At 45.8% G+C, this 144,179-nt stretch overlaps 1 protein-coding gene, 1 long non-coding RNA gene and 1 pseudogene across 5 annotated transcripts; 2 read left to right on the top strand and 1 right to left on the bottom strand.

Annotated features, from left to right (window-relative positions):
• The first annotated feature begins 13,050 nt into the window (after positions 1-13,050).
• Positions 13,051-14,272, top strand: LOC100765536 (annotated as a pseudogene).
• A 15,935-nt stretch (positions 14,273-30,207) lies between these two features.
• On the bottom strand, positions 30,208-121,971 carry Kirrel1 (kirre like nephrin family adhesion molecule 1). Of its 4 annotated transcripts, none has more exons than XM_027393014.2 (16): positions 121,691-121,971; positions 87,769-87,914; positions 48,162-48,326; positions 46,268-46,417; positions 42,574-42,731; positions 40,900-41,050; positions 40,229-40,334; positions 39,916-40,064; positions 39,595-39,722; positions 38,817-38,991; positions 38,623-38,723; positions 37,038-37,236; positions 35,747-35,854; positions 35,483-35,622; positions 34,904-34,981; positions 30,208-34,650 (listed from the first exon to the last, which is right to left on the bottom strand). In XM_027393014.2, the coding sequence occupies exons 2-16, from the start codon at positions 87,899-87,901 to the stop codon at positions 34,174-34,176; spliced, it is 2,418 nt and encodes an 805-aa protein (XP_027248815.1). In that variant the 5' UTR covers positions 87,902-87,914; positions 121,691-121,971; the 3' UTR covers positions 30,208-34,173. The 4 variants fall into 4 exon arrangements, with proteins under 4 accessions (XP_027248815.1, XP_027248816.1, XP_027248817.1 ...); XM_027393015.2 differs by having other exon boundaries at positions 87,769-87,911; XM_027393016.2 differs by having other exon boundaries at positions 38,817-38,943; positions 121,691-121,969.
• On the top strand, positions 98,126-105,147 carry LOC103163408. The gene is made up of 3 exons (XR_003480652.2): positions 98,126-99,613; positions 102,750-102,830; positions 103,872-105,147. It is a non-coding gene; the product is annotated as an uncharacterized LOC103163408 (long non-coding RNA).
• Positions 121,972-144,179: the final 22,208 nt, after the last annotated feature.

Raw genomic sequence — 144,179 nt, 5'->3', positions numbered from 1 at the left:
CTTCACTGGGACTCCTCTTAGATAATCTGTTGTTGCCCTGTGTCATGAAGATTCTGCATCTTTGGATCTACAGGACAGGCCCCTTTATAACATAGCCCACTTTCATGGAAAGAAGAAAGGTGACCTAAATAAAAAAATATTCAGCTAATGCTCTAATTAATGTACAAGTACTAATGCAAAAAAATATAAGAAACATGAAAAACCAAGACAGCATATAAGCCCGATGTAATGTCTACCAATAAGGATGACACAGATGTGGCTGGAGAGATGGCTCAGAGATTAAGAGCACTGACTGCTCTTCCAGAGGTCCTGAGTTCAATTCCCAGCAACCACATTGTGGCTCACAAACATTTGTAAAGAGATCTAGTGCCCTCTTCTTGTGTGCAACCATGCATGCAGATAACTGTATACATAATAAATAAATAAATAAATAAATAAATAAAATCTAAAAAAAGAAGTACTTAAAAAAAAAGAATGACACAGACAAAATTCCAAGCAAAGCATGAAAAAAAACATTTATAAAAAGTTTCAAACCCTCCAAAGCCAGAGAAACCCTGTCTTGAAAAACCAAAAAAAAAAAAAAAAGTTTCAAACAAAGAGGACGACACTGTGGTGATTGATTAAGAATGATCCCCGAAGGCTCACATATTTGAATGCTTTGTTATCAAGGAATGGCACTACTTAGAAGGATTAGGGGGTGTGGCCTTGTTGAAGGAAGTATGTCACTGGGGGTCAGCTTTGAGGATTCAGAAGCCCAAGCCAGACCCAATGGTTTCTTCACTGTCTTCCTGAAGCCTGTGGATTCAAATATAGAACTCTCAACTACTTCTCCAGCACTATGTCTGCCTGCATGCCACCATTATCCCAACCATGATGAAAATGGACTAAACCTCTTAAACTGTAAGCAAGCTGCAATTAAATTCTTTCTTTTAACTGGGAGGCAAAGGCTGGCAGATCTCTGTGAGTTTGAGGCCAGCCTGGTCTACAAATCGAATTCCAGGACATGGCCCAAAGCAACACAAAGAAACTGTCTTGAAAAACAAAAAAACAAAACAAAATGCCTGCTTTTATAAGAGTTTTTGAGGTCATGGTGGCTCTTCACAGCAAAGGAATACTATTTAAGACAGACACAACCCATAAATGAATTTTTAAAAAACACCAACAGATCCAAATTGAAAATTTGGAAATGAAAATCTCAATTAGGCAAATAAAAGCCTCAGTGGAAATGATCAACAGAGGAGTACATCCCAAACAAGACAGAGAATTAGAAATTGAAGACAGGGGTTGGGGATTTAGCTCAGCGGTAGAGCACTTGCCTAGCAAGTGCAAAGCCCTGGGTTTGGTCCTTAGCTCTGGAAAAAGAAAAAAAAAGACAAAATAACAAAAAAGACCAAAAAGCTGGGCGTTGGTGGCACATGCCTTTAATCCCAGCACTTGGGAGGCAGAGACAGGCAGATCTCTGTGAGTTGAGGCCAGCCTGGTCTACAGAGTGAGTTCCAGGCCAACCTCCAAAGCAATACAGAGAAACCCTGTCTCAAAAAACCAAAAAAAAAAAAAAAAAAAAAAAAGACTAAATAGAAGAATTAGTACATTCACCCAAGGAAAATAAAAATTTTAAAGCATGAATGAAATATGGAAGTTACTTGAGATACCAGGTAAAAACCAAATTTATGAGTTATGTGCATAGAAGAACAATATTATGCAAAGGCACTGTGGCAGTTTGGATGGAAAATGGTTCCCGTAGGCTTATGTTTTTAAACTCTTGATCCTCAGTTAGTGATGCTATTTGGGAAGCTTATGGAGCTTTTAGAACGTGAAACTTCACTGGAGAAAGTATAGCACCTGGGACGGGCGCTTTATCCACTTCACTCACTCTCTCTGATTTCTTAAGAGATGCTCTACCAGCCTCTTACATGGCCACCTACTATGTGTCTTCCTGCCATTGTGGGTTCTCATTCTGGAACCATAAGCCAAGCTAAATGCTTCCTTCTGTAGGTTGCCTTTGGTGGTGGTGTTTTATCACAGTTACAGAAAAGTAACTGATACAGGCACAGGAAAGAATTCAGTACACTCAAAGCAGAAAATTTCCCAAATCTAAGGAAAGAGAAGCTCATACAATTCTAGAGACAGACAGACAGAACCAGAAAAGAAACTCTCTGCATCATATTATGGTTAAAATACCAAATATAAAGAACAGAAGAAACGCATTGAGAACCACAAGAGATATATGCCAAGTCACGTAGAAAGGCAGGCTGCAAAAATAACAGCTAAGTTATAAATAGAAACTCTAAAAGTGAAAAAAGCTTGCATGGATGTATTTCAAGTTCTGAAAAACCACATCTCCCAGCCCAGAAAAACTATCTGAAACAATTAATTCCAAGATAAAAATTGGCTAAAAGCATTTAAGATCATCAGTGGAGCTCTACAGAAAGGAAATAATTTTTGTTGGTGGTGCTTTTGTTGTTGTTCTTTGTTTATTTTGAGACAAGGTCTTACTATATAGCTCTGGCTGGCTTGGAGCTCACTATATATACCAGGTTGGCCTTGAACTCACAGAGATCTACTTGTCTTTGCCCAAGAAAATAATTTGCTAGATTGAAAAAAATAACAAAGAGGCTACATTCAAGAGGTTACTAGAAAAATGTAAGTAATGCTACCAAAGTAGCTAACTGAGGAATAATAAAATAAGTATACAAAAATGACAGAAATTAACACATACCTTTTGTTAATAATTTTGAACATTGATGGTCCCAATTCCCCAATAAAAAGATACAGGGATCCAGTGACATGGGTCAGCAAGTAAAATGCTCACCGCATAAGCCTAATGATCTGAGTTTGATCCCTGGATCCATATAAATGTAGAAAAGGAGAACCAGCTCTACAAAATTATCCTCCACCCTCCACACATATGCCTTGATGTGTGCACGCACACACACACACACACACACACACACACACACACACACACGCGTGCATGCGCGCACACACACACACACTCATGCACGCATGCACACATAAGCACACTAATTATAATAAATAAATTTTAAAAGAATTCTTTAAAGACATAGACTAGCACACTGGATCAAAACCTGGGATCCATTTATTTGACTCCTCCAAGAAACACACATCATCAAACAAGCTAGACATCACTTGTGGTGAAGACTGTAAAAGCTGTTCCAGACAAAGGGACTAGGAAAAAAAAAATTCAGGTCTCACTGTTCTAACATCTGACAAAATAGACTTCAAACCAAAAGTAATCAGAAGAGATAAATGATGTCACTACATTCTGATTAAAGGAACGACCCTTCAGGAAGACAATCCAATTTTAAACATATACATACGAAACACAAATGAAACCAATTTTATAAAACAAATACTCCTAAATGTCAAGTCACTGATTAAACCTATCCAAGTTAAATGACATCATATATCAAATGGACATAACAAATATCTACAGAAAATTCCTTCTAAACACTGCAGAACACATTTTTTTTTTCCATCGGCCCATGGAACTTCATCTAAGATAAGGTCATACCCTAGACAAAAAGCTAGCTCAAAAAAAAGGGAAAATTGAAATAATTTCTTTTATTGTATCATAATGTAATGGAATAAAGCTGGAAATCAACAAGAGAAACTGCAGAAAATTCACAAATTAGTGAAAGTTAAACAACATGCTATTGAATGGGCCACAAAAGAAATTAAGAAAGAAATCTTTAAAACTCCTATAATTGTATTAAAATGAAGGTACAGCATGCCAAAATTTATGGGATACAATCAAAGCAGTCCTGAGAGGAAGTGAAAAAATTAGAAAGGCTGAGATAATGGCTCATGACATATCTTACAGTCTTGAGCATGCAAGAGGAGCACAAAAGCGGAACTCACAATAAATAACAGCAGAGCAGAACTTAATAAAATAGAAAAGATGATGAAATGAGTGGCGTTTTAGCTGAGAAAACACCACTCACTTGGGCGGGAAGATGGATTAGTTTCCATCTGGATTGAGCTGAAAGCATCCTCTTTCCCAACTAGCTGGTGTCAGTCACAGAAGGACACAGGAGACAAGTTTGCATTTTGCCTGCTTTCCTACACGCTCACTAACACGGTCAGCTACCCTAGTCCTGAGACATTCTTTCACCAGTATTATAGTCAGCTTCTTTGGAATTGCAAAATAGACTGAAAATGAGCAACTCTCCAGGTCACCAGTGCTAGATTAGACAACCAGCCTTGTGGATTGAGCTATCTCGGTCTTTCTGGTGTGATGTGGGTATTATTGGGCTACCCAGATTGCACCCTATAAGCCAGTCAATGAATCTCTCTCTCTCTCTCTCTCTCTCTCTCTCTCTCTCTCTCTCTCTCTCTCCATCTTTATATATTCTATCAGTTCTGTTCCTTTAGAGAACCCCAACTAATACAGCCAAGGGGGGGCTTAGATTCCAGAGGATAGCTTACTACTATTGTTTCACTAAACTGAAATGGCACAAAACTGCCTTCCAAATATTTATGTTTATAATCATTGCCAGATGCTACTCCCAGGCTAATCTGATCAGATTCTCTTTGAAATGATGGCAGTGAATGATCAAATACTCAGTACTAAACAAGATATTAAACCACTCCTGCAAATCTCAGCAAACATTTTAGAGAAAGTGGTGAAAGATGAAAGCGCTTGGAGACAGGGAGAAGGGCATGATATACCTCACTGAGATCATGATCTCACGGCATCTCCTGCACATGATGGGGGCTGTCAGTGGAAGACATTGGGTGAGTGTCTCAAGGGGAGCATATTTTGCGAACTATTAGCGACTGATAGATTCAGAGGGACACAGCAGTCATTTGTCATCAGTGGTGTATCCACTGATGAGTCCACCAGTTTCCACTGAGTGTTTCGAAACAAAAGGTGACACACATGTCCCCAGTTATAAAACAAAATAAAAATACCTGAGTTCAAGGTATTCAAAAGGTAAAACACTGTTAAATTAGCAAAATGATAAAAGCTATGCACAGCTTTCATTAATAATTGAGTATTAATGGTCTCAATTCCCCAATAAAAGATGTTGTTGACTCTGAGAATCAATTACTGAAGGGACCAGCTCCCCATCTCAGCAGCCATCACAGTAACATGTGCTTGCCATGACCTTGTCCTAGTCACTAAAAAGTCAGATGCCTGCCTCATGGCAAGGAACCAATCAGAAGTTAACTGGTGGCGCTATGCTTTATGGCTCTGGTTGTACTTTAAGGACAAGTGCACAGCAATGACATGCAGAGCATAGCAACCACCCTGGGAGGGCCTATGGGCCATAACAACCAGTTGGCCAATCAACACAGGGCAAGCCCTCCAAGCCTGGAGGCACACCAATCCTGAGCCTGTGTGTACCCCTAGACACTCCCCTTATGCTGCCCTACAAGATCTCTATGCAGCCGGTTCAAGCTGTCTTTGCTAGCCATCTGCCATGGCGGGTGGTTGAAAGACCCGAGCTAACATGGGCTTAGCTCGTTAAACAACAATAAAACCTCATGCTGTTTGCATTAAGCTTTCAAATCTGCCTGGTGATTGGGGTGACTGCGGTCCTGAGCTGAGACCCCGGAGGTCTGAGTTTTCCCGGGATCTAACATTACATTAGGGTAAAAAGATGAAACGTGAAATTCTAAGCAAAGGAAACTAAGAAGCAGTAGTTATTTTAATTTCCAACAAAATAAAACTATTCAGAAGAGATAAGTAGGAAATTTTATATTCATCAAAGGAAAAATCCACCTATAAAATTAAAATAAATAAATATTTAAAAAATCCTGAGAATTCATGCCCACCAAATCAGCCCTACAGATAATCCTGGAAGAAATACTTCTAACTGAATGGGGGTGAAAACATACTCGTGAGACTTTAGAAAGAAAACAAAGGAAGCTGCATGCAGAGTATGACTCAGGACACAAACAGAAAAAAATAAAATGACTGCAACCAACACATATCTTTCAATAAAAGCATTAAATGTTAATGGCCTCACCTCTTCAATCACAGGCTTGCTGAATGGTTTAAGACACAAAATCCATCTTTCTGTTGTATAATAAAAAATAATCTTGCCTTTAGAGATAGGCACAATCTTAACGTAAAGGAATGGAAAAAAAAGAACTTCCAATCAAAGGAGACAAGAGAGCAAATAGACATTGCTATTTCAATGTCTGACAAAATAGACTTCAAACTAAAATAAATCAGAAGAGATAAAGAAAAGCACTTCGTTCTAATCAAGGAAATAATTAACTAAGATGATATTGCAATCATATATGTGCCAAACACTGGTCTACCTAAAACATACCACTAGAATTAAAGATACAGATTAATGTTCAACCCATTAATACGAGGCTATTTCAACTTCCTGCTGTCTCCAAAAGATAGGTCATCTGGACAAAGAATGTGAAGCGAAACATGAGAATTAAATGACACCACACATCAAAAGGACTTCCACCTAAACATCGGGGAATATATAGTCTATTCAACAGTGCATGGAAGTGTCTCTAAAACAGACCATATTCTATGACTGTCTGGGACCACAAACTATCAATTAGTAAGTTTCTCAGGGGTCCATGCCTCCAGCTCCATCTTTCAGAAACCAGAACCTCGATTGTCTTGCAGATGCTGGCTAATTGCTGTAGGATGGCATGGCCTCAGTGAAGAATGTCTCGTAGTTTACATTAGAACAGGGCTAGACCTTGAATGGGCCGCACCTGTGCTGAGAGTTTTGTCTAAGTGCCTAGAGACCTTTTATAGGTATGGCTTGATGGTAGATGCACACAGGCAGTCAGCCACCTTGCCTGTTGGAAAGCGGTTTAGGAGGATGATAGCATAAATCAGAGATTCCAGTTTTCAGATGGACTGAGAGGCCCTCCAAAAAGTGACAAGATGTCTATGTGCCTGGTCTTTATCACTGTTGGGTAGCTAGGAGTTTTCAGGTCCACACTCCCCCACTCAGGCAGGACCCGTGGCTTCTGTGGCATGGGCCCCAGCATATGACACAAAGTGAACCTTAGCAAGCTCAGAAAAATTGAAATAACTCTATATATCCTATCTGCTCATAATGCAGCAAAACTTAAAATCAACACCAAAGAAATCTCTTTTTTTTTAACCTTTGATCCCCCTCCATCCATTCCCCTCCATCCCCTCCCTCTCCTTCTCTCCCCCTCCTTCCCTCTCTCCATCCCTCCCTCCCTCTCCTTTTCCCTCTCCCTTTGCTCCTTTCCTCTCTCCTGCTGCTTCTGTCCCTGGAGACAGATCCCCTTCCTCCCCTTTCCCCTTTTTATGATCCCTTTCCCTAATTTAAAAACAAAACAAACAAAACCTCTGCTTGAATACTGTGGAATGCTGGAGAGCACTGTTTTTCTTAATTTATAACAGTAGCCAAGGGGGTCAAAGGTTAAAAAAAAACAAAAGGTGGGTGGGGAGAGACCCAAAATGGCTGGATTATGTAGGGAAGAGCAGCCCAGCCCTGGGACTGGAGAGCTCAGAGTAGAGGGCAAAGCTTATGTCAGCTACACCCTGTGACAGGTAGGGACTGAGGGATGCTGGGAGGACCTGGAGGCCAGGTCTGCCTTGATGCATTAAATAGGCACTTCAGTCATCGGTCCCAGGATTTGAGACTTAAAATAGCCCAAATTTTGATTAACTTTCCCTGTCTACACTTTTTGTTGTTTGTTCTTGTTCTTTCAGGTGTTACACACATGCATGCACCAAAAACAAACAAACAAAAACAAAAACCAAGCTGAGTCTTAGTATTGCTCGATGTTTGTTTTCAACGTTTACCACTTAGTATGTTGTAATTCTCCTTCTCTCAATAGTTGTTAATTGCCAGTAGCTCTTGTAGGGATGGGTTCCGTAAGATATCCTCTTTCCACATAGCATTTCTATCCATGTTATCATTCTTTAGGTATTGTTTCGGCAGCCATATTGTTGAATTTAGTGTGTAGGTTCCCTGTCATTTCTAGGAGACAGGGCCTCACTGCAGACTCCCGGATTCTCTGGCTCTTAACAACCTTTTTGTCCCCTCTTCCACAATGTTTTCTGAGACTGTAGTGCTTGAAGTTTTATCTACAAGATATCTGCAATAAGAGAAATTTAGCAGACAAAGAAGATACAAATAGCAAAGGGAAAAGTAAAAATACCCTTATTTGAAGATGATAGGATTCTATCCATAAAAGACCTTAAAGATGTCAACCAGAAAATTCCCAAAGGTAATTAAACACATGTATCAAGGTAGCAGGATTCAAAATTAACACATAAGAATCAGTAGCTTTCCTATATGCAAAAGAAAAACATGCTGGAAAAGAAATCAGAGAAACAATATCATTCATAATAGTCTCAAAAACACCTTTGACTAAATCTAGCCAAGGAAGTAAAAAATTTGTGGGATAAAAACTTTAGGACACTGAAGAAAGAAATCGAGGAAGATATAAGAATACGGAAAGACCTCCCCATTCACAGATTGGTATGATCACGAATTCTAAAAATGGCTAGCCAAAAACTACTGATTCAACACAATCCCCACCAAAATTCCAATGCAATGCTTCATAGAAATTGAAAAAAAATTATCCTAAATTTCATATGGAAACATGAAATCCCCAGGATAGCCAAAGTAATTCTGAACAACAAGTATGGAGGTATCACAATCTCATACTTCAAGTTATATTGCAGAGTTATAGTACTAAAAATAGCATGGCACTGGTATGAAAACAGACTCATTGATCAATGGTCTATAGTTGAAAACTCACATATAAGACCATGTTCCTATTGCCACCTGATTTTTAAAAAAGTAGCCAACAATACACATTGGAGAAGAAACAGCATCTTCAACAAATGGTTTTGGCCAAACTGGATAGCTACAATTAGAATGAAACTCAATTCTTACCTCTCACCCTATACAAAACTCAACTTTCAAATGGATCAAAGACCTCAATATAAATTCTATACCCTGAATCTAATAGAAAAGAAAGGAGGGAATACACTTGAATCCATTAGCTCAAGAAATGACTCTCTGCATGAGAACTTGATAGCACAGTATTAAGATCAACAACTAAGGAAGCTGGAGTAGTGACTCAGTGGCTACAAGCTCTAGCTGCTTTTCCAGAGGACCTGTATTTGATTCCCAGCACCCAAATGGTAGCTCTCAGAACATGGTAATTCCAGTTCCAGAGGATCTGATGCTCTTTGCTGGTGGGCACAAGACATATACATGACTGATACACAGAAAATAAAAATAAACCTTTAACAATGATTTTTAAAAGACCAAGAATTAATAAATGGGATTGAATGAAATAAAAGATTTCTGTACAGCAAAGAACACCATCATTTGACTGAAGAGGAAGCTTACAGAATAGAGACAAATATAACTGGCTCTATCTCTGGCAGAGGGTTAGTATCTAGAATATTCAAAGAACTAAAACAACAATAAGCTCTAAACATCAAGAAAGCAAACAACCAACTACAAATAGGACATGGAACTAAACAGGCAGTTCCCCAAAAAGAGCTCAAAGGAAGAACACAAATGGCTTATCAGAATGGCTGGGGACATGGAGCAAACAAGTGTGTGAACAGAGGTGTGTGTGTGTGTGTGTGTGTGTGTGTGTGTGTGTGTGTGTGTGTGTGTGCAGCCCTGGCTATCCTAGATCTACCTGCCTCTGCCTCCTAAGTGTGCTGGGATTAAAGGTGTGTGCTACCACACTGCCGGGTCCCTCTGGCAGGTAGGGCTGGACGACTCAGACAACCCCAGTTACCAGGGAGAAATACACACTGAGTTGGGAGACTTGTCAAAGCAGGATCTAGCTTTATTCCAACAATCAGGAACTTATATAGGGTTGAGGTAGGGGATGGGAATCTTAGGATGGGGTAAAGTGACATGAGGCATAAGGGCCAATAATATTCCACAAAGCTGGCAGGTAGCTAGGCAGGGGGCAGTTTTACATCAGGCCTTGCTGAGTCACCCCTATGTGGAGGTTACAGGCCAGAGACAGGTCTCCAAACTCTGGCCAGGCTCAGGAGGTTACAGTGGGCCTCACATCTGAGCCTTTTTAGGCCCAACACCACACAGCAAGGACAACTATTACCTCTGTTGGTGGGAATGTAATCTAGTAGAGAGACATTATGGAAATTAGTATGGAGCTTTCTCAAAAATCTTAGAGCTGAACTAATGTATCACCCAGTTTTGTCACTCTTGGGTGCTCACCCAAAGGATGTATCTTATTCCAGAGATATCGGCACATTCATAATGACTACTGCCCTATTCACAATATTAAGAAAATGAAATTAGCTTAGTAAACTCATCAACTGATGAATGGACAGTGAAAATGTAGCAAAAAATACAGTGACATTTTATTCAGCCATAAAGAAAAAATAAAAACATGAAAATTTCAGAAAAAAGGATAGAAGTATATGATGCACCAGGTAAGGTAACTCAGACTCAGAAAAACACATGTTCTCTCTCTCATATGCAGATTTTAGCTTCTAGCTTTTATATGTGTGCATTTTTTAAAAAAGAAAATAACAGAGTAAATGTACATTCCAGAAAGTAGAAAGGGACCATGAGAAGGGGAACAGAATCTGCAGTTGGAGAAGGCAGAAGAATGCATATGATATTAAAGTGTCAGTTTTCACACTGGTGTGGAAAGGTTTAAGTGTGTATCGAGGCGGGGAGGCTGGGAGGAATGGCAACCAAAACTAATGCTGTATGAAAAAAGCCATAAAGAAATATGATACTTGATAAGTAATCAAAAAACTTTAAGTTCCAACAGAGGTTTTCATGTAAGTGAATAAAACTGCTCTCAGAAGCCAAAGATTATTAAACAAAAATTCCAGTGCCAGATGTGGGCTAGTCTTCAATGAGTTATAGGTCAGGAGGTGCCTAAACCTCCCCCCAAAACAATACAGGCAAATTGCCACTAGTGTGGGTTGCCCACCAGAACTAGATAGTAAGATTCTTCAGCTGATGGTATCACCTTCCTAGTTTCAAGACACTCAGAGTTCAAGCTGGAACCGAGCTGAAAAAACATCCATTCTACTTGCCATCCCTTGTGCCAGGTGGTGCCACATATTGTTAAATCTTTCCGCCAAAAGCCACTGAGCCCCACCGCCAAGTGTGCACTTTAGGCCAGCTGCCCACCTGAGTTAGGGTCTAAATTAATACACAGAGAAACTTGTATTAGATTCAAAGCTGCTTGGCCAATGACTAGGATTCTCATCTCTTAGCTCAGTCTTATTTAGCATAAATCTACATATTTTATAAGACTTATCCTATAGAGGATGCCTTTCGCTGGTGCCCTCTCTTGCTGGTGGCTCACATCCCGCCACTGGAGGATGTGAAGGGGAAAGGGGGACACTTCCTGTTTCCTTTGCTTAAATATGAGTCTTTTTGCTATGTCACTTCCTGCCTGGATCACCACTTCTCTACTACATTTCCCAGAATCCTCTTTGACTCCTAGTCCTGTCTAACTTGCTGTCTCATTGGCCAAACAGTATTTTATTCAATGATCAATAAGATAAACATACAAAGAAGTACATTCTCCATCAACATAGGCTTCTGGGGAAGAATCATTAATTCATCTGTGGATCCCGTATGCAATAATACTGACCTGCTAGGCAAGGAAACCCCACTAGTGCAATAGTGGTAAGTCTGTTATTGGGGGTAATCAATGTTTTATGTAAATACAATGGCTGGAGAGAGAGATCATGGACTTTGTGGGGGAAGCTACTGTGGTTGAGTTGCTAAGTGGACATGATGTGCTACCAAATTACCTTCTAAATAACTATATTTATGCCCACAGATTCCTTCGAATGTTGACTTTGGTCAGAGAGACTTCATTATGCAATGGCAATTTCAGAGATGCATAACTGGTAAGATTGTTGCAAGTTTAGAAATAAATAGGACATCTGTGTCACTCCCTCCAAGGCCCAGGACTATCACTGAAGATCAGAAACATCCTAAGGATCAGAAAGAACTGAAGCCAATAAGAAGGGGGAGAGTACTTCAGAACTCTGTCATTCAGGTATGACCGGGCTGTTGAGCTCTGGAACTCACTGCAATCAACAACCTGTCATGGAAAGTATGAGGGTCAACTGGGTCTTACCCATCCTGAGGATCTAGATGGTTGATAGGAGGAGAGACATCTTTTTGTTAGTATAACACTGGTAAAGTACCCCTGCTTCTAAAAAGAACCCCCTATCCCTCCTCCTTTATGTGACCCTACTGCAATTCTTTGATTTGTATTTTATATAAAAAATAAAAGACATGGAAGTAAAATAGGACCAAGTGGGAAAGGAAGCACGGTAGCAGAAGTACAAGGGGAAAAGCAAGCATTAACAGGGTATGCTTATGAACCAAATATACTCTGTACAAGTATGAAAATGTCACAATGAACTCCATCATTATGTATAGTTAATGTAAGATCATAAAACACTTTAAAAGACAAAATAATGAACAAATGAGGAATATAAAAGCACAAACACTATAAAATGTTTTAAAAGTCAGGAATTAATAAACACTTTTTAACAATTTCTAAACACTAATGTTCTCAATCATAAGTTCCCCAATCAAAAGATACAGGCTGGAGGGAAAGGAAGTGGGTGGGGCAGGAGACGTGGGACTCAAAGCTCCAGAGCTTAAGGGTTTTGTTTTGTTGTTGTGTGTTTTGTGTATGTGTGATTTTAAGTGGTTCAGGAGTGGCCCAGAAAAGCTAGAAATCCAGACAGTAGCCATGCTTCCCTGAGCAATCACCCCCCCACCCCCTGTCACCCTTCTTCTGCATTGCCAGCAAGGTGGCTGCCTGCTACACACCAGCAACAGCTAGCAACAAGAGCCGAGGATTTCTTAGCCACAGTAAAAGGTTGTGAACCCATGAAGCCACATGGCCCTAAAAAGAAAGGCCATCTCCAGAACTGTAGTTCATTGACACACTTATATTGGGTTCATACGCACACATATTGTGTGCAACGCACACACTTACAGATTTCCTGTGAGTTCTCCTAGGAAATGCTGACTGCTTTGCCCTTTGATTCAGAATTGCAAAGTCTGACAAAGAATGGCCTTTGTGGATGAGCTCAAAGTCAAGCAACAGTGATTGCACAGAATAAGTGAGGATATCCACCAGCATATTCTGAACCAGGGCTCATATCCCCACCTTTTGGTGGCACTGCAAGATTACAGAGACTACGTGATAGAGATGTCCATCCTGGAGGACTCGGCCACTGTGGCCTTCTGGGATGCAGTCTCATGAGAAGGTATTAAATGAGTCTGTAAGTGCCATGATGTACCTATCATTTGTCACCCTCACTAGGGAAGACTGGAGAAGTTCAAGGCTCTGAGAGTGGCTACAGTAATGAGGACACCCAGGCTGCTGGCAAGCTCGGGATGGCCACGTGAAACATCCCATCTGTGGCTGTGGAGGAGACAGCCTATTCCACCTTCTGACACATTCTCAATCTATATGTTTGTGCACGGTGCTTGGGGAAAGGCACACAGGTACAAAGTACAGAACAGATCCCCAGTAGCAGCTCTATGGAGAAATACTGGACCTCGTCAGCTTTGGTCACAACAGGCAGGCAGTTGCTGTTTGAGCCAAGGCCTTTGGATTGTAGTTTTTGACCCCTACTTGCAAGATAGGATGGAGTGGTCCTTGTGTATATGGAAGGTCTACAACTCACAGGACTTGCTGTATGAGAGTGACTGCATCTCCTTGCACTGCAACCTGAAGGAACATAGCCATATCAGTGACTTCACTATTAAGCAGACAAGGCAAAGTATTCTCCACGAACATGGTGGCTTGGTGGATGAGAAAACCTTAGCTTGGACCCTCAAAGAAGGAAGATTACCAGGGGCAGCACTTCACGTGCCTGAATCTGAGTCCACGTGCATGAGTAGCATCATTCGGGGTCAGTGGAAAGATGTACCAAACCTCATCTAAATGCCACAAATGTCCTGGTACAGGGAACAAGCATCTCTAGGGATGAGGGAGGCAGCTGCCACTGAGATCCACGGAGCAATTACAGGTCGCATCCCAGAAAGCGTAGCAAACTGTGTTGACAAAGAACTCCTACTACTTCAGCTCCTTGGCCAGTCATAGGCCAGCAAACAGCTCTTCGTGAGCTCATTCAGTGCCACGTACACCTCACTTCCTGCAGCCATGGATTCCAGTGACTCACAACCTCCTCACAGCAATGCACCCTTCCCAAGATCCCTCTCCTAAACAGCCCACAAAACACTCCAATGAGCAAAGGCAGAGGATTCTGGAAGAATGTGTGTAAGAATTCATATAAACTGGGGATCTAGAGACAGTGGAAAATAGATGAACTAGAAGCTCCTACACAGAGAGGTGTCTCTCATATTGGAGCAGTACACTAGGAGGTAGCAGGTTGTGAGTGCAGTAAAACCTTCCAACGGTGGGGCAGGGGGAATAAGGAAAAAGAAAAAGTATTGCTTCATACACTGTACTCAAATATATTTTCTCAGTTTCCGATCCTTGGCTATTTTATTGAGTGGTAAGTCTTGAATGAGAAGGGTTCAAGAAGAATAATGTTGCCGGGCAGTGGTGGTGCACGCCTTTAATCCCAGCCTTTAATCCCAGTGGTGGTGCACTCAGGATGCAGAGGCAGGCGGATCTCTGTGAGTCCGAGGCCAGCCTGGTCTACAAAGCTACCCAGAGAAACCCTGTCTCAAAAAACCAAACCAAAACAACAACAAAAAGAAGACACAGACTGGTTGAGTGGATGAAAAAACAAGACCTGTCTATTAGTTGTCTCTCAGGAATGCACCATCAAAGGCAGACACCACCTTAGTGTGAAGATAGAAGGAACTATTCCAAGTAAATGGAACCAGGGAGCAAGGAGTTTTCATTGTTAACAGTACTTGACAAAATAGAATTTGAACCAAGACTAGTCAGAAGAGGTAGTCACCTCAAGCTGATTAAGGAAACAATACATGAAGAAAACATCACAGTTTTAAACATACAGAACCTGCTAGAAGGCTCAGGAGTAGACATGCTTGACCGCAGGCCTCATGACCTGAGTTTTTGATCCCACAGAGTGACTGGAAAGAATCAAACTCCTAAGAGCTGTCCTCTGACCTCTACACAGGTTGTGGCATACACTGGCAAATAAATAAATACTTTAAACATCTATGTATTAACATGGGTACACTTGTTTCATGAAACAAATACTAGATATGAAACTTAGAAATCCAGCAAACTACAGTGGGTGACTTCAATAAGCCAGTCTCATCAATGAAGAGATTGTTCTGTTGCTCTGGCAAGCACCATAACCAAAGAGCACACCGGGGAGGAAAGGGTTATTTGGCTTACAGGTTACAGTCCCCATTGAGGGAAGCCAAGGCTGGAACCTGGAGGCAGAAACCAGAAGTAGTAAGTACAGACCACCGAGGCTTATTCTCCACAGCTTGTTCAGCTTTTTTTCTCCTCCCTCCCTCCCTCCCTCCCTCCCTCCCTCCCTCCCTCCCTCTCTTCCTTTTTAAGTAATGTTTTTTACTGATTCTTTGATAATTTCTGACACTGCATTTTGATTATATTTATCCCAGCAATTCCTCCTAGATCCTTCCCCGCCTCCTTACTCCCTACCCTCCCCAATTCATAATCTCTCCGCCCTTCCATTTCTCTCTGAAAATCTTGAGTCCAATTTGTGTTCGTCAACTACTCCTGGACATGGGACTTGCCCTAGAGTGTGGTCAATACACCAGGTGTCACACCACTGAAGACAACTGACTCCCTCTCCCAGCAGCCATCAAATGCCAACAGCGTCTCAACAAGGAGTGGGACTTCAAGCCCACCTCCCCTTCTCTATCAGTCTCTTGTGAGTTCCAGTGCACAACTGCATTGCTGTGACTAGAAAACACTGTTTCCTTGGAGTCATCTACCACCTCTGGCTCTTAAGAGTTTTCCACCCCTCTTTCTCAAATATCTTTAAGCCTAGAGAGGAGGGGTATGATACAGGGTTGAGAACTCGGAATTCTCTTTTTCTCTGCATGTTGCAGGTTGCTGTGTTAATTGCCAAGTACTGGGGAAAGACTGTCTGATGAAGGTGGAGGTGATCTGCAAATTTCATAATTTCAGTTTTTTGATAGCTGAATATTTCATTGTGTGAATTTACAGCACTTTCACTATCCATTTATCAGTTTATCTAGGCTGTTTCCATCCCCTGGAAACATTGCTGCTGTGACCAGAGCAGCAATGAACATGGATGAGCAAGCATCTCTAAAAAGTCTTTGGGTATATGCCCGAGAATATTAGAGCTGGATCTTGTGGTAGATCTATTTTCAGCTTTTTGAGGTACTTTTAAACTGATTTCCCTTTTGTCCTGTTAGTAGGACAAACAAGGGATGCTTTGTACCCTTAAACTTTTCAAATGTGCCTTTTTATGAATGGCTCCATAAATCAGCTTCATTTTGATGTTTCTTTACTACATAATTTACTTTTTGTAAGCATGATCTTTTTAAGCCATATCTGGCTTTTAAAATTAAAAAAAAGAAAAGAAACCTTAAAGACCTCACCAGACAACTCTTAGATTTGATAAACACTTTCAGCAAAATGTCAGGACACAAAAGTCAAAATTTTCATGTATACCAATAAGTATGCTGAGAAAGGAACCAGGGAAATTATTCCATTAACAATTTATTTAAAAAAAACATTAGAATTATCCTAACCAAGGAAGTTAAAGACCACTACACTGAGAACTTTAAAAGAAATTGAAGAAGACATTAGAAGGTGGAAAGACATGCTCACATGGTCACAAACTGGAAAAATCAATGCTGTGAAAATGGCTGCTTTTAAAAAAGTAATCTACAAATTCAACGCAATCCCCATCAATAATCCCAAACTATTCTTTCCATAAGTAGAAAAATTTTAAAAGTCATAAGAAAGCACAAAAGACCCCAGATAGCCAAAGCATTTCTGATAAAGAAGGAGGAGGAGGGAGAGGAGAAGGAGAAGAAGAATGCTGGAGATGTTACCTTAACTGATTTCAAAACATACTAAAGAGCCCCTGTTCCTGAATGTTCACATATTTCAGACACAGGAATTGGAAGACCAACTCTTGTAGTATTGGAAGGTGCATATAAGCTGCCAAGAGGGGAAAAAAGAAAGGCAACTAACAGTTCCAACTAGTTGTAAAGCCTATGAACCACAACGATGACTAGCCTGGCAAGTTATCTGCAATGGTGCCATAGTGGTTCTTGAGTAACAGCTGTCTAACTGGACTTAAGGATGGCTCAGTAGGAGGGAATTCACACCTGGTACTGCAAACCTAGTCAGCTACCCGTGGCTGGAGAGGTCATCAATCCCAGAGGAAAGCCTACCATTGCCATCTTCCTATGTCAATTAATTTCTAACTGCATTCTAAAATATGTATCCTCACATCTGCAGGTAAGTGTAGCTTTCACTCCTCATCAAAGGAACTTCTCTTTACAGCAGACGGAGATGGTTACAGACATCAACAATGGGTAAAATGCAGAGACTTGATGAGCATGGGATGCCCAGACCTAATTGATAAATCTACAGTGCAACTCATACCTCTGAGGCTCAGGAGAGGAGTGTGGGCCACTGCACTAGACACCCATCTTCTTTCAGGCATATTCCTGCCCCAGAGTCCTTCTCACTACTCTACTGAGACCCAGCTCCTCCATGGATCCCTGAAGCCTGCTCATGGAATTCCCACCCCAGAGAGCATTCTTGAACACATGAGATAATCTCAGTTTTCTGGGAAATATTCCTAATACAGAGTCATAGCTTAACATTTTATAGGGCATCCAATTCCTTACTTCACTCATAAGAGAACTGACAGAGTGAACAAAATTCCAGGAAAAACTTGTACCTTCAGCTGAACCTTCTACCAGGCAATTAAATAGAACTTCAATGAAAGTGGAGACATTAAAAAGTTATAGGTCCAGAGCCTAATTACAACTTATCTTTGGTTATTTTTAGCTCTCTAAATAGCCCTCCCCCTTTTTTTGCCTACCTCAATGCTGGGCCTAACATCTAGCAATTTTTTTAAAAAAAGCTTTTTTGAAATGTATTAACTTAATAAACCCTAGGTTTTGTGAAGCAAAAGGCCAAGATGGCATCTGAGGCCTATAATAGAGGCATCTCCACTTTGCTGTAACCCACCTAGTTAATGTTTCCATCAATATATTTCTAAATGCCTTGAGTTATGATCTTCTTTGTCCTATTAATATAAAAAAGAAACTTCATTAAACTGTTGGAACATGGAATTTTGGGAAATCCAAATCTGTGTTCCATTGATGATAAAAACCACAGCTTTCATCTTAAAGGGAATAAAAGGTGGCTTATTCTGGAGCCGTTTGGAGTGACCACAGTCTGAGAAAACAGCTTTGGGTTACCCAAATTCCATGTTCCAACATGGAAATGGTTTCATGAAGTTTTATGGCTTGCAGAACAAAGAAAGTCATAAAGGCAAGTTTAAAATCCATTGGTGGGTAGATCAAAGAGGGGTTACAGCAAGATGCTCTCTGATGACATGCTCAGACTTTGGATTGGTGGAGCCTGGTGATCTGCTAAATTAATAGACTTCAAAGGTTTTTATCTATTAGTCACAGGATGTTAATTCTGACACAGAGGTAGGCAAGGTGGGGCTATTCCAGGAGCTAACATGAGGTAGTTAGCCTCTGGGCCAGCAACATTCCAACCTCTCCACATCATTGTTGTTCTAATCAATCAATCATTCTTGGCAGACACAGATTCTTTCTGAGAATGCTCCTTCAGGGTTCTAAGGCCATGGTTGCTCATATGTGGCTCCAGATTTAGCAATTCTTAGTCTCTTTGAAGTGAGTCATCTGCATGTAACCATCCTGGGTAAGAATGAAGATATTCTAAACAGAAATCTGTGCCCCCTGCCTCCTTTATCTGTCAGAGTAATGAAACACTGGACACTTAAGAAATTGAAGCTTCCAGTGCAGTCTTCCGGCAGAAGAAGGAAAATGCTAGGCCTGGTGCAGCCAGGGGAGGCTTGTTTGCTAGAAAGAGATTCCACATAGATCTAACAACCTAGCAGACACCTTTCGGGGCAGACAGGAGCCGAGACAATGATGGGTGGAGCTACATGACCAGGACCCTCTGTATGCATATCTCTTGCCATTTACTTAAACTTAAACCTCATATCAGGACCCAGAAAATGGGCCTTAGAGGATCACTGGTTTCCTTTGTTCCTCTTTCTAACATGATCACTTGAACAAATCTTTAACTACTTTTCACTGTGATTTATTTGGCCCATTGAGGGCAAGTGGCTGAGCTTGACCTGTTAAGGCTTCCAGGGTACAGACTGTGACACTAACAGATCCAATAACAGGCACATAAATTGCAGGTAGGCATTGCCAGATATACAGACCTTTGCATGGACATGGATACACATTTCCTTCCACTGCTTGGTGTTTGAGTTGAGGGTGGGGAAAATGAGAGCTAGGAATGATTCTGTAGGAGGCCGCTGGATCTGACCACCTCAGACTCCCACAGTTTCTTCCAGATCTATCCTGGATACTTTGCAAAAGAGGAAGTGGGCAATTCTGTCATCTCTCACACAGAAAAGACCACCGCGGGAGGTATCAGCCCAGCACATCAGTCTGGGTTCCTCTCTCTCTCATTCCCTCTCCTTCCCAGAAGTCCTCTGGCTTTAGTAAAGAACAGACTTCTGGTTGACGAGGAAGTACAGGGTAAGCACCCCCAAGAGATTACTTATGCTTGGGATGTGTTTAAGAGAATTCTCGTCACCTAGAAACTATGGAATGCATGCTAGAGTATTCATTTATAGGACAACAGTCAGTGTCAGTTAAGAAACAATGAGGAGACAAAGGGGGAAAGAGAGATGATCCACTCTGGGCAGGAATTAGCCAAGTTTCCCAGTATTCTGTTTGATTTTAGTCATCCTTGTATGTCTCCTGACTCCTCCCTGAGCACCAGCTCCACAGCACAAAGAGAAGAAAGGACAGATTTAACAGTTCAGAAGCAGAACGATGAGGGCAATGAAAAAAAATCAAAACAAAAGAGCAAAGTTGGGACAGAACTTATGGAAGGGTAGGACAGGGGTATGGAGATGGCAGAGAAGCAGGACAAGGCTAGGAGCACCAAGAGACAGAGGGCGAGTGGTTCAAGCATAGGAGTGAGGGCAAGCAAGAGGCTGGCAGCATTCCTCTGAGTCTACCATTAGCTGGGCTCCAGTCTACCATCCTGCATCACCTCAGCAGAAGTCATTACAGAAGGCAAACTACTGACTGTCTCCAAGATGGGTTCTCCAGGCAGACAGCAAATTGCCTGCTTCTTGCATAATACACTAGGCATGCATGGAACTCTGTGCTCCTCCATTACATCATGCCCAGGGGACTTGAGTAGCACTTTAAATTTAATTTCTGGTGTCTCTCAATATCTCATCGCTACACCCAGTCCATACCAAATGTGTGAGCTGCTTTCTGTCCCAGGAAAACCACACAGGACATGTGTTGCATTGGCTGCTTTTACAGGGTCTCACTGCTCCTGTCTTTTTCCATGTGAAAAAGCTGCCACTTTTTTCATTTTCCTGGTCCCTGTCCAGGAGGTGGCAACCTCCTCCCTTTGAATCTCCGGCCCCAAATCTAAGTGAAAGTAATGGGTCTTGCTTCCAGCTAAGCTGCCGTGCCATTCAAGAGTCTTGGTGTGAGGTGTGGTTACTCTTAACCCTCAAGGTCAGATAATGAGAAATTTAGTCTAAGGCCTGGTTACTAAATGTTCAAAGAATTCAGTAAGAAAGTCTGTTTCTTCTTTGCATCATGATAAAGGAGTCTTCCCCTTTTTGGCTTGGGTATATTAGAATGTTGAATAAACTTGGGGCATTCAGTATTCACTGAATTGTCCCCCTGACTCTATTCTGTCTTTCCCTTAGTATCTTTTTACCTGACCTTTCTAATCCACACTCCCCCTCTCAGGTATGAACCAGGCAAGTCAGCTGTGTCCGAGTGAAGCCCCACAAATCGGGCAACTACAACCAGCCTGGTGGGGAAACCTGCCAAGTATGCCATGATCTCCATTATATTATGAGCTAAGTTCTGAGGGGTGGGGAGGCGTCTCTGGGACTGGAGAGATGATTCAACAGTTAAGAACACTGGTTGCTATGGCAGAGGCCCTGGGTTCAATTCCCAGCAGCCACATAGTAGTCCACAACCATCCCTAACTCCAGTTCTAGAGGGTGATCTGATGCCTTCATCTGACCTCCATGGGTACCAAACATGCATGTGGTATTCAGACATACATGCAGACAAAACACTCACTCAGAGTAAAATGAATAAATCTAACCAAAAAAATGTAAAAAGATTCTCCAAGGATGACTTAATGATTAGAATGTCTGTGATTGTGGAGAGCTGGAATGTTATAGGTCAAGAGCCAAATTATGTTGAGCTATTTTTAGCTCTATTTTTTGACCATCTCTGTGTTTGATCTACTATCTGGTACCTATTAGGTAAGTCCTTTCTGAACTTCACAGACCACTGCCTTTCACCAACCCAAAGGCTGAGAATGTCATCAGGCAGCTGGGGCCTACAGTGGAGACTTCCCTGATTTGCTATAACTCACCTGCCTGATGTTTTCATCTATTTGTTTTGTTACTGTTGTTTTTGAGACCGGTCTCAAGTAGCCCAGGCTGGCCTCTAATTTGCTATGTAGCCAAAGATGACCTTGAACTATGAACTTCCTGCATCTATGTCAACTGAAGTGTGCCATTATGCCCTGGAAAACACTTGGGCAATGTGACCACACTGGAAATGAAAATGTTCTAAAGAAACACCTGTGCCTCCATCTGACTGTGGGACTGTTGAGTCAGCGGACCTCAAGGAAATGGGAATTTTCCCAGGAATTTCAACTGGGAAAAGGGGAAAAAAAAACACCAGGCAGAGGGAGAACTAGAAAGAGATTCGCACTGTTCTAACAACTTGCCAGACCACCTTAGAGGATAGGACAGACAGAAACCCAGACAATGATGGGTCGGGGTGGATGGGACTCTAGATATGCATGTCCTTGACCTCTAAATAAGCTTAGATCTCACTTCAGGACCCTGAAGATGGACTTCAGGTTTCCATGGATCGCTTCATCCTACCCTACCCCTGAAAGGCCACATTAAACAATTCCCCCTTTTCCACTTTTCACTGTTGACTTGGTTCCTTTAGTTGGCTTATTGAAGATGGGTGGCTGGAACTAACTTGGGTACAGGTTGTAACCTAATCCCCAAGTTCAATAACAGAACAAGAGATACAGTGACAATCCCCCTCTAAGTCCATTAAGGGGCCTGACATGACATATAGGTTTAAATAGAAAACAAGAGGTGCGTATGGCTGAGTCGCCCTGGTGAGGTGTAGATTTCAAGCAGACAACATCCATTCATTCCTAATAGTTCCTCATGTTAGCATGTCTTATATGGACACGAAGATACAAGTTGTAAGACCTAGGAAGAGGCTCAACCAATGATGGGGCTACAGAAATGGAATTCTGTTCATGGAGGCACACAGTCAGCTAATTTCTGTGATTAACCCTGACAGGAAGCACAGGAAGTCCAGGAATAACTTCACATCAGACTCGATTTTGGAGAATTCTTCCAGCAACACTGTCGGGTACAGAGTGGACAGTGACAAACTAGAGGCAGAGAAAATTAGAAAGATATTCTGTTGTTAATGTAGAAGAGGAAAAAGAAAGAAAAAGAAAGCAAGGAAGGAAGAAAGAAAGAAAGAACGAAAGGAAGGAAGGAAGGAAGGAAGGAAGGAAGGAAGGAAGGGAGGGAGGAAGGAAGGGAGGGAGGAGGGAGGGAGGGAGGGGAGGGAGGGAGGAGGGAGGGAGGGAGGGAGGGAGGGAGGAAGGAAGCCTGGGTCAGGCAGACAGGAGGTAAAGAGAGAAACAGCCAGGGTGGAGTTGAGGAAGGAGGCAGGTGGGCACGCAAGGGCAAAGGAGGGGAAAAGGGGGGCCTGACCTCTGAGATTTGTGTTAAAGACCAGAGTTAAAGAGGTTTTGGGGTGGAGCCTGTTGTTTCTGAGGCTCTGTACAAGGAAGTAAATGTGCATGTTTGGCCTATAAAGAAGCCATGCTAGAGGTTTTAAAATCATTCTTGCAATCTTGGTGGCATGACAAAAGTGTGTGGACAGGGAGAGAGGACCCAGAGTCAAACTGCAGAGCATCTACTTTAAAGGACAGATAAGGGTGAAAGAATCCATTCCTGCTCAGAACTGGTCAGAGAGGTGGGCAACGCTCTGAGGAGTCAACAGAGCAAAAGAGTCCAGGTCTGAAGCATTCTAAGCTGCAGGCAAGGCAAGAAAAAGACTTAAAGAACGACAAATGCATCACTAAGTGTTCTACTGTCTTATACTGATATACAACTGTGGAAATCATAAAAAGACACAAAACAAAACAAAAAACCCAAACCACTGAAGTGTGATGATTCTTGCTCACTGGAATGTGAATTAATCATTAAGCATATTTAACAGAATTTAATGGGAAATATTTTGTGGCTAAACTTGGTTTGGTTTTTTTTTTTTTTTTTTTTTTTTTTTTGTTTGGCTTTGGATTTTTGAGACAGGGTTTCTCTGTGTAGCTCTGGCTGCCCTGGAATTCCCTTTGTTGGGCAGGCTGACCTTGAATTCACAGAGATCCACCTGCCTCTGCCTCCCGAATGCTGGGATTAAAGGCATGCACCACCATGCCCCGATGATATATATTTGTAAATATATTCACTTCAGAATTCCTATATAGATGTGGCACTTTGAATTTTCCTTTGCATCAGTTGAAATATCTTACTGTAAATAGTCCTCAGTTGTTAGTGATTAAATATAATTTGACATGAATTCATTTTATATGTATATAAAAGTTATTTAAACTGAAAGAAAGTTATTCTATAACAGAAGAAAAATAACTGAAAAGTCATTACTAAGTTTTAGAACTATCACAAACCCTATATGGTAGACTCACAGAACAGGAGACAGAGCACATGGTTGGGTGTATGAGTAAACAAAATGATGGCCTTTTAAGAACTTGGCTTGGGCCGGGCAGTGGTGGCACACACTTTCAATCCCAGCACTCAGGAGGCAGAGGCAGGTGGATCTGTGTGTGAGTGAGTTCCCAGACAGCAGGAGAAAGGAAAGATTTTATCTTTAAAGGGCATGGTTTTATTTTGTATATTATAGTCCCTCAAACTGCCAGTACTTTGATAAACTATATGGGTATTTAAACAACAACAACAAAACCCCAAACAACTGTGAATAAGACCTCCTAGAAAGAATCTGACTGGCTGATAGAACTGGAGTGATGCGGAGAGGTCGGATAGTGCAGATTTGGAACCTAATTATTTTTGTCTTGGACTAGTTTTAACTCTCTGAACACCCATTCCTTGTCCAGCTCCATGTAGGATCTAATATCCCATGACTAATGGATAAAGACCTTTTGGGATCTGTTGATTTAGCAGGCCATTAGCTTCCACCAACTCAGAGCTAAGATTGTCATCAGATAGCATGAGAGATGTCCCCCTTCTTGCTGTAACTGCATCTCTCACCTTGATTCACGGCTTTCTTTGTTCTGTTACTATAAAACTCTGAAAACTGTTTCCACTCGGCAACATGGAACCCGGTGTTTCCCAGGATGTGGTCACTCAAATTTGGCTCCAGAATAAATTATTTCTTACTCTCTTTAAGATGACAGCTGAAACAGCGACAGTGGCACTCATGGAGGTAAAGACGTGGCTGCTGAGGTGGTAGAATTGGAGTACACAATTTGGTATGGATTTTCATTGAACAAATAGCTCCTGAGGTGTTTGTTTGGCTTTTGTTGTTGTTGTTGTTGTTTTGAGACAGTATCTCACTATGTAGCCCTGGCTGGCATGGAGCTCACTATATAGACCAGGCTGGCCTGGAACCCAGAGTTCCACCTGACCCGATTCTCAAGTGTTGGGAGTAGCCTTTACGTAAGAGCTATCTGCCTGTGTCTCCATCTTCTACAACAATCTTGAAGACTAAGAAGCAGAGTGTGTGCTTAGTGTCATACGTCACAGTGGAAGTGCAGCATGGAGGGAAGCCTTACAGCCAAAGGCTTGCATGTGTCTTCTTGCACTGATTTGCAACAAATACTGTAGTTACAGAAGCCATGTGACCAGGCCTGGAATGTAGCTCAGTGGTAGACCATGTGCTTAACATGTCTGAAGCTCTAAATTCAATCCTGCAGCACCATCACCCCAAGAGTCATGTGTTTTAAGTAAAAACAAATGGTTCATAACATTTGAACTTGTAGTCTTCTGAAAATCTAGTTTGTTTGGCACTGTCCCGACATCCCTAGAAGACACCAGGATCACAGACTCCAGATACAGTGGTGTTCTCCTGATCTGAGAATGCTTCAGCATTAGTGATCTTCAGATGTAGGCATTAGACCTGCACAGCCAACCAATGGCCCTGTTAGCCTTAGCTGCTTATTCTTTTCTAATCTTTACCATGCTTCACTTAGAATAGAGTTTCCTTATTATTTTGTCATCTCTGTATACCTTTATTTCATTTTTAACTCTTTATTTCATTTTAACAGTATCATTTTAAGATACTGAGAGTCTGGAAATGTCCAACCTGGATTTTGTCCACAATAACAATTTGTTATATCTTTCCACCTCAGAATAATTTTCAAACCCCACATGATCTTTTCTGCGTCTCTGTTCTACCAGGCTGTCTGACCACTTTTCTCATACTCCTCCTTTCTGAGTCTTCTATACTCATTCCTGCCTCAGGCTCTTTGCAACTGCTAGGTAGCCCCTTTGTCTGGACTCATCTTTCCTCTAGGTGAATGCCCAGCTTACCTTGCTTGTAAAAGACCATAGAGGCCTTTTCTGACCAAAGCAGCATAAAACAGACCACTCTCCTTCCTACCTCTGTAGTCATTTATTTATTGTCTGTTCCTCCTCTATTTCAGCACCGTTCTATGAAAGCAGGGTCTGCATTTTGTTCCTGGTGTTATCCCAAGGGTCTGAAATTGGGACTAGCATATGGTAAACAGGAAATAAATATTTGTAGCATGAGTGAAATAATGGTTTTATTAAAGAGGAAACCAAGACTGAGAAAGGCCAAAAGATTTCCCCAAATCCCGGGGAAATGAGAAGAACCCAAACATTCAGATTCCGTACTTTATGCAAAGCCACATCATGGCCCCGAAGGTCCTGATGCTGAGCCCATGTGTCTTCTCTGAGGCTGAGGGGCTTTTGCTTAATTGCATCAGATGGCTCCAGAGGTGCCTCCAGTTTTGAGGTTCTGTGTTCCATTGCTAAGTATCTATTGATGAGGGGATCATGGGGACTCTGAGAAAAGTCAGGTTTGGGCAAACCCTCAGCCTCTAGCATAATTCTGAGAAGCCAGCTTCTGCTAGGAACGGTGACCAGGATGCTATTTGAAAAGGGGCCGCAGCCAGGCCTTGGTGGCGCACGCCTTTAATCCCAGCACTCGGGAGGCAGAGGCAGGCGGATCTCTGTGAGTTCAAGGCCAGCCTGGTCTCCAGAGCGAGTGCCAGGATAGGCTCCAAAGCTACACAGAGAAACCCTGTCTTAAAAAACCCAAAAAAAAAAAAAAAAAAGAAAGAAAAGAAAAGGGGCTGTAACCAGGCTGAGCCTGCCCAGAGAGCACCAGGAGAACATGACTTGTGCATGGGAGGACAAGACAAAGCTCCCAGCCTGGCTCTGGCTTGGGCAGGTTCTGTTCTCCTCAGGAGGTTACCTCTGTGTAGCTAATTACAATGAGTAAAGGAAATGGGAAAGTGAGTACTAATGAACTGATTTTTTTTTTCTTCCCCCAGGTGCTTTCTTTGCAGAGAACTGATTGATCCTTTGAATTTAGAACCCTGGGGCCTGGCAAGGCAGGACCTATTAAGCCCAGCTGAACAAGCACATGCTACTATCAGGTCATGGCTGGAGGAGCGTTTGCACCAGGCAGTGGGCTGTGTGGTTTGGGATGATGCTACCAGGATGGAATGCTCTAATGCTCTGGCATTACCGGCCCCAGACAACTCACATTTGGATAGCATCCTGCCATTTACAAAAGGCTTTTGTATCTCTCATCCCACTGGCTGCTCACAGCCTTTTCTGGATAAGGTTGCTCAGAAAGCTGGGGCCTGTCATGTATCGCCCAGTGACTCGCAGCAAAGCCTAGCTTTTACCCTGGTCCTCATTCTGGAGTTCACACTTCTCTTTGAACCTCTGGGCAATTGCTGGTACTTTTCCCAATGTCTCTAAAACAGGAGCAAAGGGTGGTGGGCAGGTGCCTATTACACCTCCCTATAGTCTGAAAAGATTTAGCATGAACTGGGGTTTCAGATTACAGCAATCAATCCTGGTCCAAGTAGAATGGAGATGTAAGCAATCTATTTCACAGAGGAGATATATACAGAGATGTAATTTTCCTGAGAAACAGACAGTGGAAGGCAGAATTTCAACACCATCTTAGTGAGGATAGGATATACTAGCTTACAGGGAGGAATAACCACACAACATCAGCATCTCAGAAGCAGGGACTATTTGGAGGTAGAGCTCTGTTCAGCACATACAACGCCTTTGATTTGATCTCCAGACAACTTCCAATTCAATATCTTAGCAAAATGAAGATTAATTTCTCCCTCAACTCCCATGTTTTATCATGAATTGGCAAAGGGACTCTGTATTACACAGTCACTCAGGGGCCCAGACAGAAACCACTGCAAAGTTCACCACCTGGAACTGAAAATAGGTGCTTGGATGTTCTTTTTCTTATAAGACATCAGTTCCTGATTTAGCGTCACAAGATCATCAAAAACAGGACAAGGGCTGGCATGTCTGCACTTGGGAGGAAAAGACCAGTCAGGACTACATAGTGAGATCCTGTCTTAAAATGAAACAAACAAATCAACAAACCACCCTTACACAGCAAACAAGGAAAGGTGGGGCGTGGGAAACAAAGGTTAGTGGTCTGACTCTTTGACACTTTGTTCTTTCTTCTCTGTGCATGCATTCCTCCAGCACACTGATCAACTCCACTGTACTGGGGTGATGGGATACTAATTATTGTGGATCAGGTGTGGTGCACCCAACGTAGGGCTCGACCCCACGACCCTGTGATTAAGAGTCCCAAGCTCTACCGACTGAGTAAGCCAGGCTCAGCACGCAAAAGGAGTCCCGAACTGATCTAGATAACAAAAAGCTGGAGTCACCTAAAATCCTAAGCATCTCCACAGAGAAGAGAGAGATTTCCTGTTTGTCCTTGCTTATATACTGTTATTGCCCAGCTACGTCACTTCCTGCCTGTCTGTACAGACCTACAGACCTCTAAGGTTAGCTAGTGACAAACTCCATTCTCTGACAACCAGACAGGCTTTATTTGTGCAAGAAAGATACCACCACACACTACCCTTTTCTTTTTGTTTCTTGATCCAATCAATGTGGCTGCTGCTTCTTTAAAAACAAACAAACATGGGCTGGAGAGATGGCTCAGAGGTTAAGAGTACTGACTGCTCTTCCAGAGGACCCGAGTTCAATTCCCAGCAACCACATGGTGGCTCACAACCATCCATTATGAGATCTGGTGCCCTCCTCTGATGTGCAGATATACATGGAAGCAGAATGTTGTATACATAATAAATAAATAAAATCTTTTAAAAACAAACAAACAAACATATAAACAAACCCATCCAAACTGTGTTGGTTCAACTTACCTGTGACCTCTAGATTCACCCTGCAACTGGTCCTCATTTCTCCAAACTCCAGCCCCTGTGGCAGCTGCACTGTACTGGATAAATTTTCTGAGCTGTAATCTATAACCTTTAGCAATGGCTTGCACCTGCTCCCCCACGCCCCTACCTCCAAGGCCTGACACCTGATGCATGCAGGACTTGAGCTCTACCAACTGAGCTATATCCCCAGTCTTTCATTCTGCGTTCTTTCTTTTCACCTCTCACATTCTGTTTCTAGCTGTGTTCTGCATTCCTTGTATGTAAAAGGCTCCCAGGAACAGTCTTGCATTTCCTTGGTCATTAACCAGACAAGGACAACACACTTGCATTTCTCTCGTGATTTACAGCCTCAGAGTCATACTATCTCCAGTTCTGTCGATCCTGAAACATTCTTGTGAGGTCAGCAGTGTGAACCCCAGTCCATTAGGTAGCTAGCGTGTGCTGCTGCTGCAACATTGGCTTCTGCACTCTTACATTACCAGCTCAAACCTGCAGACAGCATTTGCATATACAGAACAACCCAGGTGAACCTGCTGCCTCCCAGACCCTGTGGGAATGGGGCTGCTGATGCAGAGGTTCCTGTTTCTTCATCCTCACAATCAAGTCAGGCACTGAGCATTCGGGGGCCACAAAAGCATAGAGACTTTTGTCCTAGAGCTGCCAGAATTGGCCCCTGGCTTCTCAAATGCTTGAAAACTGGTGAATAAAATGTCTATCACGTGGTCTTGAAGTGAAAATATATAATTTTTGCAATCTCAGTCTTCAACTTTCCCCCCCAAACCCGGACCATTTCACACAAAACTGAGCAGGCTTTTAAAGTAACTAATTGTTCATATATTAAATAACACAAAACATGGTGCTTTTTAAAACATTTATATTTATATATATAAAATTAAATATATAATATATAGTGTGTTTGAGGCTAAAAATATAGTACACAATATTTTTTTTTAAAAAAAAAAAAGGAAAAAAATGTCAGAATAGGAAAAGGTGTAAAGGACACACAGATACACATTGCTAAAAATCTATGATGGTTTGTCCTAACAAAAATACTTTTTTTCCTCTTAGTTGTCATCATGGATCCATTTATGATGAGAATTTTGGTAGAGAAAATTCGACTGGCATCAGAAATGGGGATTGCAATCCCAGGAATGGCTGGGGTAGACAGTTTGATCCCAAGAGCCCTGGGTGCCCTGTTAAAAGAGAAGGCAGCATGGCCTTGTGGGTAACTTTTGCTAAGGAGCCTACTTTCGTTCTATCAGCAAGTTGAATGTTCTCTCTTCAGAATGCTGGTGTTCCCAGGGGCTACCAACAGCTCCTGAAGCCAAGAGAAGAACCAGGCCACCAATTTGCAAAGGCCAGTGGTTGGGAGCAGCAAACAGCTAAGATGGGGTACTGAGACTGGTCAGTGATGTTCTATGCACACAAAATTATTACTGTTGTTAAGGGTATGTTTGCACCAGAAGTTCCTGGTATGGCCTCTGTCTTCTGTGCAACAATTCTTTTCCTCTGGGAAAGGGCCCTGGGGTTCCCCCACAGTGATGCAGGAAATCTCAAGGCTGCACCCTCCTCTCAAATCCGTACTCTGCCACGCCACACACCTCATTCCTCTCCACAGGCCCAAGGGTGGTGTTAAAGGCAAGCTGTCAAAGGTTAGTCAGCACTGGCCAGAGAACACTGCCTTTAGGAGAGGGAAAAATAGCATGGGAGGTGGGAAGGGCTTGGGGAGACAGGAATGTTAGGTTTAGGTGACAGTTTTACAATCCTTTCACAACCGTCAATGCCTCACCAATGGAGTCTTGAGGTCTGTGTTACCTCAGTGTTCTATTATCAGCTATTCACCAGGTTCTGTAGGTATAAAGTATACCTGGGCTCAGATTCCACAGAAATGAAATAGTAGGGAAACCAGGTTTTTTGAGCCTGCAGTAGCTTTGGGAGGTCATGTAATTCACCCAAAGAGACAGAATTGCTCATACAACAGGATGAGGCAGTGATTGAGCCAGGAGACTCCACATGTCCAAACAGGGTCGTTGGCTTTAACATGAGTTTCTGTAAATCACAGTTGCCTATGTAGTGGGCCAAGTGTACAGTGCCACCCAATTCCATCTTAAGGAGCCCAAGAGCTATGGCTCCTGACAGAGCACCCACATGTTAACAGAGCACAAGGGGGCAAGACACGGGTCAGTGTGCTCCATCCCACAGGGCAGGAGAAGTTCCTGTCAACATAGCAAGGAAAGCAGCTGTCAACATGAGGAAAGTGTATCACCCAGAATCATTCGAGCGGAGCTCATCTTTTTCATTCTGATCCAGACATTTGCTTTCATTCCTTGTTACTTTCCATCCTCTCAATAGGTTTTGCTTCATGCATATTCTGTGGTTAGACTTTGGGGGACCAGGACTCGGCATCAGGATGGGCTCTCTACAGACTGAGGCCCATCCAGAGCCACAACGGCCATATGCAGAGTTTAGGTTAAAACCACTAACTCTTCTTCCTCTACCAGTTTCCCTTCCAACCTACAGCAAGGGTTAGCTGCTCTCACTCTTGTCTTCTGGCTCAAGACTGCTGGGACCATAGGATTCACCTTGCTTGGTAAACAGGGAGCCTTTGGGCCAGATGACTGTTCCCGAAGACCAAGTAAAAGGCAGCTTCCCCATTTCACCCAGTCCTCATGCTGCAGTCTGCAGCCACACTAAAGGAAACTGAGCCCTACCATGATCACAGCAACCTGTTGAACCTAAGAGGAGAGAAGCACAGATTGCTTCATTTCACTCAGGGTTAGGGTGACAGGCAAGATCAAGAAGTTTATGGGATAGGTAGGCCTCTCCTGCTCTAACCCTCACCTTGACTGCTTTACTGTTCTTGAGTTCTTTGGATGGATGGGCAATCCCAAATTCTGCCTCCCCAGATGAACACAGCCAACACAGAAGAGTTGTAGGTAAAGACCAGAAAATTGGAGGCAATGAAAACAGAGGTCAGATCATGGTTACTCAGCAAATGGAAGCTGCAGAATGGGTCAGGGTCTCTTGACTCCTGGTTCCTTAATCTTTCAACTAAGAATCATCAAGTAACAGGGCACCAACATGCTGGTACAAACTAGCTTCAGATGGAAGAGCTCTGTGATTAGGGGGCCTTCAACTCCCCAGACACACAATTCCACTGGTCATTCTGCAAGGCCTAACTCTGATTCTGACTGCAGAATCTGAGTGGTAGGAGACAAGTCTGTCCCAGTGGTGTTTCCTGTGCATGGTGCTTGATACCCACAAATTTCCTACAGGGCTTGACCTTAGCGATGCTCTTGTTTCCATGGGAGGGATCTACTGCTTAAATCAGAGAGAAATAAGAGAATCAAGCCAACCCCCAAATAAGATGATTATTTTAGGGAGTATTGCTGTTTGAAATGCCACTCTATTTAGATTTTAAAGTGTTTGGATCACCCATGGCTTCAGGTGTGAATGAAAATTAAAACTTGCATGAATTCATATTCACAAGAACCTACACTGTAAAGACATTGCCTCATTGAGATCTCAGGAAAGGGCTCTGTGAGCCCTCTGAACTGGAATACAGCTACGAGCAGCGGCTGTCTGGCAGGCTGGGAATGGACCTCCTTGATCCCTGGGTATTACCCAGTCCTTATCAGAAAGGAGATAGCTAAGAGTATCACCCCACAGGCCCATCTGTAAGGTTAGTGATGGACTGTGGTTGATGCACATGTAACTCATGAAAATAAACATGATTAATGAATGGTGACCAATGAGAAAAGGCAAGGAGTATTCTGGGAATACTGCCTCCCATCATGTAGGCCTCAGTGGGAGGTGGACAGTTGGCTACAGAATGGCAGTAGACTCCAGATGGGCAGAAGTTTCTTGGGAATGTGAGGCTGAAACAGGACTTACAGAATCTCTTTGGTCAGATGAGAAGTGGTATGGAATGTGTGGTGTGTGTGTGTGTGTGTGTGTGTGTGTGTGTGTGTGTGGTCACGTGCATGTTGCATGGGAAGAGACTGCATGGGTTATGGACTACAATGCCTGCAGTGTTCTTCTGCACTGGGGGCTCCATCTAGATCAGTAAAAAGTTTCCTGTAGTGCCATTTCCAGACCCCCTTCCCTTCATGTCCCCTCATTTGTCTCTTCTTAGATGCTAACACAGGACAATCTAAAGCTCACAAGTTGCTGCTCCCCACACAGGGACAGCATCACAAACCTGACACTCAAGGCACTGAAAATGGAAGAAGAAATATGATTGGCCTGGGGGTGGGGTAAAGAGGAGACAAACCCAAAATTTGCCTGGATAAAGCATTTACCGTGCCACCTGCAAGGTGAGTTCTAACTAGGTTGAGTCCTGGAGTAGGACAGTAGCGTCTGGGGTTCAGTACTGCTTAACTCTATCAGAATCCAGCAGTAGGCAGTCTCATCATTGGGATGTACATAATAGATTCAAAGTGCTTGGAGACTTAGAATAATGCAAGGTGTTAGGAGCCTGGTGGAGGACAGGTACCCCTTTCCTTTCCACAGAGACTGGCATATGGTGGGGAAACCCCTACAGCTTTTCCTTCCAAATGAGGTTTTTATTGCCTTTGGGAAAAAAAATAGCTCCATGACACCTCTGCCCTACCCTATTCTCCAAGGCTCAAGAGTTAAGACCAAAAAGTAGGGCAGATGACATGAAAGAAGAAAGCTTGTGTGGCTCCCACTACTGTTGGATCTGGGGACTGCCATGCAGTCAGTACACAGTGGTCCCTTGCTAGTCAACCAGGACATGGTCCTGACCATTCTTTGTTCACATCCAGGACACATCTGGCAGGTCCAGCACAAAGTTGAGTAGAAAGGGAACAGTGCTACTGGGGATTTCTGGAGCCCTCTGTACTAAGATAGCCACAGATAGTAGCCACGGTGACTGGCATTTTGACCCCAACCGACAGAGGGCTGGATTTGAACTCATTGTCCCATCTGTAATCCCCTGAGATGGGAAGGATAAATGTAAGTATGAAAGAAATCAAGAGAGGGACTGGTGGGCTGTCCCGCATCCCAGCTGCCTGGACTAGAACCACCTAGGCCAAAGCTCGCCCACCTCAGCGTATCTCCACGCCCACGTATAGATCAGAGGAGCAGGACGGAAAGGAAATGATAAAATGTGCTCTTCTCTCCTTTCTCCCCCTCTCCTCTCCATCCTCCCCACACCACCGCCTCCACTTCCTTGCCCAAGCTTGGGTCAGGAATGGACAAAGGTCAGTAGAGACATCCTCCTGGAGAAGAGCTCAGCAGGCCTAGGAGACTGGGGCATGCCCAGAGCACCATCCTTGGGATGGGGTGTTACTGGGAGACCTGCTCCTTATTTGTGATGGCAGGAGGAGGAAGGCTGGGTCCAAGAAACGAGCAATGAGCAATGTCCCTGAATGTCAGGGAAGAGCTGGGAAGCCTTCTCCTCTGCCCCGCAGAGATACCCCAGCCAGACTCCAGCCTCTACACGTGAGTCTGCATGCGCTGCTGAAATCGCTGGCCGTAGTCTGAGTGCTGCGAGGTGTAGGAGAATCGAGTGGCCGTGGCATACTTGCCAATAGGGTCATAGGCCTCATAGGGGGTCCTCTCCAGGCCAGAGGGTGGGGCCTGGGGATAGCCTAGACGGTACGTAGGATACCCGGCTGCCCCAGGGAAGGGGTGGGAGTTGAACTTCTCATAGTTCTCGTAGGACAGCTGGCTGGTTGTATCGGTGCCACCAGGAGCAGAAGGGCCAGAGGGTGGGGGCTCTGTGCCATAGTCAGAGGCAGGGGCCCGGCTGTATGTATTGAGCTGGGCATAGCCGCTGGAGTGGGAGAGGCGGGATGACGGACGGCCATCAAAACGTGTCGGGCCAGGGGCACGGTAGTCAGCATATAGCACCGCCCTGGAGGACGGGCGATCTTCGTGGGCACGCACATTGTAATAACCGTTGGTGGGATCCTGGGGGTGGGCGGCAGTGAGAGAAGAGGATAAAAGTGGGCGTCTCCTCCAGTGTAATAAGATTTCAAAGGCTCTTCCGCCCATGCCCACCCCAACCCATGCTCTTCTGCTCTTCTCACCCAGCACCACTCTATCTTCTGTTCCTCCTGCAGACCTCTTGACCACTCCTCCCTGGCTGTCCTCACCCCCTCCCCCGCCTCGCACACCCTCCTATCCCATTTCTGGTGTGCCTTGCTTCAGTCCCGTTTCCCACCTTCATCTCATACTCTTCCCGGGTGTCAATGGTGTCACAGCGCAAGTCCTGCTTCAGATCCACATCATCCTTAAAGGACTAAAGAACAGGAGCGGGTGTCAGGGGACAGACATTGCTTTTACCCCCTCCCCGCCTTTACCAATTCCATGCCCAGAGGCCATCTGCTAAAGGAAGCTCTGGGTTAGGGCAGATTTGTGTCTCATGTATAGGTTGAGGTACCTGAGGCCGGGCTTCTAGCATTAATTTTGTTGCTAACATGTAATATGATATCTTGAGTACACCATTGCTACTGTCGGGGAGCACATCTCAGTTACGAGGAGGCTGAACCAAAACTATCTACAGATTTCCCTCTAAGTGAGGGAAGGATGAGGCAAAGGGAGTTGGAGGGGAGGAGAGAGCAGCTTTGCACATGTGTGTGACAAGTGTGACTACTGGTGAGCAAGTTGGTACATAGGACTTGGGGTGACAGGAACAGGTTAAACTCGCTGAAGAAGAAGGGGTGACAGAAGATATTAAAAACTGCAGGAGCTGGCCTTGGGACTATGAAGAGCCTAGGCCAGTGAGAAGCGTGATCCTCACTGAGTAGATGGCCTTCATGACCCGAGTTGCCGTGGATATGCTGGCGGTATCATCCTCCCGGTCAGAATGCATTGTGAGTGGCTCCCGATTCACTGTTTCTACCTTGATGTCCAGCTTTCTCAAGGTCACATCCTTTCGACCTAGGGCAGGGAGGTGTGGTTGGTCTCTACAGCATTGGCTTCCAGCCCCCACCCCTTGATGTGACCCTGAAGGGTAAGGTTGGGGATGAAGCGTTTGTTATGGCTGCACAGTGCCTGTACTCACTGCCTTTGCGGCGTCGGTAGAGGAAGAAAACTAAGGCAACAAAGAAGAAGATGACCAGGATGCCTGCACCAATGGTGGCCCCAGCAATGATGCCCACAGGTAACACTTCTACAAACAGAGGGAGGGAGAGAAGGAGTGAAGATGGAGCCATACGGGGACCTGAAGACTTGGCCTCACACAGTGGCAACTCTAGATTACGCATGAAGCTAAGTTTTGCCTGAGCTGGGCCGTGTTGATATCTAACTCCAGGCCACACTGGAGAAGATCTGGGCTGAGCTTGGATTGAGATCTGTGCTTTCCTTTGACCAGGGTTGATGTCAGGGCAGTGTTCCATCTCTGCCATCAGTTTGTCTCAGAGTTTTTAATCCCCCTCTTTTTGGCCCACCTACCCATGAAGCTTGGTCCCTCCTTCCTGAGCTGCGCTTTTGTCTGAAGTCAGTTCTCCCCAAATTCCAATCTGCCACATCTGTTTCAACCTTCTCAACGCCATTTCTTGCCTGCAAAACTGCTCCATCTGCGCTGCCTACTTGTAGCGTCAGTGGTCCTCTGTAGGGCCCCTGCTTCCCTTAGCTGATAATGAGCCCAAGAATTCTCCCTTTGTCCTTCTCTCTCTTTCTGAAATTAGTAGTTGGATCCAGACTCTGGCTATGGATCTGCTCCTCTAAGATCTTTCCCACATTACTCTTCTGTTTCTCATACCCACCCTACAGGTATCTTTAACTACACCTGAACTATTATTGGCTTTCCCAGACATTTCCCAAGGGTCTCTCAGGTTCTCCCTATCTCCCTTTTCAATGACTAGTTCTCAAAAACAAACATTATTTTTCCTTCACCAAACATCTCTGTCAAAGTCTAGATGTTTTCTTCATCTTGCCAAAGGTACCTGGAGAGAATATATCCCTTCTATAAAACCAAGGCTACTTGAGAGGGTAGGAGAACCTTTGAATTTTACAAATATTCCCCATTCAACCCTCTCAATAACTCAGCGACATAGGCAGTGTTAATCTGTCACACATAGCATTAAGTTCTTCCCCGTCTGGATTAATTTGTTTCTACTATCTAAGTTCCTCCGCTAAGGCGAAAGTTTCTTGTGGGCAGAGATGACTCTGTGTTCACACCTGCAACCCTTTCTTCAGAGTTGACACGTAAAGATGCTCAGGAACATTTATGTAGTAGATTAATTAGCCGAGCACTGAAGTCCACTTCTGGCAGAGAGGCCAGAGAGAGAGAGAGAGAGTTATCTTGCTTTGAAAGACAAGGTAAAACTTGCGGAGTAGTCCCTATGGCTGACCTCGCTCTTCAAGCTGGATGATGGCAGTGCCTGGCCCGAAGCTGTTCCAGGCGGTGCAGTTGTAGTGGGTCTGAAAGTCAGCTTCCATGACGTTGTTGATGGTGAGTGTGGACAGCACGCCACTTCCTGAGTTAGTCCTCTCCACGGTGTATCGTTCCAGGGTCCCCACCTCTAGGAAGTTCTCCTTCCATGCCCACGCCTGGGGTGGGGAAGGCAGGAAGGACGTAAGAAAAGGGCACGTAGAGGAAGCACATGGCCCTAAGACACTTTACTCCACTCTTAGGTAGCACATTTGTTGTCCCCAGGCCCAACAAACCTTCGCCCCGGACAACCTGTGTCACACCAACTGCCACAAATCCTTGACACTGATCTTCTGCTCCAACTCCAGAGGCTGTGGCTCCCACACAATAGACATGAGATTTCTCTAGAGAAGACTTTAAAAACTACTACCTTGAGACTTAGGTACCAAGTGTGAACGTGGGGGAGAGATCCGGGAACCTGCCTCTACAGCGGTCCCATGCTGTAAGTCTGACGCTGTGTGGCATTTCGTGATGTGGAGGCAGCTGAGCTAGTGAGCCAGTATTTGGATCTTGGGTGTTGCAGGGACTTTAGTTCATTTACCTCCCACTCCAGAGCAGCTATGTGGCCATGCTTGCCCTGCCTAGGCCTCATTTTCTTCGCCTCTGAAGTAGCGGATACTGGCCAGTATAGGGCAGTGCTCAGCCCTGTGAGTCTAACTGCGCACGAGTCTATCTTAGCAGCCTTACCATTAATCAACCCACAGATACCTGCCTGGCTCTCTGGAGATACATCTGCCTGCTCTTAATTATGAGCAGGGAGTCAAGAGGAGTGTCCCCCAGGCCTTCCATCCCTGACCGCCCCAGCCGAGGCAATCCCAACTGTGTGTGCTTGTGGCTAAGGAAGAGGAGTAGCTGAATGTTGGCTCCTTTCCAGGGATCAGTCCTCCCAGCTCTATGAGGCAAACCTCCTGGGAGCCAAACCGTCTTCTGCCTAGGCAGCTGTGGTAATGAAGTATCCCTGGGCAGCCCTGGAGTTAGCCAAATGGTCATTAAATGTGATGAGGGTTTTGATGGTTAGTGGCCACAGGAGGAATTAATTGTTTATGGTACAGGGGAGTGAAGAAAAGAACGAGGAGTGGTCAGGGACTGGTGGAAGGCAGACAGGAAAGAAGAGAAAAGAGTAGGACAGGTGGGAGGGAGAAGCGATGGGAGGGGATAGGAAGGGGGGATAGAGAGAAAGGACCTTCACCAGGAACGAGAGGGAACCTACTGTCCCCTGACTCCAAGGAGCTCGGTCCTTTTACAACTGCTGCTGGAATGACTCATACATAGGGGTGTGGCCACCCCTTGGAGGATGAGGAACTGAGGTCCAAAGCACTAGTTCAGGGCCACACAAGTAAGGGAGGAGGTAGAATGTGAACAGGTAAAATGATACAGAAACTAAAAAGTTAGAGGATTGCAAGACCAGAAAAGGTTGGGGAGATGGAAGATACAAGCCAAAAGAGGCAAGGAGGAACTGGACGGGTGAGACACAGGGCTGCTTGTTAAGCCTGAGCAACACTCACAATCCGATCTGGAGGTGGGGTACTCCCGATGAAGCACTCCACCTTGCCACCGTCACCTCTCACAGCAAACTGCACTGCCTCGCTTGAGATAATAGGGGGTCCTACAAGCAGGAAGACACAGTCAGGCCAGGCAGGAGTTTCAGTGCTTGGTCCCCCCCACCCCCCGCCCCGTCTCACCCACCTAAGGCACTCACCATTTACATAAAGTGGTACCTCTCGCTCAGCCACTCCGATTCTGGGCACAATGGCCCGACAGGTATAGGTGCCAGCATCTGCCTGGGTCACTGACTTCAGCAACAGCTGATTGCTGTTACTCAGGACCTGGGCAGAGAGATTAGCCTCGGGTGGGGAGCCAGGACGCCTGGGCCCCTAGGTCGGTGAGGGCCCGGCATCAGAGGCATGGGAAAGAAAGCACGAAGGGTCACAAGTGAATTCCCAGAAGGTAAATGGGTTCCTGAGTCTGGTTCATCTATCCCCTGACTCTAAGCAGGCTGGCAATAAGAGCACCATTTGTACAAGAGTGGGCAGATGTTGGCTACGGCCAATGTAAAAGCACACAGTCCTTTCTGATGATCTGTTCCATGCTTTTATTACTAAGCCAGGTAAGACAGTTTATTCAGAAATTCCTCTGTACAATCCTAGCTCTGACTGTCTAAGACGGGTCTTTAGAACTGTGCACCTCAACTTTCTTTGCCAGCTCCACCACCGCCCTGTGCACCATTAATGCACTGGATCCTTGACTATTGTAACAGCAGTCAAGTTCCCTTCATCCTGACCAACACCTAGTTCTATGGAGAGTCCAGGAAGGGGACAGCTGATTGCAAGTGTTCCCTTCTCCCCCAAACTCCAAGGCCCTAGAGAGTTCCAGATTGGATCGGACAAAACAATCCTGAGCCCTCCCCTTGTCTTCACTGCAGCTCGATGGCCGTGTCCCTTCCTCCCAGCACTTAGCACAGGCAGGGAGAGGTTTACCATGTTTGAGTCCTTCTTGGTCCAGGTGAGGGTGAGAGGGGGATTCCCAACCCAGACACAGGTGAGGGTCACATCAGAGCCAATGTCTGTGGTTGTGGGCTTTGGGTCAACTACAATCCGGGGCGCAACTGAGGGAGAGAGAAGTGGCTTGTCAGAGTCACAAGGACCTGAAGGTCAACGCCAATCTGTTTCCTTTTCTTCTGTTCTTGCTCACTACCTCCCCGGGTTCACTCCTATCTCTCCAGTTCCGGGAGCTCCCCACCCCCACACCCTTTGAAGGCCCAGCTCTCTGTCCCCGCCTCTGCCCTCCTAGCTACTCACAGAGAACATTCACTAAAGTGCTGACGTTGGTACTCCCCACTTTGTTGTGGACCTCACAAGACACAGGCTCCGTGAAGAAGGAATAATCAACATTTGTCTCATAGCGACTCTCATGGGCATCTTCAATCAAGAACCCCCCTTTGGCCCACCTGGAGGATAAGGCAGCACAGATCTGACGTCAGAACTTGGGACTCTCTCAACTACATTCAGGGACAGTGGCCTCCCCGGTAACTCCACCACCACCACCACCACACCAGTCTCAAGGGCCTTTCCATTATCACTGGCATAGAACCCCAAGCCCCAACCCTTTCACCTGTAGCCCAAGATCTCAGGGTTGGCTGTGGCCTGGCACGTAAAGATGACTCGCTCGCCCTCCTGCACTGTCTGGGGCTCAATGGACAGAGTCACTGTAGGGGGATCTGCAAAGTAGGGGAGAGGAAGACAGGGTCTTTTCTGCCCTGAGTTTCTCTCTTTCCCTCCGAGACAGATGCATTCATACCACTTTGATGTGAAATGAGAATTCAAGTTTACAAAATATCAGCTATCATCTTCACTCTTTCTACACAGCCTTTCCAGGGGCTCTGGCCAAGAATGATACTGAAGAAACCAAGTCTTCAATGGATGTAATGGCCCAATATGGCCACTAGGTGCCACTGTGGTTTAGTTTAGCTTATGGTAGGGGATAGACTAAGAGCATCCCTGACCAGGAGGGATGCATAAAACATCTGAAACATCTGCCAGGAAGGCATGCTCTAGCCATGCTAGATGCTCTTGTGCCGTGACTTCTTTAACACTCACAGCCTCAGTAAGCAGATATGATACTCTACTCAATGCTCCATGTACCCACCATTATAGCTCTGGGATCAAACCAGGAACCGAGGGGGAAGCATTGGTCCTGGGCTGCTAGGATCCTCATTCTGTGCTTCTAAAACTGCCTATAGAACATGGTCCCACCTCATGTACCCTACCCAATACCCTACTCACGGTGTACATCGAGCTCAATGGACGTCTCCTTGCCATTGGGGATGGCCTCGTTCATGCTGCGACAGGTGAACACACGACCGATGTCTAGGTCTGTGGGGTGAATGAGCAGTTGGCTGATTGTAGTCTCCCGTTTACCATCCTTCAGCAGTTCCTGGGTAGAGGGGAAGATAGAGTCAAGACTAAAAAGCGCCCTCCTCTGCTCTCAGAGAAGCCAACTGAAGGAAGGACAGACCTTTTGTAGTGCAGCTCCTTCCCCGTTCCAACTTCTTCATAGTTAAAGAAGTAGGCTATTTAAAAAGCTCTGCGAAATTTACAGAAAAATCGAACAGGAAGTAGTTTCCCTCTCCACCATGGCATCCCTCATTATTATACCTTACAGCAGTGTGGAGAACTCATTATAACAGACACATCAATACTGGTATCTTACTACTAACTGGAGTGTATGGTGCACACAAATGTTTGCTCTCTGCAGTATAATTTCTCTCTGTGTAACCGAACCTTGTTCCTGGAATTCCCTAAGCCCACAGTTAAGTTCTTTCTTTCTCTTCTAGAAAGCCTTCCCAGGCCATCCCAGACCTCCGGGCTCTCTCTCTCTCTCTCTCGCCTGAGTTGGTACCATATACAGTTAGAATGTCTTACATTTGGCCTTAGGCACCACGTATTACAGTGGTGACACTAAGTGCAGGGCCAGATTTACCAACTCAAAGACTCACTGGCTCAGTGACATCCCAAACCATGTCCTATATTGTCACCTACCCGAGGGAAGCACACTATGGACAAAAATAAGGGCTCTCATTCAGACAGTCATGCATACATCTTTACAGGATCAGTGCAAAACGCAGTGATATTTTGGAGCTCCATACTCCTAAGTGAATAAGCAAAAGAGAGGAGCAGGCAACAACCGGTATTAACAAATCAGCTTGTCTGGCTGCCAAGATAATTTAAAAGATGTAGCCCCTCCCCCAGGAGGAAAACAAGAGGTTTGGTGGTAAAAATGATTAGCTCCGTTGGGGTCAAATGATCATTAATCAAATGGTGGCACTGAGGCCATGAAGGAGAGATTTGCCCAAGGCCACAGAGGTCAGTCACTAAGAGGAAAGCCAGAACCCAAGCTCTCTATCCTCCCACTCCAGGAACACAGAGGGCAGTTTCTCTCCCCACTGGGAAGTGTCATTGTACCCAGCACAGGGCTAGGTGCACATGCTGGCCACAACTGGCAGAATGAGCAGAATGTTCCTCAAGTGCAAGTTCTGGATTCCACCGCCATCGGCTTTGCCGTGTGATTCTGGGTAAGTCACTATTGTGCCTTCCCCATCAGAGAATGTGCACAACCCGGCTTCCACAGCTCTTAGCTGTGCTGAAGGGAGAGGGCCAAAGGTATCAACAGGGGAGCCAGACTCGGGTACAGAATGGCAACTCTGCTGCTTGCTCTCTATGTGACTTTGGGTCAGGCAGTCGACTTCTCTGACCATTAATTTCCCCCTTTGTAAGTTGCACAGGATGCCTACTTTGTGGGACTCTACTGAGGTTTAAGAGAAACCACTCATATAGCACCTAGCACACAGGAAGTACTTATAGAATGGCATAGTGACCCTGGAGTCTGTTCCCTTTAGGAAAGGAAAGATATCCTGGAGCTGGGTCTGAGAGAGGCCAGGGGAACAGGGAGGTTCTCACCGTGCTAGCCACAGCCCCCTCCTGCTGTGTCCCATCTCTGAACCAAATGATGGTGGCGGCAGGCTTGGCATTAAAGGCCCTGCATGTGAGGTTGTGGGGGGTGCCTGCTTGCAGCAGAATCACAGGGCCCCCATCAATCCTGGTGTCTTCTGGAGGAACTGGAGGGAAGAGGAGAACAAAATCAGCTCAGGATGCAGCCAACTGTGTGCGTCCCTCTCAGCCCGGCAATGCTACCCTAGCCCAACTTACAATCACTATATACAGTGCTTGTGAAGAGGCTTCACTCAGCCCACAGCTTTCTCAGATCGCCCTCCTGTTACTCCTTCACAGTTGCTACTATTGTCTGATACTGTACTCACCACTGTTGCTCAAGGGTACTTACTTCGATGGAAGGCTATCTCAGATCACACCCCAGGGAAGGAGGGCATCTTTCACAGCATCCCTTCCATCTATCCCCTTCCATCTGCTCCTCTGCCGGGAATGGCCAGATGGGCAACTCCATCATTACACCTTTAGCAGGTTATTTCTCCATAGCAGTTAAGACTGTGCTGTTCTGCTCAGACAGCTCTAGAGGCTACAACTGCCTGTTGAATGAATTCCAAACCCTTCAGTCTCCTGTTTTAGGGTCCACAAGCCACACCCTGTAGACCCTCACCTCCTCACTTTGCTACTGCTGTTTTCTCCATAGGGCATGACCTCTCTCAGAGCAGCTGTGGAGGAGTTACCACCCTGGTCAAATCCCGGGTGATGTGGAGAACTCCGTGTGTCCACCTGTGGCAGTTCTCAGCTCTGAATATTGTCTGCCCAGTGGTTACTGTTGGTGACTGTCCTTCCCTGCCTCAATCTTCTTGGAAAAAGCAGGTCCCAGTCTCATTGGCATTTAAAAATAGTCTCCACAGACTAATGAGTGGCTAAAACAGGTCTTTGCTACGGGCTTAGGGAACTGAGTTGCTATACATCTGGTTTTAAGAAATAAGGTACCTTTCCTTATACCACAGCCACAGGCTTCTAAATATTAAGGTGAGCCAGATCCTGAGTTCCCCAAGGCCAAGGGTCTAAGTTCTCTGAGGGCAGGAGTTCTTTTTTTTTTAATTTATTTATTTACTATTTTGAGACAGACACTCACTATGCAGTCTAGGCTGACATTGAATTCATGATTCTCCTGCCTCCACCTCCCAAGTGTAGGGATTAGAGGCATGTGACATTGTATTCATTTCTTCCTATTAACTGTTACAGCAGTAGTGTCTAGTCAGAGCCGGTGGAACTGCAAGCCCTTAGGGGTTATTCACTGAACTGGCCATTGAGGGAATAAAGGCAGAAAGATTTTGATAGGCATCTAGGTCCACCTAACATTCAATAGACAGAAATGAGCAAGGATTTGGTTTTCTTCTTTCTCAGAAGAGGAAACTTCTAGAAGAGACCCTCTCGGGGAGACCTTGGGAGGTCCATGGAGCTGGAGACAGACAGGGCTGTCCTGGAATGGGAGAAATGAAGGTCTGTGTGCTAGAGTTGCTGACACAGCTTTCTGTTCAATTTGTGCGTGTGGAGTGGCAGAATGGAGAAGGAATGGAATTTAGATCAGTGTCCTTCAAATCCTGCTGCCTTCCTTTACTGTCATGTGGTCTTGGTTGAGGCCCTAAAAGCACCGAGTCTGATTCTCCCTAAGAGACCTAACGAAGTCCCTTCACCGAGCCTACGTGAGATCAGTGTGGAGCTGCACATAGAGTGAGGCGTGCAGGGTACTTGTATTGTGTAAAATGTACTACTTTTACTATGATGAAAGGGTTCTGGCTTCTGCCCACATAATTACTCTCTCAATCCTGGCTCTCCCACCTCTTGCCTGCCCCCTGGTACTTACAATTCTGTTAATAGGGGCAAGGTTGTGGTTATAAGTAGGAGAAACTTGAGAAGTATAGACGTGCGGAGGGAGGGTCTCCTGGTCTGCCTGGCCTGCTACAGTTGTACCTTCCCACTACACTATTGGACTGAGCCCCTAGATGCCCGGAGATATTGGGTCCCTGCTACAAAGAGAGCAAAGCACCCCGCCCCCCCGCCCCACTGGTCTTTCTGCACTTGTCATGTTTCTGTCCCTTTCACTCGGGCAAAGACCATCTGTCACCCCTGTCACCAACCCACATTTCTCTAGAATTTCTCAAAGTCTTTGAAGCCAACTGTCAATTGTAAACCATAAGCCAATTGACAGTAAATTCTACCATTTCCCCGAAGTTTACCTCCTGTTCACTAAGGCACCTGTGCATACGACTTCATTTAATCCTTAACAGAAAATATTAAACTTCAGGAAGAAGGAAGGAAGGAAAAAAGGAAGGAAGGAAGGGCGAGTAGGCTGGTACCCTGATGTATTTCCATACCAGTGATAAGGGTCAAAGTACAAAAATGACCAAGGCACAACCCAAAACCAGGGCTTTGGATTCCTAGCAGCCTAGAGGTCTTTCCATTGCTAGGAGTCCCCCATGCTCACCCTCCCCTTATAGGAAGGAATTTGGGTTACAGACCTATTTATCTCAGTCCTTTCTCCCCCACTTCAATGACTTCGTGTTGGAGGGAGGGCAAAGATGAGACGAGGAGGTCAGAGGAAAGGGAAAGGGACAGAGAAGATTAAAGAAGGAAGAGGAACTCACAGTCAGAAGGGTCTGAGCCAGAGAAAGCACAACAGAAGCCACTGAGTTGGGGGAGCTTAAGACCTGAAGATGGGCGCTACTGGTTTCACTTTTGTTCTGTGTGGACGACAGTCCTCTCATTATTCAGATGGCCCAAGGCTTGCCACAGTGACATCTACTCTGTCCCCCTGTGGGCTGCTGCTAGGAGCTCAGCTTTCAAAAGACAAGCCATCAGGCCACTCCAGCTGCAAACAGTCTGGCCCCTGGGTCCAGCCCCACCCTTCCCAGGCTCATTCCAGGGAACATCTGACAAGAGAGGAACATGCTGAGGGAAGGAACAGCCAGGCAGGCTGGGCTGAAAGGCAGAAGGTCTGGGATTTAGGGGCAGCAGAGAGATGGAGAGGAACAAGGAAAGTTCCCTAAACAACAAACTTGACTGAAATGTAAATCAGGAAAAGTATGGGCTGTGTCTCCACCACCATATCCTCAGTGCAGAGAGCCCTTTCTCCACAGCTGTATTTCACATAGAGCTCTGGGTTCTTAGTGTGATCTGGGCAGAGGTGGGAGCAAAGGATATCAGTCTTACAGAGACCATAATGCCCAGTAAAGGCTGGATTAGCACAGCCACCTCGACTCTTGACCTGCTTTTAGTTTTTTTAAAGTATAATTTACAACACATACGTGTGTGTGTGTGTGTGTGTGTGTGTGTGTGTGTGTGTGCCCATGAGTGTGTTTATAAACATGCCTTCTTGTCTGTGTACCACCCACGTGCATGTGGCTACAGAAGCCAGAAGAAGGCATTAGACTCCCCTGGAACTAGAGTTAGCAGTTGTGAACCACTAGATGTGGGTGCCAGGTACTGAAGCCAGATCTTCTACAAAAATAGCAAATGCTCTTAAGCACTGAGCTATCTTTCTAGTCCCACTCACTTAGTTTTTGAAGTTCACCGAAGTATTTGTTGAGAGAACCAGAGAGAGTAGAGACAGTAGGGGGAAAGGTGAGACTAGGAAGAAAGGAAAAGTTTGGGGCATTGACGAGGGACCCAGAGAAGGGAGAAACAGCTTTGGAGTTATTACTGAGCACGGTGAGTTTGGCCCTCCGGGATCGCAGGGCAGCCTCTGTGGCCTGGCACTCATAGGAAGCGTCGTCGGAGAGCTCGGCATCTGTGATCTCCAAGTTGTATTGCCCAGCATCTGCAGAGCCCACGACCCGGTACCGTGGCCAGGCTACAGGGACAGAACGGGGAAGACCAGAGTGAGACACAGTCTTGAGGCCCGGACCACACTGTCCTACAACTAGGCCTCATCATTTCTTCATCCCCCCCCAAAGCAGAACCCGCATCCAGCTCTCCCCACTCTGCTCTCTCCTGGGCACCACTAGCAGGCGAGACTATGAAGCACCAGACGCAGACTCCATAACGTTGGGACCATAAAGCAGGAGGGGATGGTGAGGAATAAACAGAGAGAGAGATGAGCATATGAAATCTCCGTAGCTGTTTGCAGGTAAATGTCTCTCACGATGACAGCAAAGGAAGAGGAAGAAAAGAATGGGCAAGCAGGCAGGAGAGTGGAGAGAAGACAGTGTGTGGGCTCTGGTAAGTGCAGGCATTTTAGCACTTACGGGACACCTCGATGTGGCTCACAAAGCCTTATCCCCACTCGCCGTGGAAGGAGAATGAGCAAGGTTTGCTGGAAATGAGATTTCTACTTCCTTTCAAAAACACAAGGAGGGCCTCTGTATCTAGTCTGCCTAGCTTACAGGCTCCCACTAACTCCCACCCACACACCCACCATCTCCTTCCCACTGCCCTCTCCCGGCTGCCACCCTGCCCCCACCTCAGAGGCGATGGAGTCTTCTGACTGCGTATCTATTGACCTCAATCTCTCATCTTCTCTCTCACCAACAATAGATTCATAAAATTCGTCTCTTTCCTTTGTAGATTGTGCCATGCAGATTCCCTCAACCTGGACCCACAGCAAATAATCTCACCACCCTCAAATATAACAAGAGCAGGACGTGTGCTCCCCCCCCCACTCGCATCATCTGGGTGCTTCACAGATAACAATGCTATCCTCACAAAGCACATCCCGCAGTGTGGTGCAAAAACCAAGGGTGCACTTTTAAGGCAGAAAGGCTGTGACTGTTAAACCCGCCTCACAAATCAGCTAATCAAGGCAAAGAGAGCAAGGCAAAGTGGTTTCCCTCAAGTCATTCAGTGGGCGAGTGGCCGAGGTGTAAAGAAAGAGCCAGGTATGTTGACTCTTTATCTCTGTGCTTGCTTTGGGATATAAGAAGTTAGGGGTTTTGTCGTTGGCTGAATCTTTACGTTTCCTTCAGCACTAGCTACACAGCCATTGCTTAACAAATGTGTATGGAATGATTAAAGAAGAAATGCTGATGTTAAAAGAAAAGGTTGGTCTCTAAGTAGACATAGACTACGTAGGGGGAAGAGAAAAGCATGAAGTACTTAAAAGGCAGACAGGGAAGGGATAACCGGGGTAATTATATTATCATTTCAAAAATAAAATAAGAGAAAAGGTAGATGGTTCCTGAGTGTACCACCTATGTGGGGTGGGGGTGGGGATGGGCTTTGCTGTCCCAGCACCTCCTGCTTGACCTGACTGCAGTATCCCATGGTGTCTCCCCAACTCTGTCTACAGCTCTCAGTGTAAAGGTTTATTTCTCTTCGTCCCCCAGTCCACACACTACCTTTCTTGAGCCAATTCACAATCTGAGGAAAGTGAGTGTTGCAGGGTAAAAGTGAGAGACAGCAGAAGTCAAGAACAGAAGAAAGGATGGGTAGCAAATCCAGGAATCCAGGCTGAGAGTAGGGAACAGATTTCTGAATGCTGGGTGATTGAACAGCCACACATACACTTCCTTTTTCCTAGTATGCTGTGGCTCAAACTCAAGGCCTCACACATGGCAGCATGCACTCTATTAAAGGTACGGTCCCAGCCCACCACTCACCTTTGAGGCCTTGGCCCATGCCTAGGGCCAGGCCGTCCTTGGTCCATTGTACAATCCCAGAGTAGTTGAGGAGCACACACGGCAACACGGCCCGTTGTCCAGCCACCACGGTCTGATCAGCTGGCTCCTGGCTGAAGCGAGTCTGGGTCCCAGGCAAAGCGAGAGCTAGCAGTGGGTAAGAAGATGAATGAGGAGGGCTCCACCAAGGGGCTTCTTGCAGGATCCGACTCTTATCCTACAACACAGATTCTGCCTTCCCCCACAGGATGCCACATGCTCCCTTTACTTCAGTCTCCCTTTTAGAGCCCCAGGGACAAGTCTAAGATTCTGGAGGGCTTAACGATCACTTACCCAATGACCACCCACTGAATGAACACTAGAGCTCAGGTTAGACTTCAAGCCCTTTCTATCTGGATTCAAGGCTGGTTTTTTTTTTTTTTTTTTAAAAAAAACAAAAAAACAAAAAAACAAAAAAAACCTCTTCTGCATCTGATGCTTCCCCTTAGACTCTGGGATCATGGGCAGCACGTTCATAACAAAGGTGACTGCTATGCCACAATCCCTTCCTTCCCATGCAGTATGAGCCAACAGATGTTTGGCTTTACCACGTACAACAGGCCACATGAGTGCATAGACAACTCCAAAGTGATAATATATCCAAAGCCAAACAGCCCTAAACCCACTTCTTGGCATACTGGCTCTGTTCCATGTGTTTACCCTTGACCCAAGGGCTGAAACACAGGGATGCACACACCAATTCATCTGCATGCACACAGCCTCTTGCATCATGGGAGTTGAGACAGTGTGGGACTTTGTTCTCTTCTCCCTCTAGCTCCAGGAGCTACACATGGCTGCCTGGCTGGCAGCTTGGCCGGGAGCATTTGATTAGAGAACTGCAGAGTAATTGCCTTTAATTGTGGAGCCTAAATGGAGTAGGGAATTGGATTGCAGATTTCTTCTCTCTTGCTCCCACCAGCAGGCTTGCTTCATCACTGGCTGGTCCCAGTGGTGGGGCAGGCCTGCACACTGTGAACAGCATAATATGGGCGTTAGACTCTTACACTGGGCTACAGGGAAGGAGAGGAACTGGTGAGGGCTCAGCCAAGGGTTAAATCCGAGGCATCGTGGTTGCCACAGCTCCAGTAGATCACACCAGGCAATCAAAATAAGCTCTCTTCAACCTCTAGACTCCTGGTTCACCTTTTCCTCCAGCTCACTGAGTCTACAGAGGCAGCAACCCACTAACCCAATTCCTTCCAAACCCAACTTCCCAATTCAGCCACCTCATGTCAAGACTTCCCTTTCAGCCAGTGTCTAGGCTTCGCCCCACTTCTTACTCTGGGATCAAACACAGGGCACTCTGCTCCTGAGCAACACCCCAGCCCTGAGATCCTAATCGAGCCACTCCTTCCTTCTCTCCAGTTCCATTTCTCCCCTTCTTTCCAAATCTGTTCCCACATTGTCCTTTCACGAAAATCTCCTGGGCGGATTCCATAGCCCCTGTGTAAGCACAGCCTGTCCCGTTACTCAGTCTTGCTGTGGCAGCTCTATCTACAGGATTTTCCTGCCCAAAGCTGTCAGGGATCATGTCCATGTTTTTGTCATCAGGAGGTGGAAGGCAGCTTGTTGGTGGAAGTGTCTGCCCTGAGAGTGGAACCTCTCTCTCACAGCACAGAGCGGGGAATGCTCTCCTCTTTCTGGGTCTCCTGGGATCTGGCCGTCAGAATATGATACAGGTTAAAAGCGGCAATGCAGCTCTTTGGATCTGCATGGGGCCAAGAAGTTAGAAAACAGGTATCTGGGTTTTTTTTTGTTTTTGTTTTTGTTTTGGTAAGTGGCTCCCCAACTCTGCAGACCTGATTCTCCAGCCTGTCTTTTAAAGAAGAAAAGGGTGGCAGGTGCTGAGATTCTGCAGGAAGGATTGGTCAGGTGAGCAACCAGTGTTATTAATTCAAGCATTTGTGCTCATTATTATTTAAATTTATTCATATCCTTGCACATTCTCTAGTGCAGCTATGTGCAACAAACTCTGTTTCTCTTCCTCAAGGCCCTTAGAGCCCAAGTCAAGGACTTGTGATGGGGTGGCCTGTGAGCTTGCATCAGAGTCTGGATTGATAGTCATAGCTTTTCTACATGAAGCCCGAGGGCTAGCCTCTTTTTGGCATCCCCAGAAGACAGTGGGCAGCTGGTTGCATGTTTAGTTGCAATGAGGAGCTGAATGACCCTGCAGTGGGATGGCAGTGGGACACACCTGAAGTCAGGAGACAAGGGTCTTCCTGGAGTGAGCTCACTGTAAGATGACAAGTCTGGAATAGACTGCCAAAGAGCCTTTCTGCTCAAATACTAGGAGAATTGGCTCAGGGGATGACTAAAATTTCCATGGTCCCTCTGCAACTCTTCAAGTTACCCTCCAAACTGCATTTTCTTACTTGGGAATGATATGTCTGCCTCCTGGACTGCTGTGAAGCCAAGTGTGGTGAGGTGGATGCTACGCCTACCAAAGTCCTTTGCATGTACCTGCTAAATAGCTATGGCCAGTACTGACCCCTGAGCAGTTAGACAACTAGAGGTTCACATTGGGGACACTTTTAGGAACCTAAGAATGAGTGACAGAAGGGTGGTATCTGCTTTTCTGTGAATTTTGAAGTAAAATAAATTTTGATTTAGCCCTAGTTGAACCAATTTGGCATAAAAACAGAATGGAAGCAATGATAGGCAGGCCCAATGATAAAGGAAATGAGGGGCTCTCCGAATTTGATTTCATGGAAAGACCACTTTCTGTACCAAAGTCACAAGCAGTATTCCATGTTCCTAAACAGCCCTGCAGCCAAGACAGCATATGTGAGAGACCAGAAGCCATGGGTGGTACTTAAGTCAACCCAGGATTAGGAAAAACTCAGTCTAATCTAACTGAGTTCTAGTCTCTAAACTCTATAAAGCTGGGTATAGGTCACCCTTCAGATCTTCATACAGGTCTCTGCAAAACACCCACATCTTTGGGATTCAAATAGTCACCTCTTTTGGGATGTCTTCCACGACTCTCTTGCACTGCCTCAGAGCCTATCTATTGACCATGCTGCCTACGTCACCTATCTCAGCGCAGCCTGAGGCAACTTTCTGAGTCTGGACTGTGTCACTCACAGCCCTAGGCCACATCACTTGGTACAGGTGCCTGACTGCCAGGCACACAGGGGTGTTCCAAATAAGTCTGTTGATGGCTGGATTATCAGGAGCAAATACCCAAGTCCAACATTGTGAAACTTGTTCAGGAGAAGGCGAAGCACTGCTCTCTCCCTCCACCCTGCCCCAAATAAGTGAAACTCAAACAGGTAAGATGTGGAAGGAATAGTGTGCTCTCTCCTGTGTCAGGAGGAACCCTGAAAAATGGAATGTGGCATAGAGCTGGGAAGGATAACACTCAGTCTAGAAGGTTCTGATGCAGACGATGAGGGGAAGGGGGGCAGTGGAAGAGAATGCCGGGAAAGTTTTGAGCAGGAAGGGTAGAAGTGTCCTAGTATTCCTAGTTAAAGAGGAGACACAGGTATTGGCAAGTCTTGTAGTGTCAAGAAGGTGCCAATAACTAGAACGTGTGGCCTAGCAAATGGCACAAAACAACTCAAGTATGTCTCTGAGGTCCTGCGTGCCTGAACTGCCAGCTAAGCTTAGGGGAGCCTGCTCTGAACTGAGAGGGAAAAAAATCTCAGTCCCGTCCTTATGTCTGGGTCTATGTACATGTCCTCATCTATGTCCAGGAACAGAACCAACATAGTATAGCAATGCAGAGAAAGACCCAGAAAGGGCCTGGCCACAGACAGATGAGCACAGACTAGCCTCTTACTGCAGCATCAACTCACAGCCTCACGTTTCTGGTGGTGTTTTAAAATGAATTTCTATTTTGATCCTGCTCCCTCCCAACCTTCAGACTCCATCATAGATGAGGTAAGACAGTCTGAAGAGTTACACACACACACACACACACACACACACACACACACACACACACGAGAGGATGTTAACAGAGGTACTGAGACAAACACTTAGAAACAGAGCCAAAGACAGACATCCACACAAAGGCAGAAGAGAAAGGAGCAAGGAAAGACTCTTAAGATAAAGATATCTGTAGAGTCCTAAAGGGACCAATGTGGAAGGGAAGACAGCAGAGAGCTACAGACCAAGAGAGATCAAGAGCAAAGAGGTCGGGGGGGGGGGGGCTGCAGAAGGGAGGCTGATTCAGCCTTTCCTTCAGAATGAGTTACCTAGTAAGTACCCCACTGCCTGCAGAACCTTTCCTTTTTTAAAGATTTTATTTATTTATTATGTATACAACATTCTGCTTCCATGTATATCTGCACACCAGAAGAGGGCACCAGATCTCATAACGGATGGTTGTGAGCCACCATGTGGTTGCTGGGAATTGAACTCAGGACCTCTGGAAGAGCAGTCAGTGCTCTTAACCTCTAAGCCATCTCTCCAGCCCCACAACCTTTCTTTCCTACCTCCATTGGGATTTCTGGAGACTCAGCCAGGGTTTTCCCTCAGGGCAACAGTAAACAGGGTGAAGTAGAGGAGACATTCACACTGGAGAGGTAAGAAGGACCCTAGTAGAACTTAGGAGTGCAGCAGGAACCCTGTAGAGCTCTTTGCTCCCTGCTAGCCTAAAGAGTGTGGGAGCTAGAGAACCCTGACCCCCTGCCATTGTCACTCTGCCTTGTTCCCGGAGTGCCTTCCTTCCAAGTTCACCATCAACCTTTAGTACCATCTCTAGCCACAAAGCTCTTCTAGCCTCAGACTCAAAATGGTTCCTTCCTTTATTCTCCCAGTGCTGTCTGGGCTTCTGGTTAGAGCACACACCACAACCTGCCTTGGATTAAAAACTACTCATGTGTGCTTTGTCTCCCCAGTCTCCTGGGAGCCTCTGAGAACAGAGGTTTTGATTTACCATTTTTGTTCATTCAGTCCTAGCAATGCTCCATAATAATAAATACCTCCAATTATAAAATGCTGATTGCGTGCCACTCTGATGTCTTACAGACATTGTTCCTAGCATTATAATCTGCTACACGGTGGTAGTTATTACCTGCATTTTAAAGAAAGGGGAATTATGGTCTGGCAGAAACGAGATAAAAACAGGCTTCTCAGCTCCATAGTCGCCATTCTTGGTACTCCGTCACATTCTAGGAATATCCAGTCTTGTAAATGAATTGGATTCATGCCTCAGCCTGAGCAAGAGCTACTGGTAGCCTTAAGTTCTGCCCATTTCTGACTTCTACTTTACCACTTGGATGTCCATCTCCACCATGTTTACCTCTTGGATGGACAGCAGTACTCAAGCCTGGGGTTTGGCCCCACAGCCTGTCGTACTTGCCTTAGATGCTATTATCAGCACAGAAGAAGCTTGATATTACTGTGTGGAGGGAACAGTGAGTGGTACCCAAGGCCAGAATAGCTCTCCTGAGCCCAGAAAGTTTCAGTGACAAACAAAATACCAGTCTTTAAGCCACCAATGGCTGCCAGTGGTGCACACAGTGTGTGTGTGTGTGTGTGTGTGTGTGTGTGTGTGTGTGTGTGTGTGTGTGTGTGTGTGTTGATAAATAGGTCCAGCATATGAAAGACTTGCTGCTGTATGTAGACACACTGGTACTGTTTTTACCAAGCTTAAGGACACCAAAGCTCAAGGACACTGGGGTAGTTACTGCTCATAATATGAAATCACAGCTCAGAGACACCGAGGAGATTCTTTGAGCCACACAAATGCTAAGACTGGGACACAGTAAGCTCAGGAAGACAACAAGTTCTCCCCAAATGCTATCTCAGTAGCCTGGCTGTTGTCTTCTTCTGGCCCCCCCTAGACCAGACACTGATGTTACCTCTATATTCCCTCATCTGATACATTTTTCCCCTTCCTCACAACCCAGGTCTGTCCTCCAGCCCCTTTCTCCATTATCATCACAGCACTGGGGGCCAGGGCCAAGCCAGTCTTTGTTCATGAACAAATTTCCAATCTCCTTTTTCTGCTGAGCCTAGCAAGGACAGAGAGGTCAAACCTCTTTTTGTTGTTGCTTTTTTTTCCTCCCTGGCACTGGGCTTCAAACCCAAGTACTCGTGCATGCTAGGTAAAGTTCTACCACTGAACCATACCCCTAGCCCTCAAACCCTAGTTTTGATGGAGAATTAGGAATTGGCCCCTAAATCTATGATATGATGGACGTGTGTATAACTTCTCACAGTCATAAACTTCATGAGGTCACACATGGGCAGAAACAAGCAAGCACATGTGTTCACTTTCCTGCCCACGTGAACACCCCTTCTGCATCCTTGCGTGTGAGGACACATCTGTCTGTGCCCATGGGCACCAGTCTGCTTCTTGTTCTGGAGCTCATGCCCTGGTGGTCATGTTCCCAGAGCTTAGCCTGACAGGACCAACCAGGACCAGAGTGGGGCCAACCAAGCACACAGAAGCCAGGGAGCTAAGCAGCAGGAGAGACGGACGATGGGGGCTGAGCCCCGTCTCCCTGGATTTATCAAAGAGCAGTAATGAACCCCCTGGGCTGAAGCAGTCCCTGAGCTCACCACTCCAGACCATGCTGCTGCTCAAAGGAGAGCCTTTGATTCACACTGACAGCTTTCAGATGGAACTAAATCTCTCCACTCTGCTGTCCCTCTCCTCATCCTGATGGAACTTCCTTCCCCACCCCAGCCATTCACTCACAATCACCACAGAGCCTTTCACAGTGGCTTCTCTGAGAAAAGAGGGTTTCAAGTCTTTGGGATGGGCCAGCAAAGAAGGAAGGGAAAAAGAAAGAACGATTTGTACTTCTGATGGAGGAGGAGGAAGAGGACGAAGGGGAGGAGGAAGGTCATAGACAAGGCTGAGGCTGGTCAGAGTGAGGACAGATAATGGAAAAGAGCAGAAAGCCGGGTCGGACACCCCGAAGCAGACCCTCAGACTGGAAGTTCCAGGAAAGAGCTCTGTGTCAACTCAGCTGAGCAGGCAGGAAGAATCAAGGCCCGTTGTTTCAGCTCTTGGTTGAACTCTGTCTGGAGTCCTAAACATTAAAATGGATGTGAGCACCTTGTGCAGCCATGGCCCCCTCCTCTGGCAGATGGAACTTCTCTTTGCGAGTTGGAAAACTTATGGACTTGCTTGGAGGAATGGTTAGGTCTAATCAGGTGCTATGGGTAGATGGTGAAGAGCTCAAAGAACAGACCACAGCCAGAATAATCTCAACACCTACCATCCTGCCCACAGAGTCCTTCAGTGTCGCCTCCCTTTTTGAGTGAAAAAAAAAAAACTCAGGTGGTAGGAGCCTCAAATGTCCTCTTCATCACCTTCCTCCTTGCAAGCCCTTCTCCTCCACACAACCTGCGTGGCTACAAAACTCCAATGTCCACCTCTAAAGCTTGGGGGTAGAGAGAAAAGCCAAAGGACACTTTTTCCAGGCACCAGATGGGGTTTTGCAAATGGCCACAGCCTGGCCTGTTTCCATGCATTGGAGCAGACTACAGAGGCCGGCTGGTATTTGCTGTGACAGGAAAAGAGGTTTATGGGTCTGGACCAGTGGATCGGTCTCCCAAAGAGACAGGAAAAAGCCCTGAAACACAAGGGGCAGGATGAGGGTGAGGGACAGGCTTCACACAGCTCTGCCAGGAAGAGGCAGAAAATCCATGGACCAGAAGCCAAAGAGGTGTGGGTAGACCTGGTCTTGCTTTGTCACCAACCTCTGTAACTCTGGGGAAGACACACCACTCCTCTGGGTAGTAGCTTCTTTAGGTATAACAGGAAGTGGCTGAGTAATTCGGCCACAGGAGCCTCCTGACCCAGATTCTAAGAGTCTATCGTCCTGGCCTCTTGTTTGTCTACACTTTGGCCAAGCCTTGAGGATATATGCCCAGTCACCTTCAGACTAAAGGGAGCCTATGTGCCTGGGCTTATCCTAGTGTTTCCTGCAGGATATGGGGGACAGCTGTTGGGTTTGTGACAACAGGACAGTGGCAGAGGCCATTCTTTGTACATTCCCTCCCACAGGCTCACAGTGAATCAACAGAGGAGAGAGAAAAGGCCAGCAAGGACTCTGAGGCCATTTGCTAGTCTGGGCTAACTCACAGGGATACTGCTCGTCAAATGAAAAAGGCTGGCAGGTGTGGCTAGAAACAGTCCCACCTGTCCCATTTTGGCCTTCAGCCCCTAGGTTCCTGGGCCAGACCCAATCTGACAGCTCTGTGCAAATATGGCCTGGCAGGGGGCCCTGACAATGTTTTATAGAAAGTACAATATGGAGAGCCAAGTGGGGCTGGCTGTAGCAGGTACAACAGGCAGAAGCAGAAAGGGATGGCAGGGCTCAGTGACTGGTTCTGTGAAAATCAAAACAAAAACCCTGAATTTCCATTTGGCTCCAGTAGGCAAGGGAAGGGAGGGAGGGAGAAGAGTCAGGTGGCAAGCAAGGACCCAGCTCAGATGGGTGACAGGCAAAGAAGAAAGTGGGGGAACTAGAACAAAGACAGAGAAAGCAAGAGATGAGAGAAGGTGGCAGGGAAGGAATGAGACCTCTGCTCTCCACCCCATCTGGGCAGTGAAGGCAGGAGAAGCTGGGGTGAACTAGAAAAGACTAAAATTGAGGCAGTAGATTGGTTGGTAGAGCACTCACATGGAATACATGAATGCCCAGGACTCTATCCCGGCACCACCGAAAACCTGGCATGGTGGTGCATATCTGTATTCCCAGAATTCAGAAGACAGAGGAAAGGCAATCAGAATTTTAAGGCCAGCATCAGCTACATAACAAGTTCGAGGTCAGCCTGGAATACATGAGACTATCTCAGAAAAAAAAAATTAACATCAGGCAAGGAAGGAAAGGATGGAGCTGAAGTGATACTATGTTACAAAAGAGAAAAAAAAGAATATAAGGACAGAAAAGGGCAAGAGAGAAAAATAAATCAGAAATAGAACCCTGAACACACACAGTGCCTGAGGTGGATCCAAAAATAAAAAAAGCCTAGGTCCCCAAGGCCATCTGCTAGAAAAAAATAAAAAATAAATAAAAGAGGAGCAGCGGCCCAGAGGTTAGGACTGGAAAGGGCACTGGTAAAATCCAGCTCAAACCCCTTTATTTAGAAAAAATAAACAGAGAGTGGGGGTGGGAATCATGGGGCATAGGGAAAAACCTCCAAATCCCCAGTGGTTTCGGAGCTAGCCTCCCAATTACAGAGTCCCCTTTACACAGTTGGGTATAGCAGTGTGCGCTTGTCCCTGCGCTAATAGAACAGCAAGACCGGGGTAGAGAATCCTGTTGGAAGGACTCAGGACTGAAGGAGGAACTGAGAGATTAAACAATGTAAAGTGAATCTCAAGAACAAAGTGCTGAGGACTGTGGGGAAGAAGAAAGAAGAATGGAGAGAGTGGCCTAGAAGCTGAAAGGCAGGGACTGGAGAGGTCCAGAGATGGGAGCCAAAGGGAAGACAGGCATGAGGGCAGATCACCATCCCATGTCCTCATCTGAAGGTTTTGATGTTTCAGGTAAAAGAAAAGGAGGGATGTCTTTGAGCATGGGAGCTACTCTTGAGAGGATTATACAAGGAGAGGAAAAGAGGAAAGAGAGAGTTCAGAAGGTCCCTGCCTATCAAGGTCCAAACCTGGTACCCTTCTAAAAGGTACTCAGGAGGTCTAAACCTCACTCTCCAGTCATTTACAGCTCATTTTCTACCTGCCTGCCCCTGCCTCGGCACATACATACTTTCCTGGTTCTAACCCCATGGTCCCTCTTCCATGGAAGCTGTTTTCTTGGGCACATGGGTCCCCGGAGTGCTGGTTCTGCCCGGAAAGCCATCCTCTACCTGTATGAACATTCTTAGTAATCTCTGTAATGAACTTTAGCAGAGTCAGAATAACACCTGAGTCCCCTCACAGGCTTGAAGCCTAGGAAGAAATGTAGGCTAGGTCCCTCCACAGAGATTTTTTTCTGGAACTTTTAGTAATATTCTCCAGAATAAAAGTCTCAATTTAGAGACCCAGAGGGGTCTAGACAAAAGAATAAGAAGTTTTCCTTCACTTAGGCACTGAGAAAGCCAGAAGGAAAGCCAGGTCTTGGGACACCAGACTAGCATTCCTGAGAATATATATGCCTCTGCTTCTCAGTTTATGAGATTTATTATATTCCCACTACCAGGAGATCCAGGGGAAATATTAATCTCCTAGAATCTTCAACCCACCCTTTGCAGGTGGCTCTGGCCCTGCAAAGATGGTCCCCTGAGTCTATGAGCAGGATCAACAAATAGAGGAAGGCATGAGTCTTAACTCCTTGAGCACTTGACTTTGCTCTTCACCTGAACAGCTATAAAAGGTGGAGGAGATACCATGCATGCCCACAACCTGGGTGCGTCCCGAGACCCCATGACTGTACTTCTACATAAGATAGAGAAACACATTAATGACTGTGGATCCTGGGGAACAGAGCATTCTAGTTACATAAGAACTCTGAATTCTTTTTTCTCTCTTTGGAGACAAGGTCTCACTCAGCTTCTCAGGAAAGCTTTGAATTTTCAACCCTGCTGCATCAGTACCCAAGAAGCTGGGCGTCTTAGGATTTACTATTGCTGTGAAGAGACACCACGACCACAGCAACTCTTATAAAGGAAACATTTAACTGTGGTGGCTCCCTTACAGTTCAGAGATTCAGTCCATCATGGCGGGACATGAATGCGTACAGGAAGAGGTGGTACTGGAGCTGAGACTGTTACATCTCACCGACAATAGGAAATCAATGCCACACTGGGCCGTGTCCTGAGTATATGAAACCTCAAAGTCCACCCCCAGGGTATACAATCCCTCTGACAAAGCCACACCTCCTAATAGTGCCACTCCCTATGATATTATGGGATCATGGGGGCTAATTACATTCAAACTACCACACTGGGATTACAGACCTGTGCCACCACCACTAGATCAAACTTTCTAAAAGTACAAAGCAGTGCACTCCCATCGCTAGAGGCATCAGTGATGAAGCAGGATGGCTGTCTCTCAGTAAAGAACTCTGGGTATACTTATGATTTCTGTTTTCTTTTTTTCTTTAGGTAAACACCCATCAAACAATCAATCCACGATCATTCAATCAAGGTAGATTTTAAATGTAAAGGAAAGGAACTATGAATTGAGGCATCTAAGGGAAAAATAATAGGTCAACGATGATCTAAGAGAGAAGTCAAGATAAAGTAAAGGATAGACATTTAACCTATAGCAACTAACCTAACTAGGAGACTTCAATATAAGTGTTGGGCCTTGGACATAAACAAGTCTCACTTAGACTTGTAATCATTCTATATTTTATTCTTGGTTTGTGCTCTGATGACAAGATAGAAAACCCCTTGGAATAACAGATATAATCTTATTCATCTTCTGAAATGATTAGCCTTGCATACATACCATGGGTTCTCAATAATACTTATTCAGTTATTTTTCTTAATGATTATATCAACTAAATATGCATTTATTCATATAACAAATATTTATTGAGTGCCTACTACCTACCAGGCACTGTCCTGGACTCAGGATGAAAAGACAGACTTGGTAGACCTGCCTTACCCACTAGAAATCCACTACACATACACACACACACACACACACACACACACACACACACACACACTGATATGTCTTCACCAAAAGGGAAAATATGGAACCTTCCACCTATAGACACTATAGTGTAAAGCAGAATAGAAAAAAAGTATCTGAGGTTATAGGAAGAATCCTTGAAGAACTGCTGGGTCTCTATGCTGGACTTTGAGGAATGTGCAGGAGTTATATTGGACAGGAGGTAGAGAAGGGAGAACAAAATGTTCTCAGAAAGCATGGGCAGTTGAAAAAGAACATCCATTCAGGATCCTAGAAGTCGTTTAGCCTAGCTACTGTGTCCTTGAAGCCAGGCATTGGGATGGACATGCTAGAGAAACAGGAAGCTGTCCTTGCTATCACACTCTACAGGGGAGCTGGAGGAGGTGATAACCAATTAACAGCTGAAGAGTTCCATCAGTGTCATGCTAGACAGTACTAACTAACCAATGGTGAAGACATGAGAGCATGGGACTGGGCTTAGTACAGCAGTGGTAAGGTTACCTCTACAACTGTAAAATAAGCATGGGTGTATGGATCTTAGAACTTTAGCAGGTGCTTCCTGTATGAATATCTTCATGGATATTTGCTGAATGGATAAATATACCTAATTTTATTACATGTTTGACCTGTTCCTCCTTTGGGGTAAGGTCCATGCTTGTTAGGCCTACTAGCTATAGCTGTAGACCCTTTCTGTAAACACACACACACAGAGAGAGAGAGAGAGAGAGAGAGAGAGAGAGAGAGAGAGAGAGAGACCACACACACACACACAGAGAGAGAGAGAGAGAGAGAGAGAGAGAGAGAGAGAGACCACACACACACACACACACACACACACACACACACACACACTAGCTGATATGTCATCACCAAAAGGGAAACCATGGAACCTTCTGCCTAAAACCAAGGCATAGTAGGTTTTTCCAATTAATCTCCATTAAAAGATTCTCCACAAAGACACTTCCAGAAGCCCCAAGCTGAGGTTATTTGGATCAATCTTGTGTAAAGTGAAATCAGTGCCAACGGGCTGTGGAATTGATCCATCTAACTATTCACTCTACACGTATAAGAGGCATGGAATGTTAATTTGCTTCAGGGAGCTGGGGGGGGGGACTGGAGTGGGGGCTCTAAAACTAACCACTGTAGAACAGGGCCCCAGCAGCCTGCACAGAAGGGAGAAGGCTCAGAGACAGGCTGAGGACTCCAAGGCAGGGAGCCATGTAGGGAACTCTTTGTATTTGTTCCTGATCTTTCTTTCTTTGCTTGCTTCAGTTTGCTTGTTAAATGGGACACACATGTCCCAAGGGCAAAGGTGAACCAAGAAGGTTAAAATAATTTATCTTACCACATGGTGGGGACATGGTGAGAACGGATTGTGGGTGTATGGCAAGAGTTCATAGAGGCATCAATCTGAGACTGCTTGGATTCAAAATCTGGAGTTCCAAAGAGCTTCTGCTTCATAAAAGGTTCCAGAAAGGAGTCTGATGAGGCTCGTGGCAGAGAAGGTGTAGACACAGCATAGGAGCATCCAACAGGCATCCAACTTCCTTCATATCTGCTCTCTGCATCTCTGATTCTTTCCTATTGATACTTTTTTTTATCACCCTCTATTGTCCCAGGAAGGGGAGGTCTCTTCTCCCTCCATTTCTATAGTCTCTGGTCCCTGAAATAACTTAGCGATTTTTGATTTAGCTGCCCAATCCTCCACATTGAAAGGCTTCTGTGATTGCTTATGACAGCAATCTCACAACAAATTTAGCACCACGTTTCCTGGATAAGCCAATATTCCCTTTGAATTATCTCTGAGGGGGGCGGGACAGGGTGCTGTATTCCAACAAACAACCCATGTTTTCCTTGACATCGGGGTCAATCAAGCTCACAGTCCTCAGATGGATGGGTAGATGGACTAACACATGGGAGGCGAAGTTCTCCCAGGATCACAGGATGGTTCTGAGAGCAAAGGAAGTGTTAAAGAGGGGCTGGGTGGAGAGAAACCTCTAACACAGGCCCTCAGTGGGTGGATTGCAGTGTTTTCTAAAATGGAAGGTAGAAGCAGTTTGACCTTTGCTCTGAGAGTTCTGGAACAAACTTCCTTCTGAAATATTGGTAGTTCATCTACCTACTTTCCACACGGAACTTAGCAGTACTGTCACTTCACTGGGAACAAAAGAACAGATGTTTCTCTGCTTTGAGCCCTCATTCTAGCACTCCTCCTCACCCGTGTCCCTGGGAAGTGATGGCTCCACACAGAACTACCTGCTCCTGGTTGGATGCACATGATTCCTGGAAGGGTCTGCTTTAAATGGTCGATGAAGGCGACCATAGCATTTTGCCCAGATACAGAGGTGGTGAGAATAGATGAGGGGGGAGTGTGCTCTTGAAGAAACAGACTGAGGAAGATAAGCAGAGTGAAACAGTAGAGACTTCTTCTATGACTTGAGCAATGGAAGGAATCGGGAAAGTCAGAGGGAGACACCAGATGCCCCGGGTATGGTGAAAACGCACACTCAATAAAGACAGAAGGGTCCCAGGTGTGCATAAAGAAGCCGAATTGTGAGAGTCTGGGACTACAAGGGGCAGCGGTGAGGGGAAGGAGGAAGGGAATGGGGGCAAATAGGTCATCCTAGAGACTCTAAGCAGATTAAAAATAAGAGGTAAGACTCAGAGAGACTCAGCCACAGCCTCAGGAATGCAGACACCCTGCTGGGGGAAGCAGAGGAGGAGAGGAGAAGGGGAAAGGCCTGATAGCTAGGAGGGGTAACAGATGGTCACAGTCATTAAAAGGATTTCAGTAAGTCCTGCAAGCCTTAGGCAGCAAAGACAAGCTTGAGTAAGCACTGGAAGAAAAGAATTAAGCAGAGCTTGGGAAGAAGGAAACTTACACAGAAACCTCTTCACTGCCACCACAATGGCTACATATTCCTGCTTCAGTCTTTACCCTAACCAAACCTCAACCCCAACACTAATGCTTCTTAAACCAATTGTGACATCAAATCTTGAGTAGAGTCTGTTTGTCTTGAAGGCAAACATCCCAAGCCACCTTAGTGCCAAGAACAGCTTGGGTGATGAAAAGATGTTCACTGAATCACTAAAATTCTAAGGCATATCTGCATCTTACAAGTAACCCTAATATGGAGTCTGACCCCAGATTCCCACTCTTATTCATCCCTACCCTAAGCCCAAAGGCCACACTGTACCTATCTCTCATTTTACTTCAATTAATTCCACCCATTTTTTCTGCCCCCACATCCCTGGATGGATACTCTAAATCACAGAGGTCGTTATAGGGAGAGATAAACAGAAGATGTCAACTTAGCCTGGAGGCCGCATCACACTAGAAATGCAGAACTCTAGACTCTCAGGCTAACATGGATCACCGTTCCAGTGGTTTGGTCCTAAAAACTGGGAGTAAAGAGGGGTCTTGGGGTCTATTACAAGGATGTGAGGCTCCGGGCAAAGGAATCTGATGTTGAACAGAGAGCAGTGAGAGTGAGATAGACAAACAGAGGCAAGTCTGAACAGACAGAAGCTGTCAGCTCCAGTCGATCTGGCAGAACCTGACATCTTCTGCCTCTAACTCCTTTCCAGCCCTGTACCGTACAGACTGCCAGCAGGGAGGCTGTGGTGGGGAGGGTGCAGATAGGGTACTGAGCTGCTCTGGAGCCTCTTCTTACCTGATCCTGCCTGACTCTGGAGCAGAACTCCCTCTGAGTCCTGCTCCTCCCTCTGACATCTCCAAAGAGCAAAGCTCTGCACATCTCTCAGGAGCTGTTGCTGTGGCACCTGGAAAACAGCTGTTCTGCCCTTGTCACAGCCAAATCTGATGACTGGCATGTATGATAGATGTGCTAGGTTTGGGTCCTCACCTCATGGAATAGGATGATGGAGTTAGTTGTTCTTTCTCTAGGGGTGAGACATGAGTTCCCAGATGTCATCTGGGACTCACATTCATAAGAAATGTCACCCTAACCAAGATCTCAGGGAGAGTGAAAAAAAATCACCCTGGCTTCCAACTATTTCTTTTTCTTTTCTTTTTATTTTACATGTATGGGTGTTCTACTCTCATGCATGTCAGTGAACCATGTGCATACAATGTCCAAGGAGATCAAAGAAGATGTCAGACTCCCTGAGACTGTAGTTAAGGACAGTTTGTTAGGCAGTTTACAGGTGCTGGGAATTGAACCCTGGTCTTGTGGAAGAACAACCAGTAGTCTTAACCACTGAGTCATCTCTCTAGCTTCCCAACTATTTCTTGATTTAAACTACTTTGAGCCCATAACATCTGCGCTCAGTTCTGAATCTGGAAGCAAGCAGGATCAAGCACCAAGTCAGAGTCTCTAGTCCTTGGGTGGGACCTATAGTCCCAGGCCAGCTACCAATGCCTGTAACAAGCATTTGGAAGGAGGGGAGTTCAACAAGTGTTCTGACTAATGGCGTCTAGGCATTCTCAACGACAGACAACAGATATGGGCCTTGAAAGCCTAGGGCAGGACAGGAAGGGAGGGGAGGAGAGAAAACTCAGAATAATAAGAAAGAATTTTTGATATCATCAGGTATGGTGTCTACTGAAAACAGTGGAACAAAAACTGGGAAACTTTGGTAAGGAATTGTCTTCCTGGGAGGCAAAGGAGTCAACAGGGTTGCATATCCATTCCTCAGGCACTAAAAGGCTTAAGTCAGCAAGTGACACAAAGTATAGACACACACAGAGCCTTAGTCTGACCCTCTACTTCAAGGCTCCATTCTGACCAGGAACAGGTGCCACAAATATAGCTAAAGACACGCAGCATTTCATGAAGAATGTTCAGAGCACAACCAGAGCAACCCTCCTGAAAAACACCTCCCCAGCCTGGCCTGCATCAATCAGCTGTACAGAAATCACACACTTACTGTATCTAGGGGTTCACTGAGGAATCATTAAGTAGCATGGTCACCACAGTAGGTTAGAGTAAGTCCCTGGTGACCAGCAGCCTAGAGTGCACTGAGGTCCTTAGACACTAAACTGTTACTGCCAAAGGCAGCACCCCTAGAAAGTAAACCCCAGACTGTCTACAAGTCAATATGATTTTACTTACAAACACAGAATTACCATGGGCCTTTCAGGGGACAACTGCTTCAAAAAGGGAGACGGATGCTGTCACAGTTGGAGCAGCTATCTTTTGGGAAGGAGCAAGGGGGAACCGAATGGCCATAGCAACGTCTCTGTTTTTTTTATTCCTTGGCTCACCCTGGGATTTCTCTGGTCTTTGGATGGATGATGGGAAAGGATTCAGTGGTTTGTAAGTAGGGAAGAATTCTGGGTCCAACAAAAGGTCTGGAGAGGACTAAAGAGATGAGTGTATTCCACATCTGAGCAAAAGGCACACAGGAAGTGTGGTGACTGAGGAAGGTTCTGGATCTTAGGTCGAAGGCTACAGGCTTAAGGGTTCTGAGCAGAACACCATGAACAAGGCAAGTATCTTTTCTGTGTCTATTGATATTAGCTGGTTCCCCAAGGAGCCCTCAACCCACAGGGAGCATCTCCTGACCCCAAACAAAGGGGAGTGAGAGCAGCAGCCTCTGCTGCCTTCACTTAGACCGCAGGGCTGGAAGTAGGAGCCTCACACTCCTAATCCATCAACTTCTGAGAGATCACAAAGGCTCTAGACTCTTCTGTATCCCAGACTCTGGCCACCAGCAGGCACACACTGTGGGTTTGAGGGGAAAGGAGGAATGCTGGCACTTTCCAGGAGGAGACTAAGGACACAGGTTTGAAAGAAGAGGATTGGGTGGGGAAGGAGAGGCCATATTTCATATTCCAGCAGAAGGCAGAGATTTAATGGCTCCTTTGCTGTTTCAGGAGGAGAAACTAAGGCACCAAAGCTAGGCACAGATTTGAGACGAAGAGTCAATCCCTAGCCTCCAGCCCAGATGGGCAGCACCACTGCTCAGCCAGCTGCTCTGGAAGATGTAAAGTGCTATCTAAACATGGTGCATTATAAACACTTTAGAAATCGTATTTCACAGCTGCCCGCCCAGAGCTGGAAGATGAATTCCTCCTCCTGCTCTCTGGCAGGAGAATTATCCTTGGAGCTAAACATGGCAGCAATGATATGTGAGTGGGGCCAAGACGGAGTAGGCCAGGGTGGAAGAAGCGTCATCAGAGGTAGGTCCTGGGTGCCTGAGCAAGACAGCCGACTTGATCTATCTTGCTTTGCCATCTGGCATAGTGATCAAATCTCAGAATGCAGAAAGGACCTGGAATCCAGGCTCCCCCAGTCTATTGAAAACACTGCCCTGAATGCAGAGCCTGTGCCCTGCAAGGAAGAGTAAAGGTTGGTAAAGCCTGGTTGGGAGAAACAAGTACTTGGGCTCACAAGGGCCCAAGATCTGCCATTACCACTGTGATGGCTTGTTAGAGGAAGATGTATAGGAGAAGGGTTGAGCCGGATGGGGAAGGAGTATCCTGGAAGGGCATGGGTGGCCTCCAGACAAGCCCAGAAGTGTACAGGGGAAGATGATGACAGATATAGAGTGGCTGGGCCCATCTGGCTGGAAGTTAAGAAGTGGAAAGGATGGGATAGGAGAAATGTATCCCTTGAGAACAGAAGGGAGGAAGCAGGCATGAGCTACATCCTGTCCTCTCGGAAGAAGCCACAGCCATGGGCAGTGGACTAGGAGGTGAGGAACCGGTGCAAGCATAACCCAGTGCTGGCTCATGCATAGGCAGACAGAAGGATACAGAACTCATTGCCACTGCATTTAAGACCCAAGCTCAGGTCTTCTCTGAGAGTGCTGAGCTCCTCTTTCTGAGCTCCACTGGCATTGCAGGCAGCTTGTAATTAGGCGCAGGGAACAGATGAACCAATTTTCAATTAAAACCTTATCTACAGGGTGCACAGATAATAAAGGTGGGTATGTTTGATTCTTTCCTTAGCCAGCCTTCAATATTTGCAGTGCCTGGAAGGAGATGCAGGGAGGGTGCCTTCGCAGCCCTGGTAACATAAATTCTGCTCATAATTACATGACTTTCAATACCACAAGAGGCCAATAAAATGGTTTTGAGGCACGCAAATTACTGGCATGCTGGCCTTCCCCAGATGGCGCCTAGACGGTGGTCTAGGGAGGGTATATGCTGCCCAAACCTCTGAGGTGAGGAACAGCTGTAACAAACACAGAGCTCTCGACTGCTTTCTGCTAGCAGCTCTGTTAGACAAGCCTACGTCTCTGACAGAGCTGCAAAAGCAATTCAAGATATATATATATTTTTTTAATAATGAAGTAGAAGGAACCTCAGGGGACCAAGGAGCTTCAAACAGCTGTGGGTAATGACAGCGAGTGACGGGTTCTAGATATGTAGCAGGGCCCACCCCGCTTTGCTCTACATTCTCCAGGTGGGCCTATCCAGGTTAGGTAACCAAGGTTTTTGTTGCTGTTGTTGTTTTGTGGGGTTATTTGGTTTGTTTTTCACTCTCCTGCTTTTTGAGGGTGGTAGAGTTGCAATTTGGGCCTAGGTTCAGCCAAGTGAAGGCTAAGACCTGCTGAGTTTCAGTTTCATCAGTGATGCAACAGGGATGCCAGATAAACCCAGAAATGGGTGTCAGAAAGCCCACAAAAAGGACCCTGAAGAACCCAGTGAAATGGTCCATGAAAGAAAGGTTCCTATGTGCACACCCGTAAATCCCCGCACCCAGAAAGGGGGTAACCTTGCCAAGAAGAGCATCTCTGTTGGCTCTATTTTAATGTCACCAGCGCAGACTTTCTGCAGGAGTAGATATTTGATAAACTAACCATTTGCAGAATAAACAGAATTGATGAAGACAGAGGAATTCTAAGGACAAGTCATTGGGGTGGATTTTAGTAGTGTGTGGGGAGAAAATGTCTGCTGTGGATTAAAGACACATCCCAGGGGTGGAGCATGCACAGTGGTACCTAGCATGCACATAAATCTGGGTTCCATCCCCAGTAGAGGCCTAAAAAACAGCAACAGAAATTTCACTGGAATCAGAAGACCTGGATTGAACAACCACTCTGCCAGGATGTATGCCCGTGGGCCAGCAACACTCCCCCCTCTCTTATTTCCTCATTTGTAAAGAGCTCCGACCGGATAGGTCTTGAAAATGATGATCAACGCTCAGATGTTGGGGTACTTTTGCAGCCAGAGAGAGTCACTGAAAATCACTATAAATCTTCACTGGTCCTCAAGCATGTTAGTGGCATGGGGAGGGTGATACTGCCCCAAACTCTGAGGTGGAGGGCAGCGGTAACTAACACAGTTTTTGCATGATTTCCCCACAGCTTGGCATGTGTTTAAGATAATCAAAACTTGAGTAATAATGTAATAATAATGATGACCCTTGTATAAATATCCACAGGAAGCTCAGTGGTGAGAACTCTCGTTTGTAACTTCTGTGAGTTGTCAAAATGAACCAGTCTTCCGGTTGGTCCTAACCTCACCTTCGTTTCAACCCAGCTGACCACTCTTTCAATCCTTTGTGGCTCATATGTCCAGAAAAAGAAAGAGAAAAATAAGTAAACTCAGAAACCAAAACAAGTGCTCTAATGTACTCCGTTATTGCACCTGGGGCCCCTTCATGCAGAGCTCTGTGGAGCTAAGGGGATGGATAAGGCATGGCTTACAGGCATTAAGAACAAGGAAATTCTAGTCAAATATCAGCTCTGGTATGTAGGAGAGAAATCACTAAATTTTTTTTTGTTATTGTTGTTGTTGTTTTCTGAGACAGAGCTTCACTATGTAGCCCAGACTGGCCTTCAATTCAGTGATCCTCCTGCCTCAGCTTTCTGAGGGCTGGGATACCACACATGGACGACCACCACCTGGGAAGAAATTAGTAATTTCAATGATGATAAAAGAGGAAAGGCTAAAGAGTTGGGCACAATGGTACACACCTGTAATCCCATCACTGAGAAAGTAGAGGCGGGAGGTTAAGCCCACCCTTAGCTACATAGAGTAGGAAGGAGCCAGGGCCAGACAGACAGCTCAGAGTTTAGGAGCACTTGCTGCTTTTTGTAGAGAACCCTGGTTCCAGGCACCTAAATGGTGGCTCACAGCTGTCTATAACTCCAGCTCCAGAGGATCCAATGACCTCCTCTGACATCTATGGGCTCGTGTACACATGTAGCATACAGACTTAAACTCAGACACACATACATACACACAAAATAAAATACATTTTAAAATAAAAAAGTTTGAGGCCATTTTGGACTCTGTAAGATCCAGTCTTAATGATGATGATACAAAAAGGAGGAAAGAGTGAACATGAGAAGTTTGCAAAGGACAGGATGAAGCCTTGAGCTGGCAGATGTAACATTTGTATGTACCTTTTGACAGAGGCAGGTGGGACAGCAAGTTTGGTGGTCTCATTGGAGAACAATGAGGCATGGCTGGGGCACATAAAATTACAAATAAAATAAATCTATTTAAAGAGTTACAATGTGCCAGGCAGTGATGGCACTTGTCTTTAATCCTCGGGGGGCAGCCTGGTCTACAGAGAAAGTTCCAGGACAGCCCTGGCTGCGCAGAGAAACCCAGTCTTGAAAAACAAACCAAAACAAAAAAGTACAAATGTATTATTATTGTGAGACAGTGAGTGTGGATGTACATTGTGTGTGTGTGTGTGTGTGTATGATGGGGAGCCACAAATCCCATGGCATGCATATAGATATCAGAGGCCAAATTTGTGGAGTCAATTCTCTCCATCTACCTGGATACTCCAGGCTTGGCATCAAGCGTCTTTATTCACGGATCCGTTCCAATAGCCTCACAAGCATTTACTGTACTCCCACCTTCCCCCCAGCTCCATGTGTGTGTGGGTCTAGTACTATTACGGGATAGAGACAAGCAGTGGAGTGCCCCATCTCCTGCTCTCAGGGAACTACAGGTAGAGACAGACAGTCACATATAAATACAGTATGGGGTTCTAGGTGAAAGGACAAAGTATGAAGGGCTGGCAGAAGGGGATCAGCCCGTCAACAATTTGAAACGTGGGAGGTGCTCACAAAGCACACAAATGAATTGGGGGGAGGGAAAGGTGTCCTCCAAGCAAAAATTCCATGTAAGCAAATGGAAGGATATATTGTGGACTGCGACACCTGCAAGCAGTTCTGATGAACTGAAGAGACGGGGCAAGGGATAGAGCATTGATGGGATCACTGGACTCTCACACACATGAGTTTGGACTTTCATCACAGAGGGCAATAGAGATAATCTGGTGTAAGTTTCGGAAAGGGTAGGTACAGCACAGAGAAGCCACACTCCCACCTGGAGGGAAACTATAAGAGTATAAACAAAGACAGCAGACACAAATAAATGGGAGGAGCATGAAATATGTCAATCAGCAGGGTTTATGGGTTGGAGGAGTGTGGAATCTGAGAGTAGAGGGTCAGTCCTTTACAGTTTGTCTGACCAGACACAAGTGAAGACATTTACAAGAAACCTGGTAGGGTGGAGGGCAGGCAGAGGCCCATGATATATGGGTGGTCTAATGGCCACCTTAGGACTTCATCCTGGAGATGTGGGGGGGGGGTGTTATTAAGTTGTTCTTGTACTTTTCCCAGGGAAAGGGTAAGCAAGAAGGGAGGATGAATGAAGAAAAGAGAGAGAATGGAGGAAGAAAGGACCACATCTCTTCACTGCATTCCTTCCCAGACAGGAGATAAGCGGGAGTCAGAGGAGACACAGCTACTCCAGTGCTGATGTTGCTATCACTGTGTATCCGTTATTGGCAGTGCTGAGTTATGAGGACTTAAAGAATTTTACGCATAGTAATGAAATGGCCACTGTTTCTACTTCATTAATGTCCACTTCATAATCCATACATATTTGCTATGTGACCTTGAACCATTCAAAACAATAGCTTACTGTCTTATTTTATAGATGGTGAGAGCTGCAAGAGGGAGCAAGGAATCAGGATTGCCGTCTCAGACAAAAGGAGAAGGGGCAGCTGTTCCAGAGGGAACATAAGCCATGATTACAGAGGCAGGACAGGAGCCCTGAGCACAGCCTCCTATGAGAGCTTGCTGTGCCGCCTTTGGGATATTTAGTAAGTGGTCCCAATAGTTCATTTCGTGTAGACAAAAATAAGACATGAGGAGTGAGCCTTCATTTGGAGCTACAAGAAACAATAGACATCCTTCTCCCCAGTCGGGTCTGTGTTGGAGCCACGTACAGTGCTACTTACCCGTGAAAAGGTATTTGGAGAGTGGAAGCAAGAGAATCATGAGTTCAAAGTCACCTTCTGCTACTTGCAGAGTTCAAGGCCAGCCTGCACTTCATGAGACTTAATATCTGACTATATTCTCCAGAATTGTGAGATTTCACATTTGATGAAACCTACTAATCTAATCTGACCCTTTACTGCACAAAAAATAAAATCAGGGGTCAAAAGAGGAGACATGAATCTCCTGAAGTTTCATGTCATAGAACCAGCTAGCAGCGAAACCAGAAATGAAGTGTGAGTGGGTTCCCATAGAATCCAGCTCGTGTCATCTCCATGCCAACCACACCCTGCTGTCTGTCCCTGTAAAAGGCCCGCAAGAAGCAAATGAATGAGATGCCCGACGCTGCAGGCACATCACTCTCAACTTCCAGTCCATTTCATGATGCTGACTTTGGCCTTGAACCCGAAGAACTGCAAAGCCCTTGATCCTCAGCCAGAGATTCTCAGGAAGTGATTACATCACTTAGACCTAGCCAATAAGGGTTGTGGTGCTGTCTTTGATGACCCTCCCACATTTACCAAGGGCCATGAATGACTTCTGTGACGGGGGAAGAAACTCAGGATCATTTCCTTAGTCGTTCTGTCTAGAGACTCTGCTACCTCTTCACTGTCGTTTAAACCTGAGACTCACCCAAGACTACCTCATGATGCATATCATGGATATATATATATATATATATATATATATATATATATATATATATATATATATATCCTAAAGAGGTCCCAATTTTAACCCTTCATCTATCTCCATGCTCACCAAAGTGGTTAAAATCTTTTCCATTGCTCCCCAGGACTGTTCCAATACTTTCCTAATGGTTCCCTACCTCCAGCTTGCTCGTTTTAAATTCATTCTCCACACAGCTGCCCAAATGATCTTGCTAAAGCACATGCCCAGTGATAAAATCCTTCATTGGTTCTCCACAGACTTCAGATGAAGTACAAATTATGCTAGGTCTTACCCAAAGTTACTGCTATTCACCTCTTCAGCATACTCTTCTACAATTTCCAGAGTCCACTTCCTCCCCACTGAGGAATCTCAAATTGTCAGGGTCTTGCCCATGCCAGTAGCATCCTACTCCAGCATCCACCCTTAGGAAGCTCCCTGTCCTACCCCTTGCTCATTTCTATTTATCTTTCAAGATGCAGTTCTGGCTCGGTGCCTGGGAGCCTTCCTACCACTCAGCCTGGGCCAAGGCCACCACAGAGGGATCATGTGCACCTCATTACTCTGCAAAACCTTGGTATGCTCTTAGAGGACAGGTAGTGTTAATTAGCCTTTGTACATAGCTGTGATGTCTAGGTAGGTCTTAGTAACATTTGTGGAATTGAGCTAAACCTCAAAGTAGTTCCCTCTCCCTTTCCCAGCATCTTAAAATATCTTATTCATTCTTGCTTGCTAGTCCAAGTTTTTTTCTCCAAATGCCTCCTCTCCAGAAAACCTTCCCCAACAGCCCACCCGACTGCTCCTCTTGGAATCCCTGAACTCAACTATACCATGTCCCCTTAGTATGTCCACCTTGTCTTTCTCTATTCTCTGAGAAGCGAGAGTGACCCCATTAGTCTGTTCTGCCTACGATACCTCCAACACACTGAACCACTTCATACTCTTGGTCAACAGCATACCATTTCCTACTCTTGTAATTACCCTTCTATCTGGAGAATAAGGACATTGCTTCACTCTTATAGCAACACCAGAATGGAGATTCACTGCAACAGGATTAACTTGTGGCTGTTCAGGGACCCGTCCTGAGTTACCAAATTGGACATTTTGTTATTTTTGTATGTACTCAAAGGCTTTCTTTCCCTTTGTGTACATACAAAAATAACAAAATGTCATCTCCCCATGTCCCTCTTTGATATCCTGTGATTCTATAGCTGTGAACTCAAAGGGGGCAGGGAATAGTCTGTCTACCCTCATAGGTCCAGCAGGTTGAAACTCAGAAGTCAGGCTGAACAGAAAGAAGCTTTCCTGTCTTTCCTTTTCCATCCTGAGAGAGGCATCAGAGTGCAGTGCTCAAGTGTATTCATGCAGCAGCCCACTTAGGCCAGGTAACGCGCATGCTTTGTAGAATGAAGAGAATACCAGTTTCAAGTAAGGTGCAAGTAGAAGCAATCTCCCTACTTTCTTCTTTTTTTCCCACCCTCCTTATTTACAGCATTCTAAGGACCATACTCCATGTCATTTAAACTAGACATGTTTCACAACACAACCGACGAATACAAGGATGACTGGACCAGAGAACAACACAAATTCAGGGAACTTGATTTCCAGAGACCTTCTGGAAACGTGTTCAGGAGATAGAAAAGCGTTCAGGTAGAGGAGTAGCACAAAATGGCTCAGGCAGAGGGCAGAAAACAGGCTTGATGGGAGCAGGTTTAAGGGAACAAAGCTGGGGGACAGAGGCAAGAGATGTTTCACTTGATATCCAAACCCTGGACCCAGCTAAAAGGCACAAGACAACAGGCTGGCTTTGACAGGGCTGGAACGAGAACTGGAAGTGCTCTGCACACAATAATCTACTGCCAGCAATCGTCTATCAGACATCATTTTTATGAAGGCTGTACCTGCATAGCCTAGCCATCCAGAAAACTTACCGGGCTTGACTGAGATGGATCTCCATTACCAGACAGTGAACTATCCTTAGCCAGGAATTATTCCAATGGTCATATGAGCCACATGATTCCCAAACCCCCACTCCCCACCCCAGGCAGGTCAGCATTTCCAGTCCACATTACACAACTTGTCTGAGTTCCTTTGCATTATCTGAAGAGGGCTGGGATTTTAGCAAAACTCTGCCTTGGTGCCTCAGCCGGTGCTGATTCCACAGTAAGCACTGAGTGCAGACTAATCAGATAAGAAAACAACACACACAAGGACTTCTAATTCAGCCTGTACTGCAATCCTTCTTTTTGCAGCTTCCAAGCGTCAATCCTAGTTTTTCCTCTGGGGTCACATAAAATGAATCTAATTCTCTTCCACATGATAGTCCTTTAAGCATGAGAGGAGAGTTATGACATTCCCCCCGAGTCTCCTTTACTTCTGACCAGATATCCTTCATTTCTAACACTGCCGCTCCCACAGGCACCTTCCTGTAAATATACTGCATCTTCTTCTCTCTTGACCCCAGACAGCCACTGCTGAGTCCCTAACCTCTGCTCTCCTCATAAGCAAAAGCACCCTGGCAGAACTGGGTACATAATCCCACCATCCCTCACAAAATCATCTCACTAAGGTCACTGGGGATAGAGTTCCTTAACGTGTAACACTAGCCCCATCTTAGTCCTCCTCTTATTGGGGGTGGTTATTTGCCTGTTCTTCCATGCTTAGAACTGGATCAGGGACTTACACAGGCCAGGCATGCATGTGTTCTACCGTTGAGTCTACCCCTAGTCCTTAGCCATCTTGCCTCATGGGCCACAGTAGAACTTTCTAGTTGAAAGCAGGAGCTTTCCTCATTGATCCTGCAAGACCCACACACATGGTTTTTCTATGACTCCCTACCCTCTGATATTTCCTCTTCATTTTTTTAGATTATAATATAATTATATTATTCCTGTCTTCCTTTTCTTTCCATATACTGCTTGTTGCTGGCTTTCAAAGTCATGTGCCGCCCCCCTCCATTGATTATGGTTAGTGTGTGTGTGTGAGTGTGTGTGTGTGTGTGTGTGTGTCTGTGTGTGTGTGTGTGAGTGTGTGTGTGTGTGAGTGTGTGTGTGTGTGTGTGTGTGTGTGTGTGTGTGTGTGTGTGGAGCATATATTCCTCAATATAATTGTTCAGTCTGTATATTACTTATATGTTTTTTAGGGCTGACCATTTGATAGCAGATAAACAACTGGTGTGTTCTTCCCTGAGGAAGACTGTTTCCCCCACCTCAGCGTCCTTCAGTCCTTTGCTGAGGCTTCCTGGGCTTCCCTCTATTCATATTAGCATGCCAATTGCCCTTGTTCAGCAGTCATGTTGGTGAGGCTTCAGGGTGTAGCTTCTGACTTTCCTCGGAAGCACAATCTCATAGCAAAACTCCCTGTTCTTAACCACCCCCTCTTCCATAACCGTCTCTGAGCCTTCAGTTCTGGAGTTGCATTGTAGGTGTTTCCATTGGAACTGGGTCCCACAACTTTGCATCTTGATTACTCATGGTTTTCTGTAATGCTTTCTGTCTGTTACAAGGAGTTTCCTTGATAAGGAGTGAGGCTTTTTACTTGGGTACTAAGGATCTGAATTCAGTCATATTTGTGTGGCAACCATTTTACCGACTGAGCCATCTCCCCAGCCTTTAGTCACATGGCTTTAAACAACATTTGTTCTGATGTCCTATCTCTGCTCAGAACACCCCCTCAAGACCTAGATGCATCTATTAAATGGCCTATTTAACATCTCTTGTTGGGTATCTAATTAGCATCTCACACTTAACTAACTAAGCTCCTGGGCTGGAGATACAGTTCAGTGGTAGAATATATGCTCGGCACATAAGATGCCCTGGATTTCATCTCCAGCACCATCCCCCAAAGCAAAACTGAGCCTCTGGTCTTCACCCTGACCCTGTACTGTCAGTATATAACAATTTCACTCCTCCAGAACTTAAGGGAAAACATATCACCTGAGTCCTATTTCTTTCTTATCTTGTACCCAAACCACCAGTCAATAGTGGTAGTTCTAAGTTCAAAATAACTCTAGAGATGGGTACCCCTGGTACTAGTCACCATTTCGTGCCAAGACAACTAGAGTAGCCATGGAGAGACCCCACTACTTCCTTCCTAGGTTTACTCTTATTATAGCAGCCAGAGTAACTTTGTTTTAAAAGAAATTCTAACATGTCGCTCCCCTGCCCACCTCTTCCCTCCCCTGACCCACAGATGGCTTCTGATATTGTTGAGAAGTCCTGGTCCTGAGGATTCCTTCAAAGCATACTCTTAAAAAGCTTGTCTGGGGGCTGGAGAGATGGCTCAGCGGTTAAGAGCACTGACTGTTCTTCCAGAAGTCCTGAGTTCAATTCCCAGCAACCACATGGTGGCTCACAACCACCTTGAATGAGATCTGGTGCCCTCTGCTGGCATGCAGGCAGAAGACTATATACATAATAAATAAATAAAATCTTAAAAGAACAAAAACAAAAATACGCTAGTCTGGTCTTCATCCTAGTTCCTGGGACAGAAGTTCTAAGGACTTGGGAGTGACAGGAGTAGCTTTGCTACTCATGCTAGACCCACAGCTGGCTTTTTGTTTTTGTTTGGTTCGGTTTTTGCTTGTTTGAGACAGAGTCTCATGTAGCCCAAAATGATCTGAACCAGCTACAAAGCTAAGGACAGCCCCAAACTCCTAATCCTGCCACTTCTACTCAAGTGTTGGGATTACAGGAGTGTGCCATTGTGTCCAGCTCCACACCTGAGTGAATGCTAGGGAGGGCACTAGACTAAGCTGAGGTAGGAAAACTAGAGACTGCAAACTCAACTGGGAAACCCCAGTAAACACCACTGGCACTCAGGGTTCAGGGAAGCTTCTGGTTAGTGAATACATGACTTGTGGAGGGCGTTAGTCTTGATTCCCCAAGCAGAGGACACAGCAGCTCCATTCGGATCTTTCTCATATCTCTACGCACCGGTCTCTTTGAGAACTGTACGACTTTTCTGAACTCTGTGAGACATTTGTGAAATTATACAAATTATCCAAAAGAGTCGTGGCAACTCCTGAACTTGAGCTGAGACTGGCACTCGAAGTGCAGGGAATTTTGTTGGGACGTGTTCTTTACTGTGTGCAATCTGCCCTGTGTTCAAGGTGATGAGGGTGAGACACGAACAGGGGTTTCTGAAGATGTTGTTACTTACACGTTGCATTTATGCACTCAGGCTTCCACCCGTTACATGGATTACCAGTTGTTCCTCAGTTCACTACATCCATGTTAGTTTTTGCTCAACTATACCAGGCACATTCCTGCATCATACCTGTTCCTTTCTCTACTTTGGATCTTTTCTAAGTTACTGATTTCTGAGTAAGCTCTCCAGCCTGTTATAGTTTGGATCTTATGTTATGGTTTGCTCTTCCCAAAGCCCATGCACTAAAGGCTTGACGGTGCTGTTGGGAGATGGTGAGATCTTCAGGAGGAAGAACCTAATGGCGGGCGAGGTGACTGGGATTCCGCTCTTTCCTCTCTCTGCTTCCTGGCTGCTGTGAGATAAGCAGCTTGGTTCTGCCACACACTCTCCCCCAAGATGTTATGCTTCGCCACCAAAGCAATGGGGCCAAGCAACCACGGACTAAAGTCATAAGCCGGAACCTTTCCTCTGTTTAAATATTTGTCACAGCCACAGAAATTTGACTGATTTAAACTGCAGACCAACCTTGCCACATCCTAGACTCCCCTCTTATGGCTTTACTGTTCTCCATGACCTTACCTTTACTCATAGTGTAACTGAGTACTCATGTTGTAATTGTTAATTTATCTACTGGATCTTCCCTTTATAGATCTAAGAGGTTATTACTATCAACACAGCACTTAGAAAATACACCTGGAAATTTAAAGCATTCCATGAATAGATTAGATTGTTAAAGCTTGACTTCTGTCCCACCCCACCCCTCGCTTTTTTTTTTTTTTTTTTTTTTTTTTTTTTTTTTTTTTTAGTTTTGTTTGTTTGAGACAGGTTTCTCTGTGTGACCACCCCATCCCAGCTGTCCTGAAATTCACTCTGTAGACCAGGCTGGCCTCAAACTCACAGAGATCCACTTGCCTTTGCCTCTGCCTCCTGAGCGTTGGGATTAAAGCGTGCGCTACCACTGCCCGGCAAGAAGTTTTATTGATCCACTTTTCATTCAAGTGGGTGTTCAGAGCCAGGCAGTTGTTGTGGAACATTACTCTAATTGCTTTAACTTTGTAAAGATGTGTTACATTTGTTTCTGCTGCATTTGTTCAACTGTGTAAAGATGTGTTGCTTTACCTGCCTAAGGCACTTGATTAGTCTAATAAAAAGCTGAATGGCCAATAGCTAGGCAGTAAAGGGACAGGTGGGGCTGGCAGGCAGGGGGGATAAATAGGAGGAATCTGGGCCTGAGAGAAGAGAGAACAAGGGAGAAAGAGAGGGAGATGCCTGGGGCCAGCCAGTCAGCCAGGTAGCCCACTAGACAGACATGGAGGAAGGGGGAAAGAAGGACATACAGAAGGAAAGAAAGGTAGAGAGTCCCGAGGCAAAATGCAGACGAAGAGAAACAGGTTAAATTAAGTTATAAGAGCCAGTGGGACAAGCATAAGATAAGGCCGAGCATTCATAATTGACAAGCATCCATGTCTTGATTTGGTGGCTGGTGGTGGTTCAGAGAAAGTCTGCTACAGGTGTTGGTGGCAAACGCCTTTGACCCTAGCACTCGGGAGGCAGAGGCAGACGGATCTCTGTGAGTTTGAGGCCAGCCTGGTCTACAGAGCGAGTTCAAGGACAGCCAGGGCTACACAAAGAAACCATCTAAAAAAAAAAAAAGGTGGGTGTCCAGAAAAGGGTAGAAGCCCTCTCTAGATGTGGACTCCCAGCACAATGCACAGGACTACTCCCGCATCAGGGAGGACGTCACAAGCTCAGCCTTCCACTCTGCCACCCCTGAGCAGCTGGTTGCCTTTACACTGCATCTCCAATATGCAGACACGGCTCGTTTGCACACAGGGAGGGACCATGTCCACACTGCTCACTTTCTTATATCTAAATGCAGCATCACCTCTGCTCTTCAGTTCAAATCTTCTGAATGAATGTTTTATGTAATTGCCCCAGTGAATCCTAACATCCGCCATGAACATGCCTATCATTAATGCCATTGTTCTGATGGAAATGCAGAGGTGAAAAGAAACTAAAGAATTTATGTTGGGATGGAAAGACAGGATTCAATACAGGGTCTTCCTGCCATGGAGAGCATGAGCTTACTGATGGACTACCTCAGAGCTTCACCGCTGCCACTATGTACAAATAAAGCTAACTCATCTGAACCTCGGTGTTTTTTCATCTATAAAATATGGCTGTAAAGACTGGATGAACCAAAGTATATGAAGTGCTTAGCCTTGTACATGTTATGCAGATGAAGCTATTAGCAATAATTACGATTATAAATAGACATGAAATTTCACTAGCCCTTTTACCATCAACACCATGGTTCTCAGATCACATTAAGCTGGCAAACAGTTATGCCTTCCTCTGGTGGAAAGGAACACATGGTGCACCCAAAGGGACAGCCACCACCCAACCTGGTATGAGTCCTCTCAGACATGCATGGCTGATCCGAGTGCAAGCATGTAGGGAGCAGGATGTTGCTATTCTTTCTTCAGTCCCCTGTTGATACTCAACCCACCATATACTCCAGGCCTCTCCATGGGCCACATTTTCTGCTCTGCTCCCCTTTCTCCCCTGAGCAGTGACCCAGGAAAGCAAAGGCTTTCTCTACCTCCATGGGGCTCACCAGTCTCAGGGAAGGTGATGTAGAGAAAAGGTCTTCAAGCTGCCCCAGGCTTCCTTAAGCCACAGCATTCCCAGACACAGAGCCCTTTATCCCTGAAAGGGAGCAGCCAGGCAGAAAGACAAAGGCCATATCTGATTCCAACAGGGTGAAGACCACAAGCTGGGGTAAGGAAGCTTGCAGAAGGGGCCAAGAAAGGGGCTGGGGTGAACTGGAGGAGGAAAAGGGGAGGGGCTGGCGTCAGCATTCTTACTTTTCTCCCTCCATGAGGAGAGTATAAGAGAGATCTCAAAACAGTATCACAACTCACATTTCCAAGCAACTTTTCATGCAGGCTCTTTCCCCAGATACTCCAGTATACAACATCTGATTCTTCCTCTCCTACCCTTAAGACATGCAGTCCTTCACAGGCAAGACTAGAGTAACCAAGAAGTGCAAAGGCCAAAGTAGGCTTCCTGCATGTGTGCCACCTGGCTGCTATCCACTTCCTTACCTACAGAGCAGGAAAACTGTACCGCCTTCTGGTGATGAAGACTTTAGTGTATGCAGGACACAGATAGCCTGGCTCTTAGTGAGGATTCAGTGAACAGTGTGGCAGTGTGAAGATATGGGGATTACTCAAGTGGCTCCAATCCCATAATCTCACCTGGTCTCCTACCTCTCCTACTTCACATGAGGAAGCTCAAGTCACAAGTAACAGAGTGAAGAGATGGAAAAGCTTGTGAGCCCAGGTGAAAGATTCTGAATATCCTACCTGCCTCCCAAAGAAATGGGAGGTGAGCGAAGGGTACAAAGGTCGGCCTTACCCCATGCCTGGACCCTCTTACCTACAGGTCACCTGGCAACCTTGTTTGGTAGTTACCTCTGAGTCATTTTCCTCAGGGGAAGAGCCACAGGTCACTGTCATGAGGTCCTGGTGGTCTGGACAGCCCTCCGCTCTCAGGGTTGTGAGAGGTCATCTTGGCCTTCTCTGCCTTCACCCCATGCTTCTTTAACATTGCATGCTGGCAGTGTGGGGACACTGCCATTCCAGTAAACCCTGGCTTATGTGTGTCTTTAAATGAATACAAGCTGGAGCCATGACCCAGCAGCCTCTGAAGGCCCCGGTCCTTTTTCTCATTCTCACTTCTTACACTTGGTAGGAGGTTTACTTGCCGTGCTTCACTGCACTGTCAGGCCATTTTATGTCTGTCCCTGCTCCCAGATACAGTGTGAGAGCCCAGTTCTTACTCTGCTCCACAAACCAGCTCACAGAAGGGCCTCAGCAAATTTGGTTAAGGGAGCGAAAGAGTGAGTGAATGAATGAATGACCTTGAGTATGACATCACTCCCCCAGACCTGGGCAAGAAAGAGCAGAGGAACTGTCCAGAGGGAAAGCGCACCAGAGAGACCCAGTCCCATACTCCCAACAGGAGAACCTCCTGTGCATCAACTGTCGCCTTTCTTGGAGCTCTGCTTTTAAGTACATGAACAGCCGTGAGGAGATGGCATGGTTGCCAAAAAAACAGAAACCAAACACATCAAAACAAACCAGAGAAAAAACCATAACAACACTACCCACAAGTGACAAATACAGTTCTCTCTCAAGAGCAAGCCAGACTCATGCCTTGCCTCTGGGACCTCCCTCAGAGCTCAGTGCACTAACACATGTAGCAACCTCCAGGCCATCTGGAAAGAATGCCCTGAAAGAGGCAATTCATATCCCATAGGGCCAGGCAGCTTTTATATCTTAGGCATATTTACACATGGAGTGAGGAGGAGAGGGGAACAAATGTGCTAAGCCAGAGGGTCTCCTCCAGGCAGTAGCCTCAAGGATCACAGGAGACCCAAGGGGACAGCCCAGCTTGAAGGCTGGATGCCGCAGAAAAGAAGAAAATGGAGCACACTGCCACACAGGCCCACTTGCCCTGGGTCCCTGTACCCCTGCCCTAGGTTGCTGGGCTCCAACACACCACCTCATCCCACCTAGCCCTGCCCAGTCACAAGTCAATGCTACTGTTTCATCCTCTGGCCAAGTGAGGGGAACGGAGGGGCAGGAAGGAGAGCAAATAACACATGATGTGCATCCAGAAATCTTACCGCTGGCAATTTGATACAGAAAACTAAATGAGAACAATGCTGTAGGGTCACTAAAGGTAAAAGGATTTCCAAGCGTTTCCATTTTGCACTCTCGCAGACAATCTAGATCCAGGCATTGTCAGCAAAGCCCAAGCATTTATAATGCAAGGCCAGGCAGCCTGAGTTTGGGAGGGGAGATGATGCTTCAGCATTAGAAGGGATGGTGGAGGTCACCTTGTCACCACCCAGCATGTCCAGCATGTGGCCTGCAGGTGCCTCCTGAACCAGGCTGCAGTGCAGGGCTTACTCCTTCATGAAGCAACACTTTCTTTTTGCTGACAGTTCTGCTATTAAAAAGCAGTTCTTTATGGACAGTGGAATACTGACTCTCCATTCATCTTAGAGAATATGCATTAAGAACCTACTACGTGTCGTGGTTTAGATTCTGAACTAGTGAACAAAACAAAAGTTCTTCTTGGTACTCATAGCCAAGGGCCCATCTACTTAATGTTCTTTCCACATGACCTAGGATTTTTCCTCCCCGAACCCATGTAGATGGACAGCAAGACTGAAAAGAGCTTCCTGAGAAAGCTGGTGGGCACAGAACCACACCCTAATTCAGCTAGAGCCACTCACTACTGGTGGCTGGCATGGCAGTCCTGCTCTGAATCTAGCTGACAGAGTAGAATTGATTCCTGCTGAGGAAGAGGGTTCAAGTGGCAGTTGGGCTCTACTCTAGGCCCTGGGGAGAGATCTGGGGATAGAGACCAGGTGCCTAGAACACTCCAGCCAGCAGCTACTTGAGAATCCCAAAGGGAAGCTATGTGACAGGGAGCACTGAGTAGTAACTGGAGGGTAATGCTTCCTTCCCTGGAAGGGGGCTACATCTAGCATTTAAAAGGAGAGATGAGACACGATGGCCGACAACAATGAAAACTATGGTCACCTACTGCGTAAACGTATCGCAGGTATTCTGCTATTTCATGGACATAGATCCACATCATGTTTACAAAGCCTGGAGAAGGCAAGGTGGCTAACCCCTTTCGAAAATGGAGGGCCCCAGCTGAGCATGATGACTCATGCCTGTAATCCCAGCATGCAAGAAGACTGCTATGGCCAGCCCAATACTAGCAGCTGCTCTCTGAGTGTCAGTGCATGGGATAGACAGGCCCCAAGGCCAAGAGATGTAGGGGGTCCCCAAGTGCTAGCTAAATCAGACCCTGGCAGAGGTCCCACTGTAGTTTAAGGCAGATCTCCCAAGAGCCTCAGCCAGGTAAAAGCCACAAAGCTCATGAGCTGGATGCCCTCACTCCCATTTGGTGTCCTCTTCTACAGTCTTCTTTACACAGCTTGTTCTCCACCCCAAGTTGACTCCTCTTTCCGCTTTGAAGCCAGGAGACAGGAATGTGCTCAGCTATCGGGATACCTTACTCCTCTGCCAGGCCACCTTCTTGCTTTAAAACAAAAGACCACCACTCCATAGGTTGACCAAGGTTGTGCCAGTCTCTGTCAGTAGGGCTTTAATGTGTTCATCAAAACCCTCCTTAGGAACTGTGCCTGATCCTAGACAACTCACGCCGTCCCCAAACCCATGGATTTCCCTCCATGGAGCCTGTTATTTCCCTCCTTGTAGACCCTGTCTATCTGAAGGGCTCCAGGAACCCACCCTGATTGTTCTCACAATGGTCTAGCTCCTGCATCATGAAGATTATATGAAAGCCTAAGAGATCATAGTAAAAAGAGCCAAGCCAGAAGGCCAGGTTTGGATTTCAGATATACCCTCGTTTCTCTAGACCTTATCACTCATCCAGAAAATAGGGTCACTAATTCCTATTAACAGACCTCTGTGTGAATTAGTAAATGGTTCAACAACAGGTAGAATAGTCCACAGGACCTTTTGTTACAGAGAACAGAGAAGGGACTCATAACTCCGTTCTCTTCCCCTTGAATTCTCTCCTTTCTCCCTACTAACCCCACCCCCACCTTCAGTTCCATTGTACTGCAGGTTCTTATTCCAGTCCCAACCCCTTCCCTCCACGGGTGGAGGGAAAATGCAGTCCATGGCAGGACTGTCTGAACTCTGCTGTGACGCTGTGTGCAGGTGTGACCCCTGCAGCACATATAATCTGGACATCCTTCTGTCTGACGTGCATGGCCTCAGGCTAAGTCCAAGGGGACTGTTCTCACCTGGTTCCCTCTAAAAGAGGAAGAGAAACTGGGTAATGGTAAGCATTTGACTCATTAGGAGGGTGCTCAAGAGTAGCCTAGACAGCTGACAAAGGCAGAGAGCTGCTACAAGTTCCTGTGACGGTTTTAAGGATCTAGAACCAGACACAACCCAGGAAGTCGAGTAAAGGCAAAAGCAATTTTGTTTAAAAAAGGCAGAAATAAATAAATAAAAGTATGCACATAAACACCACACACATGCACACATACACACACACACTCACATATACCACACCATACCACACATATACAAACACCACACACACACTCACGTACACCACATACAATCACGTATACTCACATACACCACACACACATATATACTGCACAAACATACTACACACACACACACACACCATGCAACTTAAGTATTGGTTTTCTTTCCCCATCATGCCTTGAACCTCCTCTCTTTTTAAATGTTTGTGAGTGCTTCGCTTGCATTAATGTTGGTGCACTGCAGCCATGCCTGGCCTGTGGAGGCCAGAAGAAAACATAGGATTCCCTGGAACTGAAGTTAAAGGTGGCTGTGAGACACTACGTGGGTGCTGGGAATTGAACCTGGATCCTGTGGAAGAGCATCCAGTGCTCTTAACCACTGAGCCATCTCTCCAGCCTGCTTTGATTTTTTTATATGAAAGAAAAAGAATTCCTTTATATGTGGTAGGATGTTTTCTAGCATCTCTGGATAGGCTCAAACCCACAAGCATGTCTGCTTTACCTACCTATGGTGTATATAGGTCATCCACAAAGACCTCCAGTCCTTCAACACCAAAAGAACAGAAATAGCAAGAAATAATAATTGCTTACATTGATGAACAGCTAAGCACTCACAAATCACTTCCACATCCATTTTCATTTTGAGCCATGAAATCTCAGCCCTAGGCAGCTGAATCTCAGAGATGCTCAATGAATTCCCTGAGTTCTCACTGTTGTTCAGAGACCATAAGGCAGAGCCCACATTTGATGCCTCTCAATAGAATGAATCTGAAATGGCCCCAATGGCCCGTGTGTTGAAAGCGTGCTTCCTTGTTTGTAAGACTATTGAGAAAGGGTGTCACCTTGAGGAGATGGGACCTATTGGAAGAAAGTTGGGTTACTGAGTGGGGACCTGAGACTGTAGGTTCTCCTCTTCTACTGTATTTGCTTCCCATGTCCCATGACATGAGGAGCTCCCTCTGCTACGTGCTCCTGCTACGTGCTTGTGTCCTCCTTGACACAAGCCCAAAAGAATAGAGCCAACCAATGCAGGACTGGATCCTCAAAAATTCCTGTTTTATGGTCATAGGCATTTTGTTACAGCGATGAGAAATCAACATTTCTGCGGCACATTCTCTTCCTGTCACATCCCACCGCACGGAGAAAGAGCAAGGTGGACATCTAAGATACCAGAGAACGACTTTCCTGTTGGAGGTGCTGCTTATGACCTAATTATAAACTTCAGGAAAATGAAGAATTCAGTGTCTAGATGGGAGGACCCGGGTTCAACTCCCAGCACACAAATGGCCGCTCACGGCTGCCTGTAACTACAGTTCCAGGGTTTCAGTGCCCTCTTCTGACCTCCTTGGACACCAGGCAGGGACATCATGCACACATATACATGCAAGCACATATAGAATAAAATATTTTTTTTAAAAAAAGCAGAATGGAGGTATGAATGGTGAGTCTGTGGGAAACTAAGGCAGTCCAGACTTCAGCTCAGTAGTGCAATACTTGGCTAGGATGCACGAGGTCCTAGCTTCAATCTCCATCAATAAAGACCAAAATAAACAAACAAAAGAATAACGAAAATTTTCATCTGTCTCTGAGCAAGAGCCCAATGGTGTGTAGTGAAGGGCTGACAAGAGAAAAGACTGCAGAGGCAGAGCTCGAGAGAAGGATTGAACAGCTTCCTGATGGGCTGTTAATAAGAAACAGAAATGAGCTTCTAGGAAAGGAAGAGTGGGCACAGCAGATAACAGCACCCAATAGCTCCTGCCTGGCCCAGAACTGCAGGCTGCCCCTTCAAAGAGAAGGAGGTGGGGGCTAGAGAGATGACTCAGTGGGGACAAGTACTTGTTACTCTTGCAGGGGACTGCAGTTCAGTCCCTAGTGCCCATGTCAGAGAGCTGTCTTCAGCTCCATGGGATCCAACACCCTCTTCTGGAATCCTCCAGAACCTACAGTCACACATGCACATACTCATACATAATTTGTGTGTGTGTGTGTGTGTGTATGTGTGTGTGTGTGTGTGTGTGAGTAAATAAATAAAATCTTTATATAAATTAATTAATGACATAAATAAATCTTTACCAAAAAAAAAAAGAAGTGCTGCTTCATGCATTTATTTAAACTCTCTCTTTGACAGATAGAGGCACATATACCCTTTGGCTGGCACAATCCTGATGGTCCATCTCATCATGGTTCCTCCACATCTCTTGCCCCTAATTGCTCCCCCCTCCCCAGCTTATTAGAGCAACAAGAATCCTTATTCCAACTTCTCCACAGCTCTCAACAGACCTATTCCCCCAATTACATACCAAATTCCTAAAATTTAAGTTTTGTCCTATCTTATATTCATGTGTTTTGCATATGCGTATGGCATATATTATATGTGGCATATGTGGTAAATATGTGGTGTATATATATGATGTGTTCATAATGTGTGTGTTGGGGAAGTCTTGCTTATGTAGGCCAGGCTGGTCTTGAACTCATGCAATCTTCCCACCTCAGCCAACAGTGTTAGGATTACAGGGTATATGCCAACACACCTGGCCCATTTGTACATTTATAAGAATTTTTCAATTTAGAGTTTTAATGTTTTACATTTATTTACTTGTTCATTGTGCATGTGTGCAAACATGTGTACATGTGAATAGAAGCCAACTTTTGAGGAAACCCAGGTTACCAGGCTTGGCTAGGCGTGCCTTTACCTGATGAGCCATCACAGGGCCCATCTCCTTCATAATTCACTGTTTTTGGACTCAACGCACAAGGGATGACCAGTATTACAAGTTCACAGAGATCCAGAAGTCACTCAGCCACTCAGACTCATTGTACAGGTACCCCTCCCTGCCACACACCTGCAAGCTATGCACCATTTTCTGATGAGAAAACTAGTGGCTCACAAGGAAAGGTGACGGATGGTAGGATGTGACTGCATTTGGTGGCTTTTGATTGACATGTCGACCCTGGGCCCAATAAGGTGCCCAGGAAGTACCACTGGTCAATCCAGACCAATTTCAGTTATGAAAATTGAATCTGAACTCTCAAAGCGTCAAGGCCAATTGTGTGTACGCATGTGTATGGTGGAAAGGGGATTAGAATAAAGGGAATGAAGCAAGAAGGCAAAGAAGGAAGAATAAAGTTATCTGCCTGAAAACTGATGCTGGAAACAGAAGGAGGCTTCGCCCTTCTCGTCCTACATTGGGGAAGACATCCCACCACCTGTTAACCATTACAGCCTTCAATTCCCTTCTCGTTCGGGGGACCTGAAGCACAGAGCTGGCTTGCTGATTGATTTAAGTTTAATTCATTTGTGTAATATCCCTGTTCAGAGAAATGTCTAATTAACACTTTTGTTGGGGGGAATAAAACCTCCCATATCCATTAATGAATGGGGGAAGGGAGCAGAAGCTTTCCCAGGCAACAACCTAGCGTCTACAGGGTTGTTTTCTGGCTCTATCTTAGAGATGTCTTAATGAGACATGTCTTCATAATGGGATTATTGCTCCCTTTGGGCTGAAAGAAGCAAATGGGGCTGAGATCAGCTAGGGGAATGGATAGTCAATATACATGAGTCAGCACTCACACCCAAGGCTGGGGACCTTGATTCTGGAAGCCTAATCCAGGGAAGGGTATGTAGCTAGCAAGGCACTCTCTGAGCTGCAGGATAAGATTCCAAGTATGAATCCACTTCTTACTGGATTCCTCAGCATCCGCAGGCTTCGCAGAGAGAAATAATATCATAGATTTGTTTATGACTACACAATTTGGAACGGAACGCTTTGTAAATGTTAGTTCACAAGTCCCTGGGAGCAAAGAATACCAACACTATCTCATAGGCAAAGATTGAGAGGAATGGAGGAACTCACCCAAAGTCACAGAGATAAGATACGCAATGGCTAAGTGTGGAGCCCACATCTTCTGATTCAGAAACCTGGGCTTCTCAGGTAGCAGACTTGATTGGCAGCTCATTAGACATGTGCTATTGCTCTCCAGAGGCATTCCTACAGCCCTGCTGGGGATGAATACAAAGAAGGCATTACAGTGTGAACTTCAGCTTCTAGTGATAAGAGAACTCATCTAAAATCATCATAAAATGTAAAATCATCTAAATAAGATTCTACAACCAAAAACAAAACAACAAAAACAAACAAAAAACAAGGAACTTAGATGGGTGTTGGTGGCACATGCCTTTAATCCCAGCACTCAGGAGGCAGAGGCAGGCCGAGCTCTGTGAGTTCAGGACCAGCCTGGTCTACAAAACGAGTTCCAGGACAGGCTCCAAAGCTACAGAGAAACCCTGTCTCGGGGAGGGGTGGGGGAGGTCTAGGGCTAGAGAGATGGCCCAGAGGCTAAGAGTACATACTGCTCTTACAGAGAACCTGAGCTCAGTTCCTAGGACTCATGTCAGAAAACTCACAACCGCCTATAACTCTAGCTGCAGGAAATTTGATGCCTTCTTTTGACCTATGCAAGCACCTGCACTCATATGAACATATCTACACCTAGATATACACAAGTACACATCACTTAAAAAATACATTTAAAAACATTATAAAATTATAAATTCTATTAACTTAAGAATCATCTTAAGAGTCTAAAGTGAGGGCAGGGAGTGGTGCACTGCACTCCAAGGGTTGTCAAAGGAGTCTATGGTCCCACTACAGGATTCAGCAATGTAGGGCTCATCTCTGACCACACTTTCTACTGTGGGTCCCAATCTCAGTGTTCATCTGAATGACCTCTGGTGACCTATTTACCCTGCTCAGGCTTCAACTTTTATGCCTGAAAAAGAAGAATCGTAAACCATGCTTTGCCCAACACACAAGGATTTGTTGAGGTCCAATATACATAAAGGGTAAGAAACATTGGCCAAAAGACAACCCTGAAAAGGAACTTTTTTCACAGCTCATCGTTCTACATTCTAAAACGTTTGTTTGTACCCATGTGCATTAGCTCCTGACAATATAAATTAAAATTTCACAAGAATACTTTAACCCTCAGGTTACACATTTTACACATATCATCTCACTCAATCCTCTGGGCAGCCTGTGTGGTAGAGATAATTTTCCCAATTGCATATGAGGCAACTGAGGTTCAGCAAGCTCAGATAAGCCAGCCAGTGTCAGATATGTGACTGAATATTCGATGGTAGGATTAAAATTCTTATCTTTCTGATTTCAGAGCTGCAATCTCATACTTCTTTACATTAATTATAGATGCTTATTCTACCTTAAAAGCTCAGTGTTAAGAGATGAAAATGGAATACATTGAAGAATAAATTTCACTGTATTGCTACGGGCAGTGGGGGGGGCTGGGGTTCAAACTTTCCCCATTATTATCTAAACATAGGAATCCTGGAATTATGTATTTGCCTTATGACCCACTCAACTGTCACTGGCTGCCCAAAGAAAATTGTTTTTAAAATTACATATATATATATATATATATATATATATATATATCACATTTAAATATGAATTTATGTGTGTACACACTTAGGGAGGATGGTGGCAGCCGTTTTTTAAAAAGGGAGAGAGAATTAGAATGGCTATTGAAAATGTACTGTGGGGCTGGAGAAATGGCTCAGTTGTTAAGAGCACTTCCAGAGGTGCTGAGTTCAATTCCCAGCAAACCACATGTGGCTCACAACCATCTGTAGTGGGATCTGATGCCCTCTGCTGGTATAAGGGAAAACAGGTCACTCATATACATTAAATAAATAGATAAATATTCAAAAAGAAAAAGAAAATGTGGTCCTGTGGTCTGGCAGTATGGAGATACACCCAGGCAACTTGGCTCGCACAGTCATGAACATATAGTATATTCTTCCTTTAATTCTGCTGCTTACGGCCTTATACAGCCAATTCATGTCCAAGGCAGGCAAGGGTGGGCCATACATATCTCTTCACAAGTCCACACACAAAGGCTTGCGGTGATAACCACCAAGATAGACATCATTTATTTTAACTTGAATGGAAGCAAAGCTTCTGGGCAGGATAAGTTTCACCACACAGAGCCATACAGTAAAACACACACTAATACTGGCCTCTCTGTCATGAGTTTACCTACTGGAGATCATATCTACTCATGGAATTGTAGTAAAAATTAAACACAGAACTGCAAACTCCTTACTGAAGGGAAAATCATTATGTATCAATTACCTTTTTTTTAAAGAAAAAAAAAAAAGAAAAGAAACAGGCACTAAGTATACACATTACTGTTACAGTACTTGCCTAGCATGCACAAGCCCTTGGGTTTGATATCCAGCCAAAAATAAAAAGGAGGAAAATAGATTTAAAAAAAAAATCATAAGTGATCAAACCCCTAAGATGCTGTAGTCCCTAAACTTCCAACAGGAAAATGCCTCCTGGGCTTTGTATCCCCAGCATCAGAAATTGCTTTGCTCAGCATGGTCACCGTGCCTTACATAAAGCCTGGTGCATCAACAAATACCCTAGAGAGAGTCCTAAAGCTTGCTGCGCCCAGCTTTGGGAACAACTAAAGACAAAAGGAATTAGCTTAAGTTCTAAATTCCATTGAATTGGCGTCAACTCATCTCCTGCATTTCACACAGCTCCATACTGCAACTGCCACCCAGCATTAGGGCGGCTTAAATAACAGACTAGTTAGAGCAAATTACCATGCAGTTCACTCTGAGGACCCAGGGGACCACGAGACCTTGAGTGGGCAGACAAGGCCAACCAAGTCACAGCTTGGCTAGGGTAAGATTTATAAGCTGGTTTTATAGGAGGTGAAGGTCAGGGGTCAGTGGTGGAGCAAACAGAACAGTCCATCTGGAATGTTATAAGCCTGGTGGCAGACGTGAGAAGGCCCCACCTTGGGGACTAGGGAATAGATAGGTAGGATAGGAGTAACAGAAATAGCATTAGCTCTCCTGAGAGTGTATAGGGGAGATTGAGTGCTGGTCTTTTCTGAAGTTTCTAGACTACTCCCTGGGGCTTCCACAGCCCCATCCTACAGACTGGAATCCTATTTATTAACTTACCCTGAAGGTGAAGCCTCCTCCAGACATTCTAATAAGACCTGATTTCTGCTGCTCAGAGCTTTCTAGTCATGCTACCCACATGCTAATTCAGCATCTACCACCTTGCTCTGAGAGGACCCACTATGCACCAAGGTTCCAGCTAGTCCTGCTCCCCAACAACTGTATATATTCTGAGAAACAAACAAACAAACAAACAAACCACCAGCCAGTATGATTTTAAACCCACTGTTTCTGTCACATCCTATCTGTGATTTTAGATGAGGGGCTTAACTTCTCTCTCTGTGTGTGTTAGATACTACTTGTGTAAAATAATGGGGCTAATTTAAAAAAATCTTCTAAAATCACTATGAAGGTGAGTGCATTAACATGGCTTACTAAGGTACCAAGGCACAGTTAGTGCATGAGGTAAACAACATGCAGAAATTTACTCAAGCCCCAGCAGATGACTATAATCAAGTTGATCTAAGTTGAAAACTCATGGTCTGCCCACTTCACATCTCTCAAAGCATGCTGTCTTCCATCTCTGGCAAACTTGTATTGGATTATAAATCCCTCATGGAACAGCAGCTACAGACCATGGACCTCAATGGTATCAGCCAGAGAGCTCAGAACGGGGGAAGGAATACTTGTGTTGTCTTGCTAGGGGTTGTATGCATAGCATCAGTACAGACACTGAGAAGAGGACCATCACAGAGCCCTGATTGCAGCCATTTTCTCTCCCCTGCTTCTCACATGGCTTCTGGCCTCTTTATTCACCTGAGAGAATGTTAGGACCCCAAGTTCCAAGCAAATTAGTATACCGTTCTGTCATAGTAGACAGGGTAAGTGCGAGTCTGCTTCCAGAGAGTTCTGGGAGTCATGGTAAGGACCCTTGTGCACCTTGCCATCACTGTTAACCACAGACCCTGCCTGCTGTTCTTTCTCCTGCTGCAGCCCAAGCAAGCTCTGATTCATTTCCTTGCTTCTGCAAGCTTGTTCGATGCCCCCTTTCTCAGTCCCACCTAACTACCCTTCATTGGTGTCATTCTCTTTTCCATTTCCCCTTTCTTACTGTTTCCTCCTTTCCTGCTCTTACCCACTTTCTTCCATGTTTCCACCTCACTAAAGAGAGGTGTTTGTACACAGTTCTGTCTTGGTGAGAGAGCTTGGAAAAGCCCCAGGAGGGCAAGGCTAGCATTAGTGTAGCCTAAGTGCCACTTGCTAGCACTGAACAGGAAGCCCAGTGACAATTTAAAGTTTGTGGTGTCAGGGCTAAGGAGGAACCCTCAAGGATGCTGTTTCCACACGGAGGCAGTGCCACAGGCTTTGTGTAGTCATTAGAGGTCAGCTTGGTGACAGGTGCCTGCCAGCCACACCTAGGCTGCCACATCTTTGTTAAGAAAGTCTAAAAGGAGGACCTTGTTGGGATGGCTTCTTCCTATTAGGGCAAGACATTCCAACTTCTGAGCTTAGTGCTACTACCTCCAGTTTGAATGCTGAGGCCAGGGGAGCTGAAGGGAGGGAGCTTGCCGTAAGGAGAGCATCTGACCTTTCTCCCCACCTGCCTCCTTCGTCACTTCTCCTCTAGAAACTTCCACTCTCATGTATGGTTTTCTTTTCTTTTTCTTTCTTTTTTCTTTTGTTTTTGTTTGGGGGGGCAGGGTTTCTCTGTGTAACAGCTCTCAGCTGTCCTGAAATTCCCTTTGTAGACCAGGCTGGCCTCAACTCACAGAAATCCACCTGCCTCTGCCTCTGCCTTGTGAGTGCTGGGCCACCGCTGCCCTGCTTTCACATATGGGTTTCTATAGCTGGAGCCGAAGACCTTGCCACAGTCACCCTCAGGGGCTCTAACATCACTTATTCACAATGCGGGTTCCAGGCCCTTGTCTCTATTCTCTCCCTCCTTTTACTTCCAAGCTCTTTTTCCCTGAGGTGGTGTTAAAGGAAGGGGTATCTTTCCTAGAAGTATAACTCGAGCATCTCTTTTCCACTTTCTGAAATTGCACTCCTTTCCAGAAGGCTTTCAATTGATCTTATCCTAAATATGGAAGTTACCTAAGGAATTATTTAATTCCATCTTTATCTGCATGTAAGACCCTGAGTAACAGAGCGGTTGTATACTTTACTCAGTCCATGTGGTGGTTTGAAAGAAAATGACTCATATATCTGAATAATTGCTCCCTAACCGGTGGAACTGTTTGGGCAGGATTAGGAGGTGTGGCCTTATTAGAGGAGGTGCGTCACTGGGGGTGGGCTTTGAGGTTTCAAAATACTCAAGCCATTCCCAGTGTTCCCCCTCTGCCTCCTACTTATGGATGAAGATGTGAGCTCTCAGCTGCTGCTCCAGCTACCTGTCTCTTTGCCTTCACTCCACCATCACAGACTCTTACTTTCTGGAAGCCCATTTAAACCCGTTCTTTCATAAGTAGCCACGGTCATGGTGTTTTGTCATAGCAATGGAAGAGTAACTAATACAGTCCACAGGGAGTACCTATTGCCGATGGGAGAAGGCAACCAAGTCTCATGATTCTTCTGCTCTGCTCTCTGTATCCTGCCAAACTGTCTGCTAGTCAAAGAAGGGACAATTGATAGCCCTGTCTGGTGGGCAAAACATTCTCATTATTATGCCTCCTGTCCTCTGCCCTAAAGTGTCTTTCTATGTATGCAATCTCTTTGCTGTATTTACTATGAATGATGTTGGTCTTAAAAACTTACTTAACCTTGAGCTCCTGGGAATCCAGTAAGCACATTGCACTCATCTGTTTCCTCAGCACCTAACCATACCTGGCACTCTACGGATGTCTGCCAAATGAAACATATTGCGCATATCTAAAACAACAGATTTGCTTTAACAGGACGGTACAGAAGGTCTTTCTCAAAACAAAATGGCAAAGAATGGCACAGCCCATGGAGCCAGCACTCTCCCACACTCCCCAGCATCCCAAAGGACAGCTGGACTATAGAAGGAATTGCTGTGGACACAACTTGCGCTTTTGCCCTTTCCAAGATCAAAGGGAAATGGCACGACCTTCCAGGCCAGGAACTTTGCTACTGGGTGGAACACTTCATGGCTGCAGGCCAAACCAAAAAGAACTTTAGAAGACACCTGAGAACCCTATCATTGAGTGAGCAAAACTGGCTCCTCTCTGTCCCTCCCATTCTGGGCTCAGGATCTTTCCTCACTTGACCCACACTGAGCATATATAGATCAGGGATCCTGGGAAGGAGCAGGCCGGAAACCAGCTAGGTCCACATCACTTCAGCAGAAAGTCCTATAGAATCCCTCACACAAGGAGTGTAATAAACGCGGTGGCTGCGTGGGAGAGCAGTAGCCCAGGAGAGCCTGCCTGAACCTTGGCCCTCAGCCTCCCTTCCATCAAGTTACTGAACTGTCTCACCTGGTCTAAGATTGTAGGAGCAGTTTACCTTTTCTCGGGGCCTTCAGTTTTGGCGGGAAGCAAAGATCGGGGGCAAGTCCTGGCTTTTAGGAGGCAGCACATCTGCAGCAGGGATGCATGGGCATGTTAAGGTCACTCCCCAATGCAGCTCCAGGAGCCAAAGACAGTAGGTGGGGCTACGAACATATCTCAGTGGGCAGGGTGCTTGTCTGATGTGTCAGAAGCTCCATTTCCAGTCCCACATAAACTGGGTGCTGACAAATGCCTTTAATCCCAGCTCTTGGGAGATAGAGGCAGAACAGAAATTCAGGTTATCCTTGACTACATAATGAGTTTGAAGCCAAGGCTACATAAGACCCTAGGAGATACACACACACACACACACACACACACACACACACACACACACCGAAACAAAACACTGGGTAGCACTTAGCTATCTTTGCTGGAATGGAAGTCAGCAGTCAGGTCTTCCAGCCAGGCTGGGTCAGAGTAAGCTGTGTGCTCTGAACAGGTCACACTTTTTTTTCTGGTCTTCAGTTTTCAAACTCAGGGACTAGATCACTTCCCAAGGTCCCTTCCAGAACTGACACCCTGGAACAGGGTAGGTACTCAGCACCATAGTTTCTGCTATGAGATTCCTTTCCTCTGGATATCTATAAAGTTTTCCACATCTCTTCATTCGTCTAGCTTCATTTGGGCGAAAATGGCCGCTCTGTAATTTTCTTTGATTCTTGCCTTCCTCCCCCCAGGTGACTAGAAATTGGAACGTAGCCTCTCTGGCAGCAGTAAAGTTGACTTACTGTTCAAGAACCACAGAAGCTGCCCACTAAGAATCCAGGTGCCTAAGGCTTTACCAAGCCCCCACCCCACCCCCACCCCAGCCACAGGCACTCACACACCTGGAGTGATTTCCTCCCCCTTCTGCAACAACCTAAAACTGTTGGCTCCTCTCTGAGCCTTACTGTGAATTTAACCTCTTTCAGGAAACCTAGCCAAACCAGCGTCATCCACATCATAGCGGATCCTATTTCCTGTCTCTCTGGTGTTTAACACCTTGAGTCACTTTATATGCATCTGCAGCTGCTTACATACATATATGTAAGCCTGCATACGTCCTGGTAACAAAGGGCATTCTCCTGAAAGCTGCAGGTTAACAGTGGGGCTAGGGAAAGCCCTATATATTTATTACCGTCACAACTGTCATGTCATAGAATTCCTAGGGACCTGGTGGTCTTTTCAAGGAAGATACTGCTAGAGGAAGATAAAAACATACAGATATAACTTATTATGGGAAGCAAATGGTACTCAATCAAAAAAAAGAAGATAAAGAAAAAAGAAATGTATGAACTTTTCTTTCCACTCAGAGACTTACACAAAAAGTTACAGTTAGAAAGAACTTCAGCTGCTAAGCATCACTTTGTCAGCACACACGATTAATTCCAGCACTGGGGAGGCAGAGGCAGTCAGGTCTTTGTGATTTAATGGCCAGCCTGGTCAACATATTGAGATCCAGGCTAGTCAAGAGTACCTAGAGAGACCATGTCACAAACAAACAAACAAACAAACAAGTCTTTGCCTAGCCCAACTTTGTCCTGTTAGGAGTTTTGGAAACTCAAGAAGGTTAGACAGGTGATGCCTCATCCACACTCTGGATATTCAAACCAGAAGAGTGAACCGGTTCAGTAGAAAGTTAACATGAGCAGCAGGGTGGTTTCTGCTCTCTCTCAGAGCACACTGGGGAAATGGCAGTCTGAAAAATGAAAAGATCACATATGCTCATCCGCAAATTGAACAGTTCAGGGTATGGCATTGTTGACTCAATGTTTGAAGCCTTGGTTAAGATGCCTTCTTGCTGCCAGTCCACATTACTCATTCTGAGGCTGCTGTTGAGACTGGGTGCTCAATACTGTAGGCTCAGCCCAAGTCTCAGAATCCATAGCAACCAAAAGAATTAGAGTGGCTATGGGCCACTGCTTCTTCCTCCTCAGAGCCCATCATCAGTTATAATGGAACACAGATCCATCATCTACCATCTCTCATGCCATACCAGCAGAGATGTGGGCAGCACAGGAGTCATGCCTGATGGTGGTGAATTTTTAGTAGCAACTATTATGTTCTAGGGAAGATAACACACACACACACACACACACACACACACACACACACACACACACACACACCACAGTTCTTATCTTCTCAGAGTACATGTTACATGACAGTGAAAAGGGCTGAGCTGGAAGAAAACACAGACCATGAATTGAACATTCATCATAGGGACTTGCCAAATGAATATTCCAACCCCCACGGACAAGGACAGTCATCCAACAAGGTTGCTTTTTTTTTCTTTACTTTTTTTGTTTTGTTTCTGTTTTTTGTTTTGTTTCTTGTGGGCTTACTGTGTAGCATACACTGCATCATCACTCTGCTATGAGGTTAGTAACACAACCAAGTCACCATACTCTGTCCCCTAAAGAACAAAGAGCACTGGGGCAGTAAACAGCTCACTCTAGTTCAGTGGGGACAGAATCTACCTAAGGATAAGCAGTTGCTCTGGGAGCCCAAGGGGATGAAGCAGTTATTCTTTGGGAGACTGAGAGGACTCCCTGGAGGGCTTGCAAGATGCCTCCAGAAGGCAGACACAGCTCTGGAGCTCTGAGCTGCCCTGCCCAGGACATGTAACCCAGTGACTGAGGAGGAGTCCCAACCCAGTTCCCAGTTGGAGTGAAGCAAATGCTGCAGAGAAAGCGCCCCTTGTGCCGGCTCCACACAGCCATCCTTATCTCTCTCTACAAGGAACTCTAGGAGCTTCTTCTCATGCCAGTTCCTTCCCACTCACTGAGAGCTGGGGGGTGGGGATGGGGGGACAACCAAAAAATTCACCCTGGGAACAAATTCCTGCACAAGTCCACAACAGTCTATTTTCAACTTTGAAATTACTCAATTCAGCACTAATTTTTCTGGGATTCCCAGACCTGGGACTTTTTCTCCGGGAGGATTGTTACAGTGGGGGCTTTTGTTCCAGCCAGCAGCCCCTCTAAACCCTTTTAATTGAGCCCGTTTTAAAACAAAGGGAAAAGAGGCAGGAGAGGAGGCCGTTCCCTTTGCCTCTAGCCTCTTACCCTAGCTCTGCGGTTAACACTCAGCAATGATCCTACAAGCCTGGAATCTGAGGAATTTCCTGCCCTGTGCTCCCTGGAAGAGCTGAGAGAGACCTAGCAATTAGACCTCCAGTTTCCATTCCTGCCTTCCTCCACCACAGTGGACAGAGTGGAAAGCTGGTGGCTGGGCCAGAGAGGACTGCATCTGTGCGTGTCTGTGCCTGAGACATTTGTGCCCAAGCCAGTCACTAACACCTTTTCCTTTGCCTGCCTGACAGAGTGGTAATAGGACAGGATACAGAGCTGGTGGCCCTTCCTGAAGCCATCGGTGTTTCTCTCCCCCCAGCACCACAAGAGTTAAGGCCCTCCTCAGATGCTGATCCCCTCCTCTCCAGTCTATTGTCATTCGCCCTATGCCCACATGCTCATCATGTGTTGATTCCTTTGATTTATGCCCTTGTACAGTGTCTGTTCCAGCGAGTGGGTCACAGGACTGCCCCTGGCAATATATCTGTCTAGGGGACTTCTAAGAGGCAGGGTAGAGGCTAAGGACTTCTATATTTTGGTTCAAGACAGAGACAGAAGGGCAAGAACAAGAAAGACATCCCCACGTTATCTGAATAAACCATAGGAAACGTGGTGCCACAGCAGCTGAGAAGCAGAAGCTAATTCGTCTTCTACTTTGTTCTGGCTAACATTAAAATCAGTTCATATGCTCTTGTGACATAGCGTTTGGTGGCTGGATTCCAGGTACTAGGGCAAAGCAGCCTGGGGTTTAAAAATTTGCCACAAATAGTTCTTAAACTGACCAAGCCAAGCCCTTAGCAGATCCTGCTGGAAGAACAGCATCAGTGTGACCTCCTGCTGTTGGAGCCCTGTACCCCTCCCTCCCCCTTCCCTCTAGAGATCCCTGCAGTGTAGGGTCCTTCTGGGATGGGATCACTTCCTCATTTTGGTTGTCTTACTTTACCTCTCCCTAGCTTACCTGGAACTCAGTATATAGCAAAAGCTATTCTAACATTCCTGATCCACCTCTTGGATTCCTGATCAGGCTCAGCCTCTCAAGTGCTGGGTGTGAACCAGACCTGGCAACCTGTCTCATTTTTGATAACCTTTGACTCTCTGCTGTCTTTATCCAATCAAAGGACGTCCCTGAATCCTGTCTGCCCAATGTCTTAGAAATGCTAATGTTTGGAATAGGGAATTCCTTCCTTCTCTGCCCACAGCACCATTCCCACCTCACCCATCCCAGTTGACGGCAGCAATGGGGGCAGTGATCTCCCTCTGCCCAAGTATTCTGCCTAGCCCTAAACCTAACCACACCTTAGCTCTGCTCACTGGCTTTTTTCCCTCTCCACAAACAGTAGGCTAGATAACCAGCCCTCAAGGCCCCAGGAATCTCTGCAGACTCTTGACAATCTGAGGTGGCATGGGATTAAAATGGCAGCTTCCTGCTTCCCTTTCCGTCCCACACAGTCTTTGCTCTCAACACACTCCACTGGTCTCAGAGGAACCAGGCTCAGAAATCCTCCTTGACTTCAACGGGAATACCCACTGATCTACACATTTCCTTCATCTCAAGATATTTGCCTTTTGAGGGCCAACTGCCAGCTCCTCCACCCTACCCTGCCCTCACATTCCCCTCAAACAAAGCTTTCCTGTCAGGTTTTTGACCCTGATGATTTTTAACTGAACCCCCCCTTCCCTTTCCCCCTTCCTCTCTTAATTCTGAAGGGTCTTTTGTCTTCTAAGTCAAATAGCTCAGACTGAGAGGGCCGGATATCTCCTTTTTTCTTCTCTTGTAAGTAACTGGGAAAGAATTTGGGGAGGGGTCATAGAGGAGGAGGTGGGTACAGGCCTGGCAAATTCAGGGCCAGCCTGTGCTATATGAAACCCCTCCTCTAAAAATAAAAACAAGTATGGGGGGAGGGGACCAGTTAGGAAATTGTTTTCTTCTTCAAAAATCTGTTTAAATAAAAACAAAGAGGAAGGCCTTGAAAACGTGAAAGAAAAAGAAGACCTCCCCTCCCCCAAAGGAGAGGGGAGGCAAAGGGATGACTAGAAAACAAGGAAGGCCTGCAGACTCCCTGAGCAAAGAAGAGACAGAACCCTTCATGACGTGTATCCATTGAGCAGTTTCTCACCAGTGTTCCCACCCATTGCACTCGGGAACGCTGGCATGACTTGGTCCACCCTCCACACCTCCAGGATCTCACATGCAGCACTGGTGAGTGAATATGGGTTTTCCCAAACTGGGCTTGCTCCACAGTTCCTTCTTACCCCCGCCCCCCAGGAGGAAACAAAAGATCGGTGGGAAACCGAGGAACAAAAAAGAAACTGAACTAGATAGAGCCAGTGCCCCTTGAGTTAAGGCAGGTGACCCCCACTGAGAAACAGGTGTGTCTGCTGCAGCTCCCCTTCCCCTACCTACCCATTTTCTAGAGACACCATTCCCTCCCTGTCTGGCCATGCAAAACAGAATCAGTGAAATGCTGACGGCTCTCAGGGAGACACAGGTTTCTCACCCCGAGGATTATCCATGGAAAAAACCTTAATCCCAGGCAGGCTTTTACACCCAGAATGTTTGGGTATGAGCAAGCAATTAGAAGCTTGCTTAAACAGCATCCAAGTCAATTCAAAAAAGCAAACAAACCTGGCTAATGTCCTCATACCGACATGAAGTGTTCCACAATGTGTATAGAAAAGATTAAAGAAATCAGGGTAGTGGGTGTTAAAAACATTGAGGCACTCCCCTTCAAAACAGTCCAACTGGGTGTTAACTGAGGTGACCTTTAGTCTGAAGAGGTCTCTGAAGTCTGGTCCATCTTCACAGAGCCTCTAAAGCAAGGTGAGAGAGGACTCATATTATTTCTTCTCTGAAACAGTAGCTGGCATTTTCTCTGCCTCCTTACCACTTGCCAGGCACTACACTGTGTTATAAAGCTTAACTCATTTAATTAGTTTATTTGCTCCATAAAAGATTTGAGGCAACATAAATAGACACATCTGGTCAGTAATATAAAAAATAAACTAAGAGAACAACAGTGAGTGGCAATAGTGATGATTAGGAGAGAAAAAAATCACTTAGGTTGCAGTAAAGCATGTGTGTGTGTGTGGTGTGTGTGGTATGTGGTGTGTGTGTATGTGTGTGTGGTTGTGTGTATGTGTGGTGTGTGTATGTATGTATGTGTGTGGTGTGTGTGTATGGTGTGTGTATGTGTGTGTGGTGTGTGTATGTATATGTGGTGTGTGTATATATGTGTGTGTATGTGTGGTGTGTGTGTGTAGTGTGTGTGGTTTGTCTGGTGTGTGTGGTGTGTCTGTGTGTATGTATGTATGTGTGTGTGTGTGTTTGGTGTGCATGTGGATGTGTGTGTGGATGTGTGTGTGGTTGTGTGGATGTGTGGTGTGTGTATGTATGTATGTGTGTGGTGTGTGTGTATGGTGTGTGTATGTGTGTGTGGTGTGTGTATGTATATGTGGTGTGTGTACATATGTGTATGTATGCGTGGTTGTGTGTGTGTGTAGTGTGTGTGGTTTGTCTGGTGTGTGTGGTGTGTCTGTGTGTATGTATGTGTGTGTGTGTGTGTGTTTGGTGTGCATGTGGATGTGTGTGTGTATTTGTGTATGTGTGTATGTATGTATGTGTGTTTGTGATGATATACTGAAAGCCTCATCAGAGATGAACTATGAGGGTTAGCCCTAGATTTTAAGCAGCCAATACAAAGAGCAAAAATTCAAAATTCCTGACATGATCTACACATAAAATATGTTTTATCTGCATATATATGTCTGTGAATCACATGCATACATCGTGCCTTCAGGAGTCAAAGGTCACCGGATCCCTGGGACTGGAGCTACAGATGGTTGTGAGCTACCATGTGGGTACTGGGAACTGAACTCAGGTCCTCTAGAAGAACAGCCAATGCTCTTACAGATGAGCCTTCTCTCCAGCCCCAATTTAGACAATTTTGAGTGTGTGTGTGTGGGGGGGGGGCGCATACATAAACACTAACCAGAAGCACCACTACAGAACTTCCACCAAGGATCCTCATAAAAAGACATTGACATGTAGAGTCATATTCTGGGCACAAATGCTCAGCTCAGTCAGGGCAGATCTCGAAGGGGCAAAAGCTATCTGGTCTTGATTCACAACTCCCTGCCCTGGTTCCTGGTTCTCTAAGGATGAACATTGAGAGTATTTCCAGAAATGGACAGAGGTGAGCACTCCCAGAGGAGTTAGAGGTGGTGTTATCATAGACAGCCCAACCATGCCTCCAGGCATAAATGCTGTGCCTTTGGATCTTTGGCAGACAAGGCAAGAACCCAGCTATCCAAAGGCTGGGGCAGGCTCTCCATCCAGGAAGATTTTATTTTCTTTATTTTCCACCTTGTTCTGAGGAGCTGGGACTACAGGAGGGCAGAGGACTAGATAGACATAGTGTGGCTGTGGCTGGCGTTCCTGGCTGCCTCTTTGAAGTTTTCTTGGTGAACAGGGGCTGGGGAAAGGATGGAAGGCACTAGCCAGAAGTAGGCCAGATCGTAGGCCAGTCCCCTGATAGAGGCAGGACTAAAGAACGCACAGTGTGTTACTTAATTATCTGTAAATGGTTTTTGTTCCTGTCTTTAAACATTTACCTCTATTGAATCATCTTCCTCCTTCCACCTCCCCTTTTACAAGCTATCTCCTTTTCTGTGCTGTTGCTATGGCAACAACACTAGGCTTATAACTGCTCTCAGATTTTAAATAAAAGTTGAGACTTCTCCCCATCCCCACTTCCCCCCCCCTCTTTCTAGGGATGAGGTTTGCCTCTCATTTCCTCTTCCCTTCACCTTCTTGGCTGCCTTCCACTTTCCACTTGGCTGTTTCTTTATCAGGTTCTATCACTTCCTCTTTCCATCAGGCTCCTTGTCTAATCCCTCTTCTACATCTTTGGGCTTCCATACTGCTCTTAACCTCCTGGTTGCCATGACAGCAAGAGCTGGGCACCTTAGGAGGCATGGGGGCAAAGGTTGAAAAGTATGGGCATATCTGGGGAAGGTAGGGGACCTGCAGTTAGTCCAGGGCAGGGTCACCCATATTCTCTGGGATATATCTAGGGTATTGTCATTTCCTTCTTCTCTAGCCCTCAAACCCTCCCTCTGGCAGATATGGGCAGCACGCTGCTTAGACTACCAACCACCCAACATTTGGACACAACTTTCAGATCTGCACAGGGACGATAAAGCAGCGTAGTCTGTGGAGAACCGAGGAGCTGGTTTTCTAGCATGTAGTGGCTACTGAGAAGGGAGAAAGGCTATGTATGGTGAAACCTGCAGTTCTGGGCCTTGAGTTCCTTATTCTCCATGTTCTCATTCTGCAGGCATCATTCAGGGGTTGGATGAAATCTTGGCTTTCAAACTGTACTCCAAAGGTGCCCAAGGCCTGGGAGATGGCTCAGCAGGTATTTTGGGGATGGGAGGGAGGGTGCCAAGTAAGAAGGTGAGATCATGACAGACATCTGAGACCATTATCTGACATCTCCAGCCATCAGTTTTTGATCGATTAAAGCAAGGGTATGGTAGATCTTCCAATGGCTCTACAAGACATCAGAGCCTCATCCATGAGGTGCCACGGTCCTGTGCTTGCCACCTTGCTAATCCAAACCATGGATTGGGAGATAAATCAAGGTTTAAACAAGAAGCTTACCATTTCCAAAATGGATGAGAGGGCAAAACATTTCCTTCCATCATCATTAACTTAAAATGTCTCAATTTTATGAAATATTGATCAAGGATACATGAAGGGAGGAAGGGACACGTGGCAATTTTAGAAACCTCATGACTGGGAAGCCAGGTTTTTCTTGGTCCAACTTTTTCTCCTGAAAACTCAGTGGTCCTTGGGTGAGGGCCACTTTGCTTCACAGGGCACTCTGGAAGCATCTGAAGAACCATTTTCTGTCATACCTAGAGAGGGGATGCCACTGGCTTTCAGTGTGTAGAAGGCAGTACAGAGAAGGTCCCCCAACAAGGGTCAACTATAGGCACTTAAAAGTCATTGTGACATTCTGACCCCAAAGTGTTTTACCCCTAGATTCACATTTTTTACTAACATACATTTCCTAGTGTTAATATCAGGTACTGGGGAGTAGATAGATACAAGACCAAGACAAAGAAGGACTATGTCTCGGGTGGTGTGGGGTAGGGGGCAATGAACTCATGTTCTAGCTGTAAAAGGGACTTGCAAAAGGTCAGTCAGAACCTCAGGCCTCTTGGTTCTCTTTATCACTCTTCATCATTAAATATTTAGACCCAACAAAACAAGAAGACTGACACAGACCACATGGGAATAGCAAAATCACATCAGAGATTATCAATGTGGTCTCAACTGTCACTATGTGTTGACAGCACAGTTCTACAAAGAGATGAAGTGCCATGCATAGGTCACACTGGGAGGAGGGAGCTTCTGGATTTGATTCCAAATTCCACCTTCCTCCTTTTTCCAGGAGTAAAGGAAGGACATGTTCATTCTGGATCATAGGCAATACTTGGCAAGTTCCCCATGTGCTACGGAGCAACCTGAAGCCCTGGAGCAGTGAGCAGTTTTGCCTAGGTGGAAAGTCAAGGTGAAAGTCACCTGTCTGACTGACTCCCATTCTAAGCTGATACCCTGGGCAATCAGGAGAGAAGAATGGGTAAACACTACTCAAAAGAAGAAAAAAGGGAGAGGCAAAGGACCAAAGACCCAAGAATCAAAGTTTTTAAAAAGTGGGAGAAAGGATGGAAAAGGAGGGGGAAACAGCTGGTGGCCATGAGCATATGGGGAGCTGCCTTCAGATAAAAAGGAAAACTAGAGAACTTGATGCTGGGGGGGGGGCATTTGGAAGGAAAGTAGATGCTGAACACAGGAAAAGGGGGCTAGAAGAGAGATGGCTGCTACCTGGCAACCAGTGACCTCAAATGGGCATCCCCGTGGTCCTGGTCACAAGATTTCCTGACTCCCTCCATCACCCAAACAGTTACCTTGGTGGAGAAGAGAGTACTCTGGAATCACATCCTCCTCATCCTCCCAACACCCCATCCCCAACCTCCCCAAACACCGATATCCCAAGCTTCCCTGCTGTCAGCTAGCTGGTCCTGAGGGAACATAAGAAAACCCCATACACACTCCACGGGCCTCTATGGTCCTTCCATCTCTCTCCCACGTGCTGGGGTCTCTTGTGCCTTCCCTTCCTATGAGAGAGAGGGTGGGGGAGAGCGTGCGCTTCACTTTTCCAATGAAGGGAAAGCTATAGCAGCCTGCAGTTTGCTGTTTGTTTTGTTATTTGCTGTTTGTTTTGTTATGTTTTGTTTTGAACAACACATAATCCTGGGCCTTGGGGAACTTGCAATTTGGCTGGAAAACTGAAAGGTCAATGCTTTAAAACTGAGAATACTGAGCCTGTAAACTGAGCTAAATGGGAGGAGGGCTGGGGAGGAAGAGCCTCTGGGCTTCATGCGGGGGTAGACACCAGGTTCTGAGGGTCCTGGCAGGGAAGACGAAGAAGCCTCCATCAGGAAACTTTTAGTATCCACAGAGTCCTGCAAGCTGGAAGTAGATGGCCCTGGTTTTCATTTCTTCCCTTCCCCCACAGCTCAGCTCTGGTTGCCCTCTGAGATGATTAAAACCAAAAGAATTTCAGTGTCTGGAATTCACTTCTCACCACGATGCCATTTGCTTCCTTTTCTCTCCTACGGTTTTTTCTCTTGGGAGAGCTGTTTGCTTCACTCCTTTCTTCTGGATCTGAGACATTCCCAGTGTACACCAATTAACTTTGTTTTTATTTGGGGGGGGCTTGTTCAAGGGACAGGGGGGTTGGGTGTTGCAGGCAATGGGGAAAGAGGAAGGATGGGTGGAGGGACCTTGATCTTGCTGGTTAAAATTCCCAGAAAAAGAAAAGAGGCGAAATAGCTTTCAGAGAAAGAAATCTGCCAAATGTTTATATTCCCACAAGACTGCAAAACCTTTTCATAGACCAAAGCTAAAGTTCAGAGAAAAGTCAGAGCATGCTTTTTCAGGGAGAACATTTTATCAACATGAACACATAAGCACCCACACCCTTAGTGGGGTCCCTATATCCCACACAGGTCAGGCCATCTGCTCCTAGGACAGTATGGGGGGCTGGGAGGGTGGTAAGTATTTACGTGTATCTGTATTTGCGATGGGCTTGTACGAGTGTGTGTGCAGTGAGGATGTGCATGAGGGAGTGTAGGAATATGTGTGGGGTGTGTGTATGGTGTGTAGGCATGAATGCATGTGTGTATGTCTCCGTATGTCTATGTGTGTGTATATATACATGCACACGTATTGAGGAGTTCCTGAACATCTTACCCCAAACCCATATCAGATCTAAAAATGTATTAACATATCTGCTGCTCCTCTGGGTCCTGAGCAAAAGCTCCTCCTGGGTCCCTAGCTGGCTCTCTGAGACTAGGCTTTCTGACAGTGGCTCACAAAACCAAACAGAAGATCCAGGGCCAGTCAATGAGGCACTCCCCCCCCCAATGGCAGCCAGACAACTGTGCATCAATAAAGTGTCTTAGACAATGAATGACCTCATTTTATGATATGAGAACCCAAGTCACTAAGGTTACTCCATTAGGGGCACAGTGGGGCTAAACATCCCCATCAGTACACACAGCTCAGTGCTATTTCCACAGCACCTCCAAAGGTAGCTTTTCTTATTATAGTGCCCAGGAAGCCAGAAGCTGCAAGCCTTCTTCGACTCAGTAAGATAAACCTTTTGCTATACAGGCCCCTGACACTTGAAGCTGATGCCCTTACATGCTGAGTGGGGGGTAGCCTCAGCCAAACAGCTTGGTTTGTGGAGAGAAAAGAAAAACTGCAGTGGGACTGAGCAGCCAAGCTGTCAGGGCTCTGCATACTGGCACACCTGGAAGTGGTGCAGAACAAGACTCTTAATCCCACCCTCCAACCAGGAAATGGAGAAGGCCTCTCTTACCAGCTTTATAAGAAATGGAATGGGCAACACTGCCCTTTGTTAGGCATAGGCTAGTTGTTCTTCCATGGGGACAACAGTGAGATAAACAGCAGCTGTCACTGGCTAACAGTGCCTTACCATGTCCGAGACTCTATTCTAGAGGTTAAACAAAATGGTCTCAAACTTTTCAAGATTCTCATTTACCAAAAAGGAAACTGAGATTTGGAGAGATGTTAATGCTGGCTAATGGCAAAGTAGTAGAAACCCACACATTTCAACCTGCAGATCAAGAACAGCAAACCACGTTCATGGAAAAGAATCCCTGTGGTAGAGCCTCCTTCTTCAAGACCCACTGAAGCCCAGGCCACAGAGACTCAATTTTGAGGCTTTGCTTGGTTTTACATAAATTTTATTATATAAAAGACTTGCAAATAAATAAAAACATCACACGCCAAAATTAACCAGACCCCAAGTCCACATAACTTAATGAACTTAGAGTTAGAATTGGCATTTGAAGCAGACACTGTCAAGTTTCACATTCAATTTTACACTTTCAGGATCTACTATATTTCATGGACTTAGCCACACCAACCCCCCCCAAATATACAACAGAATTTGAAAGAGAAAAACAATTGACTTTATAGTCTCTTTCATAATTTGTGCCCCCTACCTGCATTGGTGTCTTTTTCATCCCCTTATATTTAGCCTTTTTTGTTCCCTTTTCTTCAGTTATACTATACCCACATGACTATTTGTTTATATAAATGTATGCATACATGTGTATATATATTTGGCTGGTATATATATATATATATATATATATATATATATATATATTCTGATATAAGAGAGAAAATGTGGTTTATTTCTTCTTTCAGTTGTGTAGACTCACTTAGACATTATGCATTCTAAGCCCCTCCTTTGTCCTGCAAAGTTTTTAACTTCTCTTTTCTCTACAGCTGAGTAATACTTTATTTTCTATAGGTAACAAATTTTCATTATCTATTCATCGGTTGATGGACAACCAGGTCGGTTGAAATTTTCTGCTCTCGTGAATAGGGCAGCAGTAAGTGTGCGACTTGTCAAGGAACAAAACGAGGGCCAGATAGGGAACTCATGTCAGAGACTTGTGTCTCAGTCCAATTCCACATCAGATTCACTGCCTCTCATGTCTGCCATCTGAATGTGTATCGTTTATTTATCTAGGAGTCAGAGGTGCAAGGAAAACCCGATGGTCATGCCGTGGCCTTTGGTCCAGAGGCCTCCATAGGCACAGGGTCACTCCCTCCTCCACCCCCCTTGTACTCTAACCCTGCTGTCAGACCTGGACTTAAATTCATGTAGTTTGGGACAACTGGTCACCCTTCCTGAACTCAGCAGAACCCAGGAAGATCCTTCTCATCTCTAAAAATGGGGTAGTTAACATATTGGGAGCCATAAGGTACAGTCCCCAAGTGAAGGTGATGAGAGAATGCCTGGCCTTTCCCTCCATCTGGCTATACTATTAAATGGCCACTGGCTGTTCATTCCCACAGCTTCAAACCCTAGGGTATGCCCTGCTCTTACAAAAGAGTAGATAAGAGTTCTTACCTCTGGCTTCCCAGTCACAGCCATGTCACAACCATTTCAGTTGTTCCCACTTTTCAGAGAGAATAGACCACATTCAGATTCCTCTATAGTTACCCCTAAGCTTTGAGGCAATGCACATCTCATCTGCTGTGCCCCAGGGCAAGTGAAGGGATCTACACTATAATAACTCAGTGGAGAAAAACTGTCACTGGAGGAAGTTTCCCCAGGCGTCACCAACCTTCTGCCCACTGGCAGGGCCCTGATCCTGTGTGCCCCTCCCCAATCCACATGTCCCTCTTGCTGCTCCTTCCCTGTCCCTTTCTTCACCTGTCTGGCTTGCTGCCTCCTCCCCCCCCTTCCTCCAGCATGTGTCTATCTGCTCTCCCCTCTCTCCCTCTTCCTTCTCACCCCCTCCATGCTGCTGCTGCTGCAGGCTTGGAGCAGGAGGTTATGAAAATGAGCTTCGTGCCCAGGAGACTGTAATTATCTGCTAAGTGTGAAAGCCAGAGTGATTAATTAAGAGATAATAAAAAGAAAAGGAGGGTGAGAGGGGGGCCTCGCCACTTCGCTTTGATGATAGAACCTGAGGTGAGCCAAGCAATTAGGGGAATCTTTATCGAGAGTTAGCTGTAATCCACAAATTATTAAGCACCAAATGCTTCGGGAGAGCCATGCATTCTTGCCTAGTGACAGACAGAGGACAGCAGGATTAAGAGAGCTGAGAACACCCATCCAGGGACAGGGAGAGCCAGAGACCAGGCTAGCAATGTTGCTGGAAGACAGCCACTGACCCGAGCCAGGCCACAGTTAGTGTTTGTGGGACTCTAGCCCATGGCTGTCCTGCCTTCCTACCCTTGAGAAAGGGAATGCCAGGTTGTCCCATGGCTCAGTGCACTCCTCTTCCCACAGCCCAGCCCTTCCTTTTGAAGGCTTAATATCCCATTGCATTCGAAAGGAGGGGGGGTTGCTTCCCCCACACAGCTGTGTGGGAAGTACATCACACATGCAGATGTGACTGATGCAAAGGCTAGAGCGGGCATGACCACACCACAGTTATCATGTCTCAGAGGTTCTTACTACACATCCCTAATTGGGGAGATCTCCCTGGGCCTCGTGGCTTCTCCCACCACACTCCCTGACAAGGTAGTCAATCTCCTCTACCTTTCCCACAAGTCCAGTACTCGATCTCCTTCCCAGCTGGGTCCATTATTCCCTGTTGTGCTGTCCCTCCACTCCTCCCAGGGCCATCTTCCTAACAGGCCATGACCCAGCTCCACTACCTGTTTCAATCTTCTAGGGTGCTCATGCACAATAGATATTTCCTCTACCCACATCGGTGGTATATGAGACCCACGCAGGCAAAGCTGGGCTTGGGACACTCCTGATTTCAGGGGGCAGGAACTAAAACAGCTTCTGACAATGAAGGGCCCACCCTACTGTCCCCACCCTGCCAGGTTATTTTCCTAATAACCAGGCTTCAGCAATGGGCACAGTTCCTTTCTCAGCCTGGCCACTCACAGAGGGAGATAAAGAGGCTTTCAAGCTATCCTTACAATTGGTGGGAAGGTGCCAGAGCTATGAGCCTCATCCTTCCAACCCTGACCAAGGACACTACACAGTGAGAGCCTCTGTCTGACCAACCTTTAAAGAGAACTTCTTGACTTCCGAGGAGCCTGGGAGAGGCTTACCTCTGACCTCTCAGGCCTTGCTTCTCAATAAAAGGAGCATACCATGAAGTTTGAGAAAGTGAACTGATGGGGAAAAAATATTTATCCAGATATAGAGAGTACTGTAGGTATATCGGTTACAACCACTAATTACAGTTTCCATTCAGAGCAGGAAAGGCTCAGGTTAGACACAAAGACTTTCCTATTTGCTAGGGATTGTCAGATATGAGAGGGAAAGGGCAGACAGTGCTAATAAAATTCCTTTCTCTTCCAAAAAGGGCCAAATGCTGATTTCCAAATTCACTTGAACTAGCCCCTCCTTGAGAGAGGCATCTTGAAGATGATGTCCTTAAAGGGTGGCCACTGTGTTGCATTCTTGACCTCAAGTTCCTTCTCTGTCCCAGGAAGCCAAATCCAAATCCAATTGACTGCACCCCTTCCTTGTACCCTGCAAACTCCCCAGGCTGCTGCTGCTAGTCACTGTTACCCTTGTGTTTGCAGAGAGCTGTATGAACACCAGTTTCCTGGGGTACAAGAGGAAGCAAGGAATCAGTGGGGTGCCTGCCTACCAACTGAGAGGACTCCTCCACAGAGCCAGTGGGTGAAGGCAGGAGACAAGTGAGTGTGGTCTGTAGGTTGAGCATCTCTTTTGTCATGTAAGAGTAAGAAGCTGGCCTGTTCAGAGACAGTTCCCACTGCTCCCCTACAGCCATGTCCAGGGCAGCCATAGCCTCCCTTCCTTGCCCATCATCACGCATCTTGCTCATAACCCAATTTTCGAGTCAAAGCCAGTAAGGGTCAGGTTTTGGCTAGAAGCTCTGTCAAAATGTTTCTCCCAAACCTCCCATGATGAATCATGAGAACTTAGAAAAAATTGATGTGGAAATGACTGCTCAGGCGTGGAAGAGCTTCCAGCAACACACAGGCTGGGGCTTTCAACTCTACAGTAGGAAGCACTGGGAGAGTTGGCATGGAGGTGGGTCTGGGATTGGGCAGGTGGCGGGCAGAAGACCCGATGGGTCAGTGTGGCACTAAGGAATTCCCCACAGCTGTCTTCCTAAAACGAGCATATCAATGCTGTTGAATGAACAACCCATCCAAACTGTTTTAAAAGCAAACTACTCTTGACTTGTATTAGAAGACAGAGGAAAGCATCTCTCACACCTCAACATGGTTCCTCAGACATGCAGCACCAGCATCACCAGGGAGTCTGGTGCCAACATAGACTCTGTGTTTTCCCCTTCCTTCAAAGCTTGAGGGTTGTTGTCCTAACACAATGAGCTGAGGCTTCTGAAAAGATGGAGTCAAGCTTACTGTCCTGCAATGACTCTTCCAGGATGTAGATTTCATACAAGTAGGTGTATAACAGTTCTCCATTTTGAAAATGAAGAAACCATGGCTCACAAAGGGTAAAAGGCCACTCAATCTCCAGACACAGAACATGGACTAAATTCTAAAGAAGGGTGCCACATCCCCAAGGCTCCACCTTCACCGAAACCTCAGAGTCCTGGTCATCTCACTTTGCAAACCACTAATACAAACTGCATTTGGTCCATCATTGTTCCTCTCTTGTTCTATTGTTTCCCTTCTTGGATTTGCCTTGCACTGTGAACCCTGAAAAATCATGCACTGTGCATTATTAATATGGTTTAGTAAGTACCAGACACCTCTGCTTCATACATCATTTCATTCAATCCCCACAATCACCCCGGGATGCAGGGACAACCCTCTGCACTTCATAGATGAGGAAGCCATGGTGGCCCTACAGTCCCCTGGTGAGGGGGTCCTAAGAGACTCATGTTTCCCTGATTCTAGAGAGTAAGCTGTGTTACATCATGACCCTGGAGTAAAACTGAAAAAGTGTACAAACCCCCCAGATGCAGATGTTACCAACTTATCCTTGTTCTGCATAATGGTGCACACAGTGGTACAAAGAGTCCAAAAGTCATCGGCTTGTCTTGGCCATGCATTATAATTAATCATTATTTTACAAAGTCAGATTTCCCTTTCTAGTTATCTCTGGCTCATACCAGCAATTAAAATGAGACTGCATTCTCACTTCATCCACTGACCAGTTAAGGGAGATGTCCCTAGATGTGCACCGGGAGAGGGGTGCATTAGGCCAACATCATCGGCACAGTCGGTGATGCTCATTCCTTCAGCACAGCCACAGGGAGCATGGAAGAGAGGGCTTTGTGGGAACTCTGGAGACCCCCCATTCCACAATGAAGTCAAGTTGGCAGATTTTCTCTGGGAATTGAGAGCAGAGATGGGACTAAGCCACAGAGCAGTGGGTAAACTCCTGAGGCTGGAGAGTACAGCAAAGGAGTCCTACTGCCTAGGCAGGAAGTGCCCAGTTGCTTAAAAATGAAGATGAAGAAAACCTCAAGTTTTCCAAGAGTTCCCATCAGCCAGCATGGCTAGCTGCAGGTTTCTGTAGCTTAGAAAATGCCTTCTTCTGCTCCCTTCTGTTTTCAGTCCCTCTGGCTCATCTCTTCCTTCCCTATAATAAACTCCCAGTTAAATGAACGAAATGGGAAGAAACAGTTAAAAGGGCCTCGTGGTGGGGCAATGTTGGGTAATGGAGCACATAGGGCCCCAGGCAGTGCATGGAGAATTCGGGGAGAGGGAATAATAATAAAAACTCGGCTAAGCTAATTAGGAGGAGAAAGTTAATTTAGAAATCAGCTCTACTGGGCAGGAGTGGGGGCTGGGGAGAGGGAAGTGGACACAAGAGGTTGGGAGACTTGAAAAACTTGAAAAGGGTATTTTACGTAAACTGCCTTTGTTCTTGCAAATCAAGATCCTTAGGCAGAATGAAGACTGAGGCCTGGGGATTCCTGGGCTCCTTTCCTCTGGAGCAGGGGTACAAGCAGGGACTGTCCAGAGTCAGGACAGCTTGCTCCCCAGCACTCCAGCAACCAGCACAGCCACGGGCATAGCAAGCATTATAGCAGTTTCCTCCCGCATACTCCCAGCTTCAGGCAACCACGAGGAAAATCAGTCTCCAACATTTTTCACATTCTTCTCTTACAACCTCTGCCTTACAGGCCTGTCTGTGTTTACAGATCCATCTCCCACACCTTGCTGAGAGTGCTTCAAGGACAAGGACTAAATCTCACCTCTTTACCAGAGGCCTAAGACCACCACAAAACAAAAGGCTAGCGCTTGTTTGCTGGCCCCCTCCTCCTTGCCAGGGCCCCTCTGCTAAAGTACCCACTGAAAGCCTGGAGCTCCCCTCCTTGCTGAGGCCTTAAGAAATTCTATGTAAAGAGAGCTAAGGCTGCTGGTCAGCAGAGAAAGTCTAAGACAGACCATACAAGTCTAAATCTGGTGTGTCTCTCAAGCCTGGATGATACAGACTGCTCAGGCTCAGTGTGGACCAACAATGAACTGCTCAGATTCATTCAGCTCCAGGTATCTGGGTAAAAAGGCCCTCCTCTTCCTTAACTCTGTGGAATTCTGCTTCCAGGCAGCTTTATGATATACCAAAGGACTCTCAGAGAATACCTCCACTTCCTAGTCCCCAAACTTAGGTCAAAGACTGGGGATTTCGGTAACACTCTTGTAATGATAGCTGTTCACTTCTGCCTAGCCAAATTAATTTTTATTTCATTTATATGTTTTATTATTTTTTATTTTACCATAGGGTTTACAAGTCTCCATAGCAGCTCTACCTACCAGGTTAAAAGTTTAGAGGAAAGGGAGATTTGATGGAGAATGAGACAGGGACTCTAACTTGTTTTTGTTTTTGTTTTTTGTTTTTTCAAACTCTTCTTTTAAAAATCAGAAGACCCAAGAAGCAGAAGCTTCAAGCATTTGCAGCCTACCTGAGTTACAAAGTAAGACATGTCAAAAGAAGAAATCCCAGAATCAGCGGGTTTTCCACTCCTTGCAGGGCTGTCTGTGAGTCTTCTGAGCCTTGGGGGCTTTGGCAGCAGTCTCTGGCTGAGATCAATTCAGTGACTACATTCTCAGTGACATCCCCACCTCTCTCACCACCCCCCTCTGTCTTACTGCACTTGCATACTTGCCTGCTAATAACCATACCTTGACTTGGGAAGGTGGGTTGGTGGGGATGCTCTCTCTCTCTCTCTCTCTCTCTCTCTCTCTCTCTCTCTATATATATATATATATATATATATATATATTATATATCTTCCTAACACTAAAACCACTTCTCCCAGGGAGCCCTCCCTGATCACTGCAGCCCATAGCAAATTCCTCTGTACTGAATGCTCCAGCTCTGACCTTCACAATACTATAGTAGCCCCTTAATATCAACGTACACACACACGCATACACACACAGAGTCTGTGTAGTTTTGAGTTTTAGTTTCTCGGAAAGAAGGAACTACATCCTGTTCCCCCCCCCCTCACACACACACACATAATTTGTACCCATTTTCCAAATAATTATACTAGATTTTTAAAAATGTCCCCATTTTGTGGAAGAAGAAACTAAGGCCTATGGGGTTGAATAATTTAACATAAAAGATAAAGACCCTTAAGAGTAGGGTCTTACTCATCTTTTAACATAATCTGTCCATGTGTTATAGAACGATATGATTCTATTTGTGCTGCAGAAGGCTGAGCTCAGTCAGGGCTTGTACATTAACATGTGCCCTGCCATTAAGCTTCGAACCAGTCCCATAATGATGTTTGGGGCCAGTGAGAAAATACCTATACCTGGGGCTGGAAGATGGCTCAGTGGTTAAGAACACTGACTGCTCTTCCAGAGGATCCTGGTTCAATTCCCGGCACCCACATAGCAACTAACAAGTGTCTGAAACTCCAAGATCTCACACACTTACACAGACATACATGCAGACAAAATACCAATGTAAATAAAAATAAATATTTTTTTAAGAAAAAGAGAAAGGAAATACCTATATCCAAGGAACCACACGATTAGATCATTGTAGCAGTAGAATTGCGCCATGTGCTAATACACAGCATGATGGCAACACAGCTGGGGAAACCGCACAACCATACATCTCTCTGAAGGCATCACCACCGTTAATCCATATACAACTGTACAGTCCAGTTCTGACCATTAAGCCATGCCTAACTGTACATTTCTGGTGAGGGAGGGAACTAATTCTGCATTCTCTCCACATCCTCCAGTTAGGATATACTCCTCATATTGCCTCAGAAGTATGCAGGCCAGAGAGAACAAGCAATCCTGTCCTAAAGAAGAATTTATTATTCTTAAGCCAAGTTAGGGAGCTGGGGAAAGAGATAACACACGTAGAACAGCTTCCTGAAATAGCCCTGCTGGGCCCCGGGTGCTACATGAGACTCGGAATTCCACTTTCCCTTCTCTGCCTCAAAACTCAGGCCGTGTGGCCTTCTGGGAGATCCTGACAGCACCTTCCCAGGGCTCAGACCCAGAGTGAAACAGCAGTATCACCTCCTGGAAAACTAATGGCATTTGCTAGAGATTTCTAGCCCAGATTTAAGACCCTCCATCTTGAAGAGGGTGGCTGGCTGCAAGGCCCATTTATTTCAATACCATCCCAATTTTGTTGAATGGGTTTGAGAAGGGCAGAGACGGATGAGCACTGCAGTCCCCAGAGACGAGAGAGGTTAATAAAAGTTGCTGAAGAAATTAAATGTGTAGGAAGGAGACACTGGGAGCGCCTTCCACATGGGAGAAGCTGATAGACAGAGGGAAAGTCGAATAGAAAGAAAAATGATCTTCAGAGGCACCTAGAAGCTGCAGAGGCTTTCATCCCGGGTGCCGTAAGAACTCAATCAAGCTCACACTGTCTGAGAACCAAGAATGGAAAGTCTAAGAGCTGGGGATGAAAGACACAGAGGGGGCAGAGTCAGAGAGCAGGAAACTCAAGAGCCCTGGCTTTCTCAGGCCAACAGTGTGCACATCTATCCGAGGGATGCAGAGCGTGCAACACAAGGATAGTGCCCTCTGAGACTCACCAGGGCTGCTGCAGCTAGGAAGAGAAATGACGGAATGGTTTGGTTTTGTTTTTCATACCAATCAATGCTGTAGTAAATGAAAGGGTCAGGACAGACAGAGGTTTCTGTCCAGATGCACCCGGGGAAGAGGAGTCCAAGCACATGTAACATGGGACTGCACCTACAGGCTTGGGTGAGGCAAATGCATGTAGCCTTCAGGAGTGTCTTTCTGGGACCTATCCCTGCCCACCACCCTAATGTCACTGTTCGTTTCTCATCCTGGCTCTGCCAGGTACTGACTGTGTCCTTTTGGACAATCTGTTTACCTTACCTAGGCCCCTAGTTGTCCATCTATAAAATGGGAATAACACCTGACATTACTATTATATGCAAAACACAAAGTAGTCATTCCCCAAGTGTGCATGACTTCCTTCTCCATTCTGAGAGCCATTCTGCATCAAGACTCCTAGGATTCTCTCTACTCCCCGGTCTCACATTTCAAGACCAAGAACACAGCAACCTCTTTCTCCTCCCCTCACTGAAACCCCCAGCCTTTTCCAGGTCAAAACCTCCTCTGAGAGGCTGCCAAATTGACTGGCCTGGAGCCCTGAGAAGAGCTGGAAAGCAAATAGAAGGCAGGAGGGTGCAGCTTGGTCAAGCGCTCCCTAGCTCGCTCACAGAGTGGCTTCCCTGCCTTCAGAGGGAAACATCTCCCAGGAACTGGGAAGATAGAGAAACATGCCTCCTAGTCACGTCCTCCATCTCAGCTCTCACCCCTTTCACAAGCCATCTAACTTCTCTGGAACTCCATTTTCTCCTCTACTAAATGGAAAAATAACGATGATCCTGCCTATATCACATGACAATCTATCAAATGTTATGGCACATGTGACAGCTACTAAAATCTGAACGCATTACACGGTTACAAAGCTAGAAGACAGGCAGGAAAGAGAGGGGAGACTAGGCCTATAGCTTAGTGATAAAGGACTTGCCTAACCCAGGGCTTGATTCCCATCACACAACCTGACCTCACCCCACCCCCCACCCTCCAAAAAACACACCTGGAAACATAGGATGAAAGAGACTGGGATAACACAAACCTCTTTTTGACAGGGATTAATATTTTACTCCCACCTCAGTATGCTGATATCAAACCCAGGGTAACTATGGGTAGCCTAGCATTCCTAGCTGAGGAACAATGGATAATTACGCAGCCTATCTCAGAGGACTGTCTATGGAAGAAGACAGAAGACCTAGGTTCTCCTCCTGTCTAATAGAGGTTGCCAACACAGATAAGCTTTGTAGTGACATAAAAGGACTTGGATCAGGGTGTTAACACTCCAGAGATGGCCCTCAGTGAGTTGTTTAACCTCTCAATTTTGGTTTTCTTATCTATGAAATGGCAGGAACATCAATTTTGAAAAGCACGCAGCAGGAACTCAGTGAAAGGTAATGCTGACACCTTGGTGTGTTGCTGACCTCCCATGATCCCTTTCAGTACCTTAGGCCAGGCAGGTCCTGAGGAAATCAGCTGAAAAGCAAAGCTGAGCACCTCCAGGTGAGCTCAATGAGACACCTAAGTTTTCACCTTCTACTGTGCCTACAGCCCTACTGTGCCTACAACCCTACTGTGTCTACAGCCCTGATGAGTCTATAGCCCTACTGTGCCTACAACCCTACTGTGTCTACAGCCCTACTGTGCCTGCAGCCCTAATGTGCCTACAGCCCTGATGTTCCTCCAGGCCTACTGTGACTACAGCCTACAGCCTTACTATGACTACAGTCCTAATGTGCCTACAGTCCTAATGTGCTTCTAGCCCTACTGTGCCTGATTTGGAGGCTAAAGGTGAGAGAGCACAGGTTGTCCCCAGATGTCCACTGAGTGTGTCAGCCCTTGCATGACTCTAGGACTCTACAGAGTCAGCTGGGGTAGGGGTGGGGAAGGGGGTGTCCTCAGCTATAAATGCCATGGATTAAAAAGACTAGGTTTCATATAAGGAACAAATACAAGAGTATAAATCATATTTGGCAAGTAAAGCCCTTTTAACAAATAACCAGGAGATTGCCATATCATAAAGAAATAGTAACACAAAAATATAGGGCAGAATCTCAAAATAAAAGCTGTTTTTAAAAGTTTAAAGGCTACTACCTTGATGGAACAATCTCCTCCACACTTACTCTACCATGGATCAGAACAACAACAAAACCCTGCCCCAGGCCAGTCCCAGTCCCTGCTAGCTGAAGGGCCCGTGGCAGAGGAGAATAGTGTGGGTTTTAGAATCAGCTGGTTCCTATAACGGCCTACCTCACATATCTGAACCTTAGTTTCCCATTTAGGAAAAAGGAATTAATTACCCAGCCTAACTCAGGGGACTGGGCTTAAGTTAACATGCATTTAAAGTCATTAACAGGAGAACTCACTAAATGAGCTGTGTTATTTCTCACACTGAAGCACCACCACTTCTCATTTCACCCAAAAGCTCAGACTTTTCCACTTCACGCTCCCCTCATATTCCTTCTGCAGACCTTTTCTGGGAGCATCCACGGGGGGGAGGGGGGGGATGTCTTTTAGGTCTACCTGAGCCAGGTTCTTTCTATGAGACGGGCAAAGCACTGGCTTACTAAAGCCAAGGACCAAGAACCAGAGGGATTTGAACCAGAAAACAAAGAGAACCATAATCAGGAAAATAGAAGAGGCAGTCAACTCAACATCTGTCCACTTACATTCAGACACAACATCATAACACAGTCACTGAACACTTCTGTGCCAGACACCATTCCATGCACTTTCCCTAGATTAATATATGATATATATATATGTCATCACCACTTTGCATACAACTAAACTGGAGCGCCTAATGAGCACGTAACCTCTTCAGACTACCAACACGGGAGAGCTGAATGGAGGTCTCTGACTTATTCTATTTATTTGTTTATCAGAGGCTTACAATTGACTGGCCTGAAACTTGGTATGTGTAATCCAAGCTGGCCTTGAACTCACTGTCCTCCTGCCTCAGCCTCTTGAATACTAGGATTCCAGGCATACCAGGCTGAGACTGTGACGTCATCACCATCTAACATGACCTCCCTCCTGCATTGCGGCTCACTCATCAGTCAGGTATTAAGGGGCATTGACTATATGCACAACATCAGGCCGTGTTGTAGTTGAGAAGTGAAGACCTGGTCTCAAGGGATCTCAAAGGAGGCTTCCTCAGAGTGCAGTTCTCTGCAAGCATGGGTAAGTAAGGGGCTCCATCGTCCTACCCCACTGGAAAGGCAAAATGAGGCCAGTCAGCCACCCAGTGGCAATAAGGAGCAAAGAGTGGAAGAACTGGATGCCACCCCCACCCCTTCCTGCCCTGCCTGGGTGTTGCAGAGGCATCCCTGTGGCTTCATGTCTCCCTCTGAGTTTGAGTAGAAGGCTGAAGATAGAGTCCAGTCAAAGTCAGGGGCAGCCCTAACAGCTTGGTTTCTGCTAGCTTCCCTACCTCTACCCCAGCTCTGGGCAGAAGTAGGACATTTGGAGTGTGTGGCATGCATGTGTGTGTAGAACAGAGCTGTAGAATCCAGGCTCACATTCTCTGCCAGGATATAACTGTGCACAGGGAGCTAAATGCTGGAAACATAGGAGGCCCTTGGGCCTCTTTGTTTTACCCCTTAGTCTCCTTGGAGCAAAGGCGGAACAGACAGGAGCAGCTTGGTGTGTGTGGGGGGCAGTACCAGAAGAACAGATTTCCCTCCTGCAGCCAGAGCCACCAGCCTCTGGAGGCAGCTCCCACTGGAACCATCCTGTCATCCCACATTGCTCTGATTAACTACAATCCTTCCTTTTCAATTTCTCCTCCCTGAGACTAGGGAGGGAGAAAAATCTCTTAGAAAATGAATAAATATTTCAATTTTCAGCGTAATCAGTCTGGGGAGCTGGGGCATGATGGACACAGTAGCGGGGGAGGGGAAGATAATGGTTTTCATTTAGATAAGATACAGAAAATTATTTAGTAAAAGATGAAAATAGATGAAGCCCATTGAAATCCTTTAAAACACGATTTTTATTTCTCAGCTAGGCTGAATTTCCCCCTCCTAGCTCTTCTCTGCTCTCAATTTTCTTGCTCCTCTGACCACTTTTCACTGTCTTCCCTCTGCCTTCAACCCACTGCTAACCACACTGTGTGCTCTCTCCCTGGCTTGTCTTAGCTTGTCAGTGTCCCCAGGTCCCCCATTTCTCCCTAAAGGTCTCCTCCCCAGCCCTTTGCTGAGTATCCCCTGAAAACTCACTAGTGATTTCCTCTCCCTCCTGGCTCCCCTCTCCCTTTGCTTTTCTCTCCATGACCCCAAAATACATCTGCACCCTTTTGCAGTTCTTGCTGTCACCTCTGACAGAGTCAAGAAGGCTGGGGTGCAGTGGCATTCCCTAGCCACACCCACCCACAAAGATGAAGAGGTACACAGCAAGCATCTTTTTCTGATCTTCTATCAGTTCAGGTTAAAGCTGCATCTCTCCCCTGTTTCCAAACTGCAGCTTCTGTTTCTTAAAGCTCATTCTATTTCACTGACATATGAGGCTGCAAGAGAGGGGCGGGCAGAGAAGCCTGCTCCCTACACATCAGAACTGACACCACACTGCCTCTCACCCACTATGCTCTCTCTCTCCCCCTCCCCCTCTCTAGCAACCTGGCTGAACAAAGTCAGAACTTATCTTCCCAACTTTCTACCAAGTGGCCAACCCTGAGGCCAGGCCTTCTTTTTCCTCCAGCTCCACTCCTGTTCTCATACCACGGATAAGTGCCTTCCCATGTTCTAAGAGGGTCCTGGGGCTCCGGTGAAGAAGGATGACTCAAGACCCCAGAACTAAGCCATTGCCTTCAGAGCTGGAGGAGAGGGTTAGCAAAGAGAGGAGGGGTCCAGTGAAACACTCCACCCCCTACACACACACACACACACACACACACACACACACACACACACACACTTAAGAGAGGAAGAGAGCCTGCCAATGCCTGAGGCTCTTTCCATTCGGCTGCTTCCCTCTTCCCAGATCACTCACCCACCCCAATGAGAGACCACCTCCTCCATTTTGAAGACTGTACATCTCTGTAGGCGCCTGCCTATAAGAATGTCTGCCCAAGTTTCTTTGTTTGCTCCATGGCTGGGGTATGTGGAAACAATCCTGTGTGGTGGGTGTTATGTCCTTTCAACGTAGCACACATGCATATACAGTGTAAGTGTGATGCCTGGTGTAGGACTAGGTAAGTGTGTGTCGGCTTGGAAGAGGAATCTTCCTTCTTCAGAGGTGTCAATCAACGTCTTTGTGTGTCTGTCTCTGTGTGGGGGGATGTTTGTGGGGATGTCTCCATAGGTGAGCAGTCTGTCTCAATGTCTCTGTTTGAAGCTATTGGTGTGTCAATTTCTGTGTTCCAGTTCAGGGGAGGGGCCCAATAGTATTAAATCTTCCTTGGAGTCAGTCTCAAAAGACCCCTTTCTCACAGACCCCAGGCCTGGCTGGGGTTTAGACCCAAGCAAGCTTCCTTCACGGGCACCCAGACCACTATACCTGAACACACTCCTCTCTCTCCCCTGGTTTACTTCCAACCTCTGCCCTGCCAGTTCCAAAGGAGCCCCAGATATCTGCACTTTCCTGACCTGTAGTGAGTGCTTGGCCGAATCAACTCCCCTCCTCCCGATGAATTCAAACAGCCCTGATATCTGGACTTCTACCTCTCACCCATAGCCTCCGGGGCGGGAGCGGGCGGGGGTCTCGAAGCAGCCTTCCTTTGAGGAGCAACCCCAAGCAGTTTGCAGCCGGACTTCAGATGAAGGTGACTCTAGGCTGGATTGGGGTAGCAGGATCCCTCAGCCTCATCTTTGGGAGCCTGCGTCCGTGCTTTCCACACACTCCACCCCCCAGATCTGAAATCCCACCTCTTCCCAGCTTTTCTCTTGGCCAGGACCCAGGAGTCCGGCCCTGGGCCCAGGAGGTGGAGGGAGGGAGAACTGCCAGGGACTGGGAGAAAAGACTTTGAGCACTCGGGTCCCATTTCTACTCGGATCTCGGCTTTCGCGACCTAAGTTCTCTGTTCTCCCGCGCAGCAGGAGGAAGCAAGTTGGGCCGTTTCATCAAGAACTCCTCGGGTGTTCTCCGGGTGACTCCGCGACCCTTCCCAGGACTCCCCGGCCCGCGGCTGGGACTTACCTTGTGAGAAAGTGTCGGAGAGAGTGAGGATCCAGATGAGGAGGCTCAGCATGCTGTCCGCCCGCCGCTGGGCCCGAGTCGGCGCGATCCCGGCCGCCGCTGGCTCTCTCTCCTCCCTCCCGCCCTTGCACACTCGGCGCACACTCGCTTGCCTCTCTCGCCGCGGGCTCGCTCCCCTGGCCCCTCCTCTCGTCCCGCGCCCCCTAATAATTTCTGCCCTCCAGCTTTATCTCTCGGGGCCTCTCTCAACCTCCGCGCCGCTCTCTCTCTCTCTCCCTCTCTTCCCTCCCCGGCTCCCTCCCTCTTCCTGACGTCTGCTCTCCCTCCGACGGCGCCTCCCTCCACTGCCCGCCCCTGGTCCCCCAACGCGCGCGCACACACTCGCTCCGCTCGCTGGAACCGAGATGGGAGGAGAGCAAAGAGAAAGGAATTGAGGGCAGAGGCAAGGGGTGGGGAGAACGCGGCGTCGCAGGCTCTGAAGCAAAGACCGCTGGGCTCCGGTCCATCCGTGCCCCTCCGGGGCCGAGACCTACTTTTGCCCCCAGTGGCATAACTGAGCCGGTCATAGGGTAGCAGCCTGGGCTGAGGACGAACCTCCATCAATTGGGTGACTGTGTTGGGAGGGGTGTGCTTGTGTCTTGTGTGTGTGTGTGTGGGGGGGGTGTCTAAAAGCTTTAAGATGTTTTTCGTTCTAACCACACACCCCAGAATCTAACCCTAGATGTCTAAATTAAGAATTCTCAATTAACTAGAGAATGTTGGAAAGGGGAGAAGCTCTTCCAACCCACAAATCTCAGGCTGGAGAAATCTTGAATCTGCCTCTGAGCCCCTTCTGAGGGCTTCAGCCAGCCACGTTGAGGCCCGCCTCAGCGCTGGAGTCGTAGCAGCCATGAAGAGGCGCAGTTAACTCTTCCTTTGTTCATCCCAGACATCTATCCATCCGGAGGGAAAGCCAACCAACTCTAGCTTTCTCTTGTGCGTCCTCCAAGACTTGCCACAGAAGGCAGCCAGGGAACGATCCCTAAGCACTCAGGGGCTTGAGGTGCACTGGGGTGGAGAGATGGAGAACCGAAGTGGAAGGGCATTTGGGTGGGTGGTCCAGTCAAGAACCCCGTGTAGTAGTCATCTCCGCCCCCAATCCCTAAGTAAATCTTGCTCCCTGGGCTGCCGAGACTGACTGAAGCCCGGACCCCAGAGAGTGAATATGGGGAAAATAATAGAAAAGTCACAGGAATTGCACAACTTTCCAATTAGGCTGAACTAGAGAGACGTCTCCGCCTCTTCCTTCTCAGATTCTAGATCTCCTGAGTCCCTTAAAGCTCCTGACTAAGATAGCTAGATCTTGAGGCCCGGAACTAAGTCGCATAGCTCTAGTGCCCTCTGCTGATAGGAGATGGACACAGTTCCTCCAAAAACCTTGACAATTAGGCCGAGTGATCCAGACACAACCACACACAACTAGAAGACACAGAACACAGTAAACAAAACAAAACCAGAAACTAAAAAGCTCACATTCAAAAGCATATTATTCAAGGACTTACAGAATTTTGTTATGTTAAAAAAGTACTTGCATGCATAGGCAAAACCACAATTTAAAAACAGGGATAGCTAGACCACAGGTTAAGAATACCATCCCACAGAGACACACACCCATATAAATACATGCCATCACTTGGATATGCTAGAGTGTTTTATTTATTCGTTCATTAACTGGTTATTCAACAGATATTTCTTTTGTGCTTAATATGATCCAGCCACAAAACTAGGCTTTTAGAATACAACTACATAAGTAAGTAAGTAAATAAATAAATAAAATCTGGGTATAGCGGTACATGTCTGTAATCCTATCTCAGGAGACAGAGGTGGAGAATTGGCTGGACTGGACGTTGTGGATCACACCATTAATCCCAGTACTTGAGAAGCAGAGGTGGATCTATCTCTGTGAGTGGAGGCCAGCCTGGGCTACACAGGACGTTCCAGGATAGTCAGAGCTTAAATGAAAACCTGTCTTTAAACAAAACAAAGAAGAGAACTGTAAGTTCAAGGAGAACCCAGCCTAAATAATGACACCCTGCCACAGAAAAAGCACATGGATACACACAAGTTCTCCCTTTAGTGTTTCATTCTGGGAGAAGGGGTCCATAAAAATTATAATGTACTAGGTTATGTTTAATGTTATGGGTAACAAAACAAAATAGAGAAGGGAGAAAGGAGTGGTTTTCTTATAGGTCAAGGAAGGAAATCTGTCCTCCTGGGGTGACACTAGGGATTCGTCTCTGCAGACATCTGAGGACAGAACATAGCAAGTGGACAGGCACAGACCAAGTTCCTCAGGTCAGCGAATTCCGGAAATGAAGCAGCCTTTCGCCTTTTACTCTGAATGAGTGCATGGTATGGAGGGCCAGGAAGCAGTGATGAAAGAAAATGCTCTGAAGATGTCCCCAGCAGCTTAAGAGCTCTCTTCCCTAGGTCTCAGCTTGCCTTGCTCTCTCCTTTTAAATACAAATCTCCACCAATTAGCATGAAAGAAGCTCCTTCCTCTCACTGTTGGACTCCCCCTACAAGCTACTCAGCACCCCAGATCCTGAAGCCCCTTTGCCTATCAGTCCCCAACACCAGGCTTTCCTAGAACAGCACTGAGGCCTTGTCCTGAACAGATGGGTTGTTCTGGTGTGTCACCCAAGCATCACTAGTTTCAAACATACCCCATGTGACTCGAGTGAGCATTATGGAGCCGAACACTCTTGCTTTCCAGGCACCAGTCCCAGTGGCTTGCACATCCCCAGGATGTGCGCCCTCCTCTCTCTGCTAACATACCTGTGAGTATTCCCGATCTTGCTTCACCTCCTCTGTCCAGGCCAACCCCACTGAGGCTCCATTTCTATCTCTAACCAAGTTTCACAGTTCTGTCTCAGGGGCTTATCTGAGTCTCTTGGCCTCTCACCACATACCTGTCATCAAAGCAGGCATCCTGAAGCTCAGTCTTCCAGAATCCAGGCACTGTGAAGAGAAACCCTGTGTCCCAACAGACTAGACATACAATTTCCTTAGCACAGTGCAACTGCCTCCTCCTTAAACTTTGAGCTCCTTGAAGGCAAGGGCTGTCTCTGTCTCTTTAGTATAGGACTTCCTGAGAGTAAAGAAGAAGCTGGTAACAAAATAGTTGACAGTTGGAAATGTAGACAAACCCTGAAGCAGAGAAAGTGTAAGATTCTCTCTCTAATGTTTACTATAGAGATAGGAAAGAAAGGCCCTAGCACATGGTTCTCAGCCTTCCTAATGCTGCGACCCTTTAATACAGTTCCTCATGTTGTGGTGATTGCCAACCATAAAATTATTTTTGTTGCTACTTCGTAACTAATTTTACTACTGTAATGAATAATAATGTAAATATCTGAGCTGCAGGTTATCTGAGGTGTGACCCTTGTGAAAGCATCGTTTGACCCCCAAGGGGCAGTAACCCCCAGGCTGAGAAGCGCTGCTCTAACAGAAACCTCTTCCGGAGTCCCTCTGGGTGAGAGAGCCTCAGAGGCCACCTTGGCTTTTCTCCTTACCTGCTGAGCTATGCTAGCAGCAGCCCAGAGTGGGAGACACAGCCTTTCTCCAGACTCCTCTAGGCAGAAGCAGCTGTCTCTCATTGTGTCTTATATATCTGATAGCTGCACAGATCCTTCCAGATGTTAGGCCTTGAGTTTCCAGTTGCTATAACAGTCCATTTGCTCATCTTTTCATTTTTCTTTTAGGTACCAGCTTTTGTTTATACAATGGGGCAGGAGCAAGGAGAGACTCCCGTCTCCACTGTGAGGAAAACATGATGATCCCAGGAAGAACAAACATCCTGGTGGCCAAGGAACCTTAAGTCCAGATAGACCTGGACTCTGTAAAGAGTACCCAGCCCTGCAAAAGGAGTGGGAATAGAAACTCTAGGTATGCAAACTGCTGTGTCCTCATCTCCTATTTGCCAACTGTGCTTGACATCTTGCCAAGGATTAGGGTCCCGGCAGTTGAAATGATATCTACCATTTATATGTGTACAAAGCAAAGAAGACACTCTATGGATGCCCATCTTTCTGGTTCATTAAGACATAGAGCTGTCAGGAGGGAGTTCAGGTGAAGTTAGGCATCCTAGGCAACACCAGCAGTTAGTAAGTGGCTATCTTCACTCAGCCTTCTGAAGAAGTCATGGACCATGGATGAAGGTTGTGTATCAGAGCCTAAGTGAGGAAACAGCATGGCTGTTAGAAGAGACAAAAGGCTAGGTCCTATGTCAACTTGATTTGAATGTGACATGCCTAGGACATCAGGGAAGTAAATCTTTCCAGATATAATAGATCATGAATTCTAACCTTGGTTTGGCAGGGAGTAGAACTTCAGAAGGTGGAGAGCCTGGTTCAACGAAATAGGTCACTGGGGCTTGTGTGCTTGTGGCATAATCCTGGCCCATTCCTGTTAAGGATCTACCATGTTCCTTATCTACCACGGTGTGAGCTGTGGTTCTTGGGAGATATCTGCCTTACCTAACATCATTGATTGAAGCATTTGAAATCACTAGCAAAAGCAAGCCTTTCCCCTTAAGTTGTTTCTATCAGGTATTTGATCACAGTGACAATGAAACAGAAACATTACAAGGGACCAGCTACTGTCAAAGGCTGAAATATTTAGGGAAAGATGGTGTGAAAGGTTGAAGCTACTCTGGCTTTTAGAGGATGACATTGGCCAATACACATTCCCTATGTGCACCAGCATTGCCTGTGAACAACTGTCCTCCAGCCCACACCTCTCGTTTTTAGTGCTTTATATTTCAGTTCCACACAGAAAGACAATTTGTGTGAAATGGACCAGTTAACTCTTATTAGGTGTAATAAGGATTTCACTGTCTAAGTTTACAGGATTTAGAAGCTCCCTGCTTCCAGTAATTGGTCCATTGAGAAGACTTGCTAAGAGAGACAACAGGTTCAGGGACCCCAAACAGAAGAATTATGGGAGGAGAGAAAAATGGACATCTTAGAAAGATGTAGAAAGTAAGATAAATTGATAACTCAAACACAAGGCCTCAGAAACAGCATGAGACTTCAGACACCTTGAAGTCCATCTCCTGTGAGATGAAGAATAGATCTGCCAAAATGTCACAAAGAAAGTAGGGCTCAAGGGAAGCTGGCACAGAATCCAGGCTCAGGATCTGTCCATGGATCTTACTACCCACCCCCACTTCCCACCTCTATATCCAGGTGTCATTATCAGCAGAAGTAGTCCTTATACCTAAACAACTCTGACTCTTATATACTATTGTCTTGGAAGGCCTTACTTCTGAGATTTTTATTTGACTTCCTACATTTATAATTTCCATTCTTATATCAGTTTGGGTTTTCTTTAGTGATTTTATTTCTACTTTCATGTCATGAACTGTTTCCCTTTCATTCCATTCTTTGTGCTTTCATAGACATTAACAGACTCATTCATGTCCTCTTTAACATGTTCTTGAACATATTCATAATTGGTATTTTGAAGTCCTTCTCTTTTGCTTTTAGTTACATTGCATTTCTCAGGGCCTACTGCGGCAGAGTTAGCGGGATCTGGTGGAAGCATATTATTTTGGCTGTGATGTTCATGATTTTGTTCTGGTGTGTATGCATTTGGGGTTGGGGTGATTAAGGCGATTCTAGGTGTTGGTCTTATCTTGTCTTGTTTGGGTGGATGTTCCTTTCCTTAGTTTCTGTCACCCTCTCTGGACTAATTAGGAAAGTATGGTGGCTGCCGCTTACCTGGTATGGAGTGTTTCTCCTTGCTGGTGGTTGGCAGAGAGCAACTGAAAGTGGGTGAGGAGGGAATAGTGAGAGGGGCTTCAGGAAAGAGCTAAGGGGATCCTGTTCACATCTAGAGGCGGGGTTCTCAGGGAGTTGATGTGTAGTGCTGACAGGGGATCCTGCAAGTAGGGTTTAGTAATGCAAAGAATAATCTGGAGAGACAGGATGAAAGAACTGGGGGATCCTGGGTCTGAATCAAGAGTTGGTGCCTGCAGTGAATGGAGCTAAGATGGTGGAAGGGGTGACTGTGAGCAGGTTGTTAGCAGCTTAGGGTGAGAATGGAGAGAGAGCAATGGAAGACAGGAAGGACAGTGTGATTCTCCTACCTGAGTTCCCCCCAGGTGTGCTCACTGGGGATCCTGGGTAGGATGTTTTTAGGGATTTGGGGCTGACACACATGAATGGGATGGCCTAGAAGGGAGGGCTGAGAGGGTCCAGAGGAAGGAGGAAAGTTGTGCCCACACCAAGGTTTGACAGAGTCCCCAGGGAATGGAGGTAGGGTAGAAGGAAAGCAGGCTGCTACAGAGCTGGGGATGAGATGGAGAGGTGGTGATGGACGACAGGAAGGAGAGTGAAAATCGCCTACCTGAATACAGGTGCAGGGTGGCTACTGTCGGTGTGTGTGTGTGTGTGTGTGTGTGTGTGTGTGTGTGTGTGTGTGTGTGTGTGTGTGTGAGGGAGCTCCAGGTAGTAAGTCTTTCTAGGTATTGGCAGGCAACACAAAGGACTGGTATGGGCTAGAAGGGAGAGCTGAGGGTGTCACAGGAAGGACGAGTTGGGTCTGCTGCGCTTTTCAGCAAAGTTCCCGTGAATGGGTTTTAGTTTTTTAAATCCTGCCCAAGAATATAGACTCTTGGCCATCAGCCTTCTTCAGTGCTTTCTTCGAAGACCTGAGCCCACCCATCGTTAGATCCATGCATCAGGACTGAGTTTCATTGTTGTGGTTTACATTTTCATCCAAGGAAGAGCTGAGGTGGAGGAGGTAGCTAGGATTGTGGCCTGAAATTGTGCAAAGCACACTGAATACCATGGTAGATTTACCAGTGAAACTAAACAAGGTTTGTGTGAATGGAAAGAAAAGGGTTGGGCTTACTGGAAAAACAAATATTCTATGCACCGTCTCATTTGGGGTTTCTAGATTCTGTAACGTACATAAAATTCTGTCTATGTAAATGACGTGAAAGTGGAAATAAAACTGTCCACAAGACAAAGGAGACTTGAGGTGGGTGAGGGCATAGGAAGAGTGTGCCCAGCATACAGTACATACGTGTATGAAGAAGTTGTTTAGTTTAAAAACAATTTTGGGTAGGATAACTAGGTGGGGGAAACAAAGTTACAAAACTTTAAAAAGATATTCAAATGGATAAATAAACTATATACATATTGGGGTTATTTAACTATGGTAATAGGAAGGACCATTGTCTTAAACCACAGCTCTTAATGATGTCACTGCAATTATTATAACCCCCTAAATAGAGGTTTGCTAATGGTTTTAGTAGAGATTAATTCAATATTCTGTTTGTTCATCCTTCACCTGCCTAGTCATCTCCCACCTCACTATTTAAAAAACATCCTTCATGTCAGGCTTGAGATAAAAAGAGAAATTTCCTTTTCCTCCAGGAGCTCATTGTCCATGGGAAAGATGGGCAAAGGGTAAAACAACCCTGGGGAAGTGCAGAGATAGAAAAATGTCCGTGTTTTAATAGTCTAGAACAGGGATTACTGAGTGCATCTTGAAGACATCAAGAAAGTTTCTGGAGACCAGTGTGAAGAACGACCTGGCGTGGGATGATGCCTCTCTCCTGGCCTCATATACTCTATGGTCCAATGGTACTCTGTCTGTAGCACCAAATGAGGGCCATTCCCTGGAGATGTTTGCTGAGGAGTTCCATTGGGCCCATGGGGTATTCTATGAATATCCTGGTTTTGAGAACCCAGGGTCTTTTTCTTCCCTAGAAACTACAGCTAAGATTCCATTTCATAATTTCTGTTTCGTGCATGTTACTCAATGGGGCTTCTTACCTGACAGCTAGACTCTGGCTATGAGCACTGCTCTCTCCAGAAAAGTCTGGCTGCTGGCTCAAGCGGCATTTCCTAAATGGTAAGATGGAGAATGTTGGTTTAATGTCCCTCCAGTGCTTCTGTTCCAGCCTCAAAGACACTTTTTCTGCTTCCTGGCAAGAGCATTTCCTTCCTCTGCTAGCCTTAGCCTCCACTTCAGTCTTCCTCTAGCCCTGTCCCTCAGCCTGCCCAAAGCAGAGCCCTAGTCTAGGCTTCAGGACTAGCTCCAAGGAAATGCAAATTATGAGGAAAATGTAGCCCTTCCACTAAAGCCCAGCAAGACAAACAACAGAACATTCTGTGAGGCATGCTCCTTTGAGTATCCATGGCCTCCATTCCTTCTTGGTGGGAGAGAGAGAGAAGCCTCAGAGAGCCAGGAAGCTGAGGAAACTCACTGGGTGCAGGAAGCTAGTGAAACTCAATTAGTTTAGAAAATCAAGATTTACAAGACTTCTTCCAGAGGTTATAAAAGCCATGAACAATGGCTGGGGAGAAGTGCTGTGTGGCAGCCAGGCAGCCTGCAAGTTGTGCAGGGAGCTCCAAGGGTGCAGCTCCTGTGAGTCATCACTCATAGCTGGGGAGAGGTGGGGCTTTTCAGTGGTGCAGCTGGGTTACCCAGACTCCTGTAAGTAACCACTCACCTGGGTTCTTGTCAGTAACTACAGTAAACTCACTGGTTCCCTTAGCTACACTTGGCTTGAATTGTATCATTGGTCTGTTATGGGTGTCTCGTCTGGGCTGAAGAGGCTTCTATTAATGTCTTTCCAGGAGAAGTCACACAATATGATCTGTGGCCTTAGGCCAAGAATGTATCCCCTCCACCTGCCACTCCCCACTCGTGTACACACACACACACACACCACAACACACACACACACACACACACACACACACACATCCCTGAACTGCATCTTATCCCCTAAACCAGACTTATTCCAATCTGTTCCTGACTCTTACTGTCCCTTCATGCCTGGCCTCTAAATCCTGCTCATCTACTTCCTTCCACCTCAGCTGATACCATCTGATCAATGCTGTCATCTGTTTCCATCTACAGAAATGGGCCTCTCCTTTAAAGGCGTGTGCCACCTACGCCCGGCTCCAGTAGTTTTTCATAAGTACAGATTTAACTACATCCCTCCACTGCTTAGAACCTGCCAGTGATCTGCATTGTCAGACACAATATCCTTCCTCCAGCCTCCAGAGTTTGTCTGGGGTGGATTTGCCTTTTTCCCCCGGCCTCACTGCTCCCCACACCCTCTTGTCTACTAGGTTTCTTCCAGTTCTTCAGAGTGCCCAGATCTTTCTAACCATGATGCTGTCTGTTCCCTTCTCTGTAAGGTTCTCTGCCAAGGCCCTGCCCCAAGCTGCCTTGTTCATCCTTCAGACCTCACTCCAAATGTCGCTTTCCACAGAATCTTCCCTACTGCATCCAGACAAGTGACTGTCTCACTTTGCTGTCAAATCCCCTCCATTTCTACCAGCAGCCTTGATCACACTTGTAATTAGATATCTCATGTCTGTTTTGTCTGCTAGTTGGTAACCCTTAAATGTAAGTGGAGACTGCTGTCAGTAGAGCCTGGCACCTAGAACTGGAGGAAAAGGGAGATGTGTCCATCTTGAGTTGTCTACAGAGCTGGGCTCCATTGTGCAGAGACCTAGTAATTGGATTAGACTAGGAACTTCCCCAGTAAGCAAGCCTTGTTAAAATTTCAAGGAATTATTCTTCCTGGGGACTGAAACAGAAGAGCAGAAATGGCACAAAAGTTTATCTTTTGTTGTTCAGAATATGTGGGGGAGATACATATTACCTACAACATGTTTTCAAAAAAAAAAAAAAAAAAGGAATCCCAGGGAGCAGTGAACACAGTGATAAATATAGCAGAGCGTGGGATGACATACCTGAGCACACTGCAGCAATTTACAGCCATGTCACATGGCCCTGAAGGGAATTTACAATGTTGTAGCTCGGTAGTATTTCTGCATGCCTCACTAACGCCCACTTCAGTCTCCTGATCAGAGAGGTGACCACATTTCATGCTCTTAAAAAAAGACAAAACAACTATTTCTTGAGATTATAAGATAATTATGTCATTCCTTCTTTCCCTTCCTCCTATCAAATCCTTTCAAATTCTTTTATTATTATTATTAATTGTTCACACACACACACACACACACACACACACACACACACACACACAGTCTGAATAATGACAAATGTTACCTGACCGTTAGGTTAACAATTGACATTGCTAAAGGGGATGGGGATGGAAGAATCCCAGGAGGCCTCAACCCTGCACAAAGAACTGCCAGCAACTAAGGAGTGTTCAGGGCAGGAGACATAGTCTCCCTTGCTCTTTTGATGAAGCAGGATGGCTGGGCCAAGTGGGGTTAAGATATTTATGAAATGTGAGGAGAGGAGATACCATATCATCAGATCCCTTTTCTTTCCAGGTGGATTCTGAACACAGACATCAGCATTTCAAAGCATGCAAAGCTGCCACTGGCCCGCTGCTCTTTCATGGGCAGCCTTGTTCACATACCAAGAAGGCCCCATTCTCCATCCCCTTAGCTTTTGTCCAGGTAGCCCCCAGGTTTCTGTCTTCAGCTCCCTTGTCTGTATGTTCCCTTCTATGTGTCATGGTTTTGTTTTTGTTTTCCTTTTCCTTTCACTACAGCCACTAATCAAAATATATCCTTCAGCTAGTACACACTTTCAACTACAGCACCTGGGAGGCAGACACAGAAAGATCACTGCAAGTTCAAAGCTACCTTGGACTACATAGCAACACAACAGAAACAAAAGCCACCAAAAACCCCACTTTCTTTAAGGTCCAGCTGTGGTGCAATGTTCTCCCAATGTCACTGGCTGTTTTAGTCACTGTTCTATTGCTGTCAAGAGACACCATGATCATGACAACTCTTCTTTGTTGTTGTTGTTTCAAGACAGGGTTTCTTTGTGGCTTTGGAGCCTGTCCTGGAACTAGCTCTTGTAAACCAGGCTGGTCTTGAACTCACAGAGATCTGCCAGCTTCTGTTGCCCAAGTGCTGGGATTAAAGGCGTGCATCACCACTGCCCGGCGATCACGACAACTCTTATAAAGGGAAACATTTGTTTGGGGGCTGGCTTACAGTTTCAGAAGTGAGTCCATTATCATCATAGTGGGGAGCATGATGGCAGGCAAGCAGGTGCTAGAACAGTAGCTAAGAGCTACATCCTGATCCACAAGTAGCAGGGAGAGAGAGAGAGAGAGAGAGAGAGAGAGAGAGAGAGAGAGAGAGAGAGAGAGAGAGAGAGAGAGAGACTGACTCTGGGCTTCACATGGGATTTTGATACCTCAAAGCCCATGCTCAATGGCTCACTTCCTCACACCTCCTCATCCTTTCAAATAGCGCCACTCCCTGGTGACCAACCATTCAAATCTATGAGCCTATGGTGGTGAGGCATTCTCATTCAAAACACTCACTAGCACTCCATTCCTTGACGCTACCTGTTTACTATGACAGCCACACACATATGTGTTTTATCTCCCCCTCAAACTTTCCCCACACATTTGAGGCCCCCTTGGGGTCTGGCACATGAAAGAATCTCAGGGAATTATTTCAATGAAATATCTCTACCTATCTATTATTTCTGTGGTCTCTGTACCCCTTGAGCATCTACAACGATCAGGTATTGTGCTAAGCAACACATAGGTCTTTGTAATTATGACGACCAAGGAGCATAACTTCTCCACTTCTGTCTAGGGGAACTGAGTCAGAAGCTTTCCAAAGTCACACATCAAGTACATGTGGACACTGGATTCTGACACTACCATAACCCTGCTACTTCTGGACTCCATGGGCTGTGTGTTTGAGACCCTGGTTTCTATCTAACATCCTTGGTGTTATGTTCTAGTCTCAATTAATCAGAAGCTGCCTCTTCACAGCAGTTGGGATGAGGCATGAGCAGGCAGCTCAAGCAGTGGGGTCTTCAACTGATCAGAAAATCACTTCTAGGAAAAACTGCAGCCCCAGACGCTCCCTGTTGTACTGAGCCTTTCTCCTGCCAGCCTGACAGATGTAGGGAGGTGTCAACCATTAGTGCAGCTCTTCTCACAGCACTGTCCAACCCCACCCCCCATACACACACCCTTTTGCTGCTTTCCCCACTACCTCTGCTCTGAATGGAGAGAGAAGGTGAAATGAGATGATGGCTCACACCCATTAGTCACCCTTCAAGGATACAGGTGGAGTTCAGCCAGGATGCCTTGCACTGGGCTCTCCTATGTTGTTGGGAAGTGGGGACTGGTAACGAATGGCTGGGGTGAGGTGAGGAGTGTCATGAACACTCAGTAAAACATTTATTAAGAAAAGTGATTAATTAAATACCTTTAATCCCTGGGCTGGAGAGATGGCTCAGAGGTTAAGAGCACCGACTGCTCTTCCAAAGGTCCTGAGTTCAATTCCCAGCAACCACATGGTGGCTCACAACCATCCGTTATGAGATCTGGTGCCTTCTTCTGGTGTGCAGATATACATGGAAGCAGAATGTTGTATACATAATAAATAAATAAAATCTAAAAAAAAATACCTTTAATCCCAGAACTTAGGAGGCAGAGGCAGGTGGAGCTCTGTGAGTTCAAGACTGACTTAATCTACGTAGCGAGTATGAGAGAGGGGCATGGTATCGTTGAAAAAAATATTATTTTGAGGCAGGCAGTGTTACAATAAAGTGTGTGGGAAACTTTGGTGGATTCCATGGCAGGTGAGAGTGACCAAGGTGGAGAGACAAACATGCCAGGCAGACAGAGCTTAGTGAGAAGTTTTACGAGAAAGGGGAAGGAAAGAGAAAAGAGGTAAAGAGACACAGAGACAGAGAGAGAATACAGAAGAGAAGAGGGAGACAGGAAAAGTCTTATCTGCCCCAAGGGAACAGCAGGAAAGAGAGAGGGAAAGAGAGAGTAGAGAGAGGGGGAAATAGAGCATAAGTGGGCAGGGGTCCTTTGTACCTGCATCCAGATTAGTAGTCATGGACCCCTGGTCTGAGTACTGCCTGAGTGCATTCTGTCAGGTAACAGGGGAGGCCAGCATAATGCCTGAATCCTTACAGACAGGGTCTGTCTGTATAACCCTGGCTTGCCTTGTATCTTCAATTGTCCCAATCAGACTCCTGAGTGTTGGGATTATAGCCAAGTCAACACATCAGTTCTGGATAATATTACTATTACTAATATATTTTATTTGTTTTTTGAGACAAAGTCTTTTTATATTACCCTGGCTGGCTTGGCATTCCCTATGTGGCTCAGTGTGAGCTCAGACTCACAGCAATCTTCCTGCTTCTTCTTCACAATCCTCCTTCCTGCTGATATGCAGGCGTGAGCCACCACTTCTACCATTCTACAAAGATTCTAAAGAGACTAGACTTTGTGTTTGCTTGTTTGTTTGTTGAGCTGAGTTCAGCTTCACTTAACTTTAGATTTCTGATAACACGATCTTGCTCCCCGCCTTTCCGTCAGGCTCCAGCCTTTCCTTTGTGAGTCTCTATTCCAGAATCCTCAGAACTGTCTTATTCACACTTGCCTGGAGAATAAATTCATACAACATGTAAGGGTCTTCATTTCCCGGCCCACCTCACTTTAAAAAATGTATTTTTTAAAGAGAACGATAGCTAGCATTTGGGACATTGCATTAGCCAAAGGAGCCAACTCTTACATAATAAGAAGGCATCCAGGGAACAATGCAGAAAGACGTTTTTTACAGCCCTTGAAATGATGCCTAGTCCAAGGGCTTGCAGGGTGACCTCCCACAATGCCCGCAAGGCTCACTCAGTTCTCTTGGGCCCTGGGGAACCCCTGCCAGCATGCTTACGTGGCTCTTCAGAAGATACAAGAATGAAATGTGTTCACTGCTGGTTAAAACTGCTGTCCCTGGTTGTGATGGAACGGTCCACAGCTGTTTAAGAGTTCCGCTGTTGCCAACTCTTGTGGTGTGAGAATGGTTTCCAGAACGACTCCTACAGTTACAGCCAGGCGGTACTGTGACACGCAGGTCATAGCAGTGGGAATATAGCCTCTTGTGCTTGGGTCTAAGCACAGTGCCTGCTGTGTGTGGGGGTTCTGGCTCCACAGTGGTGCAGACACTCATTACAGGATGCAACACTGTGAGCAGTGGGTGTGGTTCCCTCCCAGCAGAAGTCTGCTCAATAAGGCAGTGAAGGCAATCCCAGGCACACCATGCACACGTCTCCATGTACTTTCATGTGAAATTACTAGAAATTACTGACATTAAGAAGTAAATTGTAACATAAAACTCAGATTATCCCCTGAGAGATACTGCATCAAGTAAATGAGATGGTTTTCTAACAGGCTCTTGGATTGCTTAGTATTATGGAAGAGGAATTCATATGCACCCACTGGAAAAAGTTTTAAATTTCTTGATTTGATGAAGAAAATGATCACAAAATCCCCAATGGACTGCTACCACTAGGGCAAACTAGTTACTGAATACTACTACCCTTTAAGCCAAGATTATTTAAGTATTTAGGATTACTTACTGCCTAAGAAAACCATGAAAGAAATATTTAGCTCAATTAAAAAAAAAAAAAATCCTGTAGAAGCTTTCCCTGCCAAATTGGACGATCCCCAAAATACATGCTATTTATTGCTAGCAGTAAATTCTAATGTTGAAAGGCACTTTTAATGACTGTCAAGTTTTGATCACCCATGCTACAGGGAAACTGAATTATCCTTCTGTTCCCCCCTCAACAAAATCATTATGAAAAATCGGAGTGTGGAGCCAAAAAAGTGGGGCAGCTATAAGCATGCGGAACGGTTGATTAATCAAACATGTGTGGTTTTCCTGAATTTTTAATAATTTTGATTTGCCTGCTTAAAAATTTCATAACTTGTTTTGACTCCTTTACTCATATTTAAAATAAAATTTCACTTCTGTATTAATTCTGTATTGATGCATTGTCTTTTCCTTTGTGGGAGAAACTCCCAGCCTCTGTAAACTCTGACTTTGCCCCTGTGCACAGCACTGAGGGCCAGACAAGCTGAATTTGCAGATGGTGGCACTTTCCTCCCAACTGAGTGCCTACAGTTTCCAGGTGAGTTTCTTTCTCAGGCTCTCCATAGCTCCATTCCAGCCATCACCATCGTGCAGAGGAGGGACCGATGATGTCAGGTGACCTGCTCAGTCTTATTCAGCTGGGAGGTGGCAGAGTCTGGGGCCACCCAGGTGCCTGTTTCTACTATTTTCCTCCCTTTTCTCAATTCCAGACTCAAGTACAAAACCCTCAGACTTTGTACAGTTTGTGATTTATAGGGGCACCAAAGACTTGGAAGGGGTGACTGACTCACCAGGAGCCATAGAGCTGATAGACAGACAGACAAAAGCAGGATTAGACCTGCAGTCTTCAAGTTTTCCCTTCCTGTACCACCCAGCATTGGCCCAAACCCAGGCAGTAGCTGGGGTGTCACCCACTGTAGCTTGGGGCCAGCTGGGCAGGCTGGAGGTGGGTGAGACATGCCTTTAAAAGGTGAGTGCCTCCAGGGGCTGTAGCACCAGCAACTTAGCCTCCCCCATTTTTATTAACTTAGACTAAACCACAAAGGGCTGGGAGGGAATATTCCCAGCTGCAGAGGCCAAGAAACTAGGAGAAGGTCCCACAGATAATTCCCAGCCAGGGAACCCTGGAACCAGAGAGCTTCCAAGACAGCGTTGCACAGTCCTTGCCCTAGAGCCAAGCGTGGTTCCAGTAAAACAGAGTGATAAAGTATGTGACCCAGGGAAAGTCCCAGGGTCTGCCTCTACCATCTGCAAAGTTTCTAGTTCTCCTCCTGGTCTGTCATACTCACCTTAGCACAGTTCCACAGACTGGTGCCTAAATAATGCAAATCTATTTGTATCAGTTTCTCTCTAGAGCAGTGGTTCTCAACCATCCTAATGCTGCCACCCTTTAATATAGTTCCTTGTGCTGTGGTGACTGACCCCAAACCATAAAATTATTTTCATTGCCACTCCATAACTATACTTTTGCTACTGTTGTGAATCATGATGTAAATATCTGCTATGTAGGATATCTGATATGGGACCCCTGTAAAAGGGTCATTCCACGCCCAAAGGGGTCATGACCCACAGGTTGAAAACCACTGCTCTAGAGGAACAGAATATATATATATATATATATATATATATATATTATATATATATATATATACACACACACACATACACACAATTTATTAGAATATCTTACAGGATGTGGTCTAGCTAATCCAACAGTGGCTGTCTGTCAACAGAACATCCAAGAATCCAGTAATTATTTAGTCCATGAGGCTGAATGTCTTAACTGGTCTTTAGTATACACTGGAATTCCAAAGAAGTGGGCTCTACTACCAGTGAAGGAATGGACTTGCCAGCAAGAGTGAGAACAAGCAGGCAAAAGGAACAATCTTTTTTCTTTTGTGTCTTTCATCTAGACTGCCAGCAGAAGGTGTGGCCCAGATTAAAGGTGGATCTTCTCACCTCAAAAGATATGGATTGAAAGTGGGGTCTTCCCCTTCAAATGATTTAATTAAGCAAAAAAAAAAAATCCCCCACAAGTATACTTAGCCACTTGGGTTTTAGTTAATTCCAGGTGTAGACAAGCTGATAATCAAGAATAGCCATCACACATTTTTTTTTTCATTGTTGGAGACTAAAATCCCTCCCAGATTACGGTATTGACAAGGTTGGGTCCTCCTGAAGCTCCTCTTTGGCTTCTAGGTATCCGTTTCCTCAGTACCCACACCGTCATCTCTCTATGCTGTCTATATTGGGTTAAAGTGCACGCTAATGACCTCATTGAACTTAGCACTTCTCTGAAGACCCTGTTGTACCACAGACTCTCCAGTGGACCTTCTTTATCTCTGAGAAATCAGGCTATGGCATCTGTAGCCTTTCCCCCTGGCATTCCTCTCCTTCCCACTAGTAGCTGTGGGAAGACCCGGTCCCCCTGCTTCCTAGATCAGGACAACTTTGCCATATAATTTTACCTCTATTGGCTCTTTCCTGAATCTTAGCACTTAGTCCAGGCCAGGTTAGACCTTTTGGTGTGGAGCTTGCCTATCCTGCCCCTGGGAAATGAGTAAGAACCAAAACTGTTTGGTGCTCCATCTGTCTGAGTGCCCTCTCACTTGAAGGTCCGATCATGGCTACCTGTAGCCAGGAGGCTCTTCTAACAAACTGTCTGAAGGGAATTTTATGTCATCCCCCCACCCGCAAAGACCTTATTCCTAGTGCAGTCAGTTCTGAGGTACTGGGAATTAACACATGAATTTGGGGGACCTGGGTCAGCCCATGATACATTCCGTGTGGAGGAGGTTAAAAGGATATGCACGGAGACTCCTAAGGGACTGCTTCCCTTCTCATGGAAAGGTGGAAGGAAGGAGAAGACCCATTCAGAGACAGATATCTGGGGGAGTCTTATAAAATGTGTAACCGAGAGGCCCACTCCACACTCCCACACACATCCTAAGAACCCCTAAACCTGGGTGTTACATGTTCCTTCCCATCCCAGCAGGAGCTTGTGCTCAACTTGTGCCCTCTCCTCTCTGCATTTCAGTCTGTTGGCTTTCCCAGGAAGGCAATTTTCTGCCTATCTCACTGAACAAAGTCAACTAACATCAGTTTCTTTATTTCAGGTATATAGAACAGTCTGCAGCGAAGGCCCACAGATTGTGGGGTTTTCTCTAGACTAGACCCTGACATCCACAAACCCACCCCCGTTGTGTGGCTTTTCCTCCATGATGCCTTCTTGGAGTAGGGATTAACTTGGCCTGGTAGCTGTGTCAGCTAGAGAAGAACACAGTGATAGTCACATCGATAGTAATGGTAATGGAGCTGGTGACACTCCCCAATAGAAGAAAGTAGGACAGGGTTATGAGATCCTCACCTGGGATTGCTCTGAGATGTGTCCTCCACTCTACCACCACCATTTCCTCCATCGTCACCACATGTCACCAGCCAGGTGTAAGCGATATCGGGAGATGGTAGAGTATTATGACATAGAAAGTTCATTGGAAGGGAGACTCTATGATGTAGCTTTCATGAGTGTGACATCCATGATGGGCAGGACATGTGGTGATGCAGATGTTTTGCAGTCACCCATGCTCCTTTAAGTAACTCTTCACCTATGTTCTATAAGAAAGTTCAGTAAACTCATTGGTCTCTTCATCTTGGACTTTGATGAAGTCATACTTTGACCTGTCACTGGTGTCCATTAAGGGTGAATGGAAGGAAAAGTTAAGAAAGTAGACTGTCTCCCTCACTTTCCCCTGATACATTCAAGGTTTCTTTTTTTTTTTTTCCTTATGCCTATTTTTTTAAATTTTAGAAACAATCTTATTTTACATATCAATCCCCCCATTCCTTTGCCCTCCCATCCTCCCATGCCCCCCACTGACCCACCATACTCACCCCCACCCACTCCCCAAGGATAGTGGGCCTTCCATGGGAGATCTTCAAAGTCTGTCACATCATTTGGGGGAGGGCCTAGGCCCTCCTTGTTGTATCTGGGCTGCAATAGTATCCTCTTATAGGGAATGGGCTCCCAAAGTCCATTTGTGCTCTAGGGATAAACACTGGCTCCACCATAGAGGTCCCATAGACTGCCCAGGCCTCCTAGCTGGCACCCACATTCAGAGGGCTTGGTTTGGTCCAATGCTGGTTCCTCAGCTTTACGACTAGGGTCTCTGTGCTCTCACTAGGTCAGGTTAACTGTTTCTGTGGGTTTTTCCTGCACTGTCTTGGTTCCTTTGCTCATCCCTCCTCCCTTTCTCAACTGGATTCCAGGAGTATGGCTCAGTGTTTAGCTGTGGGGTGCCTGCGTCTGCTTCCATCAGCTACTGGATGAAGTGTCTAGGATGGCAACCAAGGTAGTCTTCAATCTCATTATAGGGGAAGGGCATCAAAGGCAGCCTCTCCATTACTATCTAGACTCTTAGAAGTGCCAGGTAAAAGGTTTCAGGGTTGAGGCTCAAAGGAGACACTTAGACAGATTCGCTTTGGGTAAGAAATCTACTAGAAGAGTTATTAATGGTAGAAGTTTTGGAAAAAGTTTAGGCCCATGTAACCAAGCAGACATCCCTTTTCATAGGTTTCAGAAGAAGGGAGGGTTGGTGGGGAAATGTTCTTCTGTATATATGTTTTTCTTATTGGTTTATGAATAAAACACTGATTGGCTGATTGGCCAGACAGGAAGTGATGTAGCTGGGCAGAACCTTGCCACTAGCTAACCATAGAGGTCTGGAGGTCTGTACAGACAGACAGGAAGTGATGTAGCTGGGCAGAAACAGGATATAAGCAGGGACAAACAGGAAATTATATTCTTCTCTGCAGAAATGCTTAGCAGTTACCATGTGAGCCACCAAAGGAGTTAGAGATCTGGACCCTTCTCTAGTAAGGTAAGACCATGTGGAAATACATAGATGAATAGAAATGGATTGATAATTAAGACAAAGCTAGCCAATAAGAAGCCCTAGTCATTGGCCAATAGTTTCATAGTTAATATAAGTCTCTGAGTATTTATTTGGGGGCTGACATGGCTGTGGGACCAGGCTGTGGGAAAGGAACCCCACTCTACAGAGGTTACTGGTTGGTTGGTATTAGTTTGTCATGAATCAGAATCATCTGAGAAGTGGGAACCTCATTGAGAAAATGCCTCCATTAGAGGTCTGGACCAGGGGATACATGTCTTTAATCCCAGATTGTGAATGCAGAGGCAAACACATCTCTGTGAGCTTGAGGCCAACAGCTGCTAATTAGGCAATCATATTGGCCTAGCCTCTAATCTTTCCTATTTTAAAGGAAAACAAACACTAAGAAGAGTGTTCAGAATATAAATTTAGAGAGCTTATCATTAACACTAGAAGTCATTGCCTATAGGTTGAAGGCACGTAGATGTAGAGCTGTATGTGTGTGCACATGTGGGTGTGTGTAGATGTGTGCTTGTGTGTGTGTAACAGGTGTGTGTAAGTGCATATATGTGTGTGCATGGTGTGTGTGGTATGGGGTGTGTGTGTGTGTGTGTGTGTGTGTGTGTGTGTGTGTGTGTGTGTAGGACAGAGAACAGCCTGAGCTATGTACTTTATATTTGTTTTGTTTTATTCGTCTTGTTTTTTTTTGTGTGCCTCTCACTAGGATCTATTGATCCTAATGATTAGGATCATTGATTAGGATTAGGATCATTGATTAGTCTAGTCTGGCTGTCCATTGTGCTCCAGGGATCTGCCTGTCTTCACCTTCCCAGCACTGGGATTGCAAGTATGTGCCACTCAATTGTCTTTTCACATGGGTGTGGGGACCAAATTTAGATCCTCAGGCTTGTGAAGCAAGTGTTTTCCCAACTGAGTTGTATTCCCAGCCTGACCAGTAGTGATTTCAATAGTGCTTTAATAACTTGGTAAGCCCAAAAGGCTTACCAAGGAGAGATGGGACTCCTTCATCTGTCTCCACACATTAAATGTTTGTTCTGCCTTTACTGCCACTCCTAGTACCTATCACAGCACAGTGCAAGTCAAAAAAACAGACACCCGACAACTATTTGAGGATTCAAATGGTTGATGAAGAATAAGAGAAATAGCACCAAGTGTGGAAACTCGGGAAGGGAGGAAGGGTTGGGAAATGTCTGGCTTGTGTGGGGACCTGGAGGGCCACGCCTATCAGCATCCCAGCCTGAAGGGATCTGGCAGTTGAGCTGAACCTAAGCAGTACTTCTGTGGTAAGTGCTCTGTGGGGAGGTGAAATGTGTCTCTATTTAAAACCAATTTTCAGAGCTGGAATCCCTACTCTGAGAGGTTTCTGGCAGGATTGGGAAGCCATAACTTAGGAGAGAATGCAATAAACTAGAAATTTCCTCCCAGGTGAGCAAGAAACTCTTGAGTGTTTTGAAAAGAACATTTTTCTGGGACTCTGCTCATCCTGTGGTTGGTTTGAAAGTCTTTTTGTCTGTTTGTAAGTGAAGCACATTCCAGTTTACTGTCTGTTCCCCATTCTAAAAGATGGGCTGAAGCCAAGGCAATCCACACATATGGAAGAACACAAGCAACTTCACTTTGGACTGGGACTGTGTTTCTGTGTTTACATGTGAATTGAGTAACATTTAATGCTCTAGAAATTTCACTGCTCACAGCCTGCGGTAGAATAGATTTGGAGACTAGATCAGTTTGAATGAAGGCTCATAGAGTGGAGGTGCTACAAATACAGACCATTTATTCAATAAGTAAGGAGGGACCAAAAATACATAAATAAACTCCCCCTTTATGGACAATACACAATAGACAAAATGACAAATAAAATATGTATAGTTTGGTGATGACTAAGGAGCTAAAGTAGAGAGAACACAAATTATTGGAGTTGAGATGGATCATTGTCAACTTGTTAGGCTCTAGAACAGATCACTAAAGGGAGAAACCTCTGGGCACATCTGTGAGGAATTATCTAGATTATGCTAACTGGGTTGGGAATCCTAAACATAAGTGATACATTTTAAATATGGGGTCTCAGATTAAATAAAAATGAGAACTGAGTACAAGCATTATCCCCCCTATACTTTCTGACTGGGACACATTGAGACCAGTGGCCTCCTCCTCCTCCACCTCCTCCTCCTCTCACAATCCCTTCCCTGTCATGATGGACTGTATTCTCTGAAGCTGTAAACTGAAGTTGTTCTTGTCAGGGAAGGGTTGCAGCAATAACGTAAGTAACCAATACAGAGAAGAGGGGCCTTTGCTGTGATAAACCTGACTGTGTTGTTCCTGAGCCTTTGGAAATCATTCATGGAAAAAATGCAAAAGAGTTTGGAATGTTGGGCTTGAAAAGCCCTAGCATGCTGTTAGCAGAGCTTCATGGACATTCTGGTGGGAGTTTTGAAGAGCAGCATGGAGAGAAACAAGAACAGTGGAGGTTAGAGAGGAGTGTGTGTGTGTGTGTGTGTGTGTGTGTGTGTGTGTACACCTGAACATGTGTGTCATGTCATGTGAGTGGAGATCAGAAGACAACTTAAAGGAGTTAGTCTCTTTTCCTACTATGTGAGTCCTGGAGATTGAACTCGGCATCCGGGTGGGAAACAAGTACTGTTACTTGCTAAACCATCTCCCTGGCCCCAAATCTGGCTGCATTCTGCTAGCATCTTGAGAATTTGAAGTTAATCATGAGAGAAATTGACTGATTTTTTTTTTGGTGGAGTACATTTCAAGACAGTATAGCATTCAGGCTACAGCATGGTCAGGTCTGCAGAAAAGAGCAGAAAGTGGAGCAGAAAGATGAAAATTATGCTGTTTGGTGAGGAAATAGTGTGAGCAAGTTTAGCCTTACAGATATAGTGGGCGTGGAAGTAGCTGTGGTTATTGAGGTGATTGCTATTAAAGAGAAACGGGCATTTGGCCCTGGGACAACAAGAAAGGTGTTCTAAGGACGTGATCCCACCCATAAAGGGTTCCATCTTATGAAAATCCAAATCCATTTGAAAGGAAAGAGCCTAAAACGAGAAGGCTGCTGAGATGGTTGCTTGTTCCTCAAAAGCAGCTACCCAGAAAAGCACTTGTTTAGGTCAATACAGAAGCTGATGCAACTGGGGACCAAGGAGGTCAGGCTCCATCCTC

The sequence above is a fragment of the Cricetulus griseus genome (assembly GCF_003668045.3).
Source record: "Cricetulus griseus strain 17A/GY chromosome 1 unlocalized genomic scaffold, alternate assembly CriGri-PICRH-1.0 chr1_0, whole genome shotgun sequence".
NCBI classification, from domain to species: domain Eukaryota; kingdom Metazoa; phylum Chordata; class Mammalia; order Rodentia; family Cricetidae; genus Cricetulus; species Cricetulus griseus.
Note: the sequence above shows the minus strand (reverse complement) of the source record. Positions and strands in the feature narration are given on the sequence as shown.

Excerpts from the sequence above, each read along its gene's own strand:
- Kirrel1 (XM_027393014.2), bottom strand. The coding sequence starts at position 87,901 with ATGCCTCTGGAGAGCAATAGCACATGTCTAATGAGCTGCCAATCAAGT. Across the intron at positions 40,335-40,899 it reads CATTGAGCTCGATGTACACC|ATCCCCCTACAGTGACTCTG; the intron begins GTGAGTAGGGTA and ends CCTACTTTGCAG. Across the intron at positions 34,982-35,482 it reads TCATGAAGGCCATCTACTCA|TCCTTTAAGGATGATGTGGA; the intron begins GTGAGGATCACG and ends CCTGTTCTTTAG.